The sequence below is a fragment of the Pelmatolapia mariae genome, linkage group LG4 (assembly GCF_036321145.2).
Source record: "Pelmatolapia mariae isolate MD_Pm_ZW linkage group LG4, Pm_UMD_F_2, whole genome shotgun sequence".
NCBI lineage: Eukaryota > Metazoa > Chordata > Actinopteri > Cichliformes > Cichlidae > Pelmatolapia > Pelmatolapia mariae.
This window is the reverse complement of record NC_086230.1, coordinates 14,351,516-14,467,570: the sequence shown is the minus strand read 5'-3', so window position 1 is coordinate 14,467,570 and position 116,055 is coordinate 14,351,516. Positions and strand designations below refer to the sequence as shown.

At 40.8% G+C, this 116,055-nt stretch overlaps 10 protein-coding genes across 10 annotated transcripts; 3 read left to right on the top strand and 7 right to left on the bottom strand.

Moving 5' to 3' along the window:
- Positions 1-4,579: 4,579 nt before the first annotated feature.
- Positions 4,580-6,074, bottom strand: mrps34 (mitochondrial ribosomal protein S34). The gene is made up of 4 exons (XM_063471567.1): positions 5,985-6,074; positions 5,384-5,751; positions 5,251-5,293; positions 4,580-5,056 (listed from the first exon to the last, which is right to left on the bottom strand). Exons 2-4 carry the CDS (start codon positions 5,699-5,701, stop codon positions 4,758-4,760), a joined length of 660 nt encoding a protein of 219 aa, XP_063327637.1. The 5' UTR covers positions 5,702-5,751; positions 5,985-6,074; the 3' UTR covers positions 4,580-4,757.
- A 1,320-nt stretch (positions 6,075-7,394) lies between these two features.
- On the bottom strand, positions 7,395-14,989 carry spsb3a (splA/ryanodine receptor domain and SOCS box containing 3a). Its single transcript, XM_063471566.1, has 7 exons — positions 14,815-14,989; positions 13,862-14,071; positions 12,131-12,314; positions 11,860-12,047; positions 11,657-11,759; positions 11,441-11,566; positions 7,395-10,868 (listed from the first exon to the last, which is right to left on the bottom strand). The coding sequence occupies exons 2-7, from the start codon at positions 13,985-13,987 to the stop codon at positions 10,477-10,479; spliced, it is 1,119 nt and encodes a 372-aa protein (XP_063327636.1). The 5' UTR covers positions 13,988-14,071; positions 14,815-14,989; the 3' UTR covers positions 7,395-10,476.
- A 1,589-nt stretch (positions 14,990-16,578) lies between these two features.
- Positions 16,579-22,317, bottom strand: atp6v0ca (ATPase H+ transporting V0 subunit ca). The gene is made up of 3 exons (XM_063471565.1): positions 22,064-22,317; positions 18,979-19,162; positions 16,579-17,744 (listed from the first exon to the last, which is right to left on the bottom strand). Exons 1-3 carry the CDS (start codon positions 22,137-22,139, stop codon positions 17,540-17,542), a joined length of 465 nt encoding a protein of 154 aa, XP_063327635.1. The 5' UTR covers positions 22,140-22,317; the 3' UTR covers positions 16,579-17,539.
- A 4,648-nt stretch (positions 22,318-26,965) lies between these two features.
- Positions 26,966-31,868, bottom strand: ypel3 (yippee-like 3). Its single transcript, XM_063471564.1, has 5 exons — positions 31,099-31,868; positions 29,632-29,750; positions 29,438-29,481; positions 28,809-28,917; positions 26,966-28,079 (listed from the first exon to the last, which is right to left on the bottom strand). Exons 2-5 carry the CDS (start codon positions 29,746-29,748, stop codon positions 27,990-27,992), a joined length of 360 nt encoding a protein of 119 aa, XP_063327634.1. The 5' UTR covers positions 29,749-29,750; positions 31,099-31,868; the 3' UTR covers positions 26,966-27,989.
- A 1,487-nt stretch (positions 31,869-33,355) lies between these two features.
- gdpd3a (glycerophosphodiester phosphodiesterase domain containing 3a) lies at positions 33,356-41,495 on the bottom strand. The gene is made up of 10 exons (XM_063470581.1): positions 41,337-41,495; positions 40,732-40,774; positions 40,382-40,517; positions 38,730-38,775; positions 37,767-37,885; positions 37,340-37,429; positions 36,970-37,103; positions 36,334-36,393; positions 36,067-36,118; positions 33,356-33,818 (listed from the first exon to the last, which is right to left on the bottom strand). The coding sequence occupies exons 1-10, from the start codon at positions 41,491-41,493 to the stop codon at positions 33,690-33,692; spliced, it is 966 nt and encodes a 321-aa protein (XP_063326651.1). The 5' UTR covers positions 41,494-41,495; the 3' UTR covers positions 33,356-33,689.
- Positions 41,496-45,684: 4,189 nt separating this feature from the next.
- Positions 45,685-57,680, bottom strand: mapk3 (mitogen-activated protein kinase 3). Its single transcript, XM_063471563.1, has 9 exons — positions 57,088-57,680; positions 55,702-55,884; positions 53,301-53,490; positions 51,782-51,898; positions 51,551-51,665; positions 51,334-51,465; positions 49,467-49,576; positions 48,857-48,992; positions 45,685-47,170 (listed from the first exon to the last, which is right to left on the bottom strand). The coding sequence occupies exons 1-8, from the start codon at positions 57,297-57,299 to the stop codon at positions 48,864-48,866; spliced, it is 1,188 nt and encodes a 395-aa protein (XP_063327633.1). The 5' UTR covers positions 57,300-57,680; the 3' UTR covers positions 45,685-47,170; positions 48,857-48,863.
- Positions 57,681-59,100: 1,420 nt separating this feature from the next.
- Positions 59,101-64,113, top strand: nudt9 (nudix (nucleoside diphosphate linked moiety X)-type motif 9). Its single transcript, XM_063470580.1, has 8 exons — positions 59,101-59,256; positions 59,713-59,988; positions 60,104-60,193; positions 60,377-60,463; positions 60,678-60,789; positions 60,963-61,109; positions 61,225-61,309; positions 62,563-64,113. The coding sequence occupies exons 1-8, from the start codon at positions 59,159-59,161 to the stop codon at positions 62,706-62,708; spliced, it is 1,041 nt and encodes a 346-aa protein (XP_063326650.1). The 5' UTR covers positions 59,101-59,158; the 3' UTR covers positions 62,709-64,113.
- A 1,618-nt stretch (positions 64,114-65,731) lies between these two features.
- On the top strand, positions 65,732-72,277 carry si:ch211-11k18.4 (uncharacterized). The gene is made up of 12 exons (XM_063471562.1): positions 65,732-65,987; positions 66,666-66,777; positions 67,885-67,978; positions 68,265-68,319; positions 68,529-68,669; positions 69,104-69,264; positions 70,165-70,263; positions 70,376-70,521; positions 70,753-70,924; positions 71,010-71,122; positions 71,291-71,375; positions 71,583-72,277. The coding sequence occupies exons 1-12, from the start codon at positions 65,870-65,872 to the stop codon at positions 71,640-71,642; spliced, it is 1,356 nt and encodes a 451-aa protein (XP_063327632.1). The 5' UTR covers positions 65,732-65,869; the 3' UTR covers positions 71,643-72,277.
- Positions 72,278-75,779: 3,502 nt separating this feature from the next.
- Positions 75,780-84,689, top strand: rabep2 (rabaptin, RAB GTPase binding effector protein 2). The gene is made up of 12 exons (XM_063471561.1): positions 75,780-75,978; positions 79,356-79,511; positions 79,882-79,964; positions 80,037-80,375; positions 80,550-80,645; positions 80,737-80,835; positions 81,183-81,296; positions 81,783-81,861; positions 81,976-81,987; positions 82,089-82,243; positions 82,420-82,536; positions 83,336-84,689. The coding sequence occupies exons 1-12, from the start codon at positions 75,930-75,932 to the stop codon at positions 83,438-83,440; spliced, it is 1,404 nt and encodes a 467-aa protein (XP_063327631.1). The 5' UTR covers positions 75,780-75,929; the 3' UTR covers positions 83,441-84,689.
- A 1,077-nt stretch (positions 84,690-85,766) lies between these two features.
- On the bottom strand, positions 85,767-106,449 carry atp2a1 (ATPase sarcoplasmic/endoplasmic reticulum Ca2+ transporting 1). Its single transcript, XM_063470578.1, has 25 exons — positions 106,369-106,449; positions 106,141-106,277; positions 105,059-105,076; positions 104,522-104,604; positions 101,119-101,223; positions 98,957-99,095; positions 98,273-98,353; positions 98,097-98,182; positions 95,559-95,714; positions 95,279-95,420; positions 93,801-93,967; positions 93,623-93,711; positions 93,437-93,539; positions 93,214-93,345; positions 90,706-90,831; positions 90,364-90,582; positions 90,133-90,244; positions 89,828-90,051; positions 89,509-89,729; positions 89,185-89,387; positions 88,945-89,030; positions 88,641-88,774; positions 87,694-87,811; positions 87,322-87,439; positions 85,767-85,944 (listed from the first exon to the last, which is right to left on the bottom strand). Exons 2-25 carry the CDS (start codon positions 106,256-106,258, stop codon positions 85,934-85,936), a joined length of 2,991 nt encoding a protein of 996 aa, XP_063326648.1. The 5' UTR covers positions 106,259-106,277; positions 106,369-106,449; the 3' UTR covers positions 85,767-85,933.
- Between the last annotated feature and the right edge of the window lie 9,606 nt (positions 106,450-116,055).

Here is a 116,055-nt window from a genome sequence, read left to right as displayed (position 1 = left end):
TTTGGTAAGTGACTCACTAATATACACTCCAAAACACGTTATATAAATCCACTAAACACACAATATTCACACATGGGCCCCACACACACTCACATTCACACGTGTTGCAGGCTTGTTTGCTGCTTACAGTTCCGTTGCTCGGTATGTCGCCGTTCACCAGTCCCACACTAAATCCACTCCCTGCGGACCCGATGCTGTCTCTGCTACAGCGCGTTAGCCAGTCACTGTCCAGCTCTCCGACAGTCCATAGCGGCTGCCTCCATGGCACAGCCAAGCAGTCCGGGCTAGCCTTTAGCCTTGGCGGTCGTAGCTGGAAACACAGTTTTCCACGGTGGTGCGACCGTTGAAACAAAAAGTCACTTCACCCACACTCTGTTGCGAAGCTCTCACACAGTCAGCTTTCTAGTCACACACTCTTTTGTGCTGGTTAACCTCAGTAAAACTAGCCGAGTCTCTCACTTTGGTTCAGCTAACCTCGTGCATCTCTCCATGCCGTTCTCTTCTCCTCCTCCATTGCAACAGATACACAGGTCCCGTTTTATGCTACCTTCATGGGCCTCCAGAAAATTAGAACTCTGAAAAATATTTTAACTCCCTTCAGAGTTACATACCATAAAATAATACTTTTAAGATTAACATAACAGTTTGATTGCTCTAATTACCTGTATTTACCTTGTGACATATTACAGGGCAAATTACATTCAGGGTACAGTTACATCACATAACATCAACTATGAACACCTTATGTTACCGTGGCGTTTAAGTATCTACTCCCAAATTCCCATCCGGGCTACATTAATATCGGTTCATGGTATCGGTTAACTTTTACGAGTATGAGTACACACACATTTTACAGTATCGGCCCCGATACCCAATACCAGTATCGGTATCGGTGCATCCCTACACCAGGGGATAGTAAAGAGAAAGACATTCTCCTAGAAAAGAGCTGAGGAGAGACAGGGTGGTCACTCGACGGTGCAGAAGCCACAGGGAGCTGCGGCAACGTGCCCACAGGCACCCTGGGCCCAGAGGTTCGAGGGCTCTCCACCCCCCGGAAGGGGCCCGACTGAGCCAGGCCACGCCAAGCAGTCGCCGGGAGTGAGTACACACCCAAGCACCCAGTCTTGGACATCGAGAACCACCAATGCACCGATGGGTGAGGGCAAGGAGTCTAGTCAGCTAGATCCCCAAACCTGGGCCGCTAATTCTGCAGAGCTAAAAATTTAGTGTTTTGTGTCTAAACCAACTTTTGATGAGACACTTCTTTTTCTGCCTACGAGAAGACTGACTAATTGTTCCATTTCTGAGCAGACCAGTTTAGTTCAATTCAGTTTTATTTATAAAGTGCCAAATCAGAACAACAGTTGTCTCAAGGCACTTTATATTATAAAACCCTAAAACAGAAAAAAACTGAGAAAACCTCAACAATCAGATGACCCCTTATGGGCAAGGCAAAAACAGTGGGAACAAAAAACTCCCTTCAAAGGGAAGAAAACGAAAGCAGAACCACACTCAGGGAGGGGCGACCAACTGCCGCGACCGGCTGGGGTTGAGTGGAGGAAGAGAGGACGAAAGACATGCTGTGGAAGAGAACCAGAGATTAATAATAACTAATAATAAATCCAGAGAGGTGTATAACCACAAAGTAAGTGAAAAAGGTGACTGAAGTAGAATTACTCAATGCATCATGGGACTCCTCCAGCAGCCAGTTTGTACTCCTATGCTAGCTCACCCAGAGAATAATTATGATGGAGGAAAATTGCCTGGGTCAAAAAATGTTATGTCATGCTGCCGAGCTGATCCTCCCAGAGACTGAATATTGTGTCCATGATCTCACTCATTCAAAAATTGTTAGTGTTTCTGAGCTCATCTCCCCACAGACTGTAACTTGGCCTGGGCATCCCCAGAGACTGTACTGGAATCTCTAGTTAATGCTGGGCCGTCTGTGAATCCTGAGCTGGAACAGCCACAGCTCCAATCAGTGGAGATGTCTGTGAGCCTTGCAAAGCTCCAGCTGACAGTGAGACTTTTTCTCAAGTCTAAACTGAATTCTTTTGTTTTTGACAGCTCAAACTCTTGCTGAAGTTTGTACACTATGTGGAAATTCAAAGATAACCCTAAGTTCGAACTTGATTTTACAAGCTTTGATTGATCCCAAACTGATGTTGAGGTCCAGGCTCTGAGGAGGACGTAACTGATAGATCAGAAGATCTTCAACACCACTGGCAGCTCCACCATAACAGAAAACTACAAGATGTCCTGACAGCACAAAATCTTCTGTCTGTTTATGTCACTGGTGTTGTAAATGGCCAAATTGTACAATAAGACAGTTGTTGAATAATTATGGTGTGGTTAATGTTTTTACTACACATCACTGCATCTTACAATAATTTCTAAAGAGTGACAGTCCACAGTATTAGCACGAAACAAAAAGAAATCAAAGCCATCGCTTTACTACACCATATATGCAGTAGTCCACGTTAATTTTGTGTTTGCCAGTTTGCCCTTCATACAAAATTCAGTTGTTCTGCATTGAAGTAGAAACAAGCACTTTGTCAGTATCTGTGTATACAAAGGTTGTGCATTCCTATAATGTTATTTTCTGTGAACGACGTCTGGTGTTCTTAAGGTTTCTGGGAATTATAAAGAATTAAGCCATCCAACTTAATTTGCTTAGTCAACTAAATCCTTCTTTATTTTCAAGGAGAATATTTGAATAAACAGATCCCATTTGTAATCCTCACTTGGAAGCACAGTCACATCTGTTTTTAGCTCTGTGTTGAAGTGTGCAGCTGGAATATTCCAGGTTGTATTACATGCGTGTTTCTACATTGTGTTTTTATTTCATGTATTCACAAATCATTACTGTGTGCTGAATGTAAACAGAAACTAGAAAACACACACACATACATACTAGATAGATAGATAGATAGATAGATAGATAGATAGATAGATAGTTTGTAGGTGGTAGACAGGTGGCATCATCTAGTATATTTTAACTCTTTTTCCTACAGTGCTGTGAATATTTTATTTTATTTTGTTTTGCACATTTGTCACACTTCACGTTTCAGATCAGGAAACAAATTTTAAAATTAGCCAAAGATAACCTAACTAAATACAAAATGGTGTTTTTAAGTGAAGGTATCATTTATTAAGGAAAAAAGTTAATCAAATCTACCTGGCCCTGTGTGAAATATAGTTGCCTCATGTGCCTAATAACTGGCTGTGCCACGCTGGGCAGCAAGAACTGCAATCACATATTGTGATAACTGGAAATGTTAACTTTGTTTGTACAACACTATTAAAAACACAAAGTTACAGAGTTCTTCACAGTTTGAACAAAAACCACATGAGAAATATACATGTTCAAACAAAGAGACACATAATCAAGCACACAGTCAGACATTCATTCCAACATGAATGCAGACGCACAAACGGTCACAATTGATAGGCAAAAATAAAGAGAGAAACCTTTGGGGAAGGCTAACCTATAAATTTATTTTGCAATATTCGGAAGTGAAAATATGATGATAATAGGGTCATGAATAATACGTTTGAGATATGTAAAAAGAAATGAATTATGTATGGAGCAGTAATTCATAATGGTGTGTTGTTGTCATTTTAATTTAAAAATTTTACTTTTAAATCATTTTGGCCTTTTTGCGAAATAATTTTGTTTCTGTGTGCAAAATAAAATAATGTAAGCATCCAAAATAAGACTGTGATGTTTAGAAAATCTGTGTTTGAAAAAACTTGTATAGTTTAACATTATTTGGGAGCTACTTTTTTCCTTCTTTTTGTAAATGAAATTTAATAGGGGGACTAATATTTCTGTCCTCATTTGTATATAAAATGTAATTAAACAGAACACATTGATGGAGTTGCCCATGGTGAGGCAGCAGGCTGAGGTGGGGGTCTTAGCTTGCTGCCTGATTGAAAGGCTTCACCTATTTACCCAATAATGGGGAGAAACACAGACTGTATATGGAAGATGGACACCACCTTAACGTCACCTGTTTTTTAAAGCTGTGCTTTTTTACGGCTCTGTCTTGGTGTTTTGAAAACAAGTGTGATGACAGATGGGTAGCTTATGGAAAAATTGTTTTGTACAATTGTGATTCAAATTTTCAGATTATCTTGAAATTTTAAATTAGGTATCTCAACATTTCAACTTTGTTTGTTGAAATTGTTTTTGTAACTAGAGGAGTGTGCTGCCAGCTGGCCATTATACTCATGTAAGACAGTGATGTGACTTTTCACACCCAGGAGCTGTACTGACCCCAATCTCCACCTTGGTCCCCAGCAATAGATATGCACATTTTTAAGCAGATCAGATGAATAGTTGTTGAGATAGTTGATGAACAGATGCTTTCATTTATTATTTATATGTCTGAATCTGACATATACTGATAAGGCTGCTTGGCCTCTGATAAGGCCAAGCAGCCTTATCAGAGTATAAAAGTTCTCAGATCTTAACCAGAATATATCCAAGTCAAAGTTACAAGTTTGCTGTGGACTGTACTGTGATGCAGCTGTAATTACCTGCACATAAAAACAACAGAAATAACTTAAAAGGGGCTACACTTCATCTCAAATTTAATATTCAGCATACAACAATAACACACACATACAAGGGCCTGCATCAGACCCACAGAGAAGTATTCTGAGTGGAAGATTCAGCCAGATATTGAGAAGTATTTGTCAACAATGATCTAGTCCAAAAATATCCAAGATTCGTGAACATTCAAGTGAAACCATTACACCGCGGTCCCCTCTTTCCTCTGTCGCTCTTGTTCCTGCGTCTGGAAATAGTCTTTGTTAAGTAGAACATCCCTCTTTAAAGGCAGGACGGGCTCCTCTGCCGCTCTGCTGCCTCCTGCTTTCTTCTGTTGCGCCAGCAGCATTGCGCGGAGCAGGGGGGGGTAGGCGACGTATCGGACGGGCGGCTCGGGCAGAGGCTCAAAGTCCTTAAACTGCTGCTCCATGTGTTTGGGAATCAGGCGCCAGTCATGGTACATCACCTTGTCCATCTCTTTGACCTCGCTCTCCTTTTTCCCTGCAAACGATAGTTTGTTTGGAGAATATTTACCAAATCACACATTTCAGGCAACACAGATATTCATAAAATACTGATTAAAAATGGCTGTTACAGTAAAAACAAATAAGACAACACAGGCTACAATGACCATAAACAGTGCTATTATTATTATTATTATTATCATCATCATCAATAGATAAAACTAATCTTACCTTTATAAGTAAGGATGCCCCACGCTTTGCCGTGATCCATGTTCTACAAAACACAAGGAATAGTTTCCATTCCTTTAGTAACAGGAATCTCACTTTTATCTAACATAACAGTGCGCAGGCTCCATGCTCTCACCTCGGATGTGTAGTCCACCTTGACCTTGGTGATCTGCCAGTAGCTGGGCTCGGAGTGGTCCTCCAGCCAGGATTTGCGGGTGAAGAGTCGGCCCACTCCGAACAGCCTCATCCCGGCCAGCAGGGAGAAGAGGCGGCTCTCCCTGCGGACATCCTGCCATGCTAACACCGGCAGCATCTTCCCCGTGAAGGGCCGCTTCATTGTCTCGTAATCCAAGGCGTACTTCTGGGACTCCCGGGGCCGGGACTTGAGCTCTCTGTACGCCCGGATCTTCCGAGCCATCTCCGCGATGAGGCGAAGTCTCTTCTTCTTCACCATAACTGCGGTGTCTCCCTCACAGCTCCGATAGACACGGGTCAGCAATTATCCTGAAAAAAAAGAAAGAAAATAAGAAATCATGTCATAGCTGATCTTGAATTATGTCTTTGACCTGTTAGAGAAACTAAATAAAACTGCAATCAAATGGAGAGCATCCGGTTAGCCGGTGTTCCCGGCTCCGTGCTAAACAACACCAGTTATAAGTCGTTCCAAGCATTTGTTACCCATAGCAGTGAGCTACTATCGAAAGTGTTTAAAATCATTAAATGTCTACATTAAATACCTGAAAACTCCCCAGAAGAGAACTGCCGCTACTTGACCTCCGCAAGCAAGGTGCAGAGCTTCCGACGCTCTCTTGGTCCGGACATAAAATGGTCCGTGGGAACAGCCAGCGTGATTTTGTTCCGTGTAAGGAGAAGTTCCGTCTTCATAAAAAATAATTTTTAAAAAATTAAGAAATGAAAAATTATCATTTCATAAGAGAGCTTAGATTAGCCAGTAAAACGTATGCCAGACAATCACAAACGAACACAGTAAATACAAAGTATTTTAAATACAAAACCACCAATTAATGTGTTTTTAAGATGCAGTGGGTTTCGTCTCAGTTTCCAAACAAATCCGTTTCATTTAAGTAACTTTATGTATTAATTTATTTGTTATAATCATCGATATTCCTTCCTTCTTATCTCAATAATTCACCGTTTATTCACCCTCTATGGAGGACCCCAAGAGCCACTAGCCCGTCTGTCTTAGTTAGTCCTATTTTGCTTGCTGTATGTCCTTTTCCTTAAACCAAATGCAAAGGAAACTTACAGGCAGTTGAAATGAATGACAGGTGAAAACATTTTTTGTGAGTCATTTTCAAAATTAAACCCCCCAAAAGAAAAGAAACTTATTTTCAACTATATGTAATATTAATTGTTAAGCTTTCTGTAATATACATTTAATAATCAATATTCTTTCTTTCTGGATTGATGTGTTGATAATTACAAACAGAAGAAAATTTAATTTATATTTTATTAAGAATTTTGTCTGACTGCCTGTGAAGTCAGACATCTATGAAAACCTGGACTGTTACACACTCAACAGCCACTTTGTTAGGTACACCTGTTAAACCTGTCCAACAATATCTAGTCAGCCAAACACATGGCAGCAACCCAAATGCATTTAGGCATGTAGACAGAGTCAAGAAGACCTGCTCAAGTTTAAAGTGAGCATCAAGAAAGGTGATTTAAGTGACTTTGAACTTTGGTTCTCAGTGTCAGAGGGGCAGCTTTGAGCATTTCAGAAAATGCTCATCTGCTGAGATTTCTCCAGTCACCACAGAGCACCTTTAGGATGTTAAATGTTGAATCTACGCCACAATGAACTAAGTAGTTCTAAAGGGCAAAGGGGGGCCCAACTCAGGACCACTAAGGTGTACCTAACAAAGTGTCTCTGAGTGCAGATTAACACCAGACAGTAAACAAAGGATTTATCTTCATTACTAAAGCACCTAAAGTGCACACAGGAGGACGGGGAAGATGAGTGTGCTGTGAGAAATGAGACACAAACAGCAATGAGTCACTGTCAGCTGCAGAAACATTCACAACAAAAACCCGACCTCTTTAACAAGCACCCAATTAACCAGCAAAAAACGAATTTGCTGCTACTAAATGAACAAATGGAGCCCATGCTGCATATTTAGCATTCATTTTATTTTCAGCTGAAAATCATGCTGATACAGAGAAAGGCAAGTGAAGGCCCTCACATACAGTATTAATAATATGACACAGTATAGAAGAAACACTTAGAATTTACAGTAAAACAGTAAGAAAAAAGTGCTTTGATGCATCGATGTGAAGACAAATTAATCTGCTGGACCACAATTAACTTCCCGGTGGTTACATTACTCTATATGGAGGACGAGGCGGCTGAAAGATTTTACTCAACTAGATGATCTGTGGCTCGTGAGTGATGAGCATGGTCCTCTGGTACTATCCCTGCTGCTCCATAATGACTCCCTAACCTCACCCCCTGCCTCAGAGAATGCTTGTGTTGCATAGTACCTTAGGTATGTACTGAAACCAAGAACTTTGAGGACATCAGAAACGGGTGTCTGACCTCTGGGCAAAACACTAATGTTTCATTATTATGGTTTGCGACTACAGAGAATCTATTTACATATCTGACCCACATGTCTCACCGTACCCCAGGCCGTCATTCATGAACACTCAAATACTCAAATACCCATCAGGTACTCTCAGCTTCTCTGTACTGAAAAACATTTATATACAAAAAGTATTTGTATATATTAGGGCAAGCTGCAAAACATGGCTGCAGCATGCATGTTTACACTTTTATGGTACGTCCCAGCCATCAACAGTATAAAAGATGGACTAAGTGTCTCAGGTCTGAAAACAGAAGCCACCAGGGGGCGATACCTGTGGTTCCTAAAAGACTTCTGGTCCCATAGTAATCTCTGGGGAAATGCCCCCCCTGCTGGGAGATCTGTAAACACTTTGCTGCAATAGAGTTAATGTTCTAAAGAGCATTAAATCTATTTTGTAAATTTGACTCCTTCCACAGTGCTTAGCAAATTTCTCAGATCACCTCCCAGTGAAAGGTTAACGCCACAGCTGCCCTAAATTATCAGTACTCAGAATTACCAAAATCCTAATGATTTGATTTTTTTTATAATATTTACTGTTTTATTTTTTAAAAATCAGAAAAAAAATAGCAAAGCACATTATAAATTTTTAACAATATGCCAAATTATAGTTATTTAAGCTTTAGTGGTTGAATATTATGGTTGACTTTATTATGACTGGTGGTCTGGTAAATCTGTTAAGCACTGCATGTGTAAGAAAGGTGGATTATCCGGGACATGCTCACTGGTAGCCAATGAGCATGCGGTTTTATAGTCAACTCCGCCTCCTTCTCATTGCACTGGATACCAAAATGCCAAGACGGCAACAGCAGAAATTCTTGGTGACGCTATGTCCATCTTTTTTTACCATTTATGGTCCCAGGAGATTATTGAAACATAACATTTTCTAAAAGGTATAATGTCCCAATAATCGATGAATCAATCAAAACATGGCTACAGTCAGGTTTTTGGGCAGTGATGCAGTTTAGGTGATGTTGCCTCCGTCCACCACCTGAGTGGAAAATAAGATGTACGCGAGGACATCTCAGGCCCATCCGTGTTACTTTTAAATGGTAAATGGCCTGTATTTGTATAGCGCTTTACTAGTCCCTAAGGACCCCAAAGCGCTTTACACATTCAGTCATCCACACACACATTCACCCATTGGTGATGGCAAGCTACATTGTAGCCACAGCTGCCCTGGGGCAGACTGATAGAGGCGAGGCTGCCGGACACTGGCGCCACCGGGCCCTCTGACCACCACCAGTAGGCAACGGGTGAAGTGTTTTGCCCAAGGACACAACGACCGAGACTGTCGGAGCTCGAACCAGCAACCTTCCAATTACAAGACGAACTGCCAACTCTTGAGCCACAATCGCCATTGAGAATGAGAGAAAAAAAGGATATTAAGTCTCTTGACAGGTCTACACTTCAGTCACAGCTTGACTGCTTCACTTCAGATCGACTGTGGTGGTGAACAGAGGCAAAACAATCCTTTTCACAGACTCCTCGACCTGACTGTGCATGGTCTCAGTCTCAATGGTCATTGTAGCAGTAGTAGCACTGAGTCTGTCACAATGATGACACCTTTAGCCATATAAACCCATATTTGGACAAGGTGAACCGTATTCATATTAACACATAGTGTGGGAGCGGATTACACAGCAGGAGGATGGATATCTTTCTGTACACAATTTCATATTTACTATTTTCTGCTCATCCACTGCACTAGAGTGGATTTACAACACAGAGCTTAAACTTAATTCGGGGCCAGAAAAGCTGTTTTGACAAAGACTTAAAAAAAAAGAAGAGCTGAATAAACAGAGACATACCAAAATAATAGCTTGATGATGAATCTAGAAAGAAAGAAACTGACTTTTAAAACATAAAAAAGTAACAGCAATGAAAATGTTAAAATATCAGCATTAAAAGGCTACACTAAATAATGCACACAGCTTTTTAGAAGGAATAAAAGCTGGAAGCTATATGGATGATGTCTCCATGAATGTAACATATAACAGATATTTTTCAAGAAATGACGATTATCTGATGTGTCGTGAGAGGTGCATGCCTTGCTCAAATGTTATCGCTTTTTTTTAAGGCTAAAAGCTGCAAAGTGCACTCAGGTTCATTTACCGTTAACTTTTAGCATTTAAGGAGCGAACAGTAGTTACAAAATATAGAATATCAGCTGATTCTGAGCAACATAGGAGAAACTTGCAGATGCCATTGAAACAAGTAACAAAGTCCTCTGTTAACTCACTGACAACATTTAAAGTGAGAAAAACAGACATTAAATGCAGGATACAGGATGAAAATACAGAAAACTTCTATACAGTGTCTGTTTTTTTTAACCCTCCCCATTTTGATGACCACCACATCCACCCATAACAAAATAACATGGTATATTTTCACCTTTTACTGAAGCTGGCTTTGATACTCGACATGTGATGAGCATGAAGAATGGCATGAGAGAAGATCACAGTTTTCCACCGACGTTTAGTTCCCTCCGCTCGACCGCCCTCGTTACTTTCTCCAGACGACACTAATAAAGAAAGCTTGAGGCAATTCAGTAACCCTACATCAGATGCCAAAGGACACTAATGTCTGCCAGTGTTTAAGGGGAGGTAGGATGCGAGTCGCCCAGTCATGTCCAGCGGCATCTCTTCCTCTGACAGGCCTCCGGATCGGACGAACAACCCTCTGAGTCGCTCTCAGAGGAGGACGGTCCTGCCAAGGCGGGGACAGGCAAACGTGAGGACTGCTCAGCCCCATCTGGGGTTTCTTCCATTGTGCCGCAGTTAAGACTGAGCACCCAACCCAGTTTGTTGTGGAGCAAATGACGCAGGCCAGGTGGTAGGGGCAACACATCTAGGATGTCTATACAGTCTGGCACCAGCTGGCGAAGACGAGCACAGCACAGGTACAGCAGGGAGGTGGGTGCAGAGCAGGATCTGATGACCTTCATGCTGCTCTTCGCCGCTGTGGAGCACGCCATTGGATAAAACCTCTTATTCTGCAGCTCTGTAGCAGCAACTCCTGGATCAAGACAGGCGAGAAACCTGTATTATTGAGTTTCAGGAGCACACTGCGGTTCACATTCTTGTAAGATATTACAAGGTCTCCACTAAACAGCATCTGTTTCTTATGATTATAAAAACTCCTTCGCCTTTGCATATAGTTGACCTATTAGGCCTGAGTCACACAGGTTTACAAGCTGGTCCACAACACACTGGGAACCTGCAGTTAAAATGGAAAAAGGCTTATGAACTTATAGTGGTTGCTGGAGGTTGCCACCAGTTGCTAGGTGAAACTGGCTGCAAAGATTGGTCACCAAAAACATCCTTATAATTGCTTTGGTTTCTAGCATTTTCAACTTTTCACACTTTCACTACCTCTTGGAGAGTAGTTGGTGAGTTTTTGCAGATAAATCTGCATCGTCTGTGCAAACTACAGGCAAAGGAAGCAATCTGCTATCAAATAAAGCAATTGCAAGGATGTTTGTGGTTCCAAGCTGGTTGCTGCTCATTTTGTAGACCTGTGTGACCAGGGACACATCAGAAATAAATTAGTATTTATGTAATCTAATCAGTAGAAATTTTTCCACAAACCTATGCACTTTCGATTTTTGAAGAATGTAAGTGTGCCGTGCCACGTGTCCAGATGAACTCCAATGATGGAACCTTGACCAAAACGTGAGGAGAAGTTCATTTTGTCTCCTTTATGATGCAACAAGCCTGGAAAATGAACAAAACCAATGATGTCTAAAATATAAAAACCCTTTAGAGCAACTAACATTACATCAGGGGCACTTGTGTTTAAGTTACCAGTGTAAGAAAGCCCCCAGCTGTCTGCATCTTTTCCCAGCAGGCTGCAGAAGGTATGTCTGTATTTGTCCAGATTGACATCAGATGTACCGATACCAACCATCTGCGCAGAAATAAATAAACATTTAGGCACAAATAAACATTTCTTCTGCTTCTAGGACAATTTTTGGTGACTGTAAAAAAAATAAGAAGTCGAGCTTTACCATGTCTGTTCCGTACACTGGGGATGTCATCTTAATTTCCCAGAAGTGCTGCCCGTCTGCAAGCTCCTTGGAGCCACGGATTGCAGCTGTACCACAGCTGTATTCAGAGTGGAAGTTCACTTTGCGATTTTCGCAGCTCAGTAATGTTGCCGTTGATCGGCTGTTGGCATCCCAAACCCAATCAAAATCTGAAACACAACGAGTCATTTAGTAAATATTAATGAGCATAACAAAAGATGATGTACTGTGTCCTGCCCCAGCTGTCATGTACCTTGGTCATCCTCTCCACAGTGGCAGTCTTTAACCTGGAGAAAGCCTCGCAGACGAGGGTTGTAGCTGGTCTCTGCCTGGGAATCACAACCACAGTAGGACTCTCCGGTGACGGGTACTGCGCTGGGGACCGGTGGGACCATCACTGCTGAAAAGTCTCCCTCAGAGTCTGAATCACTTGCGTACTTTGGAGCAACAATGAAGAAATAAAAAGAGCAAAATGAACTGTCTGCAGTGTTATTTATGCACAGACTTCGCTGTCAGCCTACGAAAAAATGCTAAATGGGGATGCTGCATTGGAGGAGGCAAACAATGCTTTCCATCAATATCCTTTCAGCATAGAAACAACTGACCCTCAAGCTTTAAGCATCACACAATGACATTAACAAATGCACACAGCTCATAACGCCCAAATCTAAGTTAGATGCTTTCTGTCTGGTGGGGATCCACATCTTCCTTATTTATCTCAAGTAGGGGTGGGCGGTATAAACGGTATACGGTAGAAACGATATAAATTTGGCCAACGGTAGAGATTTTGACTATACTGCTCTACTGCAATAGCGCATGTTGATGGTGTCATCAAGCTGCGCCTGTTTTGGTCGAAAGCATTGCAGCGGCTGCAAACAACATCATCTGCAAATTATGCCGGGCGACAGTAATAGCAAAGAGACAAAGCACTTTTGGAATATGGGGAAAGCCAAAAACTGCGCTTCCTCCACTTCCGTACCATTGATTCATTAATGCTGAATTCTCTCGCAGCTGCTCTATTCTCATGTTGTTGCAGTATATTAATGACTAACCTCGTATTGTGGATGGATTATCTCAGTTGTTCTCCTAACTGAAGTTTGGTCCGTTTATAGTATCCTGCCATGCGATTGCATTTGTCCCTAACCACCAGAAACCCTCATGTTAACTTTTATCGAGTGGAAAAAAGTTCGTCCTTCAGCTTCACTGTGCTAATGTTATGCTAACGTAGCTGTTTTGCTAGCAATCACGTAGCATATCATTATATACCAGCTAGCTCAACTTCAGTAACCCTACAAACGTCACTGCTGTTTAGTTTTCTGTCTTCATTCATGTTGGAAGTGATAGCAGAGCTGTACATTTTCATTTTTTCAGAAATCTCTCAGTCAGAACATGCTATATCATGTTTAGGTGGAAACTAGCGAGCTAACTTCCTGCTAACTTCTAACTCAGTTGAATTTAATAAATTCTGTTTTCATGGATGCCTGGATGTTAAACGTAATTGTTACACCCGGTAAAGCAGCAACGCTGATCATTTTATTAAAGATTTATTAAAGATTATTAAAGAATTTAGACAGTTTTTAACTCTCAGTGATGTCGCAGTGTTCGTTTGACTTTGGGACCTGAAGGGGACGGAGTTTTGGACCCAGATTACTCCGCAAGGCTCCTGACTACGGTAGCCATAATGCTCGGCAATCCATCAAGCCCTGCGGCTTCATAGCTTACCAAAGTCGTACTAAAACATTTTTGACAGATTTCTGCGCGCCGTGTACCACATAAAATCGGTTCGAGGTCAGTAAGTGCAACCAGAATTCATACATAAGGCACACTGTCGATTTTTGAGAAAATTAAAGGATTTTAAGTGTGCCTTATAGTGTGTAAAATACGTTATACAGAAGAAAAGAATATATTACGATATATATCGTTACCGCACATGCTTTAAATTATACTGTAATATGGATTTTAGGCCATATCGCCCAGCCCTAACCTCAAGACGATCATAGTTCCATTCTTCACTCTCAGAAGCCAACACAAGGGCCCGAGCATCAGCATCCCTCCGTATGCCTCCCCACACATATCTCCATGCACGACTGTTCCTGCTTCTCCTGGACATGGCAGCAGAGTCTCACTGTAGGAAGAACCTGCCAGTCTGCTGAGGTTTAGTCCAGATGTTGGAAGAACGGCATCAGTCCACCTGCTGAAAGACAACAATGCAATATGATTATCTTGAAAAAAACAAAACAAAAAAAAACTCACATTAACTGAGCTGCTTTTAGTACTGAACGACAGAGGCGTGCATCTATCTGCAGACCCCGTGTGACGTATAATGTGTATTATTCATATATCCTGGCTTGTCTATATGGCAACATTTCCTACACCACGCATTTGTAGTGCATTATTTTAAATTAATCCTGCAACCCCACCTCGAATCTCATGTTTAATCTATGTTATTTAAGACATTTCACAAAGCATTTTCAGAATAGCATTAGCCGTATCCCACTGAAACATCCCCTCTGTATCGGCTAACGCTTACACACATCACCATATCAGCATAGCATAGGCTAACTTTGTCCACAAATCAATTATATCACAAGTAAAAATTATTACCCCCTTGTTTATGTAGGAGAATATTTTTCACAAATAGCATTTTTTTTAACTAACCAACACAAACAGCTAAAGCTAGCTACCTGGCTAGCCAGCAGAGCCGCGCATGTATGAACATGTTAGCTGGTAATAACAAGGTCAGAAGCACTTTACTGGTTATTATTGATACGTATTTACATTGCAACACGGGAAATACATCTAAGGCACATAAGGTCGCAATTTATCTGATGACATGCATCAAGAAATCGGTCAAACCTGTTTAGGCTAGCTAGTTAGCTTTCGTTAGCTACCCGCTGCTACCATTGCTGAAAAATAAAAGCGAGACGTTCTTATTACCTGATTGTTGGTCACATTCAGTTTCTACATAAAAACCGCTAAACCCGCAAAGACGTCGTCCCTTGAGTGTCTCGTATTACAAGGTAGTTCAGACAAGACAGCGCGCCGGGCTTCTGTTTTCCATGACCTACTTTTCATGAGTGCGACCGTAAACAATAACAGGCAGGCTGAGGAGGAGCTGCGGCGCAGGAAGTTTTCTGCACACATCACAGACTCCTGTCATCATCTCAGCAGCCAGGAGTGACTGGAGTCATTATACTCAGCCGTAAAAACAGATATCCACCGCAGTGGAGAACATTTAGAGCATTAACATGGTAAAATACTGCAAATTTTGGTATCGATCCGATACCAAGTAAATAGAAGGCCCTTATTGCCGATACCAATAACGCCCATAAAGCCAGCTGAAGGCGTATGCATTGTGTCATGATTTATTGAATGAATTATCATTGATTTGCACACTTTGAACAATAAATCACTGTGGTTTTGTTTTTTTTTTTGTTTTTTTAACTTTCTACAACTTATTTACTTATTTGACACAACAAAACAACACCTTTCAGGTTTTCACATATTTTGAAACTGGGTTTTTTGGAGACCCCGAGCGTAAATGTGCCCGCTTAAAGGACTCTGGGTCAGCTTCTGTTAATGGACTTTATAGGTTATAAATTAAATAGATGTGACAGTCAATACAAAAAGGTTCTGACATTTTTCATGGTGCATGTTTGAGGCATGTGCTACATACTGAACTTAGAGGATAGAAACAAACTATTGATCTAATCCGCTAGTATTTATCAATACCAATATCAGTGTTGGTATTGATACAGTCAATAGGATCACTATTTATTCTCGGACTTCACTAAATTAGCTTTGCGTGATAGAAGTTGAACATAATCCTTATTTATTTAATGTTGGGCCTCATCTCAGCTGCTTAGCAAATCCACTGGACTAATAAAGTGTCCAGCCGACTCACTGGACACTTTATTAGAAACCTCCTGTCACCTGCAGAACAGACTTAATTCTTCATGGCATAGATTTTGTCAACAGTCCACCATATATCCCATATTGACTTGACAATATCACAGAGTTGTTTGCAGATTTGTTGGCTGCACATCCATGATGTGAATCTTCTATTCCACCACATCCCAAAAGTGCTCTATATGATTGAGGTGACTGTGGAGTTTATTTGAATATAATTATTTCAGTATCATGTTAAAAAAACAAACACACACACACACACAACAAAAAACAGTTTGAGATGACTTGAGCTTAGTCACATAACATCCTGCTGGAGTCAGAAGATGGGCACACTGTGGTCATGCAGGGATGAACATGGCCAGCAACAGTACTCAGGTAGGTGTTTTACATGATGCTCAGTTGTTACCAAAAGGCCTGAAGTGTGCCAATAAAATATCGCCCACACCATTACACCATTAGCAGCAGCCTGAATTGTTGATACAATGCAGGATGGATCCATGCTTTCATGTTATTTATGCCAAATTCTGATATTACCATCTGAATGTCAAGACTCATGAGACCAGGTAATGTTATGGACCAGACAGACATTCTCTCTAAAGACCAAAAGTAAATAACTACTTTTATTAATATAAGAACGTGTAGCTGAAACTCTTTTGGGGTAAAAATACCCAACATATTGGCTAGTTTTAGATTGCATTTAAATGTTTAGGTATCTGCTGTCTGCTTTCCTTTTGCAGTGTTTGGACATTTCATTAACAGATATACTTTAAAAATAAATACTGGACAGTGAGATTCTGGAGGAGGTTGAGTTTTATTTGGAAATCTGACAGGTATGGCTGAACAGTGAGCTCTCACCTTCAACAAAATAAAACAAACAAATCAAGACAGCAGCACTACAGGTAAACGATACAAGTGTCTGAGGATGTCATATTAAACATAAATCCACTTGCATACATTATGCACTCAGATCATTCACGCACACACACTGTCAACTCCATATGAACATGTGGACATCCTCCATTAATATTCACACTACATCCAGAGGAATTCCAAGCACTTATAACAATTACCCACAGTGCAATTAATCTAACTATACACAGATAATTTATATATTTTTTTTTTATGTATATAGGGTATTCAATAAACAGTACTCCATTTAGATAGCTTCAAAATCTTCATAGCTGTCCATAAATAGTGAAAAAAAAAAGTTTCAAAAATGGTCCCAGAAAAGAACATGAAAAAATAAAATACTAGTGTTCACGATATCTTCAGCAGTCTTAAACAGAGGTTGACAATATAAACCACAAACAAAAAACAAAGAAACAAATAAATAAATAAATAAATACATAAATAAACCAAAGGAGGGGAATGGGCAGAGGGGGGTAAACGTTGATACTCACACTCACAGCACAGACTGGTTACTACATTTACTGGGGGGCAGGGGGGCTCTGGATCACTGTACAGTTTAAGATCAGACAATAAATCAGGCAGACTGTCCACACATCATCCCACAACACACAGTACATGTTCATGCCCGTTCTGTACGCACAAGACCTGACACAACTGGATGGCTTTAAACAATATGGATAGAAACCTATCTGAGGACAGAGCTATCAAAGTCGAACGCCAATGTGTTTCTGTCGCCATCCCGTCCTGTCAGACCCACCGGGTGTAATGGAAGTAGGTGAAAATCTCCTATTTGTTCTTGCTGCTCTGATGTGGAATGAATGAGATGGTGGCATGATGGAGACACTTATTTTGTAGATAGGATGAGGGCCACGATGAGCCCGTAAAGACCCAGCACCTCGGCGAAGATCAGGATCAGGATCATGCCCACGAACAGCCGAGGCTGCTGAGCGGTCCCTCTCACGCCGGCGTCACCCACGATGCCGATGGCGAACCCGGCCGCCAGGCCGCTCAGGCCCACGCTCAGACCGGCACCGAGATGCAGGAAACTCCTGTTGAAGAGAAGCAGTAGAAAATACTTATTTTGTGAAGTTAGGAGCATTCACAGCCTGGTTCTGCCACAGGTTTCTTCCCTTAAAAGGGAGTTTTTCCCCTTCCCTCTGTTGCCAAGTGCTTGCTCATGGCAGTTGTTAGATTGTTGGGGTTTTCTCTGTATTATTGTAGGGTCTTCACCTTAGAATATAAAGGGCCTTGAGGCGACTGTTTTGTGATTTGGTGCTATAGAATTGAACTGAAACATCTTTTTTTGTCCATAGGTTAGAAATACTCGTGAGTTTTATATGTAGCATCAAGTTGTGCACTGAAACTATGTTCACTCCTCTCTCTTGTTCCTCCTTTTAAACTTGCATGAAAAAATATGAAGGAGGGTGCAGAGATGAGCAGTTTCACTCTAAATGTTTTTGTTGTTGCATTTGCTGCTTTTTAGCAATTCTAACCAAAGGTCTGAATAAAAGCGCTGAATTCTGAAAAGAACAAGCCCAGTTTCAAATCTGCAGTCTTTTTATGCATTATTAATAACTGGACTACATCAAATTGCTCAACAAGTCTTCACAGAAAGTGGCATGTTAAGGACTCGCCTAGTGGTTAATATGCATGCCCACTTAGCTTTTAAAAACAACAGGAACAAATAAAATTCAACCCTGGCTGGTCTCCCCAGAGAAATGTCCTCATCAGGGCTGCTACATAAATAATGTCAGAAGACCATTTGAAGTGCTTTCATACACAAAAGTGAACACCTGTTCATGAGCATGGCGCTGTGTTTACAGTGAAAATAGTACACCTTGACTGCACTAGTTTGGTTTGCCTGCCCACAAACACTGTGCTGTTGAGTCTCAGCAATATCACAAAACTGCCACCAGGAAACAAGTCATGATAAGCTGACTGAGACCTGCCCAGCAAAACAATGAAGAGCCAGATGAAACAAGTGGACCATGAAGGTAGTTAAACAGTAAGCTCAGGTCCCACAGGTTTACTTCTTTAAGGAGTTGGCAGAGATTATAATAGAGCTCAAAGGCCAGAGATGATTGCTTTTTAAAATGTTGCTATTATCTGATTATCTGGTTTACAATTAAGTTGTGTATCTAAACAATAACTAGAGAAACCCGACTCAACATGATCTTGAATAACACGTTAGACACAGACAATGAAATTCAGATTGTTATTTTACTGTTGCATCACTATATGACAAACAAACAAAGATCCTTATGTATGAGAAGTTTATCTTACTTGTAAAGAGAGACTCTCTCAGATATGTTGTTCGCTATCAGCACAGCCACCACCAGCCCGTAGATGGCAATGATACCTGCCATGACCACAGGAATGATAGACTTCATGATGAGCTCTGGCCGCATCACAGACATGGCAGCGATGCCTGTGCCGCTCTTTGCCGTCCCATACGCTGCTCCTAACGCTGAGAAAGAGATATGATAAATCTGCGTTAATGAAGCAAAGCTCTGAGTTTTATCTTCTGAGGCATGTTGCAGAAAGGATGAGAAATTCGACTGCCAGTTCTTTCTTGCATTTCACCTACTTTTTAGCTTTCCTCACAAACCATCTCAGAAAAACTGCATGAAAAATGTTATAAGTTGTTAGACTGTGAAGTCTCGCTACGCAACACAACACCGCCCACTTCACTACTTTATGACTCTTTTCATGACTAATAATGCCACCGATGGGCGCTCGTCCAGCAATTTTTCCCTCCGCTCTGCTGTCACCTCGCATTTCACTGATGCCCGCTTGGCTCGTCACACTGCCATGAATGCTGCACACCAAAATATTACAGTTTATACGTCCACAACAACTCTGCAATACACCCAGGCATTTGCAGGAATCTCAACCTGTTATTTTATCTGCATTTCCTGCTGCTGTTGATCACAAACTGCCTCTGCTTCTTTATCACTGTCTCCTATTTGCATGCAATTTCATTTGTTTTGCATTAGAAAACCCTCTGTGTTCACAGTAAACGTGTACTGTGCAAATGAAGACCAGAAAAGTGAGCAGCAGCATCTAAAAATTATGCTTACTTGTGATGATTGAGAGGTGATGAATGGGCTGTAACTATTGACAGAGCTGTTCTGTATTTTAATAGGTTGTATCTTTAAACTAAAGAGGATTTATGCGTATATTTATTCTCTGCTCAGTATGATTTTTACAATCCCATCACATGCACTTAAACAACTGCATGAACATTATTATTAAATACAGTAAATACAGAGTGGATGACTTGCAGGTCAGCCCCTCTGATCAGAAGAAGGCAGAGGTTCTGCCACCGAGCGGTAGCATTCACATTTCAAATGTCTTTAATCCAGTGCATTCAGGCGCTATTCTTCAACACCTGGAGAGCGCAGATCGGTGCCGGGAAATTCCTCATCATTACATGTGACTTTGCTGGCTGCGAGCAGTGAGCAGCTGTGAACACGGCATGTTTGCAAAGAAGACTCGCTCACTGGGGTGGATGAATAAATAATAATGGTACAATAACACACAGCTTTCCTCACTTCCCACTCGCTTGGCTGTGCAGTCACATTTACAGGCAATGGACTTCTCTGTAGTCTGGGAGTCGGGAATATTTGTATATATCAAACCATAAGGGTCCAAAAGCTAAAATATCCAAATATCCACACGCCTTCTGCAGTGAGATGTGTTGGATATGACGAGGGTGTTCAGCTACACAGGTGAACCATTTTCTTAAAAGTAACATCGGGGCTTCATGTCTATAAATCGTGGACTGGATAAACAAAGAACAATCATACATCTCAAGTTGGCATTTTACTGAGTGTGACAGTAATCAAACTCAAATAATGCAGCTGTATGAAGGGGCTCCTAAATGCCTGTGGTGTATAAAATGATGGGTTACTGAAGTGCAACCAAGGTTATTTTTTCCTCCCAAAACGCTTTTAAATACTTTAAGGGTCACTGAGAAAGAGCTAATATTAAACTTGATGTCAGGCTCATTAAACAGAGTTGTGATTAAAAGCAGGCCAAAAAGCATCAAAGGTTGAAGAGCTAATATTTATAAGAAATATTATTTAATTAATAATTTTCCCCATACTGCTCCAAGTTGTCTTTACGCAGCCTGCAGAAAACGTGAAAGCCTAAAAGAGAGCAAAGGTCACACAGGTATGCACAACTTAAGCAGCAGGCACACCTCAATGTGTGAGGAAGTCTTTAAACTAATTTAGATCTTATTAGGATACAGTGATCCAACTGGGTGTTGGCCACGACTTCACCAGTCCACATTCATGTTGTTGCCTTCTAAATGTCAACGTAAAATTCAATGCTTACATCAGGAATTAAAAAAGGCTGATCATGCTCAAAATGATCCTTTTGGTGGGGTGATTATGAACATAAGCAGGATTTGTTTGCATACAGTTAAGATAAAGAGTGTGTTACTTTACATAACAGGGGTGTACCCTTTCTCCTGTTATTTTTGGATATAACCCCCCCCCCCATTTAAAAATCAGAGTCCTGAAAACCCTATTTGGTGGGTGAGATTTTTTTTTATTTTTAAATACGTCCACATATCCAGGGCCAAACAACACAGTTTGAATGCTACAGCTATTTCTGGCCTAATGTTAACTATATGTTGCTGTTTCATCAGTGCAAAATTCAGCCCGGTCTGTCACGAACACAGTTGCTTGCATCAGCAAGAATTACCATCACTTGATTGGCTTAACTTGGCCAAAAAATGTCTCCCACCAAGAGCACACTGTGAACCTTTCAGTGGGTGTGCTCCACACTGCACGACAGGCGGTGCAAATGAATGGGTGGATTTCCCCCTTTTAATTTCTCCCGCTGATCTTTAGGCCTTCGATGCTGCCTCCTTTCCTGTAACACAGGAGCTCATTTAAACCAATAAAACCTCGGCAACCTTTCGCGAGGATGCCATGTTTCCTCCATCAAGATCTCTGGCCTTCCTGTTTCCGTGAAATAACCCCATTATGGCAGATTACAGATGGCCTGACCAGGTCAGCTGCCACCTCCGTTGATGGGTGTGCGTCACCAACCAGCAGCAACCGGGACACATAGTTACAGCCTGGCTCACGCAGAGGGAGGCAGCCTGCAAGAGCAAGGTGAGGACAGCAGCTTGATGTCGATGGAATCCCTCCCCCTTGCCCTCGCCTCTCCTTCGCAACGCATCCCCTGGCAGGTGTGCGAGTCGAGAAAGCGCCGGGGCTTCTCTACGCTCAAACCCTGCCGCTGGTTGATCTCTAACATCACCCACGAACTCAACACCTGGCCGAGCTAACCAGCCGTTAGCGTTATGACAGCGAAAACGAGGATGCCAAGATGAAGAAGCTGGTGTAGTTACCGCTGAAGACCATGGCCGCAGAGGCACCCATCACGGCGAAGAAAGGCGAGTACTCGGGGCTCTCCTCAGAAGACATTCTCGCACTTTTTCCTCAGGGCGATACGGCTACGGAGCAGACGGAATTCTCGTCAGGGTTTCCCCTATCCCACCTTGGGCTTTCGGGCAACTTAAAACACTGGGAGGGGGGCGACAACGTAGCGGGCAGCAAGAGGACCGGTGTAGAAGAGGGGAAAATGGCGAAACGGAAAAAGTCACGTGGCCAACCATCCAGGAAGGTTCCATTTAGGGTTTTTCCCGGGGGGTAAGGGAGTGGGGTGCTCGACACAAACAGACACTAATATAATATAACCAATAATACAACTGCTGATTAATACATACACATTGAAACATATTATATAATAAAATATCGTTTCTAAATTCAAGGCAATTGAAAGTGAATTTCAAATTGATTGTACGTCACATAATGCATTTATTACTACAACATGCTATATGAGGTTTTTTTGCCCCGTCCATGAATTATGGTACGCTCTGCTGCTGCTGCAAGCTGCACTGACTGCGGTTGAAACGCTAGTCGTCACTGCAAGCTGGCGTATTAATTATTAGGTTTAAAATAAACAGCAGACTCCACCATAAGCGGCGTCTGCACCCTATAATTTAAAAATACAACAACAAATAAACAGTTTAATGTGGACACAGCGAGAAAACACAGTAACCCTGAGCCCATATTAAGCATTGACGCCATCCATCCATCCTCCAGCACAGGAGCCTACAGGGCATGTCTGTGGTGTGCTGTTTTATGCAGGGCAATACCTTTCGGGGAAATTTGGACTTAAAATAAGAGCAGAAACTCTTTGGGAGACCAAATATCAAATAACTACTCAAGAAACTAAGCAAAGCTTAAAGATGCACCCCGGAGTCGTCATTTCAAGGTGACACCAACATGAAAATGGGTGTTTCTTGTATCAGCTAAAGGGGTCTTCCACCCCAAAATATAGACTTACTCAAACTTTGATTTTAGTCATCTTTAAATTTGATCAGATCCTGATTAAATGTATGTTTGCTGTGATTAAAGAGAGATTGTTCTGCAAAATATTTTGTTACTTTGCCATGATGAATAATAAAGTTTGAGCCAAATCAAATCAGCTTAATCACAGTAGCTTGTTTTACTGATTTTACTGCTGTATTCCACTGAAGGGTCAGAGATGAATCTGTGTCGATCACTAGTAAATGTTCACATATTTGAAGCTGAGTTTAAATCCTCATGAATTTCATTCTCTTGAAAGCCATAAGTGTCTTAAAAGCAAGGCATTAACATTCTCTTCTGACACTTTTGGTTCAACCTTTTTATAAAAACACATTCATCTGTTTAAATGGTGGAACATTTTTAACTCATGGTGTTACATTTGGATTTTCTTCTCATCTACAAGAGATGTATGACTCAAGCAGCATTCAGCACTAGCTAAAATTCCTTTTAGATACCGTTTGTAAGTTAATTTGCTAAAACAAAAAATAAATAAATAAATAAATAATAAAAGGAGCAGTGCACATCTTGTAAAGCTGTCAATCCAGCACCTTCCAGCTCCACCCCGACTTTGCTAGGTAGATTTAACGTATTTAGTCTCCCAAAGGATGTATTTTATTTCCTGTATTATTTCCAGATAGGCGAGTGGATTCATATATGGGCTTAGCTCCCAGTGCATAGCTTTTCTTTATGGAAACTTGTATGATGCAGTATAACTGAAAATTCAGGAGATGCTTGAATTTGTTCACTTTTCTCACATGAATCAAATTACAAAACACTCACAGGCATGAAAAGGTGAACACATAGCAGCTGAAAGTGTACTGCACACACATGACTGTCAGCAGCCTCTCCAGCAAAGGATGGAGCCCATTCATGTGACACATGTGTGTTTAACATATGATCACCACCTCTTTACATTTTTATTCTCTTTAGGGAAATGTGATCTCCCTGGCAGGTCCACTGCTAGCTCGCTGATAGAGTAGATTTCATTTTAATGCTTATTTCTGTACTCCATCAGGTCTTTTGTACACAATCATTAATCACACAGTTTTTGTCTTACTTTGAGTTCATCTGCTCATTTGTATTCTATTTTGAGATTTGCAGGTAAACAGTGTGTTACCACAGCAATTACTCCACTTAATTAGCCCACAGAAATGTGTAAATATCTACAAATATGTTTACATATTCTAAATCCTTTATGGAATAGATGTCTGAATTCTGCAGCAAAACAATTCAAATTTAACATTTTAAACTACTAAACCAGTAATGTCCACAAATTGATTTATTGCAGAGTTATAACATGCCTTAAAGGTTAGAAGTTAAAGGCACATAAATACAGTGATAATGCTCTTAGAAGTACTTCTTATTATTGCGTTTCTTTATGATTCCCCCTCGCACAAAGGTTAGTGAATAAATCCAGCTGATATTTTATGTCACCAGCTCTCATAGAGGTATATTTTTGGTTTTTGAGACAGGCGCAGGTTGTTCCAAACACCTCTGTGAGCTCGCCACAGTTCTGCTGTGGATTTACTGTCTCAGCGTCTTCTGTGTCTTCATGTAATCCCAGACATCAGGGCTCTGTGGAGGCCAAGCCATCTGTTGCAGGATGAAGCTACTTGTTCCTCCTCACAGTTGAACACAGTGCTTTATGCCTCTGGCTGTATTTTTGGACTCGCTGTCATGCTGTAAAATAAACCTGGGTCTGATCAGATGGCACTGAAATGAGAGCGGTAAGAATTAAAGGTGATAAAATCTCTGCACAGCACTGGTGTCTAAACATAACTACACTACAGCACCACCTGCTGGCTGACTTCCAGCACCATCTGTTGGCACAGAATCGGATTTGTTCCACAGACGGCAAGAGCTCCGCTGACATGCGTAAAAAGACATTTTCTTAAAAAGCTGCTGTAATGTCATATAAACCAGCGGGGGCTAAAGAGAAGTTGAATGGGCTATCAATACAGCCACATCTGAACAGTTTCTGAACACAAACGAATTTGAGCCGTAAATAAAGGCAACACAACTATTATCAGCATCACTAATAGGTGCAAATATTTAAAGTCTTTTAAATTTGCATTTTCATTTTAATATCACAATTTATGAAATTAGAGTTAAAGTAATGAAAACTGTTCACTTATTATTTACTAAAATGTAGCTTTAAAGCTATGCAGGCCAATCTGAGTCCTACCTGTTTTTATGCAAATAAATCAGATTTAAAGTGGTCTGCTTTGATAATAAGCTTGCTGGAAAACCTATTTTCTTGTCCATAAATGGTACAACATTTGTTTGTGGGTTAAGCAGCAGAGGTGAGTATGTGAGTTGGACCAATAAAAAGCCTAAATCTTCTCTGCCAATGCCAAACAGCTCATTCTGCTACTGACTCTGGTTTTTTGTTATTTATTGGATTGGATGATTGAAGTCTGAAGGAACAAGACATGTTAGCAATTTATTCATTTAACAAATGGGGGAAGAAGTATTAATTGCCAAAAGAGTCTGGCACCTCCTCCTCATGCTGGTCACAAACTGCTGTGGGATGGCATCCCATTCTTCAACCAGCATTCGTCAGAAGTCAGCCAGTGTGGTTGTGCCAGACCAGACCTTAGATTGGCTGTGTGCAGTCTGTTCCAGGTTGTCTGGGTAAACAGCCATCGGCCAGATCATTCTGCAAACCTTGACTGGATATAGGGGCGATTGTGGCTCAAGAGTTGGGAGTTCGCCTTGTAATCGGAAGGTTGCCGGTTCGAGCCCCGGCTTGGCCAGTCTCAGTCGTTGTGTCCTTGGGCAAGACACTTCACCCGTTGCCTACTGGTGGTGGTCAGAGGGCCCGGTGGCGCCAGTGTCCGGCAGCCTCGCCTCTGTCAGTGTGCCCCAGGGTGGCTGTGGCTACAACGTAGCTTGCCATCACCAGTATGTGAATGGGTGGATGACTGGATATGTAAAGCGCTTTGGGGTCCTTAGGGACTAGTAAAGCGCTATATAAATACAGGCCATTTACCATTTTACCATATATAAATGCTTACCGTTTCTGTGCTTGCTGACAGTTTGAGGTTTTCTTGGGATGCCTAGTTTATAGACATTTATGGACCTTGGCGTTCAATTTGGAGAGGATACTAGAGATCAGTCCAAGTAATGCTGCTACTTGGTTTTGAAAAAGCACCCGCTTGAAGTTGTCCTATAGCATAGCCCTATCCAGATCAGTCAAACATGCCATGGTTGGCGCAGACACCAACTGACTGCTGTAGCAGGGTCCATGCTCACAGGTGCTCCTAATCAAACAGCAATGAGGCACCTGCAATACCAGAAGCTCAATAGCAGAAAAGGCTGTTTGGCTTTGACTATTTTATAATGGGAACAACTCACAAATGTGGCACCATTTAAGGAGCAATAAACAGGCTTGCAAACAATATAAGATTTATTGCAGAGCATTACAACAAAGAAATAAATGGAGCAAACACAAATTTACTTACTTTTTATGCCAAAGTTTGTAAAGAACCACTTATGGAGATGATAAATAAATCAGGTTCGTTTTTAAAGCCACAGGGAGGCACTAGAGATGGATTAAAGAGTCACGAGCTACTCAGTGTAAACTAATCCCTGGTGTTGTATAGGACTGATCTGACTCTCGCTACCATCAATATAATAATATAACATGACAGATACAAGATGTGTGACCTACAAATATGCCAAAGTGAGTACTTTAATTTTTCCTTTTTATTAGTTTCCCCCCAAAACAGACAATCAAAAGCTACTTTTACCTTTGGCTGTTTTATGAGTTTGGCCCTCACACTTTTGTGTTGTCTCGGCACTTTGAACAGAAACTTTCTCAGCCTGTGTTTTGTCTGTATTTGACCACAAAGAAGAAATAAGCACAAACAAAAGTCTTACTGGCATACTGTATTTTAATGAAATATCAGGTTAAAATAAAAAACACTTTAATGAAAGAAGCAGACATTTAAAAAAAAAAAAAGTCACCATAAATATGCTACATTACCCAAATCACACTCTGCTCTAGCACAATCTAGGAAATCTAAGGGCTGCTTTAGTGTTAGGTCATACACAAACATATGAAGGATCCGCATTAAGAGTGAAGATATCCCGAATGTGCAGTGGAAAATCTAAATGTGAATCAACTCCAGATCAATGCTTCTCAACACTATCCAGCTTAAGACTTATGAGCAAACACTGCACTCATACACATTCCCACCCGAGCACACACTAAAAGGTAGACCTTCAAGCGGAAGACTTACCCCAGATTATGAATTACAAGACGTTTGTGGGCTTTTTAGGCTAAATATGAACAAATTTTACTAATCTTAAAAACATTAACTCATAAAAAAAAAGCCCATCCCGCTTCTCTAAGCGTTCCCATACCCTCACATCAAAAAAAAGAAGGGATCTCTGGATTAAACAAGCCTAAATAATTCACTCAGTTTGGGTCATTTACATCTAAGTATGCACCTTAAAGTCAAAAGGAAAACCCAAATACCTGCATCCAGTGTTTAAGATAAGATTATTTGACTTGCACCAGCCTGCCCACCACAGAGCGAGGCCGTTTCAGTGGTTTAATCACTAATAGGCGTGCTCAAAATGTAACACCAACTGGTGCCCCGTGTGACCACATCTCCAAGTTTTCACGCGCAAACCCCGCACTCATTCAGTCCATGTCCTCCTGCACAACTAGCACTTAGGACAGCATTATCAGCAAATGTGTTGTCGTGCTTGCTGAAAAAAAGGAAACAAAACACGAAGAACAGATAAAGATAAGGCATCACATGCTATTCTTGGCAAAGCTGTATGAAGTGAAAGTGTGGCACAGCGATGGCTCGAACGTGGGATGAAGAAGCTACACTGGAACCGTTTTCGCAACTTGTGAAAAAGTCATGACGAAAGACGAAGATTTCCCTCTCAGTCCCAACCGTTGTCCTTTATCATGTGGGACAGCTCGATGATGTACTTCCCCTCCTTGTACTTCTGACTCAGCTCAAAGGCCTGTTCCTGCAGGAGGAAGGTGAAAGGGAGTTGTTAGAAAGACAGAAAAAGTTAGATGACAGATGAAAGAAAGATGTAGCTGCCATGATGTCTGGTTAGTGGACAACTAATCTGACATCTTGCTACTTCTTAGAGTGACTTTTAGCAAAGCTCAACCCCAAGTGAATACACTGCACAAACAAACAGTAAGAGTTTGTCAATCAGAGGGCAGCCACACCCCGAAACATACCTCACTTTGCTGTTTACTCCTAATGGAGATAATAATTCACTAAATGAACAGCATGTTGTCTTAATGAAGGTTTTAAAACAGTGACAGAGACCATAAAGTCATCAGGGAAAAGTTTACAGAAGTAATAAATCAAGAGAGAAACTGGGTCATTTTCTCATGTATTTCTTTACAATCACACTACCCTGGGGGGGCCTCACAGCTGGATGTATTTGGGACAAAACAGCGGATTGTTTTTTTTGCAGTTCATGCATTAATGCAGACAGTGACATTCACATAACAATCACTGGAAAGTCCAGTTGTTCTTGATTACATCATTGCTTTGTTGTTTTTGTGCACATTCTGCGTCTTACAGAAATGTCCCAATTGATTTGTGTGATATGTATAAAATCCGCCATGGCAACAGAAAAATGTGTGTGGACGTATCAGTGAATTAAAAAACAAAAAGCCTTTAAGTGATTTAATGATGAATAATCCTGCACTGTATTTGCTGGAGGACATATACGTACATATTTCCAGCCCAACGTGGTGTGACAGTTTTCGCAGTAGATGTCGGCCACTGCATGAAGTCCCGTGAGCAGCAGTCTCTCCTCAGCAGGGCCGCAGCCGACATTGACCCTGAAGACAAAAGCATGGACACACTGTGATTAAACTGTTCTCTTCAGTAATCACTCAAGGACAGCCTCTCCTGCACAGCTACAACCTCCTTCAGGAGAAAATGTTAATGAAACCCTACTATTAAAAAGGGCTGCACCTGAACAAATTAAGATTTAAACTGAGTGGAGCTGGTAGGTTAATATTTAAAACGCGAACAGTGTGTACTCCTGACCCACTAACCCCAGAAGAAGGTGAGCTCACACACCTTCAAAATCCAAACTAGAGCAAATCAAGTTGTCTGTTCAGTGTGGTTTGATTAAATAAGCGCGATACTAGGAATGTGTTTTCAGCGAGAAAGACTTTTTATAAAATGATTTGCATGAAAAAAAATAACATTTTTGCACAAAGTGGCTTTAAAGTTGTTGTGAATACAAGTGAGATGTGAAAAAACAACAACAGTTCCCTCTTCTCCTGTCTACAGGAGAAGTGAGACTGGAAACCTAAAACAGGAAAAACCTGCTTTTTAACAGTTGATACTTACACAGAGTTGAAGAGGTAGGCTCGGCCCTGGCTGCCTTGGAAAGACTAGGAGACAGGGAGGAAAAATATAAATTAGAGACAGACAGCAAATCCAACTCTGACATGTCTCAGATGCAACTTTCTAAAATAACCATGAAGCAAATGTGCATGCCATCTGACATGATTATCAACAACAAAAACAGGCAGCATACAGACCTTGGAGATAAGATCGTCATGATTGGCCAGATGGGCACGACAGTGCACACAGCTGTAACGGCGGTGGCAGGAGTCCAGATAGGCCTGGAACGTCTTGGCTTTTGTCAGCTTCACCATGTCTGAGCAGGAGCAAAAACAGAGAGAGACAAGTTTTTTTTATTATTGTTTGTATGATGGGTTAACGATCTAAGCACACAGTTAGTCCATCTGACTAACCATAAACAGGATGATTTCTTTCTCATTTGAATTAACCTTAGCCCCATCACAAGACTATAAAGCTTCACCCTAACGCAATGTGACACAAAGGTTATTAAAGTTAAGCCTAACTAAAAACCAAAAGCAGGACGTTCCTTCCAGCTTCTGTCAGACTGTGTGCAATGTGCAATAGTCTATATTCCATCTTGCTGTTAACCACTGCACTATGCAATATCCCATGCCATATATATTCCTATATGTACAGTGCACATTTTTCTCTATTGTTGTAGAGTATTATTAATAGAGGTTATGTTATAATGCTGAATCTACTTATTTTGTTCCTGTTCTATTCATTTTGTTGTTATAATAATGTAATAACGTGAATTTTTTCACTCGGGGGTAAAAGTCTATCTTATAAAAAGGCCATTGTCAACACAACCAGCCTGATGAGGTTTTTTGTATTGAGACTTAGGATGCCTACATGACTTTGAACTGCCTTCACAAGGTGCTATTACTGTAATCTCGTAAACCAGGCCCCTGATAAGTAGCCCAAGTATTATAATAACTACAAAGAAAACTAAACTAAAACTGAGCACTGTCAAACTGCAATGAGGCTGGAGCTAGAGAAAATCTGTTAATCACCTGATCAGATGTGGTTCAGAAAAATCTATGACCAAAGTCCTACTATTATACTGACACGCCAAGTGAAAATTGAAAGTCAGCACTATAAAGGTGTGACTTACTCCCTCAAGCCTTTGCATTAGTATTTAACAATTTGGAGTTTGTAACTAACAGTTTGAGCCATCTAACAGCAAGGTTTTAAGGTCATTCATCCTTAATGAAGCTATCTGGGTTGGACTCTTTGTCAGCTTCAATCATGCATCTTCTTTTCAGTGATTAAATGTATAATGGCAGAGGGTGACTTTACAAGGTATGGATGCATTATTAGCTGAGACTAGTCAAACATAACAGGTTAGTTAACCAGGCAGCTTCCTTCCTGGTTTCTAATAGTTGGCACAAATAACCCTTGCTTAGATAAATGCAGCAGTTAACCCAAATTCAAGGACTGTACAGGCACTGTCCGTCTACCAGTCAACCTAAACGGACTGATGGTGCATCTGCCAGCTGCAGGAGTAAACCGGGCCACTAGCTCTGGTTTGACCTAGCTTAGTGTGTTAGCTAGCCCGCTAGCTCCGCACTGTCAACACACAACAGCAGCGGCAGCAGCGCAGATGCGCATTGCAGGACATTTCTCGGCGTCCGTCCACTCACCTAAAAACACCGAAGCTCCTCACAGTCTAGACAGCGGACTGGTGTGACCAGCAGCTGAAAAACTTCAGGTAAAAGGCAGAAAAACGGTCAGTTTGGTGAGAAACGATCGACCACGCGCTGGCGGTTCGGACACACAAAAAAGGACAGACAGCTCTGGCTGTTGAAGCGGAGCCCGTTTACCCGCGTCTCTCTTTTGTTTTGTTTTTAACCAGAACCAGCGCTCAAAGTTCCGAAACGACCTTCTTTAAAAGTGGAGCTGGACGCCGACAAAGCTGGCAGGCTGACAAGGAGCGAAAGCAGCGACCTCGGCGGGAGGAAAAATGCGATTTGTTTATGAAAACACGCATAGGAGGAAGTCTGGGTAGTGCAAAACAAATCCCCGCTGACCAATCAGAGCCTCCGAGTGACGTTAGAATGTGGGTCAACCAATCAGATTCCATCTTACCGGGGCCTTTTATGGCTATCAGTTTGATTGCTGTTTGGTAGCGTTTCATAAATGCTGAAAGTGTGTTATCATCTCCGGCCTGTAGGACTGGGATTAAAAATAATTTCAAAAACAGGCATAGTGCTTCTGTAGAGCTCAGACCAATAAGAGCAAGAACAACATGCTAACCTGCTACTGTGACAGTTTCCAGGAATTCTTGGAATATGAGCCTGAGGGAAGGGTTTTATTTGTTGTGGTTTCTTGACTGCTCCTTTGCATGTCATTTGCTGTGTGTTTGCCTTTCGTGTGTGTGTGTGTGTGTGTGTGTGTGTGTGTGTGTGTGTGTGTGTGTGTGTGTGTGTGTGTGTGTGTGTGTGTGTGTATTTTTATGACACACAGGCAGGCGGTCCATCATATCTTACGTTGATCTCTGGTTTAGTTTTGAAAAGTTTGGTTATAATTCCTGCAGTTTCCTTGCTCTGTGGTACAGCAACATGTAACATTAAATGTTGATCAAAGACCTAGGCCTACGGTGAGCAGATCCCAACAAACTAAATGTAGGGCATATGTGGTATTTGTGTGGGAGAAAGTGGGACATGTCAGCAATGATGACTTAAAAATAAAAACAAACAAACAATAAACTAGGCATGTACAGGCTAATTAAACAATATTTCAAACTGTCTTGCTAAGCAAATACAGTAAAGATAAAAGGAAACTGAAGTTTGTTCTTATAGTCATGCATATGGAAAGTCTTTATGTACTTTCACTGTGATTTCTGCATTTTGGGGCCTTCAGTTTGAATCTATCCATAGATTTGCATAGCTTTCTTTCGCCACATCTGAAAAGTTCAGCAATTTTATTTAATTATAACACATATATTGTGTCACTTCACACCATATTATTCAGAATATACTGGAACTTCATTTTCTTTCTCACAGTTTACAAAATCTGCAAAGTGTGCAACTTGTTGACTTGTAGCTTTCCCTGATGATTATGGTGTTAAACTGGCTAAGCTTCTTCTCACTATAATAAAAGGCCTACCCTTCGCACTGGGTTAAAGCCAGAGTTTAGAAAAGTGCAAAATGCACAGTGTTTTAGTCCCGTCTCCCTACCATCATTTCCAACCAGCCATGGTGGATGACTGCCCCTCCTTGAGTCTGGTTCTGTTTTGAGGTTTTTTCCTGTTAAAAGGGAGTTTTTCCTTCCCACTCTCACCAAGTGCTTGATCATACTGGGTTGTTTGATTGTTATGGCTTTCTCTGTATTGTTGTAGGGTCTCTACCTTACATGTAAAGTTCCTTGAGGCAACTTTCGTTGTGATTTGATGCTATATAAATAAAACTGAGTTGAATTGCATGTCCTCCCGAACCAGTCAAAATATGGGAAATTGTCTCAAGTGTCTCATTATTACTAAGACATTTCTTATTTTATTGCTACTTTGCTCTCAATGCCTACTGTTATTATTTTTTTAATCCAGGTATATCCCATTAACTTGATCATTGCCAACCTACACAGAAAAATACAGTCTTTGTTTCACCAACGAACTGGTTGATTATTATCACGGCCGGGTGGCTGGACTTTGACCATAGTTGCTTGGGAAAACGAGGACACAGGTGAGGTTTACAGCACGTGTACACTCTCTACAGTCTCTTTTAGGTCAAGAAAATCGGTCAAAGAGATTCGCGCTATGCTGCCTAGATTGCTCCGTAACACACTGTACTGTATTCATGTTTGTACTGCCAGTAATTACCTTATAATCTTCTAATGGCCCAAAAGAATATAAAAGCCAAAATGCAAGTGATTTATTCATAATCATTTATTTCTCAAGCCCTATCTTAAAAGTGGCAGAAAGTAACATTAGAGACATTCAAAATAAAGTCACATTTAATCAAATAATACAGTCCAGCTAGTTAAAGATTCACTCGTTAGATGTGCTGCAGACCAAATCAATGCCGTGGTTTGTTTGTGGGTGGAGACTGTAGAAATGATCCCACGACAAACAAGTCATTCTGTCAGCAGCGATTAAAGGTCAGCACCGAAGAGATTAATGATAGTTGTGTTCCCACTGCATGGTGATTATTATGTAGACCAAAGATTCTTCAACAAATGTTGCATTAGCCGTTTTTATCAGTGTCATTGTTGCCATCATGTGATGGTGTGCTTGGATTCAGTCCTGACTTCTGTTTTTGCAGAAGTAGTTGGACAGAAGAGTTGGATAGTCACTCATCACTCCAGTGGCTCCTACTTCTAATGCCGCCTCTATGTCTTCTTCTGTGTTGCAAACAAATAAATGCACCTGCAATTGCAACAGTTATCTTCAGTTAAAAACTGACATTTCACTGTTTTGTTTTTCCTTGTATGCCAGCAGAAAATCTGAAGCACCATGTGCCAGTTGTTCAGGCTACAGTGTAGATAAATAACTATTACAAAATGATATTGATAATCAATGCAATGGCAACAAAAGTGTCACATTCATCTTGATTAGAATAATATGTATGTGGAAACAGAGAAAACAGGGGAAAAAGATTTTCATGGAGCATGTTGCAAAGATAATCTTATTAGCCGAACGAGTGGGTTAATAGGTGAGCACCTAGACTCACTGGCTATTTTGTTAGGGACACCTGTTCAGTTGCTCGTGGACACAAATATCTAATCAGCCAGTCGAATGGCTGCTTGTAGACATGGTCAAGATTACCTGCTGAAGTTCAAACCGAGCTTCAGAGTGGGGAAGAAATGTGATTGAAATGACTTTGAAAGTGGCTGTTGGTGCCAAACGGCTGGTATGAGTCTTTTAAAAAAAAAAAAAAAAAAAAAAAAAAGAACAAACTGCTGATCTACTGGGATTTTCCCACAGAACCATCTCCAGGCTTTACAAAGGATGGTCCAAGGAAGAAAATACCCAGTGAGCCGTAGTTCTCTGGTCAGAGGAGAGTGGCCAGGCTGCTTTTCTGACAGGAAGGTAACTGTAACTCAACCATTCCTTACAACCAAGCCATGCAGAGGAGCATTTGTGAATACAAAAAAATGTTAAACCTTGAAGCAGATGGGTTACAGAAGCAGAGGGCCACACTGGGTGCCATACATGTCAGCTGCAAACAGGAAACTGAAGCTACAGTTCCCACAGACTCACCAAAATTTGACAACAGAAGACTGGAAAACGTTGCCTGGTCTTATGAATATTGAATTCTGCAAGATTTAGATGGTAGGGTCTGAATTTGGTATAAACATCATGAAAACATGGATTGAGCCCGCCTTGTATCAACGATTCGGTAATGGTGAGGGGGATATTTTCTTGGCACACTTTAGGCACTTTAGTACCAACTGACCATCAGATAAACACCACAGTCTACCCAAGTACTGTTGCTGACCATGTCCATCCCTTTCTGACCAGCGTACCCATTCTTTGGTTCACTAGTTCTTTCCAGCAGGATAATACACCAAGTCACAAAGCTCAACTCATCTTAAACTGGTTTCTTTAACACGACAATGAGTTAATTGTACTTAAATAGACTCCAAGGTTACCAGATCTCAATCCAACAGAGCACCTTTGGGATGTGGTGGAACAGGAGATTCACATTACTGATGTGCAGCTGACAAATCTGCAGCAACTGTGTGATGCCATCATGTCAATATGGACCAAAATATCTGACGAATATTTTCAGCACATTGTTGAATCTGTGCCATGAAGAATTAAGGCAGTTTTGAAGGCAAAAGGACATAAACCTGGTAGTCGGCACCAATTACCTACTAAAGAGTCTAGTGAGGGACTGATTAGGACATTCAGTGGACTGATAACCTGTAAATCATGTGGACATGTTACTGAATCACTGATTAAAATACTTGGATTTTAACATGCCCACAAATTCTCCCCAGAACACTAAAAAACAACATGTAGGTGATATAGAAAGGAACATTTCCTGGTGTCTACTTTGGCATTATTTAAAAGTGTTGAAATACAACAAGGACAAAATATAAATATCACATAGCTTAAAGAGTGTTACTTTCTCCAGCTATTGAGTGGAGTCATGTCCTGACAACAGGGTTGATCTCATCACATCAGGACACTCATAGTGGTTGTGTGAGGTCAACTATTTGTCATGCTGAAGTGCTTTCTGTGTTAGATCATAACCTGTTGAGTTTGAATAGCATCCTGCAGCTGACCATGCAGTGACTAGTAGGAGAAAAATCAAATCCATTGACTTTAACAGGAATTATATTTTGGGGATTCCCTGTGCATCTTTTCATGGAAGACACAAGAGCAAAGTAAAAGTGAAGTAAAAATGTTCCAGGAAAGTTTCTGAGCACACTTGTGGTCCCAGTACTGTTTCTATCTAAATGAGAATGAGCAAACAAAACTCTGATAAGACAAAGAGCCTTTGATAAGGTAAACAAACATTTGTGATATTTTTCATATTTACCTCTCAGTATTTAGTGTTTTCTTTTACTCTGATATGTTTATATTCCACAGTTCTGGCTTTCTTTGCATTTCTTTAACTCTTCTTTTAAGCACAGTGCTGTAAACACTTAGAAATGTGGTTTCATACCTGAATTCCACGGGCAGCGAGGTGCCTAAAAAGACTCTTCCTCATAGTTATTCTGCAATGACAGCATGAAAGAAGCAAATTTAAAATAAAACAAACTGCACACTGTGCTTAAAATGATTGTTTACACTGCTAGCTTAAATCTATCTTTCAGTGTAGTGAGGACTGAATGTTTTGTCGATTTTTGGCATTTATAATTTAGATTTCAAGACCAATAAATAAGTGAGATATAGGAACAACTACCATAGTCCTTTTTAATACTTCACTTACTTTTCTATCAAAGACACAACAAACTTGTTCCTTAGGAGAGCTTGATCAGGAATGTATGTCCTTCAGCACACACAGAGACAGAGAAAGACACAGTTACACTTTTATGAAATAAAAGTATCTGAGAGAATAAAAACCAAGAGGTTGCAGAAGAAGGCTTACAACCACATGATTAAATTGTCATTGCACAGAGAAACTTTCAGTGCTCCCAGAGAGTTTTAAAAATAAAAGTAAAACATAAATCTGAATGTGTTTAACAGAAATGTATGAACTACAGCTGAACAAGCAGAACATAAACATTCACAACTACCCGCCCCCCCCCCCCAAAAGTAAACGGTCAGAATTTAAAACAAAAAGGAAAATTGCTGGGTTTTTCCCAAATAAGGCAACACAGACCCGGAGCCTGTACCATACTTACACCAGTCATGCATTCACCATTATCATTCAAATTCTCATTTTGGACCAGGAAAAATGTTAATGGGCTCAGTTAGGCAGTCCAGACACAGTGAGCATAGAGAGCAATAACATGAAGCTTCACAGTCTTAACAGAAAAAAAGACCCTTCATGTGAAATGACATGCATGCACATGAATGGACACAGTTTACTCAGCATGCACTGAACACACTTCCGCAGTCACACCTGTTGAAGATGCGCATTAGGTAGAACTGCAGCAAACTCTCTCCTATTGGCACAAAGGGCAGCAGCCCCGTGTAGAAGAGAAGCAGAAGCAGCAGGCCTCGGCTCATAGTGAAACTGTACGGCATGGAGCCGTTCTACGAGGAAGGAGAGAACAGAGGCACAGACATGCTGGGTGACAACACTGGTACAGAGGCGGTGTTTATGAATCACTCGAGTCATGCTGAAAACCATACTGAAAAGCTAAGGAAACCCTGTAACGCCATCATATAACTTCATTTCACGCATTTCCTGCATGTAATTAAAATGTTATGATGAGTAAAGTGTGTTAATGCTATACAGGTAACTGGTCTCCTCCAGCTGGTTAATGTACCATTTTCCAGCATTCCTTCATGATCGTGGAGTCTGTGGAAGCCCACACAGTGATCCCCTCCCTGTTGTAGCGTTTAACCAGATCAGACACCTAAAAACATCAAATCAAGTGGGAAACAAATATTAGCGTTCAAGAGTGTAAGTGGTGCTGCAAACACAGACATCACAGAGGCTGCTGTGCTAGACTTGGCCAGCAAACTGTGGACACTGTCTATAAGGTGGACAACATATTTAGAATTGCACAGGAAAAGCTCCCTAGCCTTGTAGTTAGAAAATCACTCATAATTTGTCCACCTTGACTGGAATTTAGATAATGTATCCACTTCAAAAGAGGCCCAATCAAACGCTGAAAAGCTGAAGCTTTTTCACATATCGGGAAACTCTGGTAGAAGTTTGGTGTTGGTTTGTTGGGCTGCATTAATGTGTACCTTTTTAATGAGCTCGTGGTTGTTCTCTTTGATCTCAACGCTGATCGGCATCTCAGGGAACTTCTCGAACACATCCTCCAGCAGAGCAAACTTCCTGTCCTTGCCAGTGCTGTAACGACCTAAAGAAAAGGAGGGGTGAAAAGTAAAGTCACATTACATGCATGAGCATATCAGAAAGAAATTAACTTCTTATGGCAGTTGACTGTGGTGCACCACACTGCTTTACTCATCTGGGATCTGTCTGCTGCTTTTATCACTGTTTTAATATAGTGCCTGCGTTTCAGGTTTGCTTTTATATTAGTTTCATTTGTGTCTACACATGTTCTGATAATCTGTGCAGTCAGCTATAGTAATGCTAAGAAACGGTGTTCCACAAGATTTCATTGTGGGCCTCCTGCTGTTTCTAACTGATATCTTATGATTTGGCTCTATAACAAATACAGTGTGAGCTATGATTTCTTTGCAGATATACACAATTGTATTTCTCCTTATGGCAACAACTTTTACAGTGAATTAAGCAATAAATTGCTGGATGTAGCAAATATGATACAAAGTAATATTTATTAATTTTATTTTTAATTAGAAGTTTCATAGTCTAGCAATTATTTAATGATTTAGGCTTTAAGGTTACTCCTCAGAGTCCCAGACATCCATTTCCTCTAATTTTGCTCCCCTCTCTTGGATATGAATGTAATATCACTACCCAACTCTTTCAGAAACATTAGAAATATCTTTGATCCAGAGTATTAATACTGATGTCCTGCTGGAGGAAATTGGGGAAGCTAATTTTTTTTATTCAGTCACTTTTAAACAGTAGTTGTTTGATTGTTTTGTCTATGCATTTTTCAACATACAGTGTTTGATTTATGATTATGATGATGATGATGATTATTATAGATGCATTTCTTCTTCAAATGTCTTTTCATTAAAAATGAACAATTAGATAAAACAGGAGGAACTCACCTTCATAAAATGTTACCTCCAGTCTCTCCTTATACAAAGGCAAATCCTAAAAGTTTAAAAACAGAGTTGAACAGAGAGATTTAAGGTGAATTTACTATGATGTGATTAAGGTGAAAAGAATTCGTGTACACCATCGGATATTCTTAGTACTGTTGTCCCAGCTGAGTTGGTACATGCAACAAAGCCGGATGCAAACATTCACTTGATGGTAATCTGATGCTTGAACAAACTCTTACTGAGAAATTACAGCTTTGTTTCCGAGGAAACCTCAAGAGTAATGCAAGCAGCATGCCCTTTTTGAAGATTATGGTGAATTTAAAAGAATTAAAAGATGCCTCCATGCAGCTCTGTAAGTAACGTTGCTACAGTAAATAAGTGTGCTGTTAAATCTGCATGGAAAAACATGTAATAACATGTAAACCCCCATGTAAAGCCCCAGTAGCTCACAGTAGCATTACAACCAAATCTGGTAGTCTCATGTGAGCTTAAGGAAATACCAGATTGTTTGGAAGTGAAAACTGACTTTTAAGCAGTTATTCTACATTTTACAATAAAACTAAATTGAACTCTAGAGTATTATACACTCACACTTGTTCAGCTTCTCATAAATGCAAATATATAATCGGCCAATCACATGGCAGCAATTGCATTTAGGTATGCAGACATGGCCAAGACGTCCTGTTGAAGTTCAAACTGAGCATAAGAATGGGGGTGGGGGTGGGGGGCGTGGTTTAAGTAGGTAAAAGTACCTTGTCAATGTCAGAAATCAGAGGAGAATAGCATAGCTGCTTCAAGATGAGGAAACAATAAGTGAAATATCCCCGTGTAACAACCAAATTATGAAGAACAGCATCTCTAAACATGTCAAAACTTGAAGCAGGTGGTCTTTAGCAGTAGAAGACCACATCAAGTACCACTTCTGTTAGCTAAGAAAAGGAAACAGACTAATATTGCACAAGTTCAATAAAATTGGACAATAGAAGACTGGAAAAAATGTCTGGTCTGGATGTTTTGATGTTTTTCTGTGCCATTTGAATGTTAGGATCAGAATTATGGTGTAAACAACATGATCCTGTCTTGTACAAATGGTTCAAGCTGCTGGTGGTAGTGTAATAAGTGTCAGATATTTTCTTAGCACACTTTGGGGCCAAGAAAATATCTTACCCGTGTATTGTTGCTGACATGTCCATCACTTTATGAACCGTGTACCTATCTTTTCTGATAGCTGATTCCAGCAGGATAGCACACCATGTCACAAAGTTCAAACATCTAGAAAACAAAAATGGAGTTCCCGGTACTCAAATGGCCTCACTAGATCCCAATCCAATAGAGCACATTTGGGTTGTGATGGAACAGGAGATTCATTTATATACAGGCAACAAATCTGCAGCAACTGTCTCATGTCAATATGTCAACATGAACTAAAATCCCTGAGTAATGTATCCAGCACCTTGTTGAATCTGTGCCACAAAAAATAGTATATTTGAGACGTAGTGCTCAAGATAAAACTCACATAGTCTCATGTGTAACAATGTATAACAATGCTCATCTATGAAACAGAAACAGAGCAGGTGTCTCTGAAACATTACCACTTCTTGTCTCAGTACGGCCTTGTGACCTTTGCCCCAGTCCAGCAGGATCTGGCTTCCTACCTGCAGATTGAGCGAGGGGATTGTGACATCATGGCCAGTCTGCCTCAGCAAATTCTCATCATGTGATACCACCACATAGCCATCATGTGTCAAATGACAGTCCATCTCCAGCATCTCAGTGCCCTGCTCCGCCGCACTGACAACAGAGAAAAGATACGAATAAGTAAAATGATGACTCCACCGTTTGTCAGGGGTGTGTGCGTCACTTTCACATTTTTAGCAATACACCTTTTTTCCCCTTTTTTGGGAAGGGGTGGGTCAGGGGTGGGGTGTCTAAAAAGTCTGCCATCATGTAGTAATTGATGCATTCTTCTTTCACAGCACTTCAGAGAGGGCAGTGTGGTACTCACTGTGTGAATGCCTCCATGGTGCTCTCTATCCTCTCTCCAGATCCTAAAATTCATTGAAATGATGCCAGTAGTCAGAAAATACGATGTACTCAAAATGTCTCAGATAGAGAGCTGCAAAACTGGTCCTACTAAACATTACAGCAAATCACATGATCAGTTAGAATTGCACATTAAGTTTTCAGCTTAAGCCTCGTGGTAGAACAGAAAAAAGTATCTGCACAGTAAAATAAGATTTAGATATAAAAAACAGGCCTTTTGTTCAAAGACTTCATCTTTAAAGCAGTAATAAAAATCAGGGGCACCCCATGGGAAAGCTTCATACATAAATCTTTAACCCACAGGACTAAAATGTGCAACTGCTGAAAGAAATTAGCTTTTAAAATGCTGGAAAGTGAAGCAAAAGCATTCTATAACATTTAATAGCATCAGTGTTTTGGGCTTCTCTCCAGTTAAATTGGATGCTGACTGACATGCAGCTGCTTTACAGATGGACTTGAGGCAGATTAAAACCCGGATCTCGGGGCACAGAGGCTGCATGCCCAGTCCGGTGAGCACCCCCACACATCATGATCTTTGAGTCCCACACACTGACTGCAGATCCTTACCTCCTCTGTGTGAGATCTTTTTGCTGTAGAAAGCAGGGCGTTTCTTCCTGTGGAGAATCTGTGGGTTCTTTAGCAGGTAAACTGAGGTGAGGGTGTATCCTCCCAACACTGGGAGGAAAAAATATAAAAAGCTGATCATCCTTTCCTGCATGCACATCCAGCGAGTCCCTGAGAGTCTCTGCAAGATCTCACAGTTCAGGTTGACCAGAAGCACCAGCAAAAGAAAAAAAAAAGAAAAAAAGAAAAAACTTGCTCAGCAAGACAATTTCAAAATGACAGCTCGATTTCTCCTTCCAATCAGAAGTGGCCTGACCCAAAAGCTTTTCTGAAGAACCAGCAGCTTGTTGTGGGAAGATAAGAAAAATCCAGACAGACTGGTATGACAGAGAGAGAAAAAAGAAAGTCCCACCCTTGAATTTCAGAGTCTTACTCTTAGCAGGTACAGCTGAACCCTCAGAGCTATAAAAGTCAGTTAATGAAGCACCAGCTCACAACCCCACAGGGCTCTCGCTCTGGCCTCTCCCCTTCCAGTGGTAATCCTGTTTTTATGCTTTTGTTCAGGTTTGTGTCATACCTGTGCAAGTCTTGCAACACCTTTCTAAGGATTACTTTTATTCTGCTACACTGCTGGAGTATTGCTAATATAATACAGAATATCCTAAAACAGCATATGATTACAAATTACCTGCCAGATGAGTGCAATTAGCCATCTATTGCTTTTTCCAGATGTAATGTGCTGCTGGGCTTAAACACAAGCTGATAACTTAGGAAACAAATGCATCGCAGGCAGTGTGGCAAGTTTCTTATCCTGTATTTGACAAAGGGGGTGTGGAATGTAGAGTATGTAAACTTTGCTTTGACCAGGCCAGAAATATGAAAACCACCTATCTGCAAGCAGTGCTCACCACAACATGTCACGTACAGTCCAAAATCAGCAGGATAAGCAGCAGCATATTGTTCAACTAGAATGGCAAAGCTGGAATGTGACAAACAATTGTGTGACGGGCCGAGCCTGCAGTGATGTGTTACAACAAGCCTGGTTTTCACGAGAACAGAGAAATCCATTCACTGCAGGGCAAATCAGAGCTTCCAGCATTTTCCCACATTTACAGGTGTCTCCTTTTGACGTGCAAATCACACAGAAGACAGATCACACCCCACTGTTTGCCACTTTTGTTTTCCTGCTGTCACACGTGGTAGAGATATATAGAGACATAAATATGTGCATATTAAACTTACAGTCATGCTGAGACATGATATGAAGGAGGATGTGAAAGCTATGCAGCAGAAAAAGCCAGATGACTTGAATGAATATATCCCAGGAATTATTTAGCATGAAACTCACTTCCAAAGCAGCTTTCAAAGGCAGATCAGTGTTACAGCTCCTTTTACACTGCTCAAAAAAAATTAAAGGAACACTCTGAAAACACATCAGATCTCAATGGGAAAAATATGTTGATATCGACTGGGAAAAAGGCTAGGAATAAAGGTCGCTACATCATTTCATGGAAATGAAAACACAGAACTCCATTCAAAGATACCCCCAAAATTAAAGTGAAAAAAAATGATGTGGCAGGCTAGTCCATTTTGCCAAAATTATTTATTCACTCCTGGTTGGTTAAGGACCTTCTACAGCCCTGTCCAGCTCTCAGAGTAACTGTCCGTCTCCTGGGATCTCCTCCGTTCTCTTGAGACTGTGCCGGGAAACACAGCAAACCTTCTAGCAATGGTACGTTTTGATATGCAATCCCCATCCCATGCCATGCCATGCCGCTGTAGGGTCCAGGTATCGCCTCATGCTACCTGTAGTAACACTGACCCAAGTCAAATGAAAAAACAAAGCTAGTGGAAAAAAAACAAGAAGCAGAACAAATGAGGGAAAAATGTCAGTGGCCTCTACCTGTAAAACAACACCTATTTAAGAGGTTGTCTCATTGTTGCCCCTCTGCTGCACCTGTTGTTAATTTCATTAACACCAAAGCAGCTGAAACCAATTAACAACCCCCCTCTGCTACTTAAATGTCCTGATCAATATCCCACAGGTTCTACTGTCATGATGATATACTCTGATTAGCAGTGTATTTGGATTCATCACATAAAAATCCACAAGAAATGGCACAAGTCTTGATTATGGAGTTCCACAAGGTTCTGTGCTAGAATCCATAATTTTCCACATTATACACACACACACACACTCTCTCTCTCTCTTCCCTTGCAAAATACGGAACACTATTTATAAACCATTACTGGACATTGGTAACCTTTCCCCCACCCTGTAGTTCGACTTCTTTTTGTTGCTGTCATTTTGCACTGTTACTCTATGACTTTTGTTACCATCACTTTCTTCCCACTTAATCCTCAAACATTTGGGGGCTGACCACCATCCTCTCTGATTACACCAGACATCTCTTCTTGCCTTGCACTGTTAAGTGCTTCCTCAAAGGTTACAATATTGGCGATAAATTTCAATATTCAACCTATAAAACTAAATAATATTGACCTTTGAATATAAAGTATCTTTTGATGTTTTTATTAGCTAATAAAAAACAAAAAACAAAGAAAACGAGACCACATCAAAATTTCAACAGTATCAGGAAATTTTATTCAATTGTATGTATATAATGTGTTTTTGTTAATCGTTTAATTCATAATACCCATAGAATATACAGACTATAACCCTCAATAACTCATCTCTTTGACAGTCTACTTATATGTTCTTTTAAAATAATTCCTTATAAGATCTTGTAAGGGAAAAAAAAAACAAAACAAACCAAAACAAGTTTCCTGACTGAAAACACTGTCAATAATAATCACGCCCATAAAAGAAATAAGAAAAATACAAATTAAAAACATACTAATTTAAAAAACAAAACAAAAACAAACAAAAAACACCCAACTATAACTCCCTTTTATGTTAAAAGAAAAAAACAAACAAAAAAACCCCAAAAAAACTACCCCAAACAATATCTCACCAATATAACAACAATAGCAATAATAAGACGACCCATTTAAAATCAATATCTGGAAACAGGCCCTGTGACAGATGGGCCTTTAAACTTGTGTGAATGTAGATGGTGTGTTTAAGTGCAACTTTTCATAAACACACAGATACACCCCCTAAGATAGAGAGTGAGGGGGAGTGTCTGTGTGTATCAGGAGGATAGCAAAACATGGTCCTCTTGGGTTGTTCTCATGATTAACCAGTGAGATGCTTGATTTGATGGCTGAACCACAAAAAAAGAAAAACAAAGCAACAATAGCAAAACAAACAAACAAAAAAAAAAAAAAAAAAAAAAATAAGAGGGGCAGCCCAAATGTACATATGAAACAAAACATCTGCATGACCGTCATCTCAAAGATCTGAAACCACAGGTAACTGCAGGGAGACGGCCCAAGCGGCAAAGAAACAAGTTCCATCTCTCACACACGCACACACACACACGACGAGAGGAGTCTTGGCTTTACATTACTGATGAGCAGATACACAAACACTTGTACATAGACGAATCACCGCAGACCATCCATGAGTCTGAAAACACGCAACACTTTAAACTTAAAGCTCAACAAGCAGGATGCTAGACAGGGCGGGGAAGGAAAAACAAAACGGGGGCAAGGCTGGAGAGACAAAGTGCAGACGTGCTGATTGAGTCGTGTGATTGGAGCGAGTTTCTCCCTTGTCCATGATGTGGGTGAGACGGACACATGGTTACCAGAGGAGGGAGGCAGAAAGCGGCAGCGGTGGCGTGCAGTGTTCACCAATTCAGCTGTGGGTAAGCAGAAAAGAGGTGGGTACATTTATAAAAAGAAAAAAAACAAAACAAAACAAAAAAACAAACAAAAAAAAAAAAAAAAACGCAAGGAGTGGAAGGCAGCCCTTTGAGAAAAGCGTGGTGAGAGTCGGGTGGCTGAACAACCAGAATGAGCATTACCACATGCACCAAAAAGCCTCACACTGATCCTAGAGTGCTGGCTATGGCTTCAGAGAGCGACACAAATCTGATGTTTGCTGCAAAAAAACAAACAACAACAAAAAAAAAAAACCCCGGAAAAAAACGAGGCGCAGGTGCATCTGTTAGCATCACTGCTCTGCATGAGAGGGATGACCCAGTGCATGGGTTGTTCTGTTTCTGGAGGGGGAGGGACATCCTATACTGTTCTCGGGTATGTGATCTACCAAACAACGGTTAATACAGTCACATCCAGAGCAAAGACAGGAGGGAGCAGACACCAAACAGATGCAAGGATACAGCTAAAGGAAAACACTCTGGAGAAACCAGAAAAGGAAGCTAGGAAAAATACACACAGCCCCCCCCCCCCCCCCCCCCCCCCCCCAAAAAAAAACCACACACACACACAAAAAAAAACAAAAAAACAAAAAACAACCCAGTAAGGAGTAACTGGAAATATAATATATACAGCACAACCATAGAGCGATGATGGGTGCTTGGCTGTGCGCTGAGCCGACATACCCAGGTTTGACCATTTTACTTATGATTAATTGGTTTCAACAGGGGTCGTAAAAAACAGAAACCCAAAAACGAGATATTCATTGCCACGTGCAATCAGCTCTCACATTAACCAAAAGCAGGTTTTACTAGTTTACTAGTAAGAATTTTAATGAGCTTGCTCTCGTCTCCCCAGTGGCTTAAGGTGAGGAGATCCCACTCTGTATTAACGGGTGGCTAGAATTGAGTTAGGCCTCAATGACAGGCACCCTGGGTCAAACAAAACCAGAACCCATTTTCTAGGATGCGTGTTCACCAAAATGGTTACAGAAAATAAGATTGAGAGCGGGTTCAGCGACCCCACCGTTTTACATTTAATAAAGGAAAACGTTTCAACTCAGTTAGGCTGATGGTTTATGTGCAGTTCTCCTAGAGTGGCGATAATTTGGGCGTTTTTGACCCAGCACAAAGCACCATGGGCGTTAGTATGAACGCTATGACTGCACAAACACATACTAAGAGAAACTATTTTTATGCTTTTAGCCCAAGTCATGCACGGCCTCCTGGATACAGCCGACTGTCCACATATAAGAAGGAGGGAAAAGTCTGCCTGCTCTTTTATCATTCCCATGTTGCTCGCCAGCCAAGTCCCTTGCATCTCTCGGCCACTTTGGTAAGTTTTCAGGAATGCATGCATTCATATGAACATCATACACTTTTATAAGAAAAAGACCGATAACAAAAGAAATCCTGCCAACATGCCAGTAAAAACATTGAATGGTTTGTTTCAAAATCAAGTGTTCAGAAAGAAAAAAAACTCTTAAACAATGTTGTACAAACAAAAACTGCAACAAGCACAATTTAAAAAAAAAACAAAAAACAAGTTTTTTTGTATGTACATACACACCCGATTTAACATACCCCGTTCTTTTAGCCCTCAGTTTTACAAGGTCGTAATTTACATGGATCATGACAAGAAAGTTATGGTGTTGGTTAATACAGTAGTACGTGTGTATACATGAGAGAAGGCTACACAAAGAGGAGAAACAGGAGAAGCTCAGACAGGTTAGCGACATGAAAGAAAAGGTTTGATGAGGAGTGGAAAGGGACACCGTGTTGCTGTAGATGAGGCATAAAAATGGAGAAAGAAAGAAAAACGAGAGATGATGAAAAAAAGAACTTAAACAGTACGACAGACCCTACCATCCCACCCAAGCACAGAAATCAAATTTAAACTTAGCTCTCTCTTTGCAGTAGAAATGGAAAGATTAGCAATTTAATGCTTGTATTTCTTGGTTTTATCTTTTTGTTGGTTTCTTGATGATGCATTTTTCTTTTATTTTTAGCAAGTTGTTCCGAGCCTCTGCGCTTCTTTGTCACTCCTCAGGACTAAAGAAAAAGAAAAAGAAACAGAAGACTTTAATAATGACATTTGCAAGACGTCATTTAATCCTATTATTAGAATCCTGCCAAATAACATTTGACCACCGATTGCATGTCAGGATGTAGTGCAGCTGAAACCAAATGTGACCTAATATGTAGAATAAAATTGTCTACTTTATTAAATATTTTAAATCAAGGACAGACGTTTTTCAGTGGACACTTGCACTCACCGGCCACTTTGTTGTTAGGTACATCTGTTTATCTGCTTATTAACACAAATATCTACCCATCAAATCACATGACAGCAGGTAAGGGCTGATCTACTGGGATTTTCCCACAAAACGATCTCTAAAGTTTACAGAGAATGGTCTGAAAGAGAGAAAATGTCTAATGAGCGGCAGTTTTCTGGGTGAATATTCCTTATTGACGTCGGAGGAGAATAGCCAGACTGCTTCAAATTGATTGGAAGGCAACAGTAACTCAAGTAACCACACCTTACAAGACAGATATGCAGAAGAGCATCTCTTTAATTTCCTGGTAAGAAGAGGAACCTGAGGCTTAAAAAACAAACAAAAACAACAACAGTTTTTAGTTCAGCCGTGACATTTGGTAGGGTAAGAATTTAAGGTAAACGACATGAAAGCACAGATCCTTCTTGCCTCATATCGTGGTTGAGGCTTGTGGTGGTGCTGTAACGCACAAGGTCAGAAACCTCAAACTGTACTCAAAGTTAAATCATCATCAAACAGGAGATTCACATCATGGATGTGCAGCCGACAAATCAGCAACTACTTTGTGAGGTCCTGTCAATGTATACCAAAATTCCCGACGTGTTTTCAGCACCTTGTTGAATCCATTTCATGAGAATTAAGACAGTTTTTCAAGGAAGAGGGCAGTACAATGTGGTACTAGAAAGGCATACCTAAAGAAGTGGCCAGTGAGTGTAGTTTTCTGACTTTCACAATTGCTTTCTACATCTATATAAACCATGTAAATTGTTTGGATAATATATTTTTTAGTGAAATGTATCACCCAGATTAACATGTCATGAAAAAATTTTTATTCCAATATAACAGATGTTAATAAAGTCATCTATGAGAACACACCCCAAGTTTTTTTTGGGGGGCAAACTGCTTCCAGATTGTTTCTCTGTACATTTACTGCAGTTTTTTAGATCTGTAACAAGTTTGCACTCCAGGCTGTGGCTTGTCCAAGTGTTTGCATGAGCAGCACTTGGCTCCACTGACATCTAGTGGATGCACACCACAACTAAATCTATCCAGAGCTCTTATAGCTTTGACTAGATCTGAAAAATCTTACTTTCTTGATTTTCTTTGGCTTATCTCAGCCTGATCTGAAAGGATTTCTCAATGCAAGGCATGTTTGTAATCATCACTAAGATGGTGCGAGATTAGGTCAAGCAATACCAAAACCCCCACTGATTTTAGCCTCAAATAATGCAGAAAAGACTTCAAACTAGAAAGACTAGCTCAAGCTGTAGCTGTGTAGTCCAATGAGGTGAGGAGGAAAGATTTCCAAAAGAACTTAATGTAGAGGTGTGATGAAAAAGCACTAAATCTAGCTAAAAATGTGGGGAAAAGTGTGTGTCTTCTTCCATAATATACTTTATGTTTTTAACCTTGTGTTGCTGCTTTGAGTTTGGGTGCAGAGAAAGCAGCCTTTCTTGTGTACCTTTGTCTCAGGAGCGAACCGGCGGCTGGTAGTTGTCCTGGAAACGGGCCGTTTCCTCAAAGATCAGCTCCTTCAGCCTCTCTTTGGGAAGGTCGTCCAGTTCCATGGTGAAAGTGAAGGGCTCCTCTGCTACAGGCTGCACGTTTCACACACACGCACACACAGACAGCAGCAGAATGTTACGAGTCATTTCGTGAAAACGCTGCTCTGCATTTGCACAAAGTGAGAAGCGCAGTGTGGTGGTGGCTTGCATGAGTTTCACACTGTTGCGACATCACACACCATAACCACGATTATTACACTTATACAAAGCAGCAGTAATCTCACAGGTAAAATAAAGTCTACAGTACAATGAACATGTGTTTACTGCACTGAATCTCTTATAGTTACACAACCTGAGAGGAAACTTAATACTTAATCCAAACACTGGTAAGAGGCTTCACAGCACAGTCCAATATAGCTGCAAATCAAATCAAATCTTAGCTTACGGTAGAAAAATAGCTAAACCCAGCTTCCTTATGTAGCTTGTATGTTGTGTAAAACTCTTTACCACACAAATTTAACACTTTGCTCTTTGTACATTTTGCACATAACAAAGATTGTATTTTACCTCATCTGAAGGATCGTAGTACTGCTCCAGGTAAGGGTGAGCCAGGGCCTCCTCGACGGTGATGCGCTTGATGGGGTTAAAGGTCAACATGCGGCCCAGCAGATCGAGAGCTGCATTAAAGTCACGAGGAGCTTAGTTAGTTCACTCGCCAGGTTATGCAAAAATATAACCTACAGCTTTTCTTTAATTTTCACCCGATAACTGATGACCCGAGCAAACATCACGTGAAAGCTTTTTAAAACATTTCCATAAGTTTGATGCGTTTCAGTTTCCTACAGTTTCTTAAATCCTGCAATGCCACTCACTCAGAACACACAAACACACAATATGAGCCATTTTTTAAATATTAGTTGAGAAAAATGCATTATAATAATATGGCAATTTCTCTATCCAATTTCTATATCACAGCTTTTTTTAAGCCGTCGGTGCAGGTTTTTATCATGTGAATCATTTCCTGATGCTGCTGTTTAATTGCTCACTAACAGGAAATCTCTGTTGCTCACAGCAATCCTGATTTACAGCTGATCTCATTTACATAGATATCTGTTGAAGATCCCTCACACCCCTGTGCCCTTATAAAGTGTGTACCTTAGAGGCAACTTTCACCTGACTGGCTGCAAACAATCAACTATTTTAGTGTTTTATGAGCATTAATATAGGATCCTAAAACAGAACACCTGTTTGTATTTGTATACATCAAGATTGCAAATAAACCACATCAATCGCGTTGACAGAATGTGCAGCAGAAACGATAATAACAAACAAAACCTTATTTTAAACATTAATTCATTTGTCGTGTCTTCAACCTCTTTTCCTATGGAACAGTTTTATCTCTGTTTGTAAAAATTCAGCACCACCCCCTTCATCTGAAGGCGCATAGAAAACTCCGGGGTTTACTTGGATACGCATGTCGGTTGAAACTGAAATTTTAGTTCAGTGGCGGCAGCAAGTTGGCAGTTCGCTGGTAGTGCGTGGGCTGCCCATCTACCTGTAGAGAACATCTGCTGTCAGTGGAGGCAGTGTACAAAATATGTGGTAGAACAGGCCTGTGGGTTATTCTTACTGGTGCTGTTGGTACAACAGCCAGCCAAGGGGAAGAGAGAAGTTCTAACCCACAAAAAACTGAAGTGAAACTGAGTGTTACAAACAATGAAATGTGTCCACTGCACAGTGCTTTCCATGCTGCATTTTATGATTTTTGAGGATTTCTCTACGCTTATCCCATGCCTCGACAACCCTCTTGTCAAACAATCAGCATTCGACTAACACATAGGTCTTCCCCGACCAGCTACGTGCAGCTGGGATGTTGGAGCACATTTATGGTGGGTGCAAACCCCTCTCTGTCTCTCGAAATCCATACGCAAACAAAACAGTTGCAAGATCATAAATTAGGCATCGACCTAGTAGCAGACATAAGTTAATCAGATAATAGAAAGATAACCTGGCTATGCTGAACTTGATTTGAAGTACAGGGCTCAGGAGATAGTGCGAGTGCATCTAGGGCAGACTAATGAAAACACAGGTGAGGAAGCTGCTTGAGGCGGCACAAAAAAACAACTGATTACTAGTTCAAGATTTTTTCTAGATCAGTAAAAACTGTGGGGAACCTTATCTCATTTGATAATCAAAACTATATCCAGAGAAGAAAACTCCGCAGCTGTGAATTCATGGGAAAATTACCAGTTATATTCTCACATGAGCCTAATCGAGCATGACTTAGTGTCATAAAGAAAGTACGCTCTCACGTACATTTCTGTTGGGTAATGTCTTGATAAAGTGAAACACTGCATCTTTAGCAGTGCTGAAGTATATAAATGTCTACTCCTTGCTAGTATTCCAGGACTGCAAATAAACCGTGCCACAGTACCTTTAGGGTCTGCCTTGTAGAACAGCTTTTCCCACGGGATCTTGGGTTTTTCAGGCAGGGACTGCAAGTAGTTCCTCGCCTTCAAGTTAATGATGCAGTTCAGATCTTCTTGAGATGGAGAGCCAAGAATGCCTGTAAAAACACAAGGAGACTCAAGACGGTTGCTCATTAACATCAGTGATCTCCAATGTGGAAATAAGAGAGAAGTATGTCTCACCCAGTATGTGGTTGAGTTGGTCCAAGTAGTGTTTCCCAGGGAAGATGGGTTTGTTGGACAACATCTCAGCCAGGATGCAGCCCACCGACCAGATGTCAATGGACTTTGAGTAGCCCTGAGACACAAACACACGCACTTAGCCAAACTGTGATTTTTATCTTTTATTTATCGAAAACAAAATAAATTCAAAAGAAAAAGAAAAAAAACCTCATCAGTTACCCACAGTCTTACCTTGGAGTTGAGCATGATTTCTGGAGCCCTGTACCAACGAGTAGCCACATACTCAGTCAAAAAACCAGTGTGGTCGTGCTCTGGGTCGGCTATCCGCGCCAGGCCAAAGTCACAGATCTGACAACAACACAGAGGGTCAGAGGTCAAAAACAGCAGTCTGCCAGCTGGCCCAGAATAAAACTCCAGAGTGTCTGAAAGTAGTGAAGCATGTTCAGAAAGTTATTTTAGATTTAGATTTAGTTTTCTTCTCTGTTTAATTTTGCATGCAACACAGTTATTTTAAATGATTTTTGGTCTTGTTATATGGAAACGTACAGTAAGTAACATTGTTGGGAAACAGATGCAGTATATAGCTGCAGGAACATTCATTTAGATGCATTTATTCCTCTGGAAGGGAAGGCTTCAGAAAACCACAGCAACACGAGCTGCCTTTGTTCCTTACTCCTCCCACATGATCCAACTAATCCAGGGATTGATGGCTGAAGGTTCATAGTTCACCCGGACTACTCTAAGGCTGTGCAACATCGAAACAAATGGCTCAAAATAACAACAACAAAAAAAAGATTGCAGATGAGATTTTGTTTGCCTTGTATTCAAGTTTTACTGATTTTTTAAAATTATTTTTCACCACTTTTTATGCACTTTGTTACAAAATCTTTATGATTCCTTAAAAGATAAGATATTCCTATCATTTATCTGTAATTCCCAATACACTCGCAGAAACACTGTTTACACTGTGTGGTTGCATCCTCACTTACTTTAGACACCACCAGATGTGTGTTTAGGATAGCTTTCTGCCATAAAATAAGAAGCATAAGCTAGAGAGCCTAGTCATTTCATACTAAAATTCATTTAAAGTGCAAACTTTGACTGAAGCCACCTGAGGTGAACACTTGTTATTCTCATCAGATGTGCTGCGGTGCGTTTCAGAAGCGTCCTGGTAGATGTTCTCTGCTTAGCTAAAAATACGCGCCCGGTCTATTTCTGACAAGCGCCGCATCACACCGCACAGAGCCGATTGAGCAGGACAGGAAGTCAGACAGAAGAATGGCCTTGGGCATCTGGTCAGTTTTCAAAATAAAGCACCCGGATGTGGTCTGAAGCCGTGGCCAGGATGGAACAAAACCACACTGCAGCTGGGAAGCGACACAGCCGCCAATTAAGCTCTAAATACAGCATACATTACAAGGCCCAAAATCTGTATCATTAAAACAGTAGCAACCTGGTTTTCCTGGCAGAGCCTTCAAACATTCCTTCGAAGTTTTTCTAATCTTCTTGAGAGCTGGCTGATTACACCGCTGTTGCCCACAATGGTACTTTTATGTTTAATTACATGGAAATAAATGGCCTAAATGCCACATAACACTGACTTTGCAGCACATAAATGTCAAATGACCAGATTTACACTCAGAGCCTTCATATGCTGTATCAAGTATGTAAAATCCACTATCCCACACCAAGAAAAAATTTTTTTGTTGTTGTTTTAAATGGTGATTGCGGCATGCACATGTGAGTTAACCTTGAGGTCGCAGGTGGTGTTGATGAGCAGGTTGGAGGGCTTGAGATCCCGGTGCAGCACGTTGGCGGAGTGAATGTACTTGAGGCCTCGCAGGATCTGGTAGAGGAAGTAGCAGACGTGGTCGTTGCTTAGCCTTTGGCTCTTCAGCAGCTTGTACAGGTCGGTCTCCATCAGGGTCTGCACAATGTAGCTAGAAGGACGCACGGGTCAAGGAGGACAACAACAGCTAGTATCTACTGATGCTGGAGGATAGGAACACTTTGTGGATGCTTTCTGCAGCTAAATATGGTTCAAATCCAGTGAAAATCGGCTGAAGCCTTTTTCGTAAACCTTTCAGGTCACGGGAGTCATTTTGTTGTGCAAATCAAACAACAGAAAACCTAAATGACTACAGACTCTAGCAGGAGTGTACATAGCCCAAAAGAGCCTACAGGTGGCTTTACCAAATTTAGAATATCCATTATACTTCGGTATCCTTTTGCAGCACTGCATAAATATATATTTTAATCATTCAACTGTTCTAGATCCAGATCAGCAAGTATTAACAGGCCAAGCCGAAGGTTTATACAAACATTTATCCTTTTCAGAGGATAACTTTGATGACTAACACTAGTTGGACTTCCTGTCGTGTTTTTCCCCCACAAATCAGATAACTTTGACATAAATGAATCAAACCAAAAACAATAAACTCTCCTTATTAGTTTATGTCCTCAGTCTCAGTTTTGAGTCTTATTTAATACAGTGTGATGCTCATTTTATAAATTAGAGTTCCCAAAAACAGGGATGCGCTTTAAGGCAGGGCTACACTGTGACTGGCAGGTTGTTAGCATCCCTTGGTTTCCCAGGTAGATGCATTCCTTACCAACAAAGGATCAACTCGAGGCTTTATGGCCACATGTGAACAACAGATGAAGTCATGGTGCCGTTCTTTTATATACAGCCAGTAGGTTTATAGAGGAAAGTCTGACAGGTAGATATGCGCACAGTCCTGGTTGATTTAAAAAATGCTCCTAAATGATCACAACTCTGTTACAGTTTGTGATAAAGACAAAATTGTTTTGGAAAGAAGAGAAGACGAGTTTTACAGCAAAATTCGCTGCATCATTGTGACACAAATCATTTGCTATCTGAACACAGACAGAAAAATAGTTCAAACTAGATTTTTACGATAAGTGCTTAACATTACTGTGACTACACAACCATTTTAGAGAACATTTAAATGGTTCCTCAGTCCAAAATAAGTCCACTTAGGCTGAATGACACTTGTTAAAGGGTTAAGAGGCCCACAGTGCACTAACCAGCTGAGCTAAATGATGATGCCATCAGCGGACAGATCTGATTATACTTAGCAAACTCAGTCAAGTTTTCATGAGTTCATATAAACACTATGTGACTAAGTAAAGCAAACCAAGCAGATAAAACAACAGGATACACAAAAAATGCGACTCATGCATTTCCTTTCTGTTTTTCAGAAGACAATGCAACTGTTCTCAGTCAGTGTCGAGTTCCGAGGATGTCCGCTGCTGCCCAATGTGGCTGAATAACAGATCTTAGCAATGATTCAGCAGCTCAAGCCGTTTGAGTAGAGTGGTCAAATGACTGACTCTCGAGGCCATTTGATGAAAATGTTTAGCTCTGTGAAGCAAATCTGATATTATAGATTTGATTGATCTCTACCAGCCACAGCATTAATGTTTCCAGGTTTCCTTTCTTAACCCATCCTACTGACTTTAACTCTATGCACACACAGAGCAAGTAAAAGCTGGATTAATAATTCGTGTTTGCTCGTCTGGTATAAATTCACCACAAGCCACACAGTTTTAATAACTGTGCAGTCACAGCTGAATCATTCGAGCCACAAGCTTAGAGAGAAAAACCAGAGGTGGTTGAAGTTCTGCGAGAGTCACAAATGTTACAGGTGAGGGCTAAACCTGTACTTCAGCCCCACCCCCAAAAAACATCTGTAATCAAACAGCCCTACTTTGTCTTTTTAAACACACAAACCTGCAGTTGACTTCAGCATCTGTACCATCATGATGCTGCATCACTTCTTCACTGGCTAAATCCAGTAAAGAATAGTGTGCTACAGTGCGTTTGCATAATAAACTCGCAAATTTCATATTAGTCATTGTTCTCAGCATCTTAAAGATGGCTCACTTCCTTCACAGTAAAAATTTGATCTCACATATTCCCTGAAACAACAACAACCTCGCAGAACTTGCTTCAGGTATTAAACTCTGTTTAAAACAAATGAAATACTGTGATTTTTATGGACTCTTGAGACAGTTTTAATGTAACCATGTTCTTGTCTCTCCTGAAGTAACATCTCAATCTCAGGGAGACTGCCTGCTTGATTTTTTTTTTAACCATAAATTGCACACGTATGGAAAAAGCAGGATACACATCCCTCATGTTGTCGAGCTGCTGTGCCCTGATGATGTCGTTGATGCCGATGATGTTCTCATGGTGGAAACGCAGCAGGATCTTGATTTCCCTCAGCGTGCGCTGGCAGTACGTCTGGTGCTCGAATGGGCTGATTTTCTTGATGGCTACGCGCTGGTTTGTCAAGTTGTCCAGAGCAGAGCTGGGAAGAGGCACAGGACAGGGGTCAGATTACACACTGCATAGATACGGTATCACAAACTGGGCTGACACTGAGCTCCATAAGGGCGCTTCAAACTGTCACTACTAACAACAAGCAATGGGGCTTTTTTTTTTTTGCTGTAATATGTTGAGAAGCACTGTAGCTGTAGGCCGGAGTGTGGGCGCAGTGTCAGCATGATGGAGGTGTAGGATGCATGAGGAGCAGGCAGGGCTGGAAAAAAAAGGTGAGGATGGTTTCTTTCTTGTGGTGAGTTTTGCATTAAAAAAAAGACACTCATCTTTATCAGGAACACTAAGTGAAAGATTATTCTCTGGTTGCACAACACACTGAAATATTGCGAGGATGTATGTAAGTTTTGGAGCTTTCGCATGCTTAACAGACACTCCAAGACCACTTGGATCGCTGTCAGTGTGCCAAACAGTTATTGCTGTCAATGTTTACAAACAGGGAAAGCAACAGCAGCAAAGTCACGTGACCACGATGGCACAAACAATATAGCACTATGCTATGCAGAGCTGGCAGAGAGCCGCACGGTGTGTGCGCCCTGCTAAGGTGGGATGTGTGGGCCCAACATCCATCTCGCTGCTGTGCCATCTGATTGTTCATGAGGCCGAGCTGTGAACGCAGCGACATGACACTGATAATCAAACGCATCTAACATGGTTCGACGCGTCCACACGAAAAGGTGCAGCTCTCATACGTCGATAACACGAGGGAGAGGCCTCGGTACGGCTCACAAATGTCACTCGCATCCTCTGCAGCAGCTCTGTCAGAATTAAAACAGAGATCGGAGCGATTTGGAGGCTGGTTCCGGACGTGGCTACAGCGATAACCAACTTTCCTCTGCGGTCAAACGCCGCCTGCAGAAGAAGATCTGATTGCAGTAGCAAACTACGTCCTGCGCAAACACTCCCCAAACCTTGTTTCCTGTAAAGCTCATAGCCACGCCTGTGGCTGCTCGGCTAACCCGAGTCACCGTAAAGCTAGGCTGCTCAAGAGGTTCAACAGTGTCTTAAGTGCCAATCATCGTGACAGAACACACATTAACTCGACCCCGCTTGTAGAATACAGCCGCTAAAGCGAGCTGGCTCACAGTGTTTGCTAATAAACACATTATGTTAGCTAGCGCGTTCGCTTCGCGCTACGGTAGCCCGACAAGAGATGACAAGCGCTACTACTCACCACACCATTCCGTAAGCACCCTCCCCGATGTACGACAGGTTCGTGTAGCGGGGGCCCACGTCAAAAATCTGTCCTTTCACGGACTCGGCTGGAGTCCTGGGCACCGGAGCAACGGGCGGTGCATCGGGCGCAACAGGCGCAGCAGCAGCAGCGACAGCGGCGCTGTCGGAAGCTTCGGCCGCGACCGCCGCAGTGCTGCTCGTATCCGCCATTCTTCCTCTCCAAACCGCTCCGAGACTATCAGGGAGTGTCACTAGGCCCCGCCGCCGCTTTCAGCTGCTCTTTAACGGCCGTCTGAGGCTTTAATCGTGCGGACTGTGTGGCTGACGGGGCGCAGCAACTGGGCCCTCTCTACTACTAGAGCGTAAATGGATTTCGTGCGCGAGCGGGGATTTGGTCTCAGCAGTCAGCGTAAATGCGCGTGCAAGAGTTGCGTTAGATTTACTAAACGGATGGCTCCGTTGGGCGGCAGCGTGTCATTTGGCTTCAAACGACAGGCACCGCCTACTCCGCTGCTGTAGTGAGGCAAAACAAGCGGCCATACAAGAATTAAACTTGCAGCAGCCGCGAGTGGGCGTGCCGAAATATGTTGCATGCTGGCTGTTATGGAAAAAAAAATTAAATAGTTTCTGATGAATTTGAACTTTGGCTTGTTTGTTTTTGTATATTAAACATTTTAGAACAATAAAAATAGTTTTAAATGGTGGTTTGAACACGCCGTGGCAGGATAATGTCACAGGAGAGGCTTTTTTGTTTACATGTACACAGACTTTATTGTATGTCATGTTTATTACATAAGGCATCACATTATTATTTATACATTACAACAGCAATAATACTACCAGTATATAGCTGGCAACTACTGTTGGTAAATATTAAACATTTAAACATATACAAGTGTTAGTGTCAGGATGTTTCTTCTTCCATATACACCAGAATAATAATAATTAAAAAATAAAGCATAAAAGATTCTATCTATCTATCTATCTATCTATCTATCTATCTATCTATCTATCTATCTATCTATCTATCTATCTATCATAAACATATGTCTCTTTCAAATACTGTTGCTGCAGTGAGAGTACTAACTGAGATGGGGAAAAGAGATCATATTTCTCCCATAGAGTTGCTGCTCTTCATTGGCTCCCGATTAAATCCAGAATTGAATTTAAAACCCTTCTACTCACATACAACCACTTATATAGCCAGGCCCCATTATATCGTGCATAGGACCATAGGACCACATTATCCTAACAGAGCACTTTGCTCGCAGACTCTAGGCTTAATTGTGGTTCCCAGAGTATTTACAAGTAGAATAGGAGGCAGAGCCTCAGGATTCTCTCTTCTGTGGAACCAGGACCCAGTTTGGATTTGGGAGACAGACACCATATCTACTTCCAAAATTAGACCTAAAAGCCTTCCTTTTTGTTAAAGCTTATAGAGCTGGATCACGTGACCCTGAACCACCCCTTAGTTACGCTAAGCTGCGTTGTGCTATTGAATTTACTCATCAGTAATTATTAAACCTTGGCTGTGTTGGCTCTCTTCTCTGTCCCTTCACCACCCGGCCGATCACCGCATACAGTAGACTGGTCCTCCCCGAGCCTGACTCTACAGGAGGTTTCTTTCTGTTGAAAGCGAATTTTTCCTACTCACTGTCACCAAGTGCTCACCCAGAGAAGGTCATCAGGTTGTTGTATGGTCAAACTGACTCCCTTCTCTAATTTTTCTCTTTCAGCGTTTTTAACAATTTACCGGCACTTACACGGAAATGTTTTCTAAAAGCTTACAAACGTTCGCACATTATGTAGATATCGATCAAAACATTAAAAAACAACAACACTATTTTCATTTATTTTTTATGTTGCACTAAGCTGCAAATGTCAAATACAGGACATTAATTTACCTGTCGGTCATCTTTTTTTTTTTTAATCAACTTTAAACGGCCGATCACTATGGAAACGAGCGCCACCGTCGTAGGCGCACCCCTTTGCGGACGTCACCTTGCAGGGCGGTGCACTTCCTGGTTTCCGTTGTGTTGTGCTTTCTAGGCTACTGATTGATTAGAGGAATGATACATTTACCCCTGCGGCGACACTTGGTCGGACCGATTCGTTTAGCGTTTACTCTTCTCGGACTCCCGCATACCGTCTGGACCTCCGGAGTAAGGTATGGACGGGAACATTACTTATAAACCTTTACCTTGAAGCTATCAAGCTAATAAGCATAGTGAAATAGGAAGTCGTTACTTCTACAGTTTCAGGGTAGACTGAAGAGTGCTCACCAGGTAATTTTAGTACTGTACAATGGCTTGGGTTATATGCACAATCCAATTTATTTACAATGGATATCAAAATAGATGTTAATATGCACGAGATTATAGACATGACCACTGAAGATCAGCTATACAGAATGATCACTGTACAGATTTCAACACGGCAGAAGCAGCTGTGTAACAGCAGCTGTAATCCCGCTGCCCTGCACTGATTGCACGGCCTACTCCTTTAATCTATGTGCGTGTGACAGAAGATATTTCTTGTCATCATTGAGGGGCAGTGGCATTTTCATAATGTGGAGAGAAAGGAGTGCATGTGGAGTACTTACATTATCTTCTCTCTCCTTTAGGCCTGCTATTTCCTGCCCTTCTTCTTACCCCTTCCCAACCAGTAAAACCATCAGCGCTGTCAACACTAGTTACTGCCGCCGGCACTCGACCATGCCATCTTCAGCAGGGCCTCATGTAAAGTCCAGATGCCCACAGTATCCAGGGTCCAATATCAAGCGCTTGTCTGTGCCTGATGAGAAGGTGGACTGGACTCAGAAGTGGCCTGAGTATGATCCAGTCAGCTACACGGCCCCTTCAGTTTTAAATAACCCAGCCTGGGCGGATCCTGATATTGGGTGAGCAACAAATAGCACCTTTAATGCTTATCAAGTACATTCTGGTAGCGCCATGCGAGTAATGTAATCTGATCTATGAAGCATTATAGATTTTTTTTCTACACTTGTTTTGTAGCTCCTTCTCTCCAAAGTTTAACACTGTGGATGGTGCTGTGGACAGGACGAGCTTTGAGGGAGGCTACAAAGTGGAAAATGGAAAACCGCTGTAAGTTATACCTCTAAGATGGTTTTTCCGATATTTAATAAAACATCCAGTTTAGTAGAATTTGCCCTGGTAACTGCAGTGTTAGCAAACCTTTCAGACTGCAGAGATGTTTCATTAGCTGTTATTGTTAAAGGCATTGCTTACAAGTCTCAAAACTCCATGTAAATAATTTTACTCCCATAGAAATCCTTGTGGACGCACAGGGTTGGCAGGCAGAGGGTTGCTAGGACGATGGGGACCCAACCATGCAGCAGATCCAATAGTCACCAAGTACCTATTCTTTTGCTTTACACAGTGCAATTATCCACACTCACATAGTGCACATGAATAATTTAACAGTGGAAATCTCAGTGCACATTAGTGCCAAGTAATTTGATATCCGTCTGAAAGCTGACTTCAAACTGGAACAGTTTTATATCATAGCTAAAAGTTGATGAATTCAAAGAAAACCGGTTGCATTTATGTACATTTCACCATCTGACAGATGGAAGGTAGATATCAAAGGGGCAAAGGTTCACCACTCAGTCTCCAAAAAGCCTGTTCTGCAGTTTGTGTCTATCAAGAGGAAGGACTGTGGGGAGTGGGCCATTCCTGGGGTAAGTGTTTTTTTTATGTTTCTTTTGTCTATACAGGGGCGTCACGCCATTCTTGCTTGCCATATGGTGTCTACAAAAAATGCTGTAGGGCAGCAAAAACAAGATTTCATTATCGTGGAAGGGAGGGGTTTGGAGGTATGTTAAAGGTTATAGTCCTGTTGTTGTTTTTGCAGGGTATGGTAGATCCAGGCGAGCAGGTTTCTCTCACACTGCAGCGGGAGTTCTCAGAAGAAGCACTGAACTCGCTCTCTAGTTCCCCAGCAGAGAGAGCGGAAATCCATCAGCGCATCACCAATCTCTTCAAATCGTCAGGATTTATGGTTCGTAAAGTGGCTTATGTGTTTGCTGCCATATTTTAATCACCAGGTGGGTCTATCAGGTAAACTATCAGGCTTTTTCTCTGAGGGCTGACAACTTGTGATCTTTCTCCTTCAGGTCTACAAGGGCTATGTCGATGATCCCAGAAACACTGACAATTCCTGGATGGAGACGGTTGCTGTCAACTTTCACGATGACTTAGGTATCATTAATTATGAGGAATGCTATTCCATCTTTTTTCTTTCACCTCTGCTTGTCAGCATTTTTCTAGCGTTACAAAAAGTTGATGAATGTATATGAATATAAAATACTGGACCATAATACTGTATATAAAAGATGAATGTGGCCATTTTTAATGTCACACATTGGTTCGTTAAGTCGTGTTTTGAAGATCCATCCTCAAGATTTTGGCGGTCACTGTCTTGGTTTTCTGGAACGAGATGTGATGAACCCTGACCCTCAGACACTGCATATTCAAAAAGTAGCAACCTGTCAGTCACAATGTGGCGCAAAGACCTAAAACAACCTAAAACGTCTTTTTGAGTCGCCCCCTGGTGTACATTAGAAAAAAAGAAATGGAGGTTTTAAAGCACTTCCAGATTGGATTCACTTTTAACACTTGGTGGTTGGTGGCGCCCAGTGTTGGGTGTAATATGTTACTTAGAACTACAATGACATTAGATTTTTCAGTAATGCAGCAATTAAAGAACATGTTACTGCATTAAATTCAGTAATTATATTTAATTTTCAATTATTATTACTCATATTTGAGGCGTGAAGATATGGAGATTAGTTTTATTTTTATTGCACAAAAGGACAAGAGGATGTTGGTAAAGTTGCAAGCATCTGCACATACATCATGCTAATGCTAAGCTAGTGAAAAAGCCAGAGTTATGTTAAAATTGAGTGAATGCTACCCCCAGCCCAGCAGTCAGACAGTCAGATCCTGAACTTCAACAGTGATGATCAGTCAGCACTGTAGCCTCCATTTCTACCTGTACATGTTTGTAAAGTAGAATCGCTGAAGTCTTCTTGAGGTGGTTTCCATCTTTGCTGTGCGTCACCAGCTTTGTGTTCATATGTAAACACAAGAACAGATCATATATGTGTCTTGAATAGGATAGGGATTTGTGTAGTTGACTTTAGTCAAAGGTTTATATTGTTAGCTGGTAATAATGTGGTGATGTGTTTCAGTTAATTTTACAGAGTAACGCGATAGTAATGTAACAAGTAGAGTAACAAATTACTTTCTTCAGTATTTAAGTAATGCACTGCAGTATTTTGAAGAAATGTAACGAGTAATGTGCAATGCATTCCTTTTTTTTCTTTTTCTTTTTTTTTGAGTAACGACTCCAAACACTGGTTACATCCAGCTTTTAATTACAGTCTATGTTCTGAATACATTTGCAAGGTGTTTTGCAGGGAAAAAGTGAAATATCTTTGTTTTTACGTCAGGTAACAGCGTGAGCGAGCTGCCACTGGAAGCTGGTGATGACGCCGGACAGGTCCAGTGGGTTGACCTTGACTCATCTTTCCCCCTTTATGCGAATCACTCCCATTTCCTGGAGATTGTTGCCAAAGAGAGGAAAGCGCACTGGTAGCCAAAAACGAAAGAATGCTTTAACACAGAAGGAAACTTAAGAGCCTTACTGCCCCTTGGTGTTCTGAGAGGGCTCATCAACTGAAGTAGCATGGCATTTTATGTGAGCCTACTCACACTGATTGATGTATGAAACCCTAACACATATTAATTTATATTAAAACTCCTATAGATGTACTCTGCAGTTTAAAAGAGATAGCCTGCTAAGCATGCTGTTTGAGATAATAAAAGAGAACTATTGTACATTTAGATTAAACCCTTTGACTGACTGCTTGCAAGACAGTAAAGATAAGCATGTAAGAACAAGAGGAAGCACAGATTATGCTAATGTATTCAATGTTAACAAGTATCACATTAACCAAACACAATGATCTCCTGAACATAACAGTACTACTAAATTAATGGAAGGGGAGAAATCAGAATAAAGAAGTGGAGTCTGGCTTTGATCTTTACATGTGAAAAGGATACGATGATGGTGATGTGCAGGAGCAGACATGGTTTCGAGTGGCAACAGACGGTGGATGCAAAACAGCATTTTGCAATCAGCAGGCTGCCTTTCCAAATGTACGCATCAAAACGTGTCTTTTCACAGGTCGGGATACTTATCAGGGAGGCAGGGATGAATTATGCATGAAAGAACTTGAAATCTGTGTGAGACAAACACTGACACCTCTGTTATTTAAAGGTACTCCAGAATGGAGGGTGCCAAAATGAATCAAATACATCATTAATTATGTCAACAATGGGTTCAAATTGGAAATGCATTAATTGTTTTTTATTACGTTTTAAATGAAACTGTATTTTGAATGATTATTTTGTAATAAATTTATTATTTTCAATTTCAAATAATTAATGACAAATGTCATTAATTATTTAAGCATCTATTTATCTCATTCTTTTTGGCACTTATGTCCTCTATTCACAGTGCACACAGGCCTCTTTCCAGTAATACAGGAGCTTTTACAGCAGGAGCACTAATTACATTTGATGTTGGCAGCTTTTTGGCACTAAAATTCTGCACAAACACGTTAATTATTGGTATCATTAATTGCTCGTCTTAAAGGTTCTGTAAAGTAATTTTTTAATATAATGTGTTAACACGGGTTTACTTATGAAACTTGCACTGATTAAAATTATTATTATTTTTCAAATGTTTGTCTGCATAACTTAAAAATGTACATTGTTGTGAAATCGTGAGTTCAATTGTATGGGTTTCCTCATTAAATATGGACCATTATAAAGTAGTTACTGTGTGCGGAACATCAGCTGGTTTCAGCTCACACAGTCACACCAGAAACAGTTTCCTTATATGTTTTTGTTTGTGCCATTGAGAGCTACACCAATGTTTCATGTGTACTTTGTATTCTATTCATGTGAAAAAAAATTCCCACATATATTAAACAAGTTAAATGTGTTTGCCTCACACTGTATTGCTGTGTGCACTCTATGTTGTATGCGCAGTGATCCCTTTTTCCACCAGCATAATAGTGCAGGCCCTCACAGCTTCTAGTGGTTAGTACAAACTGATGTTCCAACCATTTTATTAAAGCACGTATCCAATTCAGGGGTGGAGCTAGAGCTGAAACCTATAGCCAAATAATGACTCCTAAAAAAACATGGGATGCTGTATAAAATGTAAATAATAACAGAATGCAAGGATTTGCAAATCTTATAAACCTGTATTTCATTCACTGTAGAACAGAGAAAACATATCAACACATCATTTTATTATTTCATGTAAAATATTGGCTCATTTTGAATTTGATGGCAGCAACATGCCTCTAAATAAGTTAGGATGGGGCAACAAAAGACTGGAAAAGTAAGAGGAACTAAAAAGAAGCAGCTGGAGGAACATTTTGCATTTAATTAGGTTAAGTGACAACAGGTTGTGATTAGACATAAAAAGACTGTATTAAGAAAAGCATCTTAAAGTTTCACCAATCTATATAAAAACTGCATCTACAAAATTAAGGAGTAATTTCAGAAAAAATGTTCTTCAATGTAAAATTGTGCATTCTTTTAATAGTGTATCATTGACAGTACATGATATCATCGAAAGATTTTGAAAATCTGGAGAAATCTCTGTGTGCAAGGGACAAGGCCAAAAATCAATATTGGATGCCTGTGATTTTCAGGCCCTCAGTGCACTAGATTTAAAACAGACATAATTCTTAAATGAAACGGGCTCAGGAACTCTTTCAGAAAGAAAAGCTCTATTATGCAAAAAAGAAGCCATTTATGAACATGATCCAGAAATACTGCCTTCTTCTTTGGGCCAATTCTCACTTAAAATGGACTGGGCCAAAGTGGAAAACTTCTTCTGTGGTCGGACTAGTTACAGTTTAAAATTCACCTTGAAAACATGGAAACTACATCCTTTGGACTAAAAGTAGTAGAGGTACCATCTGGCTTGTAAACAGCACTGTCAGTTTCATAACTGCTTATGAAACTGACAGCTTTCACACTAGAAAGGTCCCATACAGTTTTTTAGAGTAACATGTACTCCCACTCAGATGATGTGTTTTTCAGAGAAGACCTTTCATAGTTCAGCAAGACAATGCTTTGATTTAATCCAAGGAACTTCTTAGTGTGAGTCGACAGTGTTTTTAAAAATCCAACCAAAATGTCTGGACCACAAATACACTAACATGTCTGCATTAATTTGCACATATTTTGCCCCACAAAATAGGGATCAGGTATCCTTAAAAGTATTTTTCTGCTATTACTTACATGATGCTTACAAATTATTTTTACATTCAAGTTGTCCTAAATGTCCTTGGCTTTGAAATACTCGTTTACTTATGTATGTATGTATGTATGTATGTATGTATGTATGTATTATTATTATTATTATTATTATTATTATTATTATTATTATTTGTGGACATGCTGTTTATTTAAGTTGACTGAAAAACAGCTCTACATATCATATGTGTCTGTCTAACCAGGAAATGTTTGGCGCGTCCCCTCAGACATATTCCAAACTTCATTACCCATAATCCCGTGCAACAAAAGCCGCCCAAGCTGACGACGTGGCCAAGGTACGGACCGGGGCGATTCAAACGAGGCAGACCGGCTTTGTTTGTAGCTAGCTCATTGAGGTGGAATTCATATGCTTGCTGAAGTTTGTGTGAAACTTTTAATTCAATACTGAGTGTAACGATGTCCGGGAAAATCAAGAGCCGAAGTGCCGCAAACTCAGACTCGATAACGGGCGGTGTGTCCTGCGATGAGCGCATCTTGCGGGATTGTCATCAACTGTACACGGATCCTGACAGCGGTGAGTTGGCTGACGTACAACTCGTGGAACTGACAGCATCTCACCTGACGCCTGCACCTTTCACCTGTTTGATATTAAAGTTGATAAAACAAACTCTTTGCTGCCCCGGGGGGTAGCTAGCTAACTTTGTACATAACGTTAGCCTTCTTCCAAAGCACGGAGAGCTAACCGTTAGCTGAGTTAGCTAGTGAGGATTTTATGATATTTGCTGACGATGCGACTGGTTAAATCAGTCACCCACTGATGTGGCACTCTGTTTGTTAGTAATAAGTCAGTTGCATAGTTGTAATGTAACTTCTAATATAGGTTTACAAGGCACACTTTTGGATCTGGATCTACCTCCAGTACTGGCAGCATAGGGTTATCCTATATATTGAGAAAGTGTGCAACATTTCAGCTTAAAAACAGATCTGCCAGTTGACTCATACATCTCGCTGATATATCTCAAAGATAATGACGAGACAAAATGCCAAGTGAAAAAATGGGAATGATGAGAGAAAGAAGACTATCACCTAGCGAAATGGCTTCCTTTGAGTAGTTGAGAACTTTGATATTGTCCTTTACATGCCAAATGTCACTTAACATTTAGATCTGCTCATCCCAACACAGCACCATGATTTTTCTCCTTTCCCACAGAAGCTAATGAACCATCTGTATCCTACTCTCTGTTATATTCAGGGTTGATAACAGTGGCTGAATCGGTTGGTGTGAAGTTGCTGCCACCCAGAAAAAAGATCACTGTGCTGCTGATGGGGAACCACTCTGCTGGGAAAAGCTCCTTCATCAACTGGTAAATATATGTTATGGATAAATATTTGCATAAGTGCAAATAGGTGGCAGATTGTTAACCACTTATCCAACTGACAGAGTAATGGAAATCTGGTGTCTGGGATGAGGAGACTTCTGTGTTAATCTATGCCGTAGGTATGTGGTAACTGCAAACTCCCTCTGAAACCCTACACCTTCAGGACTCATAGATGTTAGCAAATTGCTGGAAGGAGATTGTCCCAACCATTAAAATAGATATTAGGGAATGTGAAAAGAAATGGAGGAACTTGAGGGGCAAATATGTTTAAAACTGAAAATTGGGAGTAGGGACTCAGGAGGGACAAAGTCTCAGGTGTTTCTGTTGTGGCATCCACTGCATATAAAACACCGGGACATAACCGCATAACCAAATATAAAGCATTGCAATCATTGCCAGCATTTATGCAAAAGCATGAATGCTGGCAATGACAGTAATGGCTTGCAGAAGTTTAAATCAGCTGTTAGAGGGAACTTGGTGTGAGCGATCACCTTCATCCTATTTCTTTCCTGATGGGGATGTTGTGCTTCATGATAACCATGTGCCCATCTACAGGGAATCGGTGCACACTGAATGGTTTGATTAGTACAAAAATGAAGTGAATAATATGCTATCGCCTTCACAGTCAGCAGACCCAGTTAAACACCTGAATCAGTGTGTAAGTCCCTGATCTCCTCTGCAATCAGGAAAACACCAAAAGGAAATGTCTGTTGGAAGTGTGATTGAGCTCCTTTAGCAGAGCTGCAGAGATTTGTAAACTCAGTGCCAAGGAACAGGCACTGGAGGCCCACATCAGACTAAAACCTGACCAAGGTGCCTGTTGGCTTTCCTTTAATTTGTTGCCCAGTTGCACAGCAGTCAGACTGAATAAAGCACATGTGTGTATCCTCTGAAATTAACAGTATTTAAAGAGTTACGATTACTTCTAAATGTTCTCTGATCTTCATTTGACTCGTGTCTGAATCTGAGTTGACTAAATTAGCCTGTCCATCTTTATCAGTGTCTTTAGCATTCAGTTACACCCCTTATTCATGGTTTTTATACACTATTCAGATTAGCAATAATCAAGATCTTTCTGTTTTTATTGTTCAGGTACGTGGAAGAGCACATCCAGCGCACTGGAGTAGCAATTGAGACCCAAGGCTTCAGCTTTGTTACGAGTGGACGCAAGAGAGAGTCTCTCACAGTAAGTGCTGCAGTCCATTTTCTGTTTTTGAGACAGAGCTATGTGTGTTTTCAAAAGGCACGTCTCATTCCCACCGTGAACCATTTCATCTTTAAAATGTCAGCCGTCTGCTCCTTGTAACAGTGATTTATTACTGTGGACCAAAATGAGTTCCTCTTTGGTGGTTTCAATGTTCTTGGAGTACCTGATGTGCTTTTTTGCAAATTATCTGTGACAGATCTACTTCTGCTTTATTTATGTATGTATGTATGTATTTATGTATTTATTTATTTATTTATTTATTTAGGGAAACGCCACCCTTCATCTGTATCCACACTTCAAACCTCTGCAGGAGTTTAATGGTGAGAGATTTAATATGCCCAGAGATTTGCTATGGACAGTGTTTTGGCAGTTTGCCGTTTTATTGGAATTCATTTAAAATGATTTGTATGTACCAACAAAATACAGTGATTAAAGCACCTAGTTGAATAGGAAGAGAAAGCTTTTTAGAGTAGTAGTTTTTATTAATGCTAGGCACTCACTGCAACTGTGTTTCTGAATTCTTCCCCAGGTGTCTCAGAGTACTTGAGCACAGAGATCTGCACATCTCGACAGAAACGGTTCAGCTTGGTGACGTTTGTTGATTCGCCAGGCTTGGTGGACGGCGATATGAAGTATCCGTTTGACGTGGACGAGGTCATTCTGTGGCTGGGTGGGTTTCTGCTGTTCCACCTTGGCTGTTGTCTTGTGGTAGTTTCCTTTGGTAATGCAGAAGGAGAGCGGTAGCTCTGTGAAACCAAAGATACCTGAAACAAACAAAACCAAAACCACAGTCAATTTGGAGTCATTTAGATGCTTGTGGGCCTCTCCATCACAGTGAATGACCAGTCAAGTGTTTATCTCTTCATTAGTACTTTTAATTTACCATAGTGAGCTGAAGCTCTACGTAGGGTTAACTTTGTGAGCCAGCTTTGCGTGCTTCGACACATCTTTAAGCGGTTTAAGTTCTTAGTTTGACTAAATAACAGGGAAATAGAAAGAAATTCCACACTTGCTGGGATTACGACCCAGTTTATAATGCGATGAGAATAAATCCACAGGGTTTCCTCAGTAGTAAATAATGCTCCTTTTCACTGTCGCTCTCAGGTGATCTTTGTGACCTAATTCTGGTCTTCTTTGACCCCATGGGTCAGGCTCTGTGCAAGCGCACCCTCAACATTGTGGAGAGCCTGAATGAAAAGCATGGAGACCGGCTGCGGTTTTACCTGAGCAAGGCTGACGAGGCCGGAGGAGAGTCGGACAGACAGGTACGCATACTAGCAGCAGCTACTGTAGGAGAGTCAACGCTCTGAACAAACAATGTTACATCATTCTCTTTGTATTAGATAATTCCTTCCCACACTCTGCAGTGCAGTTTCTAAGTATGCTGACCCGGTGTGTTTTGCCAGTCTAGCAAATTAAAAAAATCAAAAAACAAAAACCTGCACTGGGTATGGAAAAATAATTGAGCGATGCTTTTGCTCATTAATCTTGCATTGAAGCATTGATTATTTTCAGGTTATTTTCTGTGCCATAAAGGTGGCTGTCTTAACTGTTTAGGTCACCATAGTAACTTATTCTGAACCCATAACCTGTTCTGGAGCATGGTTTAAAACTGAAGTGCCACATTTTCTTTCACCAAGGTAACTCTGTGAGTGCGACACAGATTCTCTGCCAAAGGGAATTGTTGTGTATACGCAGCCTGTTGAGCCGTATCTTACTAAAGTTTGTTAATATCCATCAATGCATCCATCCATCGACAGAAAAGGAAATTGATAAATGTTTTTGTGGTTGATCCTCATCTGCTGCAAAGTCTGTTTTACGCTGATGAAATTGTAGCTAATAGAGCACAGATTTCAGACTTGATGAGTGTATTTGTAGAATATTCATCACAAATAAAAACGAATCAGTCTAACTAATTTCATTTTGATCTGTCCATAAACTAAACGGATTTCCTAATTTGCAGTAAGATAATACTTGTTTAAACACGACATCGTGCAGTCACAGCATTCATGAGTAAGTGAATGGTGCATTTCTAACTTTGTTTGCATGACTAAATAACAGAAAAGCACTACATACAGTCGATAATCTCCCTATCAGTAGCTGAAAAATGGCATCTTTGTTCCGTCTCCTCCTGACTCCTGTGTCTTTTGTTACTGCTCTCTCAGAGGGTGATGATGCAGATTGTCCAGGAGCTCTGCAAGCGGCCCGGACTCAACAAGTGTGGGTTTGACATGCCCACCATCTACATTCCTAATCCAAATAAGGTAAAAGTGATTTCTGCCTTCTTTACTCTTTCTACACACACAAAAGTCACCAGTTGGTATAGACTACTGTTTAGAAGAAAAAGAATTCTCCTGTTTGTCTTCCTGCTGTCAGCCAAGCCGCTGCGTCAACCAGATTGAGGAGGTTTGTCGCACCATCGAGAAAACTATCAACCAGACGGTCCAAAACACACTCAACTCTCTGGAGAGGGACTGCGAGCTCATTGTTGAGGCTGTCACAGACAAGCTCAGTAATGACAGGTAACATAGAGACACTCCCTTTGTAATTCACACTGCACTCACAGCCACCTCAGAAAGGCTACTTTCATGTACATTCACAACCACTTTAAATAGCCATACATTGTGCAGGAATTAAAGTGTAACTATAAAGATTGACGGGAATCCTTCAGTAGGAGTGTTCAGAGGAACGTGTGAGTCATATTTTTGTTTGGAATTGTCTTCGGAGAATAACCCGACCATCTGTTCACGCAGGCAGACCACTGTTGAGAACCGACGCGCACGCTGCAAGAGCTGCTTCCTGACTCTGCTGGGTTTCAGCGTCCCTCTGGCTCTGATGGCGTTTCTGTTGCTGGGCGCTCTGTCCAAGGACCTGCTGGAGGCGGCTCTGGGCCGAGAGGGTACAGAGGCGCTCTCCCTCTACCTGGTCAGTGGCCAAGCACGCTCGTCACTCGTAGCTGTTGAAACTGTTGCATATGGTCTTCACATAAGGCTGCTCTTGTGTCCTGCAGACGCCCGCAGTGAAAGTATTTGAGTCCCTGTCTGTGGAGCAGCGGCTTTATGGCTGCGCTGGGCTGGTGCTTCTGTCCTTCCTCCTGCTCATCATTGCACGCTTCATCTTCAGGTAGGAAGTTTCTCAGTGTCATCACAGCCTTTTAGACTTCATTTTAATCCATCATCACCTAAGGGAATTGAATGTCCTCATGTTATTTGTTCCCAGCTCTTCCAGCGTCAGCATACCATGTGTGTTCACTGCGAATCTCATCACACTCCTCCCTTTAATTCTTTGCAGAACTCAACCCACTCTATCGACCAAACAGAAAAGGCAGCTACAGGAGAAGCTGGAGTACGTGCAGGAGGTGGTCAAGACCAAAAAGGTAGTGTGTATGTGTGTGGTTAGGGATGCACTGATCAGATATCAGTATGCTGACCACTACAACCCCACTAAACCTAAGCAAAGATATCTGTACGGGTGCCAGAACTGGAAAAAAGTTGGATCTTTGCATCCCTGTATGAGTGTGACTGCTTCTGCTGGCATGAAGTGGATTATTTTGGGATTTTAATGGTTGATTCTCTTCCTGTAGAAAAAGCTGTATGAAGACTACCTACGCCAGAGTGTCAGCGATCACGACATGGGCTTGTAGGGACACATGTACTCAGATATCCTCACCATTACGAAGGACTAGACGATCACATTTCCAAGATTCCACACCAGCCGCCGTGCTCTGCAGACCACTTGGTGGTGAACCATCCAAGTTCTGGTGCTGTGAACTGTAAAGCCACTTTACCCATTAGATGATGTTACCTCTGTTATATTAAAAAAAGCGGTTAAACCACACACTACCTGCAGATGAAATGAGCTTTTGTTACTGATCACTTCTTCGTAAACATTTTATATACATGTATCGGTGCCTCTTCTCTGAAATGATTTCAGGCTTATACCACTTTAAGATATTTAAACATTTCCAAACTATTTATAATATTTCTGTATGAGACCTAAAGCACTGCTTTGTGTGAGTCACTTTCTATGAGCTACTGTTTCTGAGGACCTTTACCAGCATTTTTTACTGTGCTTTTGACTCGTTAATGAATCCATTTCCCATCATGAATGTCTGCAGGTTGTGTAGGTTGGCTCATATGTAGAATATCCAGTTGTCTGCACGCATCTTGATGCTGCAGTAAGAAGTGTTACCTGTGACCAATCAAACCTTTTGTATTTTCTTTCTACATTGTGAACATGTTTTAAACTTGAATAAATAAAAAAGCAATGTTCAATACAGTAATGGATTATACTTTTTTTATTTTACTTCTTAAGCGTAAGATTTAAGGATTTTATGTAATATTGTGACATGTCAGTGTTTTAAAGCTTTTTAAAAATGCACTTGAGTATTTCCTTGTGCGTTTGAAGTTTGGACACAGATGATCTCTGTTTACAGTCCCAGTTTCTATTGGATGGAAGTCAGGATATGATGTCGTGCCTCTGTTTTGAATGCTTTGTTTTTGTAAGAACCTTTGTGTCAGCATGTGAACAACAGTGCCAGTTATAAAACATCATCACAACAAAACAACATCAGGTTTCCAGATAAATACACCATAGACGCAGACTTGTGTGGTATCAGCATTTTAAGTGGTTTCCAGCTTGTTTTTCTAGTTTTTTGTTTTTGTTTTTTTTTTAATAAAAGAGCAAAAACAGGAAACTACCACGGGATATTTCCTGTTCAGTTATGCTTTTGGTACCCAAAGGAAACAGGTGCTAGGAGACCAGAGTGCAAAGTTTTGCTCAGAAAATGTAATTTCCTCTTTTTAAAAGGTTAACCATTGGTTTGACCTGTGAATGCCACTTTGTCAGTGTAAAATAGATTCTTGCAAATGTATGAATGCCTCATAATCTCCAAAAGTTGAATCTGTTCATCTGGACGTAGCGTTTTGTGGGAGAAACGTTTCGTCACTCATCCAAGTGACTTCTTCAGTCTCAGCCGACTGCAGGTTTCCCCAAACCTTATAAACAGTACATTTGCATAATGACTGAAACCAGCCCACTGAAGGAACAATGGGCTGTGAGGTCAGTTCCTCACATACGGATCAGTATCTAAGGTTTGACTCTCATCATCCACTGGAGCACAAACTGGGTGTCATCAGGACGCTACAACACAGAGCGAACACCATCCCCACTGACACAGCGGCCAGGGAGGCAGAAGAACAGCACATCAAGAAGGCCCTGAGTAAATGTGGTTATCCCAGCTGGACTTTTGTCAAAGCTGGAAAGACACCTAAAGAAAGCTCCAGCCGATCCAGGAGAGAAGGACAACCGCTGCCTAAGCGAAAACCTGTAGTGATCCCATATGTGTCAGGAGTATCGGAACAGTTGAGACGCATTTTTTCTAAACACCGGGTCTCTGTGGCTTTTAAACCCCAAAACACGCTGCGCCAAAAACTGGTCCACCCCAAGGATCGGGTCCCCCGACACAAACAGAGTAACATAGTGTACGCTGTTAAGTGCCAGGAGGATTGCCAGGATTTATACATCGGGGAAACCAAACAACCTCTAGCGAAGCGGATGGCACAACACAGAAGAGCTACCTCGTCAGGCCAGGACTCTGCAGTCTATTTACACCTACAGGCCAGTGGACACTCTTTCAATGATGAGGATGTACACATCCTGGACAGGGAGGAACGCTGGTTTGAGCGCTGAGTCAAGGAGGCCATTTACATGAAAAGGGAAAGACCATCTCTGAATCGAGGAGGTGGCCTAAGGGTACATCTTTCGCCATCTTACAATGCTGTGATTGCAGCCATTACCCAACTCTCTGTGAATGGTACTCATGGCCATTGATCAGTGTCTTTGATCAGTGGGTTTTGGTCAGTGATTGTTGATCAATGGTCATGGGAATTTGCATAATTATGATTAAAGAACTGACCTCACAGCCCATTGTTCCTTCAGTGGGCTGGTTTCAGTCATTATGCAAATGTACTGTTTATAAGATTGGGGAAACTTGCAGTCAGCTGAGACTGAAGAAGTCACTTGGATGAGTGACGAAACGTTTCTCCCACAAAACGCTACGTCCAGATGAACACAATCAACTTTTGGAGATTTACTTTCCTGGATGATTGAGAATGTATCAAGAAAATTCCCTTATAATCTAACAGTGAATATGTTTCTGTTGCTTCCTGACATAATGTATGTCAGTAAGTACATTGTAAGCCTTTCAAAAGAAGTCTAGTGTTACCATTTTGGGTCTTAGTCTTATTCTTTCGGTTGTTCCCTTTAGGCCTGCCTCCTTCTTATCCTATCCCTAGTGTCTTCCTCCTCAGTTACGCCAACCCCCTGCATGTCCTCCTTCACCAGATCCATGAATCTCTGTGAGCTTCCTTTTCTACTCCTGCCTGGCAGCTCCATGTTCAACATCTTTTGTGCAATTCATCCTCTATCTCTCCTCTGCACATGTCCAAAACATCTCAGCCTTGCCTCTCTAACTTTGTCTGCAAACGGCTCAGCCTCAGCTGTCCCTCTGATGTACTCATTTCTGATGCCGCCTGTTCTGATCCCTCCCACTGAAAATCAGAACATCTTCAGCTCTGCCTCCTGTCTTCATTAACGTCAGTGTCTCCAAACCATTCATCACAGCAGGTCTTGTAAATGTTCCCTTTAACTATTGCTTCTTTCCTTCTGTCAAAAATCACCCTGACACGTCTCCACCCACTCCACCCTGCCTGCACTTCTTCACTTCTCTCCTGCACTGTCAGCTGCTTTGGATGGTTGACCCCACATATTTAAAATCATCCACCATCACTACAGTATCTCTGCTCCTCGCTGCTTCACTGTTACACCACATTAAAAAAGTATTTGCTCCCTTTCTGATTTTTTTCTTCATATTTGTCACATTTAAAGGTTTCAGATCAATAAAATCAGATCAATCAGAAAATAAAACAGCTGAGGAAGAAAATCATTGACATCCGTCAGTCTGGAAAGACCCAAAGACTTCTGGGAAAATATTCTGTGGACTAATGAGTCGAAAGTTGAACTTTTCTGGAAGGTTTGAGTCCTGATGGATTTGTGTAAAACTGACAGAGCGTTTCATTGAAGCTGAGGTGTATTTGGTTATGGAGCAGGACTATAATGTATTTACCAATACAGGTGTAAAGCAAAGGTATTAGATTTTTTTAAATCTGCCTTGAAAGATCAGCAATCACCTGTTTATTTTCATTTCACTCCTTTGAGTCTTTTCTGTAAGCACACCTAGTTTTTGTTTTGACTTTGGTTAACTAACATTACCAGTATTCCTCCAGCAGAGGGTATACTTATTTTGTATAAACACTGATTCATGTTTACAGTCACACTTACTTTGTATTCTTTCCTATTTCTACATAAAAATGAATCAGATGCTCCCCCAGTGGCTTTTGCAGCTAAAAAAATACATTTTTGTGAGATTAAAATGAGCATTTAATCACCTCCAAATAAAGTTAAGACTATAAAGAGATAATAATCTTAGTTAATATAATAAGTAATGTGTGTTTGATGATATTCTTGTATATGGACTAAAATGTGGATCAAGCTATGGTTCACTGACCTCCAGGGTCATAAGCCCGGACATATAGGATGTACAGTAAAATCTCCAGGGAGGAAGCAGCAGTAATAAAACTCAAACCTGAGCACCACGACATCTTGATATTAATGCGCGTTTTAAAAAAACAGCAGAACTTAACAGACTAAACACTGGAGGCAAACAGGGACAGGCATCTGTGCACAGGAAGGAGGTTGACGTGTTTTCCGCAGGCTTAGACCGGGGAAAGTTGTTTCCTGAAGTTGCCGCTGTGCTTATCATTTCCACACTCAAGTCCTGCTGCTTGCACAAAAATGACCAAGACGGGTTTATCACTGTTTTGATTAGCTTTTCTTTTTTCCCCCTCCCCCGACATCCCTTCCTCTTCTGATGATGGAGCTGCCAGACGAGAAGATGAGCTCCAAGAATGAAGACACAGGTAATTAAAAAACAAAGCAAAACTTTAATCTGCTTCACAGCTAGCTACTATCACCACATTCACCATGAGGGTAAGCTACGAGGCGACGCTGGCCGCTTTACCGCTTTAAACGTAGTTAAGTATTCATTTTAACTTGTTGCTTGTCTTCAGCCGGAACCTGCTGGTGCTGAAGGGGCGCTGGGGAACGTAGCCGGGAGACGGCCTGTTAGCATTACTGCCCATAGAAATGAACGGACGATGCTAGCCGCTGGCTAGCTCTGTATTAACGTTTACTTTTGTCCTCGAAAAAAGAGGGAAAATGGGTTTTAATGTTGTTTAGTTGCCACTTCACTCATACACATTGGTGTTATTGTAGCATTAGAGCTAAAACCACTAGGCAATTTATGACAAATGGTAAATATAACAATGATTATAGCCCTGAAAATGTAACTGAAAGTAAAAGAAGCCTTCATTAGCTGGCATATTGTTAAAGTACTCGTATTATCCAGTGCACACAATGTCACTGAAATATTATTACTTACATTAAAGCATGAGTTTACCTTTCAGGTGCCTTAATAAGTAGTAGGAGGCAGCAGTGCACAGGCTGTTTTGCATTACAAAGTCACATAGATGTGGTGATGAACAGTGTGCGTGCCCTTGGAAAGCACTGAATAAGCATCGTGCGGAATGAAGTTCACATTAATGTTCACATCTCCCGGTGTCCTTGAGTGCAGCATTTGAGTAAGTTTACAAATCACCTTGTAGGTGTAGGGTAAGTCGTAAAAGTCAGTGCAACAAGTGCTTGCTGTAAATTTCTCAAGCAACACAGGTGTCTTACAAATAACTGTAACCTGTATGAGATTGTCTAAAAGTAGCAAAGTATAAAGTTTCACTCGTCCCTTTTCCAATGGTGCTGTAAGTTACTGCAAATTTCGGTATCGATCCCAATACCAAGTAAGTACAGGGCCAGGAGTTATACTTTTAATTTATAAAGGAAGCTAATGTAGAGGGGAGGAATATGTTGAGGTATATTTTTTCATCCCCCCTCATTTCAAATCAAAAATATACTGTAAACTGAAGCTGTCTTAGAGATTGTAGAGAAATGCTGCTTTGCTCAATTTTTTTTAAGTTATTAAATAAATACTTTTTAGGTTTGAGTTCCTGTGTGTGAAAGTGAGCAAGTTGTAGAAAGCAATTTAATACAAATAAAAGAATAAATGGTTGGACTGAAAGCTAAACTAATCAGTGATGTGGTCCAAGCCAGCCCCTTGGTCAAATCAGATATTTTGTTGTTGATTTTATGTAAAAAGCCTGCAGCAAGACACTTTAAACCTGTGTCTTCCTTCAGATGTTAATGCAAATATTTCATGAACTTACTTTTAAAAAATAAATATACTGGTGTTTAGTACTGGAGTTTAGGTCTTTTAATGAGTACAACCACTTAGATTTCACAGATTTTACAGGATACAGAAGGAGCTAAGTCCTGTAATTTGCAGACAATTTCAAGTTCTGAGATATTTTTAGGCTCAAACTATAGATTTCCAATAATGTGTAAGTCAGATATCTCTGCTGACCAGTTACTGTGGCCAGTTGGTTTTCACTTTCAGTTCCCTGATGGACTGAATGATTTGAATTCCAAATCTGTGCAGTGTTTCCTGTGTGTTTCCACCCTACGCTGAACAGTTGTCAAAATACTCTTTTCATCAAATGCTCCTGCTTTTTTTAGTTTCTTCAGACATTTGTCCAAAGAGATAAGTTTTAACCCAATAGGTCCGCAGCAGCTGTGTCCAAATGACTCCAGCTTATCAAGATTTTTTGCATACTTCGGACATTGGCTTTTGTGACCGAGGCATAGATAAGGTTTCCTTTCCTCTTCCAGACCATGTTTTTCAGCTCTGTGTAGCAACAGTATAGCATAACCCACCCCTGTGTCAGCGAAACTTTCCTGGAGGTCATTATAGTCACGTCGAAGCTTTTCCTAATTAATAATAGTTGTTTGTATGAGATAGATCATCATTTACAGTTTTTTAAAATTTACAACAGCCAAAAAATGTCCATAAAATAACTAAGTGAAAACAAAGAATAGAACTTATTAGGGCTGTTAACGCTGACAGCCCTAGAACTTATTGATCAAATTATTGATTTTTTGTGTGCTCGAGCTTTAGCTTATTACACCTGCATTCATATAGCATTTTCTAAATGCCTATGCTTTTAGGACTAGATTCCAGAAAAACCAGAGAAACAAACATAATTGAATAAACTCATAATTAAATTATGAAATTAAAAGATAAACAGCAGACCAAACAAATAGTGCATGAGCACACTCAGGTTTTGATTTGTTTACAACCTCACTTTTATTAAAAAAAAAAAAAAGCAATCCTATTTGAGCTTTTGACCTAAATCAATTGAGCATACATCAAGACATTATGAAACATGTAGTTTAAATGAATAGTCCATCAGCCGTTTCCTAACAAGGTTATTGTAGTTAATAAAGCTAAACAGAAAATTCAAAATAGGAGGGGAAAAGCATTTTAGTCACTATATATATGGAAATGTGGTCACATTTGTCTACACAAGCAAACTTGAAGGGTTTGGTACAGGGATGTTTATATTGTATGATTGTATGTTTGTTTTGTGTGTGTTTCCTCATGCACCCAGTAGCCCATGTTTGTTGAGTGTTAACACAAAGGTTAGAGCACACTTTATCAGTTCCTAATGACGGTACTTGACTTATTTTAATCTGTGGTGACTCAGCTGAAGGTTAATGAGCCAATGACTATCTGATATTATGTTAAAAAGCTGGTGTCTAAACTTTTGCACATCCTGTAAATACTGCTTATTTTTCAGGATAATAAAAAAATGACTGAGTTAAGTTTATTATTTGCTAGCTGAAAGAGAAATATTAATTTCATTTAATTATTTTTTTAACCTCAGGTTTTGATTCAGAAAAATCAAAATTTCTAACTTATCTCAAATCTTTGCGTAAAAGTGTATGTCCAAATTTATTACACCATTTGTGGTAACAACAAGAAAACACAAATAGCTTTAAAAATCTGTTTTTATACCCAGATTTGAGCCCTGACATCCAACTGCTAAAAAAGATTTTCTTCTGTTCAGAAAAGAAAGTAAATAACTGTAATTTGACACGTTAATCAAAAAATAATTGTGTGCTTTCCTATTTTTTTGTGAAATTATGATTGATAACAACAATAATTATACTTTAAGTTAAAAACTCGAACATATAATCCGTTTCATTGGACTAACAATTACAGAAACATAAACTGTTCATTTAGGGCAGCTGTTGCACAGACCTTTCATTGGCTGGTGGTCTAATAAATTTGTTTAGCTCTAACTTAATAAAGGAAAAGCACAAAAATGTGATGTCCTGTCATTTTCAGAGACGAGCCTGCAGGCCCAGCTAGCAGACTGCAGAGCACAGGTCGAACACTGGCAGGGTGTGGCGACGATCTGTGAGCTGAGCAAACAGGAGGAACTGGCAGAGCTGCAAAAACAATGTGATCAAGAGATCCAGTCACTGCAGGAGGCTCTCAGAGGTCAGTGATTGTTGTGCGTTGGCCTGGCCTGGATTTCTTTGTGTGCACGTGGCAAAATATTGCATAAGCACAAAAGCACTGTTTTTTCTTCTTCTTCTTTTTTAATCAAATCTCCAAAAAACTAAAACTGGACATCAGGGGTTTCCCATATACATTTTTGCATCAGTTTAAATGTAGTTTCTGGCACTAATATTTATTCAGTAATTTGCTCCAAGGTAGAGCCAGTGGCTTTAAGAAGTATTGGACAAGTAGCACAAATTGATGTATTTTTATTAATTTCTTTTTTTGAGTGTGATAATCATGTTAATGTCCCGATAGATGAAAGCTGAACTCACAGATTATCATTATGTGTTGTTGCTTGTGTTTTCAGAGACAGCAGCTCAGTATGAGGCCAGGATAGCTGTTCTGCAGTCTCAACCTGTAGAGTGGAAGAGATCCAGTGGACCCCACATGGTCAGTGTGTGCCCATGTTGCTTTTCCTCCAGGTGTTTTGGGCTCCCTTCATGTGATTTTTCTACTTGTTAGATCAGTGGAAGGAAGGGAAGGGTGGATGCCGAACACGCGTCAGTCGTCAACAGTCTGACTGAGGACGAATCGGCGCCATCGACGCACAGCCATCCACCAGAGCCGGAGGGAGAAGGTGCTGCACTTACAACAGAAGGATATTTTTCACTAAGGAACTGTGACTCAGCCTCGTTGTCCTCTTTCTCCTTGGATACGCCGTCGCTGCCCAGAAAACACCACGCTCAGGACGACACTGACTCACTGGTCTCCACGGGTACTTTGGTGCCTGAAGCCATTTACCTGCCACCAGCTGGCCACCGGCTGGTCACACACAGTGACTGGGACGCGCTCAATGCTCAGGTTTGGATTTAACTGGTTTGTTTTTTTATTATTCTGCATATTTCTTGTGCTACTTCTTCAAAAAAAACCCTAAAATGCTGTGTAACAGCTCCAATGTGAGCAGATTTAATGTCTAAGTAGCTTCCAGTCAGTCCCTGTGGTCTAATGACTTTGCATTGTGGCTTTTTCGGTCAGTTGTCAGAGCTGCGAGGGGAAGTGAGTCGCCTGCAGGCAGAGAAGGAGGAGCTGGAAAGAGAACTGGATACCCAGAGCAACCACACGCACAAACAGGTACAGGAACAAGCTCTAACTGTGTTTGTCTGTATGTATGTGCATATATCTATATGTGCATTAATGAGTGTATGTATATGTGCGATCTTAGGTATCAACGCTCCAGTCTCAGGTCCAGGCTTCAGAGTCTCTCCTCCAGGATTTGCAGAAATCTTTCAGCCAGTCACAGAATGCAGTCCAGAGCCGGCTGGTGAGTAACATGAAACACTCAGATAATTCCTGCAGATTAAACAAACAACATTTAGCGAGCTGTAGGTTTGCTGTTAGGTTGGTTTGGTCAACTTTTAACAGACCCAGGCGAGGGTTTTCCCTTTGTTTACAGTATTACACACTCAGCTATATATTTACTAAACAGAAATTAACTGGCAGCGTTTATTTCCACAAACAACTCAAGTGTACAATGACTCAATCATCCATCACACTCTAGACTCCAGTGCTTGTTTGTACCATTATCCATGAAGCGATGTGAATGTTATTAGGATGGCAGGACGAAGGGTTCCAACTTACATTTGTTTGTTTGCTTTTCTTTTGGTCCAGGCGGAGTTGTCCCTTTCTCAGAGGAAGATGTGCAATGAGCTTTCCAGACTGAAAGGAGAAGAGGTTGAGGAGGATGTACCAGACACCGGCTCATCATTCTCAGCAGCGCTACATGTACAGTCTTTGAGTTTTTATAGCTTAGTTCACCTTCAAGTGCTGCAGCAAGCAACACTTGAAACTCGATGATGTTTTTATTTTTAAATGTGAAATTCAGAACAGACAGTGAAATATTTTTAGGACGTTTATGACATTTTACACATCGTCGGAGAGAGAGAACAGAAACCCTCGGAAAGCTTGTCTGTTTGTTTAGAGTTCCTCTTTGTGAAGTAGTGGCTTTCCTTATTTAGAGTAGTTGTGGCAGATCAGTGGAAATATTTCAGACCTCTCACATTCACTTCCGGCATTTTAAGATTGTAGAGAAAAGTTAAATTTTCCGGCAGAATAATAACTGTGTTTGTTTAATGTGTATAATTAGCAGAGGTGGTGGTCAGGTTGTATTTGTGCTGTGGCAGCTTCTAGCCCGTATGCAACAAGACACGTTTAATGTTTGCTTTTTGATGGCGTCAGTGTGACTTCATTTTTTAAAACTCTAACCTTCAGGGGGCGCACTGTGAAGAGCGGCTTCGCATTGAGATAGTCAACCTGAGAGAGCAGCTGGACACACGGACAGAGGAGAACGGTCTGTGGATTATTTTATTACCTGTTGAATCTGCTGTGTTGCCTTTCTTGTACTTAACAAAGTTTTTTTTCCCTTCTCCATCTGCTTCCTTCTATTTGAAACTGATGTCATCAGAAGTTTTAGAGGGTGAGTGACCAGCTTATAGCTTTAGATTAGATTAGTAGGTCTTCTGATGGATGTATTTATATAATTTGTATTTTATTATATGTATTTTTTTTAATGTGCAGTGCAGTTTTCCAGTCTGAAGTCCGAGACAGAGAAGATCCACGCTCAGAGGGAGCAGTTGCAGGCTGAGCTGCTGGCGTGCCGCACTGAACTGGAAGCCCTCCGGGTGGCGCTCTCTCATGTACAAAGCACCAACAAGCTCCTCAGCAGCGAGAAAGTAATTGCAGCCTGCTTTTAGATCTATAAGCTTTGTTGTTCTTTGGGTGGTTTATTTCATTTTCAGCATTCACCATTAGGAGCTTCTTTTTTTTTTTTTAAAGCTATACACAGGTGAGAAGTATTAAAGTCAAACACACAGGGATTTCATGTAACTGTTATTTCTGTGTTTGTCAGGCAACTCTGAACCAGCAGTGTCTGGAACTGCGGAGCCAGGTGATCAGCCTGCGCTCTCAGGTCGACACCAGCCAGGCTGTGCAGCGAGACTTCGTTGAGCTCTCCCAGTCACTGCAGGTAAGAAACAACCATCAATGGTCAGCTTAACCTGCCGAGATCAGTTGGGGATGAGGGGAGGGAGACAGGACAAAAAAACACACTGTGGAAGAGAACCAGAGATGAATAATAACTAATTATTAAATGCAGAAATGTGTATAAACAGAGCGTGAAAAAGGTGAGTGAAGAAGAAACACTGTGCACAGTGCATCATGGGAAGCCCCCAGTAGCCTAGAAATTTTGCAGCAAAACTAAAAGAATGTTGAGGGTCACCTAATCCAGCCTTAACTGTATGTTTTGACAAAAAGAAAAGTAGAGAGGATTTAAAATCAATTCTGGATTTAACAGGGAGCCAATGAAGAGAAGCCAGTATGGCCAAAGGTCTCTCTTTCTAGTCCCTTTCAGTACTTTTGCTGCAGTGTTTTGGATCAGTCATAGCCTTTTCAGGATTTTTTTTTAAAGGACATCCTGATAATAATGAATTACAGTAGTCCAGCCTTGAAGTAATAAGTGCATAAACTAGTTTTTCAGCGTCACTCTGAGACAAGATGTTTCTAGTTTTAGAGATATTGTACAGATGCACGAAAGCAGTGTTACGTATTTGTTTAATAAGCACACTGAAAGACATCCTGGTCAAAAAGTGCTTCCTCACAGTGTTACCGGAGGACGATGAATTGGCATCTAGACTAAATATCTGGTTAGACACCATGTTTCTGTGGTGATCTGTCTTATCTAAGAATAAGAGGAAAACTGTTTACATCAGGATGCTGCACATCATCGACTTGCTGATTTTTATCTGCCTACCTATCTCCCCTTTAAGGTGAAGCTGGAGTTAATTCGTCAGGCAGAGAGTCTGGAGCAAGTCAAGGAAATCCTGGAAGAGGGACATGGTGAAGATAGTTCCCCACCTGTGGATACCCCTTGAAATGCATTGGAACCAAAGAGATGAAACATCCCAAGAGTGACCAAGAAAGCGAACCATGGCTACACGAAACGCAGAAGATCTGATGGAGTGACTGCTGGAACGATGCTGCTAGCACTCATGTTGTGACACTGGAAATACTCCTAAACTGAAACATTAGGTCTCGGGGAGGTTGGATTGGTGTCAATGAAGGAAAGTGGTGCTTAATGACCAAAGCAAAGTCTTCTCACACTCTCTCATGGTTTTTCTTTTTTCCTTATGTCTAGTAACACATTTATTCCTGTACAAAGACATTTGTAAATATTCTGTGTTTGTATATCTGACACGACTCCAGTGAAACACTCAGGGGTCCAACACTATCAGTGATTAATATGCAACTTATCAATATTTTTGCATCTTTGTGAATAAGGACCTCTCTTGGCAGTGGATCGGGTGCAATAATGAACTGACGCCACTAAATCTGCTTCATTTAGATGTGATTTTTAATACATATAAAGATGAATTTGCTCAGCATTAACATTCCCGTCTTCACTAAAACCATATTAGCTTTTAGACTCAACATTCTGGGTTTTATGATTAGGAGAGTGTCAGTAAAGAAATATTAACGCTTAACTTTGACCATTTTATTTGGTGCGACTGCACATTAGAAACTGATGGCAGGTTGTCACATCTTTAACATTTAGGTTTATAATTAAATCATGTGATTGAGTTTCTTAAACCTTGGCTTCACAGCAAGTTTACAGGAAACTGAACGATGCATATCAGCTTGTTACACAGTGTAACTGCACACAATGCAGTAGGTTAGGATTTAAAATGTGATTTAATATATTTGGAAGTTGTTGCTGCTCTTGAAATTGAAGCTAAACCTTCATCTCTGCAGGAAAATCCCAGATACTCCAACAAAGATCTGATAATACAGTGACTTGTTTTATTGTATTAATGACAGCACAGTCTCTATCCTACACTTACACTTAATCAGATAACTATGTAAACCATCTGTGTATTTTAAAACTGTGGAGTATTACCTGACAATGATTACGCTTCCTTGAACTGGATATTTGGTTATTCGAACATCCTGGCTGTGCCGGAAGCCCTGGAATTCTGCCCTTTGCTCCTAAATGTTAAGTCAGCAGGTTTCCCAGATTGATACCACCCTGTTGTCTTTTAAAAACTGACCACATTATTATTTCTGTTGTGTTTTATAACAACCTGTGCAAAAAAATAAATGTTGCCACTGGAAAGCGAGGCATGTCCTAAAGCTACCAGAGTGCTTGGCTGTCTGTACCTTTTACATCGCGGGCCACATACAGCCCACTTAGATCTTACTGCAAGTGTGCCAGACCAGTGTGAAGACGTTTAACTACACATTTATTCCCTGAGATATCTTAAGATTCTTTTCAATTCCATTTTATTTATATAGCACTGAGTCACGACAACAGTCACCTCAAGGGCCTTTGTATTAAAATATATTAAGTAAAGTGCAATTTTAAGAAATGCTGCTGTAGTCAAACAGATCTCTGAGCTTAGATTGTTAGAAATGAAAGTACAAAATTACAAGAAAACATTCTGATAGCTCATTGCCCAGATTGTCCTGTAATTATAAATCCGAAATCCATCCATCTTATTCCGAACTGGGTCGTGGGAACGGCAGCCTAAGCAGAGAAGGCCAGACCTCCCTCTCCCCAGTGACCTCCAAACTCATCCATTCATTCAGTCCCTATGAAGGGAACCAAATCAAGGACATCAATGTAACCTGCCCAACATAGGGTTACCGGAGACCATTCTGGTGTAGCTGAAGTGTACTTTGACAGTGGGAGGTCTTTACCAGCAGGAGAAGCTGTAAAACCTGTGAAAATACAGTTAAAAGTCCAGAATTCACACCGTCTTTCACCTTCTCCAAAGCTGTGCACTAGGCTGGATTGGAGTCTTTGCTGGTTTGACACCACTGCTTTACATCAACCTTTACATCAATGCTGACCCTGAATTCAGTGACATTGGACTAATGTGGAACCTGAATTCTGCATATTTTGCAGGTGAATGAAGTGGCAGATCTCAGTAAATAATATAGAGGGAGTATTGATGTCTGCATTTTTGTAATGATCCAAAGTCTGCTCAAAATGGGTGAAATAGCCCTTTAAAGCCATAGTCTTGTGTTGCTTGTCTACTAAGAGTAAGTAATATTTTAAAAAAGATGGTATTCAGAAAACTGACGGTTACTTTAATACACATCTTTATTCTTTAAGAATAAAATCAACACAATAGTTTTAATAATTCTTTCACTATATATTATTTTCAGTACATACACAGACAAAAATAGTTTTCAGCTTTTTTTCGGTGTATCATCAGATGGCTTATATGTTTGTATTCATGCCACTCGGGGTTTTTGATCAAGTGACATGTTGCACGCTCTCATTCAGTTGGAGCGCTCAGCCTTTCTCTCCATCCTCTGTGTCTCGGTGCCTCTCTGCTTCAGCCACTCTCCGCTTCTCTTCACCTCTAGACTTTGCCTGGAGGGACCAAACAAAGGCTTGTTTGGTATAATGTAAAGGCATTGGGGATAAATGGGTGTATTTAAAGTTTAAAAAAAAAAGGCCAATGGTTGAAGCTAGCTCGAGGTCAAAAGTTGGACATTGTGAGAAATAAGGCAATTTGCTTTGTTTCCTGGAGTAAACTAAAACCCAGCAGTTAACTCCTGCACATATGTTCTGTGGATTAATGGAGACAGTTTAATGGTTTTAAAGGAAAGCTTGTAGCGGGGTCTTTTCTGCTTAAGGGCAAGAAAATTGCTGTCGTAGTTATGTTTAAGTTTGAGTGTAGATGAAACAGGATTGAGCCAGAATTGCTGTTTCTCACGCAAACCGTCTGCCTGTGATCTCTGATGCTGCACATATGTGCTCTTAATTTTCTCACAGTGCACTGCTTTATTCCTCAAATATCCAACTTGCTTTTTAGTTTGTGTGTAAGCAATAACCAAAAACTAACTTTTCTTTTTAAAAATCACAACAATGAGGACTGATCTGAGAAGTATTCAGCATAATGCTTTAATGTTCGCATTATGCTTTACCTTTTTAGCATGAATGCAAAAAACTCTGATTGCAGGAGAATGCACGGTCAGAGCATGCCACATGTGCTAACCTGGATTTTACTATTTTTTTTGTGTTAATCTAAAAGCTACTTAAAGCAATACGTTTAGCTTGCAGCAACAGCTTCCAGCTGTAAACACAAATCAAGCATTAAAATTTGATTTCATGGCAAATGCAGCTTCACTCTGGGTCCACAGACATTAGTCCAGAAAGTCTTTTAAGTCTTGCAAGATGCAGCGTGCTTAAACCTTTAGCTGGAGTCAGAGGGGAGTACCTTGTTTTGTTACAGGGGTATGGAGGAGGAGGGGGGAAGAAGTTTAGGCTGGATTGTCAGAAAGGGAACAGTGAAGAAGGGCATCCAAGGAGAGGAAGATTAGGTAAAAGTCATCAGAGGAAATAGGGATTAGAGGGAAAAGGGTGGGAGACATCGTCATGGATTAAAAATAAAAGAGGGAACAGGTTAAATGTTAAAATACATTTAATTGGGAGGAAAATTATTCTGCAACCATCACTCCTAATTTTAGTTTTGTTCATTAAAAAGGGATAATACAGGAGAATGTAGCTATTCCCAGTTTCTGGCTACAGACTGTTGCAGCATCATGTTTATGTTTCATTCCTAGATTTAATCTGATCTGCAGTAATTAGTGTGCAACATGATCATTTTTAAATTACAAACAGCTGTCCCGTGAGACTAATACTGCACATTTCCTGGATCATGAATCATGAATATTTCCAAATATTTGTTACCCTGTGTGTAAAGGAGGCAGAAAAATGGAACAGTGTTTGTCAAGCAGGTCTTACCGTCCAGATATGTGCGAGCCACAAATTTAAGAAGCTCATCGAGAAGAATGACTGGGATGGAAAGCTTCAGCACGACCATCCACTGCTCCACGTTCAAGTGAGTGAGCTTGAAGATCATCTGTGAATCAGAGCAGTGGCGTGTTAAAACTACTGAACACCACTAAGCGCACAAGTGCCAATAAGAAGTAGCTGTAAATGTACTGGAGCTTATTTATCTGTCAAACCTGAAATACATGTGTTTCTTCTTCAGTGTTGTAGTTTCTCTCAGTTATATGTGCAACTAGCATTTAAGCAATGAAACTGGGAGAGAGGAAATGTGTGTGTGGAGATATAAATGGAGATGTGCACTGTGTTGCTTGAGGCCAGACTCACGGGCAGGGGGTCGATGTAGATGATCATGAAGTGAAGGGACATGGAGAGGCTCATGGCAGCCACCAACCAGACGTTGCTCCAGGGGGGCATGCGCACCAGAGACTGGTTCTCAGACAAGCTGGTGTAGAGGGAGCAGGGACATGGGGGAGGATAGGAGGAAGGCAGAGCGGATGGGGTACGTTAATGCAGACTGAAAATGTAAAAGGGCGTGAAAAGTGTATGTGTGGAGGCGACTGCATAGTAATGTGTTTGCAAAGTGCTTCATTGTCTCCTTATTATAACTACGGGAGCTACGACACAGCTTTCATGTTTGGAAAAGGTCAAAATGAATTTTCTTTATTTGTAGATAATGGCACTCACTACTACTCAGCTACCATAAATTATTGTAACTTATTCGGATAGCCACACTGTTTTTATAATTTGGACCAATTTGCACATAATCTGTGCACCACCACAGTGGGTTTAAGGCCAAACAAACAATCCTGACATTTAAAATGATGGTAGTTTGTCAGTTTAATTTTGAGCATCTGTAAATAGGAGATTATATATAATTCAAGAAGAAGAAGAAACTTTTAAGCGCCTTTATTTCCAAAGGGTTGCCACAGCAGATAACTCTGCTTATTTGATCAGGCAGATTTTTACGTCGGATACCCTCTGAGGGATTTGTATCTTTTCCTGGGACTGAACCTGGGATCTTTTGCTTGTTGGATGAATGAATAGTTAATGCCACATTTTTGTAAAAGTGCTTGAATTAAAACTGAAGATCTTCACTTCAATAACATCCAAACTATTTGGTTTGGAATCCACTATGATGGTGTACAAAGGCAGAACTACAAAAACTGGTGCCAGTGTCCAAACATTTAATGTACTGGTGGCACATTTGACTACACCATAGTTTTCAGGTGGATGCACCCACAATGCCTTTCGGGTTCACAGTGTAGTCAGACCTGTTCAGAGCGTTGCACATCTCAATGGTGACCAGTACAGACAGAGCCATGGTCATTGGTGGAGCAGACTCAAATACCTCACAGTGGACACCAGCAAAGTCCTCATTGTCCTCACTGCACTGCATGAAGTGAGACTGATGGAGAGGAACAAACATAAATAGTCTTTTTAAAAATTTATTTCGGCAGCGCTTGAAGGAGGCTAAGATGGTTCTTTATGTTTGAAAAGGTCAGCTGTAATTTTACACGAGGAGTCTCAGGAGTATTTTAGAAGAAAAGTTCACAAATAAGACAATTTGATACTAACCAGCTGGTGGAAGGTGACCATTGGACCATCGTCACTGTACAGGAACCACCAGGCAGCTGCTGCCACTGTTGCAGCTCCAACATAGCCTGGAAGAAGTATTACAAAACATATGCACATGAAAACTATGAGTCTCCATTTAAAGTCTTGAAGATGATTGGTGTGTTATGCAATGTTGCGATAAATCCTTGAAAAACTCTACTGAAGGAAGCTGCTGGTCGTGTCTGCAGTATCAGTATATACCTCCAATGGCCAGATATCTAAAGAAGAGCCAGCCAGAGATGAGGGGCTCTTTGGGGGAGCGGGGGGGTTTGCCCATGATGTCCAGGTCAGGCGGGTTGAAGCCCAGTGCGGTGGCAGGCAGACCGTCAGTCACGAGGTTGACCCAAAGAAGCTGGACGGGGATCAGAGCCTCAGGAAGACCGAGTGCAGCAGTCAGGAAGATACTGAAGAGGTGAAAAAAAAACCCAGAATTCAATCTTTCTCCTAGTTTGAAGTTCTTTCTTACGCAGGACAAGAACTCACGTTGAACTTAAGTGTCAGTTAAGTGAAGTGTAATGCGCTCACCAGACGACCTCGCCCACATTCGAGGAGATGAGGTAGCGGATGAACTGCTTCATGTTGTTGTAAATGGCTCTGCCCTCCTCAACAGCAGACACAATGGAAGAGAAGTTGTCGTCAGCCAGGACCATCTCAGAGGCAGACTTGGCAACGGCAGTGCCAGAGCCCATGGCGATGCCAATCTCCGCCTTCTTCAAGGCGGGGGCATCGTTCACTCCATCACCAGTCTGGGTGATAGGTCGAGGTGAAATGGGAGGAACAGCATGTTAAACTTGTCACATCAAGCACAATAAACTCATCAAAGGTTAATTTCTTTTCTCCTCACCATGGCTGTAATCTCATCAAAGCCTTGTAGGAACTCTACAATCTTAGACTTGTGGGCTGGTTCAACTCTGGCAAAGCAGCAAGCCTTTCGAACGGCGTTCTTCTGGTCATATGGAGCGAGGTCATCAAACTCACGGCCGGTGAAGGCCTTGCCTGTGACATCCTCATCCTCAGTAAAGATGCCAATGCGGCGGCAGATGGCCACAGCCGTACCTTTGTTGTCACCTGGAGTGACAGAAAAGGTCGATCTTAGGTCGATTTCTTTTAAAATTAGACTGCTTATCTGAATCTGATATGTATACTGACCAGTGATCATGATGACACGGATACCGGCAGCCTTGCACAACTCAATGGAACTCATGACTTCTTTCCGAGGAGGGTCAAGCATACCAACGCAGCCAACAAAGGTTAGGTCCGTCTGGGGATAAGAAAGAAAGGTTTGAGCTATGTCTGAACTACAGCTGAGCAAGAAATGAAATGCTCAAGTCTTCCATTAGGAACTACAGTGACTTAATGTTTTTGTTTTCACTCTCCAACCTCGTAGTCTGCAAACTTTGTTGAGTCCTCCAAGTTCATCTGCTCCTTCCTCAGAGGTGTGTCACATGTGGCCAGGGCCAAACAGCGGAGGGTGTCGCGCCCGGTGCCCCATTCCTTGATGACTGACATGATGTGGTCTTTCACCGGGCCAGTCAGCGGTACACGGTTAGTACCCACACGAACATAAGTGCAGCGGTCAATAACTCCCTCTGGAGCACCCTGAAGACAGGAAATGCAATCATTTGTTTGTGATTCTTAAACATCAAATTGTCTCTTTTGGAGCTTTTTCAGAACAACTTTTTCAAGTATTATTTTCATCTTTGGCTCATGTTCCACGCTCACTTTGACAAACATCTTGTTTCCCACAGGTGCTTTGGCCGACTTAGCAGGAGAACAGTAGACTGACATGGACTTTCTGTCTCTGGAGAACTCCAGGGTGAACTCCTTTCTCATCAGATGCTTGATAACCTGTCAGAAAGTGAAGGAAGGAAGGTGAACTGGAGAAACCTCAAACCAGGCCCTGCATATTACACATAAACATTTTAAATATTGCACCTGCCATACAGTTTTTTGGCTATCTGGGAGCTTTTTATGTATCAGAATATAATAAAAAAGTTAACTGGTCCCAATCCTAAAATGATTTAAACTCAAAGTCAGATGAAAAATGACACAGCGCTTAGTGTCATTATCTGTGTCACTTTTACGTAGTGTCATTATAATAAAACCTAAGCCAAAAATAACTGTGGGTACTCTTTTATGCTTTTTGAGGTCTTTCTACAATTGGGTTGAGGTTAGAGCAGGGCGATATGACCAAAAATATTTATCACGATATACATTTGAAAATTTGCGATAACGATATAACTGACGATATAATTGACACTAGACAAAATACTTTACAACTCCACAACTTTATTAGTGCAAAATGAAAAACCCAAACATCAATGTATTTTCACTTAAACAAGCAGCTGTTTTTTATGTGCATTAAAGTTATATAAAAATGTAACAGTGCAAATGCAAATTCCTTGCTGACAGTTTAACCAAAAGGCATTTCCAGTGGAAACTGGCCGACATATCCTCAGCATAACCATGTTTAATATCCACTAAACTTAAAAAGAGGTTATACACACACAATACAGTAACATTATGTTGAAGCACAGTACGTATCACTCCGCGAGGCTCCTGCCTACGATAGCCGTAATGCTCCGACAATCCATCAAGCGGTGCGGGTTCGTAGCTTAGCAAAGTCGTACTAAAACATTTGACAGATTTTCGAGCGCCGTGTACCACATAAAATTGTTTGGAGGTCAGTAAACACAACCAGAATTCATACATAAGGCACATGGGATTATAAGGGGCACTGTCGATTTTCAGAAAAATCAAAGGATTGATTTTAAGTGTGCCGTATTTTCCAAAAAACACGGTAATAATGACGGCCCGCTAGCATGCTCTACCAAAAATAGTGCTTTGTTGTGTATCTGACGGACGAAAGCTAAACCAGTTCCACACCACTGAAGTTGCAGCATTTTTACAAACCAATTCTGGTTCATCCGTTTCATTCAACGATCTGCTTTCGCCCTTCTCATTCTCTGTCGCCGCCATGCTTTTTCCGCCATGTGCATATGAAAACAAAGGCACTGCGCATGCGGGTTTTACCCATATTCTATCGTGATATTTCATTTTCTAATCATTGCCCAACATTATACCGGTATTACCGTGAACGGTATGATATGGCCCAGCCCTAGTTGAGGTCTGGACTTCGAATAGATAACTGTAACACCTTGATTTTGTTCTCTTTAAGCCTTTCTCTTGTTGATTTGCTGCAGTGCTTGAGGTCATTGTCCCGTTGCACATCCCAGTCAAGCTTTAGCTGTGACATTTGACTTTAGAATACTTTGGTGCACAGAAAGTTCATGGTCAACTCAATGACTACAAGGTGCCCAGGTGCTATGCCTGCAAAATGAGCCAAAATCATAACTCCTCCACCATGGTGCTGACAGTTGGTTTGAGGTCTTTGTGCTGATATGCTGTGTTTAGTTTTCAGCAGATGTGATGCTGTGCATTACAGCCAGACATCTCCACAGTGGTCTCATATGTTCAGAGGACATTGTTCCAGTCTTGTGGTTTGTTCATATGCGATTTTGCAAACCTAACCTGAGCTCCTATGTTATTTTAGACAGAAGAGGCTTTCTTTTGCCAATGCTTCTTAACAAGCCATACTTGTTCAGTCTTTTTCTAATTGCACTGTTGTTCAAATTATTTAGAAGTGACCTTATAATTCTTCCCAGATTAATGTGCAGCCAAATCCATTATTCTCAAGATCATTGCCGATGTGTTTCCTCCTTGAACATTTGTAAATACACGCCTTAATGCTCCAAAACTGTCAAAATTGCTGCTTTTAAAGAGGTGCTCACATTTCCTGATGATCATTTAATCAGGTGCATTTGATTAGCAGCACATGACTGTCCCTGACCCTCTTGATTCCCATGGAAGCAGTAAGGGTATGCTTAGTTATTCACATACTGCTTCTGCATTTTGGCTGAATTTTTATTAAATAAATATTTGCGTGGCGTAATATCGTATGTGTCGTTGTTCGTATGAGAATGTATTTACCTGATTTTATAACCTGGTAAGGCCCAGACATCATCATACTTTAAGTTGATATGGGAAACTTGTTAGCTCATTTATGTGTTCATATTTCATGCTGCAACATGGCAAACCAATATATTTAATTTCAATATTGACTCACTTTGAAAGATTTTTTACTTTTAAAGCAAATGTCATGTAGGTTAGTAGGCTGACTGTATAAAGAGTAACTTGCTACATACTGTATCAGATATTTGACAGACTTACGGAACAGCAAGCGTTTGCCCTCTCCACCTTGGACAGGCTGCGCACTTCAGTGTTGAACACATTCATCTTCTCCACCAAACAGCACAGGGCCGTCTCAGTGGCCTCACCCACCTTCTCATAAATGCCCTTGGACTGCATCAACGAGACAAAGAGTTCATTAAAAATTGCTAAGTGCATTTTAAGAAGGCTGTTCAGCGGAAGCATAAACTCCTCCTCCACAGACCTCGTTGTAGTCCAGAGAAGAATCATTGCACAGTGCGCAAATAGTTGCCAGCTCAACCAATCCGTCGTACTGTCCGCACTTCACAAACGCACCATTCTTTGTTCTGGTCAAAAGAAACACAACTCATTAGTTTTGTTTGGTTTTTAAGTCTGTTCATGGCAGTCGTGTGCTGATTCTGTCTCTTACACTTCTCCCTCAGGGGTGTACTTTGAGCCCGAAATGTCAAACTGACAGAGGGAAACGCTGTCGCCTTCAACTTTATCGATGACGAACATCTGCGTGGAAACATGGCAAAAAACGACATTTTATCAGATCTCCTTTTATTTGAATGAAAACGTGAGCAGGCTTATTTGTGTGTACCCACCTTGGTCACACACATCTGGTTGGTGGTGAGGGTGCCGGTCTTATCGGAGCAGATGACCGAGGTGCAGCCCAGGGTCTCCACAGAGGGCAGGCTTCTGACGATGGCGTTCTTCTTGGCCATACGACGTGTTCCCAGCGCGAGGCAAGTGGTGATGACAGCAGGCAGGCCTGTGACGGGCAGTGGGAGAGCTTAATCAGAGAGGCCCTGAACAAATTGAGCTGCTTTAAAACGAGAACGAGTTGAATGCTGGACAAAACTTGATTGAACTTCAGAGATGAGGACAAATGTTGGATTAAAAAACAGCTGGACTTCAGGGATTCTGCCATTTGGCAGGGTGACAACAGTGGGGGTCCCTGCACAGCCCTTAACACATCAGCTGGACCGCATCCAGAATACTGTGCTCTCCAATGCTATTCCTAAGGGAAGGGCTGGTATGAGTCATTCAGCACTCCGGCACATGGAGGGTGATCTGCGTTCACATTCTTGGCAAAAACAATGGTGTGGTCAAGGTCTGGAGATTGTCCAGTTTAGTGACATTATCGCAGCATCTATGTGTGCATATTATGTTGTTCTTTTGGCATCATCAGGTTGTGCTCTCCAGTTAACTTTGGCACAATTTACAGCTGACTGATGGGGAGAATGTCCCCATCATCAAAATGAGAATGTTCTTGCCTCACAAAGAAGATGGTATATGAAAGTTCAAATGCTTTACTAAGAGCTGAATTCAAGGAGGTTTTGTCTATACAAGCTTTAATCTCACATTTTTATTTTCAGTTTAATAAAAGGGCTTAAAATTAGTGTGCAAATCAGAGATGTACTGGTCATCAGCTGCTTTCTGAGGCATACACCTGTTTCTGTCAGTTCTAATCTGGTCCTTAACTTTGAAAACTCAGCTTAAGAGGCTCATGGAGAGTCTCCAAAGCCTTCTGCACTGTCTGCTGGATAGGGAGTGGCAAGAACCGGCTAATAGCCAAGGCAGCTTTATTTGGAAGGTTGTTAGTGTCTGATTCAGGGTCCTATTTACAACCATTAAGACTGAACAATGCACTGGACTTTAAAGGGTTGGTAATTTGGAAATTTCCATCTAACATTTTCATACAATAAAAACTGAACTGAAATGAGCAAACTTGCTCTGAAAACTAATACATACTGATACATACATACGCTACGATCATTATAGTAAGAGAAGGGTACTTTTACAAACTGCTAAACATGCAAAGCTATTATAGTGGATACCTGAATAAAACTTTTACATGGAAATTTCCAAATTACCGACCCTTTCAAAGTCCAGAGCATTGCTCAGTCTTAATAAGAAGAACATGAATGAAAGTGTCTTATTTATTCCTTTTCATATGCAAAAAAGATTACTTAACAAAATCACTTTTGAACAGACTGGAAGCAGCATCACAGATGAGCTACATGACGTGAATGTTTCATGTGGTTGAGCAATCAAATAGAAGTTAATCCCGGGGGCTTACCTTCAGGAATAGCAGCCACAGCCAAAGCCACAGCAATCTTGAAATAATAGATAGCGCCGCGGATCCAGGAGCCTCCATGGACGGGGTCATTGAAATGACCGATGTTGATTATCCACACAGCCACACAAATCAGGGAGATGACCTGCAGGACAAGCAGCAATAGGGGCACGTGTATGACATTAGTTGTAATTTTCAGTCTCAAGCCAGCAATATTAAAATGTTTATGACATGACATGAAATTAACTGTTGCAGACAAAACAATCTCTGAAACGCTACCCACCTTTGAGAGCTGCTCTCCAAACTCGTCCAGTTTCTGCTGCAGAGGGGTCTTCTCCTGCTCGGTGGCAGCCATCTGGTCGCGAATCTTGCCGATCTCGGTAGAGACACCAGTCGCAACAGCAATGCCAATGGCTTTACCGGCAGCAATGTTGGTGCCCTGAACAGAGATTCGAAAGAGAGTGACATGACTACTGGAAAGACAGATGGAAAATCTGGACCTGAAATACACAACCATGAGGCAGCCAGTAAACTCAGAAGCGGTGACTGAAGGGTTAAACATAATGAGTGTGGTAACATTTTGTTTTGACACTACTCATCCTCATCATGAGGTCAAATCTTTAATCTTTATTGTAATTTGGTTTATTAATAACTTCAAAAGTGCGAATGATTTTTTTTAACAACCTAAAATGAATTTTGTGTAGTGTTAATTACAAAGGGTACTTATCTTAACACAATCAGTTCGTGAATATATAAACAATACCATATAATTGCTAGCCAACGGCATGCTAATGCTAGTGCAGAAATGCCTTAAACCTAGGGGGACTACTATGAGAAAACGACGCTGCTGCTCACTTGATTGGTGACCTTTGTTAACATTTTCTTGATGAGTTAATGGTCTCAATCTGCGGGTTCCTTGTCCCGCATAATGTGGCAAAGAAAAGTACAGTCCCATTCATAATAAAACAGACAACAAAGCAGGCTGTGTTCTTGGTTTCCCACTCAAATCTAACGCTTTGTTATTCTGCATTTAGTTTACCAGATATTCAGCAGTGTCCAGCTTTTCTGGTAACTAAATTTACTTTTACTTTTATTTTTATTTTTGTGGGTTTTTTTTTTCCAGTTTGTAAAACTAGCATCCAAATAATTCTGAGAATGATTACCATATCCATGTTGCTAAACAAGCTAGCAGTACACTGTAGCAATGTGTATTTATTGGTTCTACAGTCTCTTATAGATAAGAGCACATCCAATATTGGTAGATAGATATCTATAGAGGCTTCATGACAGCAATTAACAAACCTGCACATGTTTTTTGATTGATGTTACACACATAATTTTTGATACAACCACTGGCTATGAAGGAAAAATATGTATTTCCCCAGTGATTGCTAGGGTTATGGTTGCGAGCAGATTGCAGTGATTACTTGTAGTTTGCATGGAAGACACCAACTTGTCTGCAAACACTTGCTAACTAGCTGAGCGGTAGTGAAACCTGAGAAACTGCAATGCAAATCGGACTATCTGCATTCAAAGTAAATGTTGTACCTCAGTGCTGCAGCCAACATTTTTTGAAAAGGCGCAACTTTTACACTGATAGCAAATAGTCTCCACTTCTAATTAGTGTCACACTTTTCAGTTTCACTGCCGCTCAGAGTAGAGTCAGTGCAAACTATGAGCCTCTGTAGAAATCTGCTAGTGACCACGAAGGGAAGGAAGTAGCAAGGAAGTTTTGTATTGAGTATTCTCTGACCAGTTTTCACCAACTGGTTTTTGTGAGTTTTCTATACTTTTCCCCCCTCAAAAAATCAAAATACATTGCACAATACCTTTCAAAGTAACAAACTGCAAAAAATATGTTTTGATGTAGCAAATATGATGCAAATTAAAATTAATATATACAAATTAATATTGCATTTAAAAAAATGCCACAAGGTTAAATAAACACTCAAGTGTGCTGAAATTTCTGACAATTATTTCAGGGTTCAGGCTTTAAAGGGTTAACAATCAATTTCAAGGCAACTGGCCTCAACCTTGCCATCTGGGCAGGGAATACACATTTTCCTTAGCGGCCAGGAGTTGCTCAGTTTCTAGAGTGGACTCAAGTGACTATGTCCATTTTTTATATATAGTCTAGATGCCAGCATGCTACCAGACTGATATTAGCTTGGTATTTTCTACAATGGCTGTATTTGAACGATTGTTAAATATAGTCTCTGGTAAAGTGTGTTAGCTAAAGTATAGCAGTGTATCAGTTTCTGTCACTTATAGACATGAACCATGTTAGTGAATAAAGGATCTAATGCTACTGTAGTGATGTAATAAAAGAACATCTTTACATAAAGAAAATCTAAAGAAAATGTTTATCTTCCATTTATGATAGAGCAATATACAGTGATTGGAAATTACCTTAACTATGGGATAGTTTTTGATGCAGACACAGTATCAAGACCCCTGTAGGTGTTGAATTAACTGAATCAGCCATTAATTTGAATTACGTAGGTTCTTTTTCTATTCTGAAATGTCAAAACTGGCTCATGAAGTAAGAGTTAATTGCTTAATACTTTTAAGCAGCACAGATCAGGAAGTCAGCATGACGGTGATAATGAAGGGCCACCTGTGCTGACATCCAAAATGACGTCCAAAATTTCTCATCATTACACCTATGGTTTTCCCAACAATGACATGCAAAATGTCTGCTGTAATGGTTATTTTCATGGAATAATGAGGTCCTATTGGAAGTTAAATCAGTCAGCAGGTTTTGAGACGTCCGATGAAAATATAAAGGTCAAGGAGAGGAGAAAGCAGGAAAAAGACTCACAGAGAACAACATGTTCTTCTTGTCCTGGTTGACAGCTCGGGGGTCTGGGACTGGATCTGTGTGCTTGATCACACTGACAGACTCACCTGCAGAGATGAGCGGTCAGGGAAGGCGGCAGAAATTAGAAAAATTTATTTATTTATTTATTTATTCTTTGTCTGCGACAAAACACATACCAGTGAGAATGGACTGGTCCACACGCAGGGTTGTAGATTTGATGGAGATGATCCTGATATCAGCTGGCACTTTGTCACCAACTAGTGTTCACGTAACAAACCCAAACACAAAAGCAGGCCCTTCATTAACATTTGTTTCTTTAGTGATTTATTCATTTGGCAGTATTACAGTGCAAAGACAATCTGACTGCAGTGTTACAGCTGGCTGGAGGAGGTGGGGAGGAAGGGGGGTGTTTGACTGGTTTTAGCACTCTGGATGGATAGTGTTGTTGTTGAAAACCGATACCACAGTAAGAGTCGGAGGGAGAGGGAGACCTTGGGGAGATCATGAAATGAAAAGAACAGGTGTACAGCAAACAGAGGGGAGAGACAGAGGAGTGAGTGCTTATACTCAAGCTTATTCTTTCACTCACCCCCCCAACTCCTTTTTCTCTGTCACTGCCTTATAAGGGGCCATGTTGATTTTGAAGGACAGTCTTGTATTCACACACTTGCAAAGTTGAGAAGTTCAGATTTCAAACACTTGAATTTAAATGACCCATTCCAGACAAGGTTTTGGAATTCGACTAGAACAAGCTTATGTGTAGACTGCTTTGGGGAGTTAATCTCATCTTAATTCTGATCACATTTATGGATTTTCAGTGGCTGGATGGGCTTTGAATAAACGCAGCAGGTAAAGCTTACCAGAGACCTCCACTACATCACCAGGAACGATCTCCCTGGCCTTGATTCTCTGCACGCTCTTCCTGTCTGCCCTATAAACCTTCCCCATTTCAGGCTCGTACTCCTTCAGGGCCTCGATGGCGCTCTCTGCATTGCGCTCCTGTTTCAAAAGTGCACACAGAGCAAACACATAATCATTACGGCTCTTTGATGTTCGAGTCCTTTGCATGATAGTTGTCAGCGCTGTGACATGTTAAAGGTCAGTTTTTAGATAGATAAAAAGGCTTTAATCAAAATATCATTATTTTAAAAAGATGCTCAGTACATTTTTTTTAAATGACCTGAATAGAAATCTATTTAAATATAAAATATTTTGATATGATAACAAAAAAAGCTTAACAAAGTCTTCAGGCAAAGTGTCCTTGGCAAGTTGCCCCAATGCATAAATGAAACAGAGTGGGTGTTTGGGTGTGCGTTAGATAATGTGCCCAGAATGGGAAATTGTGGAGTTATTTATTCAAAGAAGAGCTTGGTGTGCATGTGTCCACATCACCTTGTTGGTACAAAATATTATTTTATGCCATTGAAACTGCGTTATCATATTTTTTACAGATAAAACTTAAGAAACGGGAACGTATGATGTGTGATGTGACGGGCTGCTAGTAACAAAGTGACAATTAAAAATTGGTTCAGCTCTTGAGGTAGGTGCATAACAAAATAAAAAAAAATCATCCCTGAAAATGGTCACGTACAAGGACAGGACTGAAAATATTGTAAAAGCAAAACAAATTTCAAAGAAAAAATTTCAAAGACCGGAGAACTATTGCTTTGAAACATTTTAAGAAAGTCTGGCATCTTAGAAGCAAAATATAAATAAGAGGTAGCTCTAAAGGTGGGTAAAAATAAGTGAATGAATTAAAAAAAATATCCTGTATTTTCTGTATGTGTTTGATTTTATGTACATTCCTAAAGCAAAAGTTGTCTTTGTTGCCTCTGTTGTAGTCCCACATTTTCAGCCCTGGTTTTCCTGTTTCCTGTGCCTGTTATTAAAAGAAACTCACACAGACGTCAGTGAATTCAAATCCCGAACCTTTTTGGTATGAGGTTACAGTGCTAACTACTGCACCACTGAGCCATAATAAATATTAATTAATATCACTATATGTTGTAATGTTTGAGCGCAGAATGCACAGATTTTGTTTTATTCTAGGAAAACATACTTATGAAAATGAATAAAAGCGCTTTTACCCTTTTTTTTCATAGTTTTTTTGAGCACCCAAAGTTGCTGTGGCAGATAATCATCAGGCACTGGCATTAGTAATGAGGGACAAGGTTGCTGATACCAGTGACTGACTGATGGTTGAAGGCGTTGTTTTCCATTATCATGAGGTTGTCCTGATGTTTGTATTTTATTAAAGTCCATCAGCTTAAATAATCTAATTTAAAGAGAGGTTGGGCAACCATAATTTTGCAGGACTTGTGCTGCAGCAGGTTGAAGTCCTTAAATTAAAAGCTCACAGTAGTTTCTTGTTCGTCATGTTGAATTATTTCCCATTAAAAGCAGACGGCACAGAGAAGTCAGACAGCCTGATGTCCGCTTCAGTCTGTAGTTTCTTCCAAGGTTGCCCCCGACCGCCTCAAAGTGTAAAGCCCAACTTATGCCAGCTGCCCTCCCTCTCTCCATTCTCCTCCTCATCCCCCATGTGTGAATCCTTGTGCATAGTTTCCAAATGACTGCCGCAGGGTTGATATGAACCTCTCAACCACACACGCACAAAACGCAAGCCTGCGGTAACGTGATCGTCCCTCTGTATTTTTACTGAGGATCGCAAAGTGTGGATTGTAACGAAGCAGTTTGAACCTTCAAGGCCCTCCACGCGCCCCGCTGGCTTAACCTTTCACCTTTTCACCTCCTGTTTACGTCATGCCTCTCTTTCTGGCTTTGCTTGATCTTTGAGATCTAAGGAGCGTGTGTGCTCTCTGTAAAGGACACAAGGCCTGAGCAGGCCGTCGATGTGCGTGATTTATTGGGCGTGACTGTTTCTAAGTATAAGAGTCTATTTAGGTGTGTGTATGTGGGCAAAAGACAGTATTCAGGAGCAGGTATGTGGCCTTGGGATTGCAGTTGTTTCTGAATATGTGTGTGTGTGTGTATGTGTGTGTATTTATGCGCGCTCACTGACCTGCCACACTCCAACAACAGCATTCGCGATGAGGATGAGGAGGATGACAAAGGGCTCGACAAAAGCAGTCACAGTTTCTTCTCCTTCCTCAAACCAAGCCAGCACCTGAGACAGTCACACACAGACAGAGTCCAAAGTTGAAGGAGTTGTTGTTTAAAATTAGATGATGAGTCACTGAAGTTGTCAAAATGAAACCCTTAAAATTCAAATTATGATGAAATTTTATTTCTAAAAAACCCCAAAAAACCCTAAAATTTCCTTGAGGAACAGTTGACTAGCAGATCTTACACTCAAAATCCAGGGATCACAATGGTAGAATAGTAAACTCTCATAATTGACCCTTAAATTACAAAAAATATTTAGCATTTGTACTTAATAAATTAGTTAAATTAATCTATTTTCAGTTTTTGTTGGTTTTTCATGGAACTTTCCCATTATCCCAGCCTCTTTAATTCTTTCCCCCCTCCTAGTTAATACTGAAATCCATGGGAAGAAAATGTCATCAAATTCATGTCCTTGAGCTGGTAATCATTTAAGTCAGTGATAAAACAGTAAATGACAGGGTTAACAGATTTTTTTTTCTGATTTAGGCAAAAATAAATAAATAAATAAAATAAAAATGATGACTTCAGATGTCACACACTGTGGGAAAATACAGTTATTAAATTGAATTTCATTTTTTTTCTTTCTCAATCACTGTTCAAACATAAATTTTAAAGGCGTGTACAGGAAAGAAGTATCTCCCTTTTTTGCAAAATACATGGGAAATTAAATTAACCTACTTCATTATATGGCCCATGCCACAAAAAATACAGTGTACTTACAACGTAAGATGGGGAAGTTGATTTAACTTCCAAACAGTATAATTTCTCCCCACAACTTAGGCACTACTAAAAATTACTTATACAGGACTTAAAGTCACTGTCACCATAATAATTTGTAATAACCTGAGTTTTTAACCCCCATTTTTAGTGTACCTGTCATTTGTAGGTAAATATAATTATACCGCAATTTCTAAGAAAATATTTAATTACAAGGGAATTACCTGCTTAGTCATTGGCCACATTATAATGTGTTACCAAAAATACACAATATCTGTAAAAACAAACAAACTCTAAGACATTTTTCTTTTTCTTTTACAGAGGTGCCCGTTCATCATGCTGACACTTTCCTCTCGAGTTAAAATTATACATTGTTACTATTGCTAAGCCCGTGATACAGAAGTGTCTTTACGTTTGTTGTGCACCTGTCGCTCAGGGTGAGAGTATTATCTTTTACTGCTGAGTAGCATAAAACATAAACATATATTTGTCACGGCTCGGAGCTATTTCTGCACCGCTGTAGGATCAAATGACATTATTCTTTGTCACTGTTGCGCCGTACGCTATCCTATGTGTGAAGTTCTCCACATGTGACTCTTTTCTAAACCTATATTCGCACACGTGTGCGCCCCTGTGAGCAGGAGCTACACGTTACTGATGCTGGTGTGTTTCGGAAAGGCCTCGTGTTGACGCTGACACAGATTAGTTGCAGGCCACCGGAGCACGGACCCAAGCGGAGAGAAAAGAGTAAAGCCCTCCCATCCTTCCTTTGTAGCATTTAGCATTTAGCTCGGCATCACGGTCTTCCTTGTTTTCCATTCGCCTGCTTTTCATCTCACATCTTTTCTCACCCCCTTTTTTTTTTAAATAGGCTTGATTGCTTGCTCTCTCCAGTCTGTCTTCACTGTGCTTCTCTTCAAAGACACAATCGATCTCCAGACTGAGCGTCAGGGCCTGTCAACACCTTGCAGTGGTCAAGCATTCCTGTGTGTATGAATAGGATGACCATGTATTTGCAGTATTTAGTGTTCTCTCTTTTAGAAACCATATATGACTCTGAATCTATTGCGCTCATTTGTCATTGTAACAGACAATGCCATTGTGCAACCCAATCCCCAGCCCCCCCGCCCTCTTCTCTGTCTCTCACTCTCTCCTGCTGCTGCAAGCAATCCCTCGTTCCTTCCATCCCTGACCTTTGTCTAAGGATATAGTTTCTCGTCCTGGCTTGAGACTTTCTTAAAATAAAGGTCCTGCCATGCACATGCACTGCCACTCTCTTTTCGTCTTTCTCTTGTTCTCTCGCTATTTCACACGCAGCATGTCAGGCCTTCTAAGGCTATAGTGACAGCTGTAGAGGGAGCCCTGAGGGGAGCAATCGAAGATTAAAACAATGTGAAGAACCTAGTCGCCTTCATAAAGCTGCGCTGGCGAGAGCAACAAGGAGGGGAGAGGGATTCCTCGTGTCAGTGAGAGTGGCACTAAAGGTAATCTAATAACGTGATGATACGAATGATGTTTTGTCAGCTGAAGTGTGTGTGTGTTTGGTAAAGAGTCAAAAGACATGCAGCCCCAGATCCCAGACAAGCCCCCAATTATGTAAGAACAAGGTTCATAAACAGTAACATAAAATTAAGACCTGAAAGGCAACAAAACGGGGGTGTTTAACTTCAGTTGCCACATATTCTTAAGTTTAAATTAGAGGTAGAGTCTCAAAATCATCCACATGAGCATGGTTAGCTCTAGCTGCAAAAAAAAGGTTAACATCTTGATATAACTCTGGGATGTATTCAGCACTGGTAAACGAGAGAAAATGTACCTTAAGGATTGCTACACTGCTACACTCTGTTTCTCACAGTGTAAAGGAAATATGCCCACAAATCCGGCAGAGTTCAAGAATGTTTCAGGCCTTCTCAGGTGTGAGCACCAAACGGACACTCTTGGACTTTTACTGTACGGCTTCTGGGAACTGCAGATTGTTGTAACACAACTCAACACTGACAACTGCTGCTGTAGGACAACGAATGCTAACTAGACTTTCTAACCGCTCAACCTCAGCTTAATGCTAAATAACCCATCAAACATGTGATCTGCCAGATATCCAAAACTTGAAATCCTGGGAGAAAATTTTCATATTTTGAGGCAAATTGGAAAATTATGCAAAAGAGTGAAAAGAAAACTAATTAAACACATGGTGTCTGAAGATTAGGAAGAGATTAGAGAATCTACTACATGTGGTGTCCATCACTGAAATTACAAACACAACTTTTACAAGCACTGCTGAGATTATATCCTGTTCATTAATTCATTGTGTTGGCTAGTCTTCCTCTGCTTGAAACATTATGTCATTTTCTGCTTTTTCCATTTCCTTTTGAATGGATCTGGTGTTAGTAAATGTAAGACAGGGATGGAAGGGGCACCTCTGCACAAATAGAAAAATACATCTTTTCACTACAAGATAATAAAGAATGGTTTTTGAACTTGTGCAAGCTCTGTGCATTGAACACTTCATGAATATTACATAAGTAGGTGCTTTGCATTGGATAAATGCATGGTCGCACAGGGGGTTGCATCATGAAACTCACAAAAGAGATGCAGGCTGCCAGTAGAAGGATTCTGACCAACAGGTCCTCGAACTGCTCCACCACCAACTCCCAGATACTTTTGCCTGATAAACACATTCAAATACATAGACATAGCCCATCTATTAAATCAAATTCAATGTTGATACAGTGTTAAGAATTCCTGTTATTATACATGTAAGTCTGATAAACAAACCGGATTAAATGGAAAAGGCAGTGACTGTGATTTAGGTGAAAACACATATTTGATTAATGATGATTGACTCTTTGTTTTAATATCCTCCCACCACTTTGGGCTGCTCCAAAACCAGCAGCAAAGACTGTTGCTGCTTTAGTTTGAGTTCAATGCACAACCGATGTGGACACAATCCATTAGTTTCTAGTGCAGTGTGTGGTGTATATACATCATTACTATACTGGAGTCAGTAACAAGTGATAAACACACACGCAAGGGAGCAGTCATGACAGGAAGTGAGAGGAACAGCTGTACAGGGATGTTAAAGGAAGCATGCAGGTGTGTAATGTTTCGGGTTGGCTCACCTTCCTCTGCTGGCAGCTCTGTTGGTGATGAGAGACAGAGAACATTAGTAAAGCACACCACTTATTACATTCGTTCTGATATTTGCAGAGTGAAACATGCAGCCAGGTCAATCGATTTGACCTTAAAACTATCGAGTACAAAATACACAGTATAAAGGAAACATTACATTGCACACTTTACACTTTCTTCACCAAACTGAGGCCCTGCTCCAATAAACAGTAACACTTTACTCCAAAATGCATTCTCAAAAAACATGATTCCTCTTCATTTTACTGAATGTAGGACTTTTTTTTCCCCAGTGAATTAAATGTGAAGCAGAGGTAGGAATATTCATGATTTTCCAGTTCCGGTTATTTGAACCCTTAAGCCAAGCAGTAATGTGGGTACAGTTACATTCATACCTATGCTTTTTCCTGCTGTAATAAGCAAGAAAAAAAGGCCTCTGAAGCTTTCTTTATAGAGCTCAATGAGACTGCAAAACTCAGCAAACTCCATCTGCTGAGACAAAAGTAAATATGTTGACCTTGAGTCAAAAAGGGACTCTCGTGCGCTCAGTTTCAAAATACAAATAAATTACCCCCAATCTAAACTAAAACCAGTAGCAGTTGTCAGGAACTTGACACCCTGAGGCACCTGCTCCACAAACATAACTCCTGCTTTGTGTCAGTCGGATAGTTTCCCTTAATTAGACCAGCATCACAAAGTCACACACAGCTTTGAAACCGACACTGCCGCTACTTGTCCTCCTTCACCTTCCCCTCCCATTTCCCTCAGTGTCTCTGCTCCTGCCATTTTATCTTGTTAACCTCCGAGGTACTCCGTACGTATGCCGCCTCTCATTCAAGCTAAATCTGATACATGTGCTCCTCCTGGACTTTCCCATCATGTCATTCACCATCATTTTCTACTGCTCTTTATTTCCACTCTGTATCAAAGGCTTCATCTAAGTGCTCCATCCATCCATCCATCCATCCATCCATCCATCCATCCATGCATCCATCCATCCATCCATCCATCCATCCATCCATCCATCCATCCATTCGTCCATCAAGCCACCCATCCATCTTTTTGTTTCCCTCACCGTTGTAGCCATACTTTTCCAGGCTCTTCTTAACCTGCTCAGGTGACAGCCCGGTGTCTTCAGTGACGCCAAAGTAGGCCAGAACGTCTTCCGACTCTTTGGTGTGTGCGTTCTCCATCCTCACTTAAACGGAGAGGCTTCGAGACAAAAAGGATAGAAAAAAATGGAGAGAAATTACAGCTGGCCAAACACTGAAACGTAAAACAAATGACGCGGAATTCTACCCACCACTTTCTTGAAGAGTGGGATTAGGATTAAAAACTGGCAACCCCCTGTGCGTTCACACTTGCTCTCTCTTTGCCCTCTCTCTCTCTCTCTCTCTCTCTCTCTCTGGGCTGTTGCTCTCCTCTAGGAGCCCTGGACCGACAGAAAGTGCAACCCTGCAAACTGTCCTGAAAAGTTTTATAGCGATGAAAAAGTTGCCCCATTGGTGCTTGTCCACCATGCACCCCCCTCTCATTGGATGAGAACGTCACAAATAGGTGGGCAGGGATGGCCCCCGTGGTAAAGAATAGGCAGGGGGGGAGGGGGGAGAGGTGGAGGGGGTAGAGGGCAGCAACTGCAGAGGGGTCCCAGCATGCTGGAAATAAGATGTGCATAAGAGAACATGCATGGTTAGCATGGAGAGGCAACATAAAGACTGTCTGAATGGACACTGGTGGGCACGTGTATGTACACATGTCTGTAGACACAGGTGGACACTTGTTCACTCAGTGAATGAACAAAGAAACGTAAAAGACACTGAGAGATGTCGACTTTTCAGCAGTGGAAAGCATATTTTGAGTACCTGATTTTTAAGCAGTTCCCAACCTTCAGATTTGGACTGCTTGGAGGCCCCTTGACTTGTTTCATTTGTTTTGAAAATTTTCATCTTCTTAAACTTCTCAGATGAGAAATTATTAAGTGGAGGAGATGAGACTGAAAACTAAAATTGAATGGTCATGCATCCCACCCTTCAAATAAAGCCCACATCAGTGTGATCCAGGCACATGTACGTCTTCAACCAGCACGAGATCACCTAAAGCAAACTGATGCAAAGTGGTAAAATATCCAGTGGTTTGATGAATCAGAATCTTAGGTTGCTGATGGATATTTCAGAGTTCATGTTCTGTGTTAATACCGAGGTGCACCTGTTGATACATTTAATTAATTATTTAATCAATTGTGGCTTTTCAATATGCCTGCTCTGCACTATTTTCAATTAAATATAAGTTTCTACAGTTATTGTACAATCAATACATTTTTATCGTCATTTTACACAGCCAACATTTTTTTAAAACTGGGCTAGATGATAAAGTTAAACCCACGTGTTTATGGAGAGTGTCACCTTTTCTTTTACTTTTACCTCTGTAAGGTAATCAAGGTGTGATTGAAGTGAAAACTTTCAACTTTAATTCAAGGGTTTTAACAAAATACGACATTTACTTAGGAGTTATGGCCACTTTGGTACACAGTACACAGTGTACTATTGTCAGAGGCTCAAAGGAAACTCCACAAAGTAATATAGTTTTAAATATAAGGTCATCTAAAATATCTTAGTGCTTATTCCACTGGACTTCTTTACCATCAAGTTATCCATGTATCAAAAGAAGAACAAGAACAACTGCCCTGTTATGATAATAAGTATTATTAGTTGGTAACACACACACACACACACACACACACACACACACACACACACACACACACACACACACACACACACACACACGTGTGTGTGTATATACATATATTTTCTTTTTTTTTTGCATAGTACTGCTGTTACATGTAACATTTTAATGAATTAAAATGTTTTACATGAAATGAATTGATATTTTTATTAACTGTGTATATATTTAACTATTATTTCCATTCGTAATTAACTGATGATACATTTAATTAATTATTTAATCATATGTTTATTTCATTTCGGTGTTGTAATAATATGAATTTTAAAAATGTGGGACTAATGAAGGTTATCTTATCTTGTCTTGAGCAGTTATGACAACTCAAGTGGAGCAATTTGAAGAATCACTCCTTGAATGCAGTGGAGATTAATACTTTTTTAATAAAACAAGTGTACTTGTGGACTGACTCAGAAAGCAGAGGAATGACTTTTATAGTTTTATGATGAATTTCCATCCATCCATCCATCCATCCAAGTGCTTTTCCAATTCAGAGTTGCAGTGGGTGCTGGAGCCTATCCCAGCTGTTATAGGGCGAGAGCTGGGATACACCCTAGGCAGCACGGCAGTCTATTACAGGTGACTCCACTTTATATTTTTAAATCTATTGTAATGTTTCACTATGTATCACCCCATTCTCCACCTTCCCTCCTGTCATATTACAGCACTCCGAACCACAGAGCACGACACAGGGGCTTGTTTTTGGTTTATGTGTGAGGTCAGAAATTGTCATTCTAGGGGGGGCAGGTGCCATATTTGAGTCCAGTGCTCAGTTCTTATAATACATCCACGGTCCCAACTGGTCTGGTCTCGGTTACCTTGTCGTCACATATATCACATGACAAAGCAACAGGTGTGAAAATGCATGTGCATGCCCATGCTGAAAACATAATGCACGGCCAAGTGTAAACAGACGGGAACCCTGCTGGGACCTGTTATCAGCTGCAAATTGACTTACAAGTCTTTAAAACCAGCAACGGCAACAAAAAAAATTGGCAATTAGAGGCTGCAGAAATAACCTGTTAACACACCACGGGCTTCATGTTTCTTTTTAGGCCGATACGACCAGGTTTTTAACAAAAAGGTTGCTTCTGTGTTTCAAGACACCTGATATGGTAGAAAATTCCCTAGATACCGTACTATTACGTATTATTACACCACCTGCGCATGAGTAATAAACACTTCATGAATGTCAGACTGAAAGATGCTCTGTGTTTGGTCTCAACCACCTGTAAAGGGAACATTTTTTTCTCTTTCTTTGATAAATATGAATCTTTGGCCCTATTTACGGCCTTGTGTTTGCATAAAGAAAAAGAACTACCAAACACAAACAAACACAGTGGGGATACATCAGTGTATAAGCTATGTTTCAGTGTGCTATGAATCCCATTTGTTCATTATGGTCTCCTGCACCGGCCGTATTCGCAGCTCTGTAAGAAAGAGCACTCCGTTTTCTAAGAAACATTTGTCCTCTGGTCCTTAGGCTGAAGGTCAATAAGATCCATGTCCATACAAATACTTAAATAGAGGCACACTAGATTCAGATTAGCTTTAATTCACAGTGTTTTTTTTATTTATTTATTTTACTTTGGTAATGTTATATCTTTTTGATTTTTTATTGCTGTGCAGCACTTTGGTTAATGTCTGCAGTGTTTAAATGTGCTATAGAAATAAACTGACTGGACCAAATTTGATCTATTTGGGCTCTTTGAAGTTTTTAGGGGAGAATAACTGACCGATGCTTCTGAAAATGAAAGTGTACAGTTAAGTCGAACAGCTGAACAGTTCAACAATAAGATGAATGGTCATTTTTCTATTTTAAAGTTCAACATTCATAATTATGAAAATCCAAGAACTAAATAAAAATATCATTTAGGTTTAAGTTTTCAGATCATACTTTCATCTGAGTAGCAAAATGAGATGGTTTCGACATGCGCAGAGGAGGGAGAGTGGACATGTTGGATAAGAGATGCTGAAGATGGAGCTGCCAAGCAGGAGGAAAAGAGGAAGATCACAGAGAAGATACACAGATGTAGTGAAGGAGGACAGGCAGAGAGTTGATGTGCCTGAGGAGGATGCTAGGGATAGGGTGAGCTGGAGGCAGTGAAGGAACCCTTAAAGGAAGCAGCAAGAAGAAGAAGCAGAAGACATTCAGCGGACTATAATGAAATTACCTGCTTGTAATTAAAATGGTCAGAAATGAAGGATTCACACATTAATGCTGTTTTAAACACTCTTATAAAATGTTTCACAGGTTCTAAAAAACATGTAGATACTTGTTGTTGTATAATAACTTCTTCTTAGTCTTAAGATAACAAAGGTCATTATTGTGAACTCAGATGTGGCCACCCACTCTCATAAGTCATACTTATGCAATACTCCCCTACTTCCTCTTAACTCCCATCTCTCTAATCTTTACCATCTTTTTTCTCTTTCTAACCCTACATTTACAATCAGTCTTGCATCTGTCTATATCCATCTCCCCTGCAGGCTGCGGTCTGTGTTGGAAACCCTCCTTTGTGTGCTACACTTAACCCTCGATGCTGTTGTGGGCCCGGCTGTAGCAGTGCAAAGCTCAAGGTGGCTCACTGACATTTAGCTCAATCTCCCCCAGGGATCAGATTACTGCGCCTCGATCTAAACACTGTGCTCTAATACTAATAAAACACAGCAGTGATAATGCTGCACCGCCTGCGGAGAGGCACACACGCACACACTTGTGTGTGCTTGAACAATGAGAATGGGATTTCTAGAAGACACGTTTAAGATCATTACGTGGAAAGAATGATTAGGCGTGTTTCATGCGTGTAAAATCATTTTACCTGGCTGTGTTTGTGATGAGATTTTAATTAGAAAGAACACTTTTACTGCAGAGACAGATTACGCAATTTGTTGAGCTATTTTTGGATAACGACTCAACTTGATTACACAAGCACAACTCTGTGGTGTAAATGTAAAATACAAGCTTTTCTTCCTTTTATTTTTTTAAAATATAAATAATCTGCATTTTCTTTCAGGCGCTGAACAATAAGATTTACTTCAGTTGAGTTCACACTTTCAAGGTGCAAGCACTCACGGGGTTGAGTGGCACGACTGTTGACTTAAGGATATTTAAGTCCTGCAGCATCACGGACAAACAGGAGGGGCACAGTTCTTCTAAAACAGAATGTCCTTCACTGTCGACTCCTCGGTGCTCCATAGTCTGTTAAAAATCTCACGCCGAGACCTCTGCTGTTATCACATTTAGCTAAAACAACATTTTAAATATGAAGGTAGTCAAAATGTAAGAGTATAATGATAAAATCAACATTATATTCATTTAGCAAAAGTTTGCAAATCATGTTACGAGTATCTGTGATAAAGAAATATAATCAAATCCTCGTGTTTGATGCGTTAGACGCAGTATATTTGATTTGAGTGCTGTACACCCTGGTGCTAAAGTCATTGTTCAGTGATTCGCAGGTCATACAATGTCACGAATATACTGCATTAATACACACTTTGATGCAGAAAACTTCAGAGTGGCTCAAATATCAATTGGTGGGTTGATGGTTCACTCCCCATCTCCTCGGGTCTGCATGTTAAAGTATCTTTGGGCAATATACAGTTGCCCCTGATTGTGTGTGTGTGAAGATGCTTTGGTATTGAAAATACTTGTATGAATGTGTGTGTGATTGAGTGTTTGAGGGCTTTGATAAAAAGTGCTTTGAATCCTTTTTAAAAAATGTCATTTTCTCATTTTCCTCTCTTAAACATCTGTTTTATTAGCTTGTTTGTTTGTCCTTTCACCTGAAACAGTTACGTGCTTAATGATTTGTAGCTAGGACTGGGTACAGTTTAAGTCGTGATGTAACAAGTGTGTGTGGCGGCTCGTTGGCAGGCGGCTCGGTGTCGGAGATGGGCACGTCAGGGCTGCCTGCCTGCATGTGGCTGATCATCACCATGATACATGCAGGAAGCACCAGGGAGGGAGGACGATGAGGGCCAAAAGTAGCAGCAGCAGCAGAGTGTTGTACGTTTGTGTGTGTAGGTACTGCATCGTATTATTAGCTGAGGAAGGGCAGCTGTGGTTTGAAGTGCCTCACTGTAACTGTACCTATAGCAGCAGTTGTGCTGCTCTGGTATAAATAGTGCAGTGGGCATGTGGGCAGGCGGCTGTGACACAATGGCAGAAATTCAGTGTTCTTTCGGGGAGATTTGAGAATGTGACACCTTGCAAGCGAAGATCTCCCGCTCTAGATGCTACACTGGAGCTTGAAGGTTGAATCAAGGTGGAGATGAGCGTGAAGCACTTTTTCATGCATTATGTTATTAAATTAATCTGGTAATATTCACTCATACACCTGTGTAGAAATGGAGATGATGCGGAAAGAAACAAAGCAAAACAAACATTGCAGTGCTGCGTAAAGAACACAAAACGTAACACCTTTTATAGCGCAGTAATTTGGGATTTTAATAGTTTTTCTTTACGTGTTACACACATAACAAGTCGTTCTCACACAGCTATGGAAGCTTTTTTCCACCACTGAAAAAATCATCACATCCAATTTTGGGTTATTATCTCAAAATTTGAAACTTCTAACAAAAACATCAGACAAAGAACCCAAATCTGAAACAATAACTTGAAATTGTGAGACATTAAGGATAAATTTTGATATAATAGCCAATAACATCTAAAATCAATTTTTACAACATTTTCAGCTCGACGATCTCCAACGTTTGAACTTTAGCTTTATATATCAAATACTTTTCACACCTTGAAATCTGAGGCTGTTTGTTTCAAAATGACTCTCCCAAAAACTATTAAAGATAAGAGCCTAAAAAAATTAACTGGTCTTCCTTTACCATCAAAATGAATCAGACTCTGTCATTTGGGACAGATACATACAAAACAGACACTGCCTCAGATCTCATTGTCTGAACAAAAGGCCTGAAAGTGACAGACACCTTGAAAACATCAGATATCTTGAAAAGTGTTTGATATATGAAGCTATAATAACTGAAACCAGCCCACTGAATGAACAATGGGCTGTGAGGTCAATACCTTGATAATTAATATGCCAATTGTCATGACCATTGAGCATGCATCAAGACACATGACGCTAAAATTCCACAGCATTCATGATATATGTCTAAACTTTATCATTTTGGACCAAATTCTTATGTAAATTGGAAATGTTTGAGCAGGTACTTCATGCTGATTCGATTTTTTCTCCAGTGGCAGAAACAAGCATCCATACACAGGATTTTAGGACTTTAACCCAACTTTCCCAGGTGAAAGGCCCTCTGTAATTCATTGCACTACTCCAAGTCTCAATTTTTGTATCTTCACTCATTTGACTTTTTTCTGCATGTGGAGTGAAGTGACCTGTAAGTGCAGGAGCCCTGTTTGCTGTGTGATAAGAGTAACACTTTACGATCTTTGGACTGAGGCACAAAACTAGAGACATAGCAATGCTATTGTAAAATTAAAATAAAGACAACAACAGATACAATGTTGATGTATTTTTTTAAGCTACTTCAGCTAAATAAACCAATAACTTGCCCTTCCAAGGCATCGCTAATTTGGCCTAAAATGATACTTCTTTAATTTTTCTTTTGAGCCAAACAGTAATCCCGGAGCAGCTGGTCAACGCTTTGTCCAAATTCAAACCAAACAGTGATATCATTTATGAGACTGACCGCTGTATCCCAGTTCATTAGTGTGAATTTGCTTCGAACTCCTGCCATCTTAATAATCTCTCGCCTGAAATCTCCGCGTTCTCTGTTTCACCAGTCTGTGATTCCTTCCCTCTCCTGCATCCACCTCCTAACTCCTCTGCCACGTGCCCCGAAAACCTGTCCCTGGAAGTAAATCAGCGTCAGGCGCTCTCTTAACCGAGTGTGTCCCTGAGAACATAAAGTGTGGACGCTCTCCAGGCTCTCGTGTTGCTCTCTTATGTCACCAAATCTCTGAGTGAGCCCCTCGTCCTCCCACCTCTTTGGTCCAAGGAGAGAAAGAGCCACTTCCTCCTCAGAAGATCTGTTTGGACTTTGCAGTGAAGCCACATAAACACACACACACACACACACACACACACACACACACACACACACACATGTGTGTATTTATATCCTTGTGGGGACATTTCATTGACACAATGCTTTCCCTAGCCCCTTACCCTAACCCTAACCATCAAAAATGAATGCCTAACCCTGACCCTTACCCTAAACCTAACCATAACCTAATTGTAACCCTGACACTAAAACCACATTTTGAGGCTCAAAAATGCCTTCAAACTCGTGGGGACCGGGATTTTGGTCCCCACAAGGGCTGTTTGTCCCCACAAGTATAGTAAACTACCAATTTTTGGTCCCCATGAAGATGTTAATACCCGTCCACACACACACACACACACACACACACACACACACACACACACACACACACACACACCTACACACACACACACACACACACACACACACACACACACAGAAAACCAGCCACACTCTCCAATGTGCCTCCAAGATCTGGTTGTGATTTGTTTACAGAGGCCACTCCACTCTTGCATTAGATTTATGGCATCAATTAATAGCTCAGTAGCAGCTACTGCTCTGCTTGTATTACACTTTCAAATCTCCATGACTTATGATTTGATACATCTTCTTACGGAGCGTGTCAGCTTGTTTACAACAAATGTAAATTTGATTAAGTCAGAATGGGCAGTGATGCTCTCAGATAACTACAGGATAGTCCATCAGCTCCTCAATCACACAGGGCGAGGCCTTCACTTTGAAGAGAAGCGCTGTTCACACTTACAGTCTTATTTTAAAATGTAATCAAGATGCCTGGGATTTTCAGCGCAACGCGGCTGTAACACTGAGGTGGCGTTTTTATTAAGCAGTTTTCCTTGTGAAAGTAAGAAAGTGCACTTTCCCCCATGAAGATGACCTCCTCTGTGATTTTAGTGGCGATTTTTGATGACTTCTAGCTGATTTAACCACCATTTGAATAGTTTCTGGGATTTTCCAAGGGTGGCTGCATAGGCAGAGGGCACCCTCACTAACCTGGCCTGAAATAAGACAAAAACCAATAAGAAAAGAGCTTAAAGGGTTATCCCCGAATGATCAATAGTTTCTGAAAAGTGCATAGTCAATTAATTACATCGTGATTTTGCCTTCATGTTAAAAAAAACAAAGGAAGATATTATAATGAAAAAGTGTAGTGAAGCAAAAAAGTGGGGAAAAATAAATAAATAAATAACCTATAGAACTGCTTTCTAATTCCCAGTTAATAACAAAGAAATGTTTATCAAATTACTGCTGTTATCATTTTCTTTAATGAGTATGAAGACTTTAAATATTATATCTTCATTTGTGTTTTTTCTACCAGATGAAGAGAAGAATTTTCTGAATGGGCCTCGGAGCTGTGACTTCAGCTCACGCTGCAACAAACAGAAAATGCTTATGCTAATGAGACAATGAGCACATGTGCCCATTGTGTGCCCCCGTGCTCAGTTGTGCATCACCCCGTTGGAGCAGTTTGACATTCTTGGAGCTTGGGAGTATATTTAACCCTGTGGCTCCCCTGCCAGGATGGCCCCTCCATATACGGCCCTGAGCGCGGGCAGGCCGAGAATGTCTGTGTGCAAAGGGTTGGAGGAACGGCGGCGATGACAGGGTGATGGATGAGATTTGAGCAAAGATGGAGGGAGCCCGCTGTGAAGGAGCCGAGAAGGAGAGTGAGGACAACAGAGCACGGCGATGTACAGAGTTTAACACTCTCTGCTCATTTTTTATTGAATACCTGTGGCAGACTCATTGTTTCTGCAGAAACAGGGAGAAAGCCACTACACTGAAGAGTCCTACTATTTTTTATTTAATAAAAAATAATAGAATGCACAGACCACACATTACGTGCGCTCCCTTAACTATTAAACAAAGACAATCCTGAAAAATGTGTGAAAGAAGCTGTTTGAAGGATGGATGCAGACTGTGATACACAAAATACCCCCCAAATGTAACAACAGCCATGTGAGAGAAGGTATAAATGTGACCTTGCAGACACAAGTGTCAACTTTTCTGAGCATGTCACAGTATGTTCAAGTGTGAGTGTGAGGCAGGCAGACAGACAGACAGACAGACAGAGTGTATGGTATGCACTGGACAAGTGTGCGCACCAAGATGCAATTGCGAGTGCACAAACAAGCGTGTGTGTATATTTGTGTGTGTGTGACAGGTGTTTAGCTGGAATGGTGCTAAGCTTTAA

Coding starts and splice junctions, on each gene's coding strand:
- mrps34 (XM_063471567.1), bottom strand. CDS start 5,701: ATGGTGAAGAAGAAGAGACTTCGCCTCATCGCGGAGATGGCTCGGAAG. Junction 5,294..5,383: donor AGGTGGACTACACATCCGAG/GTGAGAGCATGG, acceptor TGTGTTTTGTAG/AACATGGATCACGGCAAAGC. Junction 5,057..5,250: donor GGGCATCCTTACTTATAAAG/GTAAGATTAGTT, acceptor TATCGTTTGCAG/GGAAAAAGGAGAGCGAGGTC.
- spsb3a (XM_063471566.1), bottom strand. CDS start 13,987: ATGTCCAGGAGAAGCAGGAACAGTCGTGCATGGAGATATGTGTGGGGA. Junction 12,048..12,130: donor CTGTGGAGAGGATGACCAAG/GTACATGACAGC, acceptor GTTGTGTTTCAG/ATTTTGATTGGGTTTGGGAT. Junction 10,869..11,440: donor CAAAAATCGAAAGTGCATAG/GTTTGTGGAAAA, acceptor GTCTTGATCCAG/GAGTTGCTGCTACAGAGCTG.
- atp6v0ca (XM_063471565.1), bottom strand. CDS start 22,139: ATGTCTTCTGAGGAGAGCCCCGAGTACTCGCCTTTCTTCGCCGTGATG. Junction 19,163..22,063: donor TGCGGCCATGGTCTTCAGCG/GTAACTACACCA, acceptor TCTCTTTCTCAG/CGTTAGGAGCAGCGTATGGG. Junction 17,745..18,978: donor GAGAGAGTCTCTCTTTACAA/GTAAGATAAACT, acceptor TCTCTTCAACAG/GAGTTTCCTGCATCTCGGTG.
- ypel3 (XM_063471564.1), bottom strand. CDS start 29,748: ATGGTGAAGCTGACAAAAGCCAAGACGTTCCAGGCCTATCTGGACTCC. Junction 29,482..29,631: donor ATGACGATCTTATCTCCAAG/GTCTGTATGCTG, acceptor CCTGTCTCCTAG/TCTTTCCAAGGCAGCCAGGG. Junction 28,918..29,437: donor GCCTACCTCTTCAACTCTGT/GTAAGTATCAAC, acceptor TTTTGTCTTCAG/GGTCAATGTCGGCTGCGGCC.
- gdpd3a (XM_063470581.1), bottom strand. CDS start 41,493: ATGTGCATGCAGGAAAGGATGATCAGCTTTTTATATTTTTTCCTCCCA. Junction 38,776..40,381: donor TCCCCTCGCTCAATCTGCAG/GTAGGAAGCCAG, acceptor TTAAACTTTTAG/GATTTGCCTTTGTATAAGGA. Junction 37,886..38,729: donor GGAGGTAACATTTTATGAAG/GTGAGTTCCTCC, acceptor CCTTTTCTTTAG/GTCGTTACAGCACTGGCAAG.
- mapk3 (XM_063471563.1), bottom strand. CDS start 57,299: ATGGCGGATACGAGCAGCACTGCGGCGGTCGCGGCCGAAGCTTCCGAC. Junction 53,491..55,701: donor CTCGACAACATGAGGGATGT/GTATCCTGCTTT, acceptor GCGTCCTTCTAG/CTACATTGTGCAGACCCTGA. Junction 51,666..51,781: donor AAATCATGCTCAACTCCAAG/GTAAGACTGTGG, acceptor TTTGTGTCTCAG/GGCTACTCAAAGTCCATTGA.
- nudt9 (XM_063470580.1), top strand. CDS start 59,159: ATGATACATTTACCCCTGCGGCGACACTTGGTCGGACCGATTCGTTTA. Junction 61,110..61,224: donor TCAAATCGTCAGGATTTATG/GTTCGTAAAGTG, acceptor TTTCTCCTTCAG/GTCTACAAGGGCTATGTCGA. Junction 61,310..62,562: donor CAACTTTCACGATGACTTAG/GTATCATTAATT, acceptor TTTTTACGTCAG/GTAACAGCGTGAGCGAGCTG.
- si:ch211-11k18.4 (XM_063471562.1), top strand. CDS start 65,870: ATGTCCGGGAAAATCAAGAGCCGAAGTGCCGCAAACTCAGACTCGATA. Junction 67,979..68,264: donor GCAAGAGAGAGTCTCTCACA/GTAAGTGCTGCA, acceptor TTATTTATTTAG/GGAAACGCCACCCTTCATCT. Junction 68,320..68,528: donor ACCTCTGCAGGAGTTTAATG/GTGAGAGATTTA, acceptor ATTCTTCCCCAG/GTGTCTCAGAGTACTTGAGC.
- rabep2 (XM_063471561.1), top strand. CDS start 75,930: ATGATGGAGCTGCCAGACGAGAAGATGAGCTCCAAGAATGAAGACACA. Junction 79,965..80,036: donor GATCCAGTGGACCCCACATG/GTCAGTGTGTGC, acceptor TCTACTTGTTAG/ATCAGTGGAAGGAAGGGAAG. Junction 81,297..81,782: donor CATTCTCAGCAGCGCTACAT/GTACAGTCTTTG, acceptor TCTAACCTTCAG/GGGGCGCACTGTGAAGAGCG.
- atp2a1 (XM_063470578.1), bottom strand. CDS start 106,258: ATGGAGAACGCACACACCAAAGAGTCGGAAGACGTTCTGGCCTACTTT. Junction 98,183..98,272: donor GGACCAGTCCATTCTCACTG/GTATGTGTTTTG, acceptor TCATCTCTGCAG/GTGAGTCTGTCAGTGTGATC. Junction 90,052..90,132: donor CCGTGTCATCATGATCACTG/GTCAGTATACAT, acceptor CTGTCACTCCAG/GTGACAACAAAGGTACGGCT.